General features: G+C 44.9%; 2 protein-coding genes across 3 annotated transcripts; one reads left to right on the top strand and one right to left on the bottom strand.

Annotated features, from left to right (window-relative positions):
• Window positions 1–25,806: 25,806 nt before the first annotated feature.
• DBR1 (debranching RNA lariats 1) lies at window positions 25,807–106,369 on the bottom strand. Of its 2 annotated transcripts, none has more exons than XM_086955483.1 (9): window positions 106,199–106,369; window positions 62,314–62,623; window positions 61,019–61,143; window positions 60,023–60,103; window positions 57,626–57,711; window positions 55,751–55,975; window positions 52,949–53,029; window positions 52,641–52,789; window positions 25,807–26,778 (listed from the first exon to the last, which is right to left on the bottom strand). In XM_086955483.1, the coding sequence occupies exons 2-9, from the start codon at window positions 62,508–62,510 to the stop codon at window positions 26,097–26,099; spliced, it is 1,626 nt and encodes a 541-aa protein (XP_086811609.1). In that variant the 5' UTR covers window positions 62,511–62,623; window positions 106,199–106,369; the 3' UTR covers window positions 25,807–26,096. The 2 variants fall into 2 exon arrangements, with proteins under 2 accessions (XP_086811609.1, XP_086811610.1); XM_086955484.1 differs by lacking the exon at window positions 106,199–106,369 and adding an exon at window positions 75,619–75,711.
• LOC147730705 (uncharacterized) lies at window positions 102,275–103,489 on the top strand. The gene is made up of 2 exons (XM_086954106.1): window positions 102,275–102,530; window positions 103,011–103,489. The coding sequence occupies exons 1-2, from the start codon at window positions 102,341–102,343 to the stop codon at window positions 103,487–103,489; spliced, it is 669 nt and encodes a 222-aa protein (XP_086810232.1). The 5' UTR covers window positions 102,275–102,340.
• Window positions 106,370–143,208: the final 36,839 nt, after the last annotated feature.

Below are 143,208 nucleotides of genomic sequence, written 5' to 3'. Positions count from 1 at the left end.
TCACTGCTGATCAGCAGTTAAGGAGACCAGACAGCGGAGCCACAGTTCCCTGGGGTTGAGTCATGGGTAGGGGTGGATAAGGGTATTTGTTTTAGATTACTGCTGATTACCCCTCTGTTTCTGCAGCTAGAGGATCTGTTTCTGTTGATTGAGATCGTATTGATCTTGTATTCGCCTTACTTAGGAAGTGTATGAGAGGCAGCAGGTGTCTCCTCGTAGGATAGAAGAAGAGCTAGGGTTTCATCTTCTAATAGTTAAGTTGTTTGCAAGAGCGGTATTGTCTATTAGCGAGTGGTTGAAGGTAAGACTTGGTATGCGGGCTGAGTTTTGAATTAGGACTTTGCTTGAATTTAGCAAGGAAGTGTTAAGTAAAGAGTAGGAGATTCCTCAATTCAAGAGTCGTGTTATGTATGCTCTGAGTTAGGCTGGCTGTTCGGAGGTTCAGAGCTTCATGGTCTGTTAGTGAGGGGTGTACTAGTGGTGAAAGGACAAAGCAGTCAGGGCTTGGAGTGGCATAATAGGTGATTCCGGTGAGAGAACTGGAGTTCGGTCTCCAAGTAAGTGGCTGCATTTCTGTGTGGAGAGGTGAGCCTTGGAGATTAGTGTCAAGCCATTCTTTGGTAGAAGGTGATAAGGCGCGAAGGGGGCGAGAAGGAGTAGCTTGTGCTTTGGTAGACGTGGGCAGGAGGCCCCTACCCTCCGGAGCCAACTTTAGGCTGTACTGACCACTGCTCCGACATCCTTTAGGATGAGCTAAAGGGTGCGCTAAAGGGAGGGAGGGAGGCAAGCATCTGACCTATTAGGGTGGGAAAATGGGCATCACATTTTTTTTTAGATCCTTTTGAGGGGCTTGGATCAGAATAGTGCCATTTTTATAGATTGTGATGTTGAGGTCCGCTCTTAGTTATTGTGAGGGAGCGGTCATACTTTTGGTGCCATAAGGAATGTTTCTGGTTTCAGTAACATTCAGTAAGTTTAATATGGCTGTTAGCCATAGTGCAGTTTTCCTGGTGTCAAATATTAATTCATTGACAATGGCGCCCTTATCCGGATTGAAGTACGGGTCGGAAATCAGTGTCTCAGGGCATCTTCTCAAGAGATAGTGTTTGTAGGATTCTGATGCAGATTTGGATAGGTTGGGTGGGTAAGAAATAATGTAAGAGTTGCACCCAGCAGCTTTCAGGCATAATGTTGCCATACTTGTGGGAGTGATTCAGGTTGGTTGAAAGAAGAAATCTATCCTCTGTCTCAATGAGTTTTTTTTTAAATTTTAATTTCTTTATTGGGTTAACAATATGCAATTTGTTACAGTTATCAAATGCCCCCTCCCACCAATCTGACTTTCCCCCTATATCTAGTACAGACAACGACGTGACTATTCTCTCTCAGGTGTATACACAGCCATTTAGCCTACAACTCGCTGGTGGGCAGGCGGCAATCTTAATACATACATTAATGCATACATAAATGATTTACTCTGCTTCCCGCCCTCGGTAGGTGGGCATGGCACATGATATAAAAGTGGTCCCAGCCCTGGGTGCCTCAGTATTGTTTCCCTCCATGCTGTGGCTATCTAGTGCTCCTGGGCCTCCTCAGTGGTGTATGTGTCTTGTTTGTTGTTCAGGTACGTCTGATATAGCCCGCAAAATTTTTGGGGACTGCTAGTAGGGGGGGAGCAGCTCACTGTAGTTCTCAGATTGTGTGCAGCAATACAGCATGTCGTGAGCCCAGCGCTTAGGTGTGGGGGTGGGGCCTCTCATCCAGCAGCATGCCACCACCCTCCGGGCCATGAAGAGTCCCATGTCTACCCTGGGAAGTTTTTTCGTGTACCCTAGGAGAGCCAGCGTGGGGACAGGCGTGAGGTCTATTTCTGCTATGTTGCTAATGTCAGCAAAGACCTTGTCCCAGAAGTCCCACACTCCCGGGCATTGCCATGCCAGGTGTAGGAACCCTGTGTGTGGGGCGTGACATCTTTCGTAGTCTGCTGTGTCTCAAAGGCCATACCTGTGCAATCTAGCCAGTGTTTAGTACACCCTATTTACAAACTTGAAATGTACCAGCCTGTGTCTGCCATTGAGTGAAAGCTTCCTGGTGTTGGTACAACAGTATCGCCACATGTCGTCGTCAATAACGGTCTGTAGATCGTCTGCCATGCCAGCCGCGCTTTGGTGTACATGTGTTCTATGCGCTTGGGACAATTTATATAGGTTAGATAGCTGTTTTCGGGGAGTCTCTGTCTTCATAACATGCGTGAGTTCCGGTACTTCAGGTGGTTCCGCCATATCTTCACCCAGCAAGTCAGTAAAAGGGCAGCGCACCCTGTGAAATTGGAAGCGTGTTAAGAGTGGTGGAGCATCATCGCTGATCGTTGCTTGCTCCCAAGTTTTGGCTACTCCGTCACAGAACAGATCACCTGCTGTTTTGACGTTCAATTCTTGTATTGCTAGGATCACCCCCTTCTCTTTGATAGGAGATAGCCATCTAGCCCAGTCTACCGGCAATATAGGGGAGTATAACAGAGCACCGCCCTGCACTTGTAGAAGGCTGTGCCAAGTGTGATTTGTAGCAACGATTGAGTCAAGAACACCAGTCCTTCGATCCATCGGTTGGAAAATCGTGGACGGTAGCGAGAGGTCTGACAAAGAGTGTCTCCATGCGAACATGCGGAATGGTGCGATCTTCATGGAGCCAAGTATGCAGGTGTGCGGCCTGGGCCACCCTATAGTAAAGTTCCAGGTCGGGGGCGTCAAGCCCACCCATGGTATAGGGTAAGGTGAGTAGTGTCCACTTGACCCGCGGCTGTTTCCCTGCCCATGCCAGCTTCACCATGAGCTGCTGTAGTCGCTGGAAGAAGGATTTAGGGAGTACTATCGGAAGAGTCATAAATAGGAACAGTAGTCTGGGCAGTACAACCATTGTCATTATTGATATCCGTCCCAGAAGGGAAAGTGGGAGCCTGCACCATGCCTCGATATCGTCCTCCAGCCTGCTTATGGCTGTGCCATAGTTTGCCCTAAATAGGATCTCTGCATCAGTATGTAGGTGCACCCCTACGTATCTGACCGGGTCTAGTCCACTGCAGTGGATACTCCATTTCAATGTTCTGTGTGATAGCGGTGAAGGCCAGCGACTTCGACCAATCGCCCTGAAGGCCCGATAGGGCACCAAAGCGGACCACCTCTCTCAGCACCGAAGTTAGATTGTTGTCTGGGTCGCAGACATACAGCAGGGTATCATCTGCATACATCGACACCACAATCTTGTACAAGGAGAAGCCTATGCCTTCATTGCCATAGTATTCCCGTAGTGCACAGGCTAGTGGTTCTGCCACCAGGGCATACAGAAGGGGCGATAGTGGGCAGCCTTGTCTGGTGCCTCTACTGATGGGGAATGAGTCAGTGACCGGGTTGCCCAGCCAGAGTCTGGCCCGCAGCAGGTTATACAGGGCTCCTATCATCTGAAGAAATGGCCGTCCTAGTCCCATCCGCTGCAGCACTAAGCGCATAAAAGACCATTCTACTGAGTCAAAGGCTTTTTCCATGTCGAGGAATACTGCCAGTGCATTCCTATATTGTCGTACGTGTTGTATCGTACCCAATACTGTACGGATGTTATACACAAAGTTCCTGCTGGGGATAAAGCCGGCCTGTTCAGGTGCAACCAGCTGAGGTGAGAGCAGTGCCAGGTTAGCTAATACTGTAGCGATCAGTTTGGTGTCCACGTTTAGGAGCGAGAGGGGCCTGTATGAACTACACTCATCACAGGGCTTGCCTAGGTTCGGTATCGTGACCAGAAGTGCCTCCCTCATGGATTGTTACAGAAAAGGGGGTGGTGATGAACAGAGTGTCTGAATTAAGCAGACAACTCTTACCCAGTCCAAAGATCAGGGCTTGATCCATCACCGTTATTTATCTCACTCATGGATTGTGGCATGCTGCCCTCCACGCAGATGTCGTCAAAGAGCGCAGAGAGATGGGGAAGCAACTGGGTCTTGAAAGTCTTGTAGAACCTCGCTGTGAGGCCATCTATGCCCGGTGCGCTGCCAGATCTCACACTCGACAGAGCTTCTATTATTTTGTCCTTCTCTATGGCGAGCATAAGGAATTCCCTATGCGTATTCGTCAGTGTGGGTATGTAGATGTGGTCAAGGTAATCTATAATATCTTCCTCGAGGTCTCCGCTCCTGGACGTGTTTAGTTCAGCATAGTAGGCCTTGAAGGCATTCGCTATGTCTGCCTCCTCTGTGAGCACCTCCCGGTCTCCAGATTTTACCTCAGAAATATGTGGTTGCCCTCTCTTCCCACCCAATATCCTGGCCAGCACTGCGCTAGGTCTTTCCCCCTCTCCGTATGTCCTAGCAGTTGCGTACTTCCCCATGCGCTTCACTTCCCTGTCTGCTTCATCGTGGTATTCAGCGAGTAGTGTCTTTATCTCCTCATCCACTGTACTGTCCGATTGCCTACTCTGTCTCCTCTCCAGGGCAGTTAGTTGTCGCTCAAGGTCAGCCAATCTCTGTCTGATTGATTTGAGTACTCCAGAATGTTTAGACATTGCTATACCCCTTATATACACTTTGAATGCTTCCCAGACCACCTGAAAGCTGTCCATGGAGCCCACATTGGTCTCGAAGAACACATCAATAGCTTCCACGAGTTCTGCTCTGAACGCTGTGTCTAGGAGTGAATAGGGGGGGAAATCTCCACGTGAAGGGTGGTATGGTCTTACCTGGGATGTTCATTTCCAAGAGCACAGGCGAGTGATCAAACAAGGTTCTAGGAAAGACCTTGCAGTCTCCTATCTGTCCTAGCCTAGAAGTGGGTGCCAGCCAGTAATCTATCTTGGTGTGGATGTCGTGGTATGCAGAGTAGTGTGTGTATCCCCCCCCCCCTCCCCGGGTTGCGAGATCACCATATATCTTCCAGACCTATGCTTGTTAATACACTACTCAGCGTCAAGGCGGCTGCCGAGGGTCTGCGTGGAGGGCCGGCCGATCTGTCCAGTGCGGGATCCAGAGTCAGGTTTAGGTCCCCACCCCATAGAAGGGTGTCTACGTCATATTGCCTGGCCATGGCAGCTAGGGTCTGAAAAAAATCGGGAGAGTCATAGTTAGGGCCATATGTGTTAATAACCACAAGTTCTAAGCTAGGTCCGATACATTTGGAGATGACAAATCTGCTCTCAGGGTTTGTACGGTGAGTTTTGATTTTGGGTTTACCCAGGTTAGCATGCCTCTGTCGTGCGACGTAAAGCCTGCCGCAGCTATATTGCCCTCTAGCCCTCCGCTGCTTAGTATATTACTGGTCATAGGAAGGTGGGTCTCTTGCACTAGGGCAATATCTATGCGATGGCGCTGGAGGTAACTGATGACCTTTCTAACTTTACGGAAGTCATTTAGGCCGCGTATGTTCCATGTGAGGGGCCTGAGCTTGGGAGTGTGCGTAATATTATCCTCGTTTGTTGTGTCAGCCATTTAGATGTGTTGTATGTGCACTAAGAGTGAATGTCACGTTCGCATCCCAGATCTGTGGTTTGTCGGAAGTCAGATATAACACCCCCTATCAACTACTAAACATTTCCTCCCCAAGAACCCTTCATCCCCCCACCCACAGCAGACCAACCCCAACAAGGCCTCGCATGAATGAACCCCTTCCTCCCCCCTCCCAACTTTGTTCCAAAATGATGAACCCCTCATCGGGCATTCAAGGTGCAAGATGCGCAGGGGCCGAGGTCACCAGGCACAAAACAAGTGATCTAATTACAGTATTTGCCTATATCCCACTCCGGTCCCTGCTGCACCATATCTAACATCGGCTAATAGGAGTGTTTTAACGTTAATTATCAGAGGTCCTGTACTGGCCAGGAGGAGAAAACCTAAGCAACTTCACTCTTCTATACTTCGCCTTTAATCTATTGTTGGCCAGTAGTCTCTCAACCAATCCATCTGAGCAATCCTAAAGCATGACTTATGCATCAGTGTGATCTCACCCACAGACAGTTCCATCGGTTCCCTAGTCCGTCGCCGGGAAAAAATTTGCTAGGCCACGATCAAGGGGCTAAGTGGGTGTCGACCTCAGCAGCAATCCACGGCGCGGAATAGTCAAAATGGCCAGCATTCACCTGTACATACTGGCTCTCCGCCTGCCGGTTATAGGGACATTTCAATCCTGCTCCTCAAGCTGGTGAGGAAATATAAATTTTATGGTCAAGTTATGTTCCCTAGCGTGTACCCCACCGTCTCCATGTACCAGCTTAAAGTGCATGTAACTTCCCTCCTGTGCCAGCTATGAAGACGCAAATACATTTGCGTCCAACGTTAACATGTCCTCTTTCAGACCCACCCTGAATGGGTTGAATAATCCGTTCCTAAGTATGCTATGCCAACGTCTTTTTGTAGTGTACTTTAGACGTTTTTCAGCTCTGGCAAAGTAGGCCCTGAATTTCTGCCATCGAGCCTTTTTTCTGGCTTCTGACTGAAAGCCTCAGCCCAGGCTGCCTCTGTACCCGTGAACTCTGACTTACTTCCAGCGCGGCCCACCGCGCTTAGCTCAGCCTGCTGCCTGCCAAGACTGACTACAACCTTCGAATTATCTGTTCCGCTCCTCGAAAATACATTCCTGCCTACTAGTTTAAGTAAACATTCCCCAGCTGCAGAGCCAAAGGGCCGGCCTGTCTCCGTGCAAGTAATTCATAGCCTCTGTTACCATGCTTCCATGGAAGGCCCATGCCCCCACGCTTTTCATGCAGACACTTAGGCGCTTATACACGCACTCACAGTCAGTATAGAATAGCTTCTGCCCCAAAGACCTTTCCGTTCAGATAATATGGTTCCCAAACATCAGATATTAGATATGATAGAAGTACAAGTTGATCTGACATGCCAGACTTCTGTCTCTTTCCGCTAGTGTAAATGTCATGCCCCCTGCACCCTCCAGTCTCACGTCAATCACACGTCATGCAGCTGCGCGCGCATCCAAGTCTCTGATTTCTGCTGACATTGCAACATTTCTGTTTAGTGCCACCCCCTTGTGACACCTACCTGTGACGTTTCTAGCACACACCTCTAGTTCACGCCTAGTCCACGCCTTCTGATTACGCACTAGTAACACGTGGATGTTGTTATCTTGTCTTCTCTCAGCTGTTACGCCTCCTATATTGGTTTCTATGGTGTAAATTAAGTATATAAGCTATGTATTGTCAATAAAATAGGGCTCTATCCCTTCCTGGACCCTGTGTGGTGCCAGGAACCTGATATCCAGTTCCGGAACGATTCCTTTTTAAGGAATAAAACCCCTAAGAACTCTAACACCACGGACTCTGTTTCTTTCTTTCCGATTGAGTTATTATTGATTAAGTACTTACCTGCATAGAAATTAAGACGGTAAATTATATATTTACGACATTTTGGCGCCCGAATAGGGACCCCTCCCCCACCTCACGCGCCGGTTGGTGCGTTGCAAGCTCTGTCCCCTGCCATCAGTTAGAAGGAAACTACGCGTACCGGCAGGATTTCCTGCATCTCCCTCTGACCCACGGAGGTGACGAAGACTGCGATCAGTACCCAGACGAGGCGGTGAGGAGTGCGGAGGATCCCGACCAGAGCCTAGCCGAAAGAAGCAAGGTCCGAGGTGTCAAGAGGCCCACCAGTTGTCCGAAGTTGTCCGAAGTTTTCCGAAGTATCCACGTATCGAGTCGAGTCGAGTCCAGTCCAGTCCAGTCGAGTTTTCCGAGGCCTTCAGTTTCCGTGCTTCCCGGTGAGTACCATTGCTGGGACGTATCTAGACGGGTTTGGGTACACAAGTCCGGTCTGCACTGTTTTTAGACAGTGTATCTGTACTGTTTAGCAGTACATCCGTTATTTCAAGTTTCTGCACTGTTTTAGCAGTGTATCTGTGCTGTTTAGCAGTACATCCGTTATAGAGGGTAGTGATATATGTCTCAAATGTCTTTTCATGTGATTAATGTCGTGGTATGAGTGTGACTGTTTTTAATGTGCATTATTGTGTTCTTGTATAAATAGCTGTATCCAGTATTAAGTAGCAAGGATTGAGCATCCCGTACTAAGTAAACAAGATGCCGTTTTTCAACAAGTTAAAGCAGATAGGAACTAGGAAAGGGATACTAGAGGAAGAAATTCCTATCCCCCTAGGGATACTCCAGGAAATTTTATGTACCATAAGCATGGCTTAGATGCCATATTGTATCTAGATTTATGGGCCGACTATACCAAGCATCTAGACGAAAGACACCGATGGCCTGTTACCGGAACATGGGATGCCGAGTGCATCATGAAGGTAGAGGAAGCACTATGGAAAAAGAAAGCTAGACAATCCCAGAAAGACGCCATAGAGTTTTGGCGTAAGGAATCACATAAGCGTGCTGAAAAAGAACTACGCAGAGAAGACAGACTTAGAGAATCAGATAAAGCACAAGAAAATGAATTAGTTACTGAAGGGATCCGAGTAAAAACAGAGCAAGTAGACCGTGCACGAAACAATCTCGTAAACGGTATGTATCTCGCGGCCGAGGGTTCGCCTGAGGCCATTTCAGAAATACCGAAAAATCTGCCGCCACCATTGGTTCCAACTAAAGTAACACACAAGACCACTAAAGACATATTCCTGAATTCCTATCTAGAGGATGTAGCACCCGCTTACACCAATCTGCCTGTCCGCGCCCTGCCTAACGACAGGGACGGGGGTGGTCACCCGCCCCAAGATCATATTCCGCCAGTACCCAGACAGATTCCCCCTGTTCCACCACCTCCACCACTTCCCGTACCTAAAATAGATCTACCGAAACCACGTCTACCTGACCCTACTAAAAGACAAATTCAAGTTCAGATACAGACTCCACAGAGAGATAACGTCCAAGCTTCCGCCACAGGAGGTGCGATGGGGGGGTCTCAGGACCCCGCCATTAACACACAGAGTAAACCTTAGGGATATGCAGAGTCCTTTCACGTTCAAATCACCCCGCCTCGACATACTCAAAGAAAACCTTTCAGTTTGCAGATATGATCCAGTACCCGGCAAAGACGATAGAATGATGATGGCATCACTACGGTTAAGATCTGCTACTGATTTCCTGCTGTGCTTTGCAGGAATGAAGGAGCGTCTAGATAGAATATATCAGTTCGTCCAGACTGGGAAAGACCCTGACAGTATTAAGGATGCCATGGAGCATCAGAAAGTTGACGTTCAAGCACAGATACTACGTTTTTTCATAAATTGCCTAATAAGAGAACGAGACAGGCCTGGGACAGATCAGAATGAATTAGATGCATTAAACAAGTGGGGTCAAAATATATCTGAAGGAAAACACGACAAGGGGACTTGCATAGCCAGTATGTACAGGAAAATAAGAAAAGAAGTGATAGAGATACACAAACAAGAGAAAGAAAAGGCTTCCTCTGAGGAGGAGGGAGAATCTGAAGAACCAGAAAGGACTACAGACACTATAGCGTATGTAGGTAAGGGAACTTACCTTAGGAAGGGTATTCGTCCAGAAAGCAAGAGAGTATTCCTCTCTGCCTTAACAAACCCGAATTCTTCTGAACATCAGTTCCAGGAGACTGATAAAAGACTTCGAGACCGAATGGGGTACCATGTACTCAATACTATGGATGAACAAGAACTAGCCCGGTCAGCCATATTATGGACTGAAAATCCGGATATATATAATGATGACACCGTAGCGCAGACATTCCTGAACCTTTCCCCAGATGAGCAGAAATTAGCAGGTGTATACATGATTCAGCACCTCCTCACGAAATACAGAAACCAACATTCTGATCCAGGTCCCTTACACGAAACATTAGAAGCATTACTCATGGATAGATGGAGAGGTCTAAGTACCAAGCTAATACAAATAATTCTAGAACAACGACATAGATATAACACTTTCATAAACTCTGAATATGTTCCCGCTCCGCCCCCAGAAAGAAAAATGTATCATATGGAACGCCTGAGTGGCATTGAAAGTCAGAACCCCTTACGAGAAGTGCACCCAGTTATGGGTGAGGATCATATCTTGAAACGTGTGTATGTACACACGCCATTGACTAAGTTAGAACTGTTAGAAATGAAGAAACTAGTCCCGTGCCATGATAAAGACCCTGCAGGTTTTCACCGAGAACTTAAAGACATGTTACTGATGGGGGATTACACATATGAAGATATCATGAAAATGTTAAAGGTACTGTTGCCCACGGGCATCTACGAGAAATTAAAGGAAAAAGAATGGGAGGTGGGAGACAAAAAGATAGTATGGGCAGAAATAGAAGACGAAGAGAACAAACGTGTCCCAGGGGTAGGCCTTGGGGACAAAACTAAAGCATTACCAGGATTGATAGTACAGGTTCTGCCAAGATTACTGACAACTAGAAAAGAAGACTGGGATGCAATCTCAGCATGTAAACAGAAACCCGACGAAGATACTAGCGACTTCTATTCAAGATTCGAAAAAAGTTTTATTATTAATAGTGGTCTTAAACCAAGTAGCGAGTCGTACCCGCATCTTTTTGTATCAAAGTTAGTCGAGAATTCCCTGTTAGCAGTCAAGAATCGTGTATACAAGGTTGAGAGTACATGGCAAGCAAATACGCCATCACAGATGTTACAGATGTTACAATACCATCAGAACAGAATTAGAGAAGAACAGGATCAGGAACAAAAACGTATGAAAGACACGAAAATGAAAATGTTAGTAGCCCAGTCGGTCCATACCGACGGAAACAGAAAGGGTACGACCCAGACAGGTCACGCCACAGCTCCCGTTAAAGGGACATGCAACTATTGCAAACAGCCAGGTCACTACGTACATGAATGTCCAGTTCTGAAACATAACATATCCACAGGTAAAACTAAAGAGAGACCGCATCCACCAAGACAAGATCAGGCCCAGCAACAGACCTCACAGAATGTACAGCCCATGCAGAACACACAGCCTATGCATGCTTCATCTCATACAGCACAGACAGTAGCGGTATCACAGCCACAGCCCATGGCCGCGACTCAACAAGTTTCTCAACAGATGTACCAGTATGCCCAAGCTGCTTACCCCGATTACCAACGATATGCATGAAACAGCCTAGAGAGGGAGATGGGTTTGCCTCTTATTGAAATTCCTGTAGATCAAGATGGTCCTTATGTACACAGTCAAGTATTGGGAAAAGACAGAAAGTTTTTAATTGACACAGGGGCAAGCCGCACCACCATAAGTCATGACGAAGTCCCAGGGGCACCCCTCTCAGGCTCACAGAATGTTTCCCTTGGTTTTTCAGGACAGCCCATTGTAAATGAAGTATCAGAACCAGTCCCCCTGGCTGTGGGTCCATTATCACGAGTTACAGACTTACTACTTACGAAATCATGTCCAGAAAATCTGTTAGGAATAAAAACGTTGAAGGCTCTAGGAGCCATAATTTGCTGTTCCCCGGAGGGAGTTAGACTCTTTCTGCGGGATTTCAAGGGTCATTACGTTCTACGAGAGTTTGACGTCAGATTGATAAATATACCAGATCACTTGTGGGCAAAAGGCCCAACTGATGTAGGTTGTATGCATATCACACCATACCGTGTTACACTCAAGACAGGGGTTGTATTACCACGAATCAGACAATACAAGTTACCACCCGATGCTGTAGTGGCTTTACTGAAAATCATTGAAGAGCTCATTGCCCAGGGAGTGGTCGTAGAGACCGACTCCAATATCTGTAATTCACCTATCATTCCAATTCTTAAACGTACTGATCCCAAGGCACCGCCAGTATATCGGCTGGTGATTGATCTGCGAGAGCTGAATAAATGTATTGTACCACAGTATCCTGTGGTCCCTGATATCTCTTCCCTATTGACTGCTATCGATTCTGAAGCAACGTTCTTTACTGTAATTGACCTCAAGAACGCTTTCTTTAGTGTACCTATTGATCCAGAGAGCCAATACCTCTTCGGATTCAGTTTAAATGGACGAAGTTTCAAATTTTCCCGCGCACCTCAAGGATTCACAGAAAGCCCCAGCATCTATAGTCAAGCACTGAAAAGACAACTAGATTGTATTCAAATGCCAGTTAACACCGCTTTACTACAATACGTCGATGATCTGCTGATCACCGCACGAAGTGAACCCGAATGTGAACAAGCATCACTGACAGTTTTACATTTTCTGGCCGACAAGGGACACAAGGTGTCTCCTTCGAAGCTACAATTCTGTGTTCAGCAAGTTGTGTACTTGGGTCACTTGCTGTCCAAAGTGGGGAGACAGCTCACTCCCGATCGCATTCAGTTAATTGTACATATGCCACAACCCCAGACACAAAAGGAAGTGCGGGCCTTCATAGGCCTCACCTCGTACTGCAGACAATGGATTCCTCAATATGCATTTTTAGCCAAACCACTCATCCAGTTAACGACACAGGAGGCAGCGACTTCGACCGTCCTCCCTTGGACTCAGGAACACACACAAGCCTTTGAGGAATTAAAGAAAGCATTATGTCGAGCACCAGTTTTAGCAACACCATGTTACAGCAAACCGTTTACACTTTTTGTTACAGAACGTGATGGTACAGCATTGTCTGTCCTCACTCAAGACCAAGCAGGATCATATAAGCCTTGCGCTTATTTTTCAAGTACATTGGATTCAGTAGCCCAGGCACTCCCTGCGTGCTTAAAGTCAGTAGCAGCAACAGCGCTAGCAATCAGACAGAGCGATTCAATTGTTTTAGGACATCAGTTAACAGTACAAGTTCCACATTCTGTAGAGGTTCTTTTAAACAGAACCCAGACTCAGCACTTGACTATAGCACGACTGACAGGTTACGAATTAACGCTATTTCAGCCACACATAGAAATCAGACGCTGCAGCATTCTGAACCCCGCAACACTGTTACCTTCAATTAGGACAGATCCAGCCCTGCATGATTGTATAGAAATCATTAATGCAGTAACAAAGCCTCGACGAGACTTAACAGATGTTCCACTGACAAATCCAGACCTGACACTTTATGTGGATGGTTCATGTATGCGAACAAGTACAGGAGAATTAGTGGCCGCATATGCAGTGACCACTGAAACTGAAGTTAAAGAAACACATCGTATTGGCACACTGTCCGCTCAAGCGGCAGAGCTTATTGCTCTGACCCGAGCTTGTATACTAGCCAAGAACAGAAATGTCAACATATACACTGATTCCCGTTATGCGTTCGGAGTTGTACACGACTTCGGAATGTTATGGCAAGAACGAGGTTTTCTGACCTCTCATGGTGCCAAGATCCAACACGGCCCCCTCATTCAAGCACTGTTAGAAGCAATACATCTGCCTTCAGGCATATCCGTCATGAAGTGTAAAGCACATACTAAAGTTACAGATTCTGTTTCCCAGGGTAACGACCTGGCAGACCAGACAGCAAAACATACAGCATTGACTCACACTCAGACAACTGACCTGACAAAGACAATAGGACCGACAAATTGTATGACAGTCAGGGATCCCACACTAGATGTTATCGATATTCAGACACATGCTACCCCAGATGAAATAAAGAAATGGATTGAACTAGGAGGGATCCAGACAGATCAAGGTTGGATGACGAAGGGAAAATCTACATGGTTTCTCCCTGATTCTATGGTTCAAGTCATGATCAATACAGCACATAGTCCAGCACATCTAGGAGAGAAAGCGATGTTAGACAGTTTACAAAATCTTTGGAGCAATAAACACTTACGAGCAGCAGCAAAACAGAAAGTGCGTACTTGCATGATCTGTTGTCAGTTCAATCCAGGTAAAAGCGTCCCTGTAGAGCAAGGTGGATTTCATCCTCCCGATCACCCTTTTGAAGTCCTCCAGATGGATTATATCCAGATGGACCGTTGTCGAGGATTCAAATATGTCCTCGTAATTGTTTGTGCACTGTCCCGTTGGACCGAAGCATATCCAGTCCCAGATTACACTGCTCCGACCACTGCCAAGCAGCTGGTTCGTGAATTCTTCCCACGGTACGGCATGCCTCGTGTCGTGTACTCAAATAACGGTCAGCCATTCTCATCCGAATTAATGAAGCAAGTTTCCTTGCTGCTGGGATATCAGTGGAAATTCCATTGTGTCCGACATCCCGAAGCCGCAGGCCTTGTAGAGAGGCATAATCAGACATTAAAGACCCGCCTTGGTAAAATATGTCAAGAGAAAGGGGTCGACTGGATAGTCGCCCTGCCAGTGGCACTGTTCTATATGAGAATGGTTGCCCATTCGAGATCAGGACTATCCCCGTACGAAGTGGTTTTTGGTAGACCACCGAATATGTGGGGGACGCCCATTCCTAAGAAAATTACTGATGTTGATTGCAATATGTTGACAGATTACCTTGCCTCCTTGATGTCTGCACTCCAATCATGTCGTTCACAGGTTGCCGCAGCCTTCCCTGACAACACAGATGTAAAGCCGCATGATGTCCGTCCAGGCGACCTGATTCTAATAAGGAACTTTGATAGGAAAAGTCTGTTGGAGCCCCGCTGGAAGGAGCCGAAGACCGTTCTACTTACTACGAGGACAGCGGTGAAAGTGGAGGGCAGAAAGGGGTGGATCCACACGAGCCATATCAAACTATGCAATGAACTGAAACCAGACCCAGGCTCGTCCACCCCTTCCAAAGACTGTATCGAGCCGAGTGACTTTAAAGTTTCCGACCGGGAGAAAACTCCCCAAGAAGAGTACCGATTAAAGCTCCGATCTAGCAAGTCAGACAGTTTAATTGTTTAAGTCCTCCCCTAGGTGAATCGGTTAAATAGTTTCTGACATGTATCCCCTAGATCGAGAGAGAGAGACAATCCAAGAAACGCACATATTGCAAATCACTGCGTAGTCACTGTATAGTGACATTGTTAATAATGTTTTTTCTAAGTCTTCTGATTATTGTTGCCAGTATACTCCTTCCTATCTATTGCCCTATTTTCAAGCGTGAACAATCTGCTTACAATGTTTCTGCTGAACATTCTTTTAGCGAGTTACCTCCACATGAACTTTCTTACAGACTTGCGCTGCGCAACAACACATTCATTAGTATGTTACATCATTCCCATCAGACTAATAATGCTACAAACTGCTGGATATGTGGCCGACTCCCTCCTTACCGGAATTATAAGGGAGCTCTGCCCCTCTTTCCGTATCCGTTCACTCACAACGGCTCCTGTGGTGCATGGTTTAAAATAATTAATTCCTTAGATCCTGATATTGCTGTTTTCGAAGGGAGCTGGGTTTGGGGAAACTTGAACTTAGTTCTGCTCGACGTCTGTTACCCTGATAAGGAGGGACTCCCCACTAGAATAGGAACTGATCTAGAGAATGAAGTATATGGATTAGGTAATTACACAATTAACCTTATGATTCTTACTGTTGAATCCGAAGCTGCACCAGTTCTGCCCGCTATGTCAGTATTGCCAGTCACTGGTGAATTATGTGTCAGAAAGAAAGGTTCAGTACACTTAGGTCATAGTGAATGTACTACTGTGGTCGAATTCCGTGATCATGGTAAATCGTCCTTTAAAGCTATCCGTCATTCCTATTTTGTTTGTGGTCATACCGCATACATACGCTTACCTCCGGATTGGGATGGTACCTGTTATATTGCATTCCTTCTGCCACCTGTTTTTCTAGCTCCTCCTGATTATCACAGAACTACAAATCTAGTAAAGAATAGACTCAGAAGAGATATCCCACTTGTCGACTACACAGAAACGGCATGGGAACAATACACCGATTTTAATAAAGGATTCTTTTTCTTTTTAGGCCCTGTCCAAAATAGTAAACTAATACGCAGATTAACCAGAACACTTGAAGCAGTAGTGAATGAAACTGCCTCCGCCCTAGGTAACTTAACCGAAGAGCAGTCCGCCATGCGGGTTGTTGTCCTTCAGAATCGTCTTGTTATTGACGTCATCTTGGCAGATAGAGGTGGAGCCTGTAAGGTCATCGGGTCAAGTTGCTGTGTTTTCATTCCAGAAAACGCGCCATCTGTATACAAAGCTATTACTCGTCTTCATAAAATTGTAAATCTGATACATCAGAATCCAGGCACCTGGACTTGGTCCGGTTGGTTCTGGACAACGTTAACAGCTTGGGGATGGAAGATCCTATCCTTCCTAGGCATTGGCCTAGTCCTAGTATTCAGTTGCTGCCTGTGCTTACAGTGTGGGCCAGCGATTTGTGGACTGTGTGCCACATCATGCATTGAACATTCCAGTTTCCTTTCAAGACGTGTAAGAAAGAAAGAAGAGCAAATGATGTTACAAGAACAAACTGATCGATTCATGAGGATCGATATATCATGAAGGGTCCGTAGGGAACAAGGAGGGAATGAGGAAATATAAATTTTATGGTCAAGTTATGTTCCCTAGCGTGTACCCCACCGTCTCCATGTACCAGCTTAAAGTGCATGTAACTTCCCTCCTGTGCCAGCTATGAAGACGCAAATACATTTGCGTCCAACGTTAACATGTCCTCTTTCAGACCCACCCTGAATGGGTTGAATAATCCGTTCCTAAGTATGCTATGCCAACGTCTTTTTGTAGTGTACTTTACACGTTTTTCAGCTCTGGCAAAGTAGGCCCTGAATTTCTGCCATCGAGCCTTTTTTCTGGCTTCTGACTCTGAAAGCCTCAGCCCAGGCTGCCTCTGTACCCGTGAACTCTGACTTACTTCCAGCGCGGCCCACCGCGCTTAGCTCAGCCTGCTGCCTGCCAAGACTGACTACAACCTTCGAATTATCTGTTCCGCTCCTCGAAAATACATTCCTGCCTACTAGTTTAAGTAAACATTCCCCAGCTGCAGAGCCAAAGGGCCGGCCTGTCTCAGTGCAAGTAATTCATAGCCTCTGTTACCATGCTTCCATGGAAGGCCCATGCCCCCACGCTTTTCATGCAGACACTTAGGCGCTTATACACGCACTCACAGTCAGTATAGAATAGCTTCTGCCCCAAAGACCTTTCCGTTCAGATAATATGGTTCCCAAACATCAGATATTAGATATGATAGAAGTACAAGTTGATCTGACATGCCAGACTTCTGTCTCTTTCCGCTAGTGTAAATGTCATGCCCCCTGCACCCTCCAGTCTCACGTCAATCACACGTCATGCAGCTGCGCGCGCATCCAAGTCTCTGATTTCTGCTGACATTGCAACATTTCTGTTTAGTGCCACCCCCTTGTGACACCTACCTGTGACGTTTCTAGCACACACCTCTAGTTCACGCCTAGTCCACGCCTTCTGATTACGCACTAGTAACACGTGGATGTTGTTATCTTGTCTTCTCTCAGCTGTTACGCCTCCTATATTGGTTTCTATGGTGTAAATTAAGTATATAAGCTATGTATTGTCAATAAAATAGGGCTCTATCCCTTCCTGGACCCTGTGTGGTGCCAGGAACCTGATATCCAGTTCCGGAACGATTCCTTTTTAAGGAATAAAACCCCTAAGAACTCTAACACCACGGACTCTGTTTCTTTCTTTCCGATTGAGTTATTATTGATTAAGTACTTACCTGCATAGAAATTAAGACGGTAAATTATATATTTACGACACTGGCTCCGTCTGTCTTCGCCTTATGCTTGGCTGTTAGCGTCTCTTCGATGTGCTTTGGACCATCCCTTCAGGGCCTGCTGTAGCGCTTTCGGGTCTATGAAGATGTGGGAATGCCCCTGCCGGTTGACTCTCAGTTTTGCAGGATACAGCATCGCGTAGTGTAGCCCAAGTTCCCGAAGTTGACTCTTATATGGGGCAAAGTGTCTGCGCGTCTCCTGTACTTTTGCCGTGAAATCTGGATATAGGGAGATTTCTGTGCCCCCAAACTAACTTCTTCTTCTCCCTGGCCAGCCGGAGGGCCGCGTCCCTGTCCCTATAGTTTAGGTGCTTGGCGAGGATAGGCCGTGGCGAGGCTCCCGGGCGAGGGCGCGGGCCAAGTGAGCGGTGTGCGCACTCCACTATGAACATTTGCGAAAAGGCATTCTCACCCAGCAACGTGACCAGGAGCTTTGACGAATTTTTCCATGGCGCCAGTTTGTGTCGTCTCCGGAACCCCCGTGATGCGTATGTTAAAGCGTCGCGAGCGGGCCTCCAAATCTTCAGTCTTTTCTTGGAGCGCTTGCATAAGTTTCCCTATTTTCTAGTGGTCATCGTCCCGCTCTGTTTGAGCCTCCTCAACCTCTGTGAGGCGCCTTTCAGACATATCTAAGCTCAGTCTCAATGAGTTTTCCTGGAGAGAGGAGAATGAGAGGGAGTAACGCAAGGTAGAAGGATCTATCGCTATCACCGAGACAATATACGGCTTCCAGTGGCTAGTGTTCTTCCACTGCAGATACTCATTTACCACGAACACGTCCTTGCTCAGAACGCTGATGAGCCCCGAGTGGAATTGCAAGCCCTCCCAAATGGGGCTGAAAATGTATCACTGACTCAGAGACCTATTGTATCTGCGAACCCAGAAACAAAGGCCTTCTTAATACAATGCTTTCAGCCACCCGCCCCCTCTTCTACTGCTCACCATTGTTTTTGTTTTCACATGCCTCCCTCCCAAGATAGCCTTTCCTTCTCACTTACGCTTTTTTTCTCTTTACTTATTGCACAGTAGCATGGGCTTTTGTGCAGCATAGCTTGGGTGGGGTAGGGGGAGAAGCGCTATAACGTCAATAAAGACCGTGCCATAGTGCTTTAATTTTTTAAAAACTTCAAGCCATATTGCACAACAGTTCACGCTGCTGTCCTACTTGTAAAAAACATTGAAAATGCCAGTGTAGGTCGCATAGGTGAAACATTGGCTTTGCAATGCTTTTTTAGGTCTCGCCTGTCAAAGCGCATGCGCATTGAGCTTGCGAGACTATAGGGGCTTAAACAGACTTTAACCAACTTGCAAGTCCGTGGCGATTCCTTGCAGTGCCCGTCAGATTTAAGCTCAATGCACAAGCGCATTGACATTAAAAGCGCGTGCACATGAAAGCGACAAGGCTCCCTCCCACGGCTATCACCACCCCCAGCCGCCATCACCTCCCCTCGCTCTCTCCGCACACAGCCAGGCTCGCATTTCTCCTCCCCCTCCCCAGCCGCCAGCACCTCCCCTCTCTCTCCCTGCACACAGCCATGCTCACATTTCTCCTCCCCCTCCCCAGCACCTCCCCTCTCTCTCCCTGCAGTTTCACGGCCGTGTTTCGTCTTAAACCCGCAACTCCACGACTCCAAGCGCCACCGCCTCAGCCTGCACAACTCGAGAGAACAGACTTTAAAAAAAAAAAATTGCCAGCCTTCGCCATCTGTTCCCCCGCCCCCAGCCACCATCACCTCTCCCCGTACACAGCCAGGCTCTCATTTCTCCTCCCCCTCCCCAGCCGCCAGCACCTCCCCTCTCTCTCCCTGCACAACCACTACCAACAGAGCAAAGCTATTAAACTGACCAGGCATCCCACCCCCTCCCTCTCCAGCGCGCGCCGGGCTCTCCCTCTGTTGCCACACGCATTACACTTAGTAGGCAGACCACCCCCTCCTCCCTATGCTCGCTCGAGTTGCAGGCATCCCACCTATTCGTTTTTTTCAGTCGCCATACAATATTCACTAATCACCGAATGCAGTAGGTCATCGGCGTAGCACTGCGGCTTTGGCTGCAGGTACTAAGAGTTTGATAAGCTTAGCTTGTTTCTCAATCCAATCTGACATTTTATTTTACCATCAGACACTCCTTTCTTGGCTTCACTAAATATTTCTTTTATTTCTATTGTACACATTCACAAAATAAAGCAACATATCCTTGGTTCAACGGTCTCTAACCAGTACAAGCCTTTAAGTGTTTGGAGGTCTTGAAAGAGGTGAAGGAAGAAAGGTATCGTCGCACAGAACTCAGGCTCGCATTTCTCCTTCACCTCCCCAGCCGCCAGCACCTCCCCTCTCTCTCCCTGCACAACCACTATCAACAGAGCAAAGCTATTAAACTGACCAGGCATCCCATCCCCTCCCTCTCCAGCGCGCGCCGCACTCTCCCTCTGTTGCCACACGCGTTACACTTAGTAGGCAGACCACCCCCTCCTCCCTATGCTCGCTCGAGTTGCAGGCATCGCACCTATTATTCGTTTTTTTCAGTCTCCATACTATATTCACTAACCACCGAATGCAGTAGGTCATCGGCGTAGCACTGCAGCTTTGGCTGCAGGTACTAAGAGTTCACCCTCAATCACTCACACACCATCACACACCCTCAAACCCCCAGACCCTCACATCCACTCACCCTCACACTCACACCGTCCAAGTCCACCCTCCAACTACACCCTATAACTACAATACCACCCTCCAACTCTACCCTCCAACTACAACTCTACCCTCCAACTACAACTCCACACATAAATAGCGTTAGGCAACATTTATTTTAATACGTAAAAATCGGATTACACACTTGTAGCTATTCAAAAATTCAAACTTAATGCATAGCAAGGACAGTGCAGCAATTAATACACAAAAATGCAGAAAGGATTGTAAAATAAAACATATCTCTAACAAAAAACATAAATGCACACAAAATAGGGTAACATCTGAATACACAGCAAATACAACAATTTAAAAGTGGACAAAGCCATCTAAACGAAACAAATTCACAACATAAAGTACTTACTAAAGTAAGGGAAAATAAACCATTAAACAATGCCAGAATAAATCAAAAACACAAACAAAGTGCGTAATCACAAAAGCACGAGACTTCACAGCCTAATTGCAATTCTTCCAAAACTACAAGAAAGTATTCCACTCAAAGTAACAAAAGAAATCTAAACAATGCATTTAAGTATTAAAGAAACTAAAAGAAAAGAAACCGCTAGTTAAGTTTCACTTCATTGACACAGCTGTCTACAAGCAACAATTTGAGTACATTAATAAACGCTCTAATCCAAAGAGAAATGATTTTAAACAATACACGTTCAACTAATCATCAGTCACAAGATGGATGAACTTGCACATTGTTAGGAAAGCTGGTTATAGACAGGGAACATTAACATGCAAAGGTACACGGAACAAAGCTTACTTAACAAGGGCCAGAACATTTATAACTGGCTTTTAACAATAACTTTCTAGAAAGTGCAAAAAGAAAATACAGTTACACTGCATAAAAAAGACTGTCTTCACTACACTATCTCAGAAATACATCCCATCAATAAGGATTAAAATAGATTGTTACACAACAATAACAAAATAAATAAATACCCTAAATAAAAAATATCACAAACAATAAAAAAAATTACAAAATAAGTTTGTAAAAAATGTATAATAAACACATTAAATCACTGTACATCCTCTTAATACATTGAAATGAAGAATGAAATCAGCAGTTGAAGATAAGTATCCTTTAATAAATCGAAGAGCTCAATAACATATAATCCAGCAAGTTCAGCATCACAGGAACAAAAGAATGCAAACACAACATACATAAATATACTCGAAACGAAATAGCCCCTCGAAGTTCAAAAAACTGTTCATGTACGTCAAATAACAAACACCAGCTAAAAAAACATTAAATTAGAGTTGTCGCTAACATATACATTACATATAAACGATAAAAAAATGAATTACATTTTATTTAAATAAATAACTAAAAAATAGTACAATCGCTAACAAAAAATGTCACTATTTATATAAATACACTCATAAACATTAATTAATCTATACATACTATGGATACTACTTTAAATTAGATTAAAAAAAATCACTTAGAAATAAAATCTTACCTGTCAAACGACGCAGCAACAGCACACGAACAAGCACACGCCTTCCGCGCACCACGATTCTCGATCTTCTGGGGACTTCCACCGTCGACGTAAGCAAATCGGAACACTACGTCAAAAACGTAGCGCTCCGATTGGCTACAAATAAACGTCAATCAAAAGTAATCAGTGACAACAGAAAAAAAACTAGAACGCTGACGTAGGTAGCGTCAAGGTGACGCATTGCGTCGGCCATTTTTAAATTATTACATTTAATACGGGAGTCAACAGACACAAAAACACACACAACACAACACATATTAAAAAACACAGTTTAATTACATAAAAACATACATAAGGAAGGACAACTCAAAAGGGAAGCTCTATCACATTTTATTAAAATCAACACGTATTAAAAAACACACACATTTAAATTACATATAAAGATACACACCCTCACCCTCCCTAACTCTCACCCTCACACCCCCTCAATCACCCTCACACAACATCACCCTCACACACAACCTCACACCCCCTCACTCACCCTCACACACCATCACACACCCTCAGCCTCACAACCCTCCCTCACACACACTCACACCCCCTCACCCTCACACACCCTCGCTCTCCTCACAACCCTCACACACACTCACCCTCGCACCCTCTCACCAACACCCCTCACCCTCACACACCCTTACCCTCATCCCCTCACCCTCACACACCCTAACTCTCACCCTCACCCACTCACGCACCCTCAGACTCCCTCCCTCACCCTCACACACCCACACCCCCTCACTCACCCTCACACACCGTTACACACCCTCACACACACTCACACCCCCTCACACATCCTTGCTCCCCTCACAATCTCACACTCACTACACCTCACACCCTCACCCTCACACACCCCCTCACCCTCACACCCCCTCACCCTCTCGCTCCCCTCACAACAATCTCACTCACTACACCTCACACCCTCACCCTCACACACCCCCCCCTCACCCTCGCACCCTCTCACCATCAACACCCCTCGCCCTCAAACACCCTTTCCCTCATCCCCTCACACACCCTTACTCTCACCCTCACCCACCCTCAGACTCCCTCACTCACCCTCACCCACTGTCACACACCCACACCCTCACACCCCCTCACTCACCCTCAGCCTAACACGCCCTCACTCACCCTCACTCTCCGCCACACATCCTCAGCCTCACACCCCCTCACTCACCCTCATATACACTCACACCCCCTCACCCTCACACACCCTCGCTCCCCTCACACCCTCAACACTCTCACTACAACTCACACCCTCACCATCAACACCCCTCAGCCTCACACACCCTTACCCTCATCCCCTCACCTCACACACTCTTACCCTCATCCCCTCACCCTCACACACCCTAACTCTCACCCTCACCCACCCACCCTCACACACCCTCTCACTCACCCTCACACACCCTCACCCTCACACACCGTCACACACCCTCAGCCTAACACCCCCTCACTCACCCTCACACAGTCACACACCCTCAGCCTCACACCCCCTCACACACACACCCCCTCACCCTCACACCCCTCATAACACTCTCACCCTCACTACACCTCACACACTCTCAGCCTCACACCCCCTCACTCACCCTCACCCTCACACACACACTCACACCCCCTCCCTCCCCTCACAACACTCTCACCCTCACTACACCTCACACCCTCACCCTCACACACCCTCACCCTCGCAACCTCTCAGCATCAACACCCCTCACCCTCACACACCCTCAGTCACCCTCACACTCCCTAACTCTCACACTCACCCACACACTCCCTAACTCACCCTCACACACCCACACTCCCTCACTCACCCTCACACCCCCTCACTCACCCTCACCATCACACACACTCACACCCCCTCACCCTCACACCCCTCAAGCCACAGATGGGTGTGCGATGGGAGGATGCTCAGCTTGCAGGGTAATGAGTTTGCTTCCTCCACCCCATTTCACAAATACACAAGAATACTTTACAATCAAAAGGAACTAATGTATGTGGTTTTCATTGTTAACTTGTAGATCAGAATAAAAAAAACTCTTCTCAAGGTTGCTATCTATTAACATTTTACACGAAGTGTTCCACTGGATACAAAGGTCAGGCAAGATAGATGAAGTGATGAGGTGGATATTGCTAGCGTCACACATACAGCCAAGGCAGACTGACTGTATTCCCTCAAGACATTTTCTGCTCAAACCAGGATATTAATAGTGAACATTATGCAAAAAGCATGCATAAAATAAAAATTAAAACAAATATTCAAAACCCAATAATTCACAATTTTAACAAGACTATGCACATTGGTGAGGTGGCAAAGGTTCAGAACTAAATTAGTCACATGTCCTCTTCCCTGTTGAGCTTGCGACATTTATAGACACAGAGGTTGGTCTACTTTGGGGATTGTCGTATGTGGGGGGGGGGGGGGAGGGGGTTGGTATTAAAGTCATAATCCTCACTAGAAACGCACTAGATACTAAGTAAAGTAATTGGATTAGGAGCTCTATAAATGCAAGACATATTGCATTGCTGTGCTTCTCTCCCCTGCTGCACTCTCCTGCTCTCTAGAGATGTGGTATAACAACAAGAGCTGCCATCAAAGTCACGTAAATACAAAACATGTTGCATTCCAAATGCTATAGGTGTCACATTCACAAAAGTTAAAACTATTGGCGAGTGAATGACAAAGCTATCAATTTAGCTATTTCAAAAATCAACACAAAAAAAAATTTCATTTACAAGACCAATAGCTCCAACTTTTCTAATGCGAGACCTATTGCAATTCCAATGCTTGTTTCTGTAGTGCCATATACCAAGGCTTGATCAAGCCAAGGAGCCTGGCTTTAACGTGCAATTGAATGCAAACCTAATTTGTGCAGGTTTAGGATTGCACGTGCTTCTAGATTAAAGCCTGACCTGCTCGCTTTGGCAAGTCTTTGTATTTACCAAGCCTAAATGATATTTGGAGGAGTATGGTAAGCTGTTAAAAAGGGAGTGGTCCACCTCCCACTCGATCCAGGGAGAAAAGACATGGTGCACAAAGTTGTAGCTGCATTGTCCAAGTACCAGGGAGAACAGCACAATCAACATTTATAGTGAGCACTAGATTACTCAGTAAGTTATAGCTAAGCACCCTCTGCATACACTTCTATAACCTACAGATCACAATGTTTTTTGTTGAGTTTTTATATAGTGCGAACTAGACTCAAAGATTTCAGGTATTGAAGCGCTTTACATGAGCAGGAGTTTTGTTCAGCACAGGGAGATTATGTGATTTGCCCAGAATCAATGGATGTTCAGCATTGATGCCGAGACTCGTATGCTGTGGAAGCCTCGCCTATTCTACTCCCATATTTTTTCATTGGCTGGTGTCATGGTCTTTGGTAAATGCTGGCTTCTAATTGATAATGAGGCTTGTGAGTCCCTCCTTGTTACCGCCCTGTTGCCATTTGTTACCCCCCATGAGACCTGGATCTTTTACTTGTGGCGTTACACGGTCTCCTTCATAAGTCGGTAAGCACTATTATTTTTTTTTGCAGCGCGGTCTGCTTTCACTTTAGCAGCCAAGCTGGTTTATTTTATTAATGTGCCTCCCGGTCCGAAACAGAGCATTTCTACTCACTAATCTAACAAGCATTTGAAGTGCAATAGGTCTCGCATTTACACGAGCTGGAGCTATTGACATTGCAAATAACAATGACTTATTTTTGTTTTAGTTTTAAAACATTTAAAAGGCATTGTCATTTACAATGCCAATAGCTAAAACTCGCGTAAATGCGAGACCTATTGCATTGTAAATGCTTGTTATCGGTTATTTACAGGCATCAGAAAGGGCACAAGGTAACTATTTTTCGTTATCTAACATGACCCTTCAGTGGAAATAACATTGAGAAAAGATAGAGAAAAAAATCCAGCAATACGCAGCTAAAACTTCTTATAGACAAATAAATCCCGTTTAACACATTTTAACATATCATACAACAAGGCGTTCTCTATGAAAGTTAAGAAAGACAAGACACAGAGCACATTAAAGTCAATCAGAGGCAAAATAAGAACAAAGACCAAGCTCTATGTTTTACTGTTGTATGAATCTCACTTTTCGCAAAGTAAAGTAGTTTTCCACAAAGCTACAAAACATTACCAAATTAAAAAGCAGCAGCACCTTTCTTATCAACAGAAAGAATATTAATTTTGTAGATACATGTACAGTATAAGGTGCTTCGAAATGCATATAAAACATGGTTTAAAAATCAGACCTCACATTACTAAAGGAGTGCATTCGACTCTCAGATTATAAAAAAATAGAAACATTTCCGACCACACTGTACTCTTCCGATAGTTAGTAGTCCTCTTCTTCATCCTTAGACGCATATATCGACTGATTCCGCCTCTTAATTTTTTTGATGCCACTATTTCCATTTTCATTCTCGCCGCTTAGCCGCTTCAAAGCGCGCTCCTCTGGAACCTTCCCCTCCCCTTCAGTCTGGCTGCTCTCAGAGAGCTCCAAATCATCATTGGTGGAGTCCATAGCCTCATCAGAAGACACAATCATAGAGTCCGGGAGGAGACGTATATCCGAAAAGTTGGTTGAGAAATCAGGAATGTGTTCTGGGGAAGGCTCCACAGACTGCAAGCTGATATCCCCATCACCAGCGTTCTGCTCAGTCTCATCCTCATCGTCATCCAACGTGATTTCGTCAGGGTTAATGGAGGTGGACAGGCCTGATGTGTCGGTGCTGTATTCACTGGGATCGTCAGCTGACCCAGTGCTTTCTACCTCCTCCTCACTGTCTCCTTCAACTTCTACCTGCCCAACCCTGGCATTAAGGTCGGTTAGGCCAAATTGAGCACAAAATTCAGTTGTCTGTGGGTTGATTATGTGAGCAGCTTCCCGCTGGTTCTGAGGCTTGTTTGGGTCATAACAGGGAACAGTGAGGCTGAAGTTAGTTGGAATGTTCAAGTCCTGGCCCAGATCAGCCACCACTTCCTTTTTTGCTTCTTCTGTGGCGCTATAATCCCACCTAAGGGGGTAATGAACAAAGTAAGTTACTGTTGCATCTGTAATTATTATTTTAGGTTTCACTTGCCAGTACTACAGAATACCAACTATGAAAGTGTGGTTCCTAGATATCGCATTTGATAAAATAAACATATTTAGCAGTACAGAGAGCTTACATGCAAGCCGCTCCTGCTATCAAAGATTGACACCCCTGGGCAACCCAAGAAAAGCCCAACATTGATCTGAAAGGAAACCAAGCACATAATTTCCCTATCTCCTAACAACTATCATAATGTTGTTGTAAATTGGATTATTAGGAAGGTATTAGGGCAATTTAAGTTCCAGCAAAATGATCATAATACACTTTCAGGATGGTTTGTCAGAATACAGCCTACAGAAATATTGTGTTATAAGAAACCCGTTCCATGGTGGGACTGATCATCGGAATCTCAAAATTGTTGCTTTGGAAGGGGTTCTTCGATGGGACAAACAAAAACACACACACACACAAAAACACACACACACACACACACACACACACAGAAAAACACACACAAACACACACACACACACATAAACACACACACACACAAATAAACACACACACACACACACACACACACACACACACAAAACACACACACCCCCACCCACCCTCCGGCTCTGAACCACGGTCCAAATTGCTTCATCTCTGAGATCGAAGACTTAGAAGCTAATAAGACAAAGCCTGGATGTAGCTTAGCAGCGCAGTACTGAAGGATCTGAACCTCCGGACAACAGGCTTAGTGGATGCAGGCTTAGAGGCACAGAAGTCTTAAAGTGCGCATGCCACGGAAGTGGCTGGGAGAGTTTGTGCTTGCGGGCTGGAGTAAACCCCCTCCCCCACTTCTAACCACCCTCTCACCTGCCTGGAGACCACAACAGCCTTATTTATTTATTGTAGAAGGCTCACCGACCCCCTGGGTTCTCTGCTTCAGTGGACGAGGGGGGTGGGCTCCCAGCGGGAGGTCGTGTTTCAGCATCCTTGTAAATATGGCCCCCAGTGCGCCTTATGGCTCCTCTAAAGCACCCAGCCCAATAAATGTGCCCGGAAATAGGCCAAACTATATAGGACTAAAAGGGACAAACAAAAAAGAAACTATAAAGGCACTCCATTGAAAGCAATCTGAATACCCAACTCAATAAATTTCTGCAGGACTCCCATGCCCTTAATCCAACTCAGTATGGGTTAAGAGTGGCCCACAGTACTAAAACAGCGCTTTTGAAATCTACAGAAGAAATCGGGACCATTCTGGACCAAGGTGGAAATGCAGTACTGATCATGTTGGATCTTTCTGCGGCCTTCGACATGGCCCATCACGCTTTGCTGATGGACCGTTTGAACAAGAAAAGAGTTCACGCTAATGCGTGGAAGCTTATTAAATCATTCCTCTGACAGAATTCACAGTGGCACTGGAGGAATTTGAAGCAGAATCTTTCTCTTTACCCTGTGGGGTGCCGCAAGGCTCCTCACTTAGCCCAACTTTATTCAATGTCTATGTGTCGTCACTAGCACCCCTAATTCAGACTTTCGGGTTCACAACAACGTCCCACGCAGATGACACCCAAATAGTGGTGACACTGCTTCTAGGGATCACTCACGAAACCAAATCAAGGTTGCATGAAAACAGTGAGGGTTTCGATGGCCCAAAACGTTTTAAAAACTTAACTCTGGCAAAACGGAGGTGGTGTTTGGTAACAACCCTACTTTCTGGATGCCTAAGTGCTGGCCTAAGGATATGGCTCCTCTACCTATGCCAATCAAGAAGGTGAAGAACCTGGGAGTTTTGATTGACGATAAACTAAATTTTAGGGACCAGGTAAACCAGGTTTCATCTGCCACATCGTTTATCCTCGAAACCTGCAAAAAAAAAAAAAGAAGAATGCCTCTCCTTCCGATAGACGCACAACAAACTGTAGTTACAGCACTTATGTCCAAATTGAATTATTGTAATAGCCTATACCTATCTATCCATAAGGGGTCTTTAAATAAACGAAAGATGTTGCAGAACGATGTGGCCAGACTCCTAACCACCAGACCAAAGTATGAGTCGATATCAGCCAAAATAAAAAAACGTCACTGGTTAACAGTCAGGAAACAAACTCAATTTAAGTCTCTTTGCTTGGTTTTCAAAGCCCTTCATGGAATCAGCCCAGAATTCCTCAAACATCGTTTCCACTGGTATCTTCCAAAGAGAACACTGCAGTCATCCAAGGCTAAACTCGTAAACGTCCCGCGGGTAAAGAAAAGTCAACTAGAGCGGCAGAAATTTTACCGTCAATGCGGCAAAACCTTGGAATGCTCTTCCTGTAGCCCTTAGAAACATGACCAATCTTTTGCCATTTAGGAAAGCACTAAAAACATGGCTCTTAGCCAATTGATTGGGTGTATTTTCCTCTCCCTCCCCAGCCCCAGCTGTTTCTTCACACCCTTTGGGTATCAGTTTGCACTCTATAAGAACACTTAACATTAACATTAAATTCACCCCAGTACAGAGACCTGTGCCTAAATCCAGCGTTTTTTGGCTCACCATGCCATTCCAGTTTGAACCCAGCCATATGCAAATCAGTCTTGACCCTGTGGCCCATGGGAACAGTCCAGCCCGAACTGCCAAGCCAGGTCCTCCCTTGACTGGATACAAGCATCCTAGGACTGGTTTCGGGCTTTCAGCCCTCATCAGCCAGGATAGCTTGATTCCAGTGGCACGGGGAGCACGGGGCTCACGTCTGAGCATACCGGTCCCACTTGGGGTGACATATGCAAAAACAACAGTTGATGGACAGAATGCAGAACAATGCCATCCATTCACCCCAGTACAGAGATCTGGGCCTAAATCAGTTGTTTCTTTAATAATAATAATAAATCCACATTTGTAAAGCGCACAATCACCCGCAAGGGTCTCTAGGCGCTGGGGGCCGTCGGGAAGATTAAGCAAGCTATTGCCCAGTCACATGGTGCTGAGCTAATCTGCCGCCAGTGCCAGGGATCGAACCGTGATCCCGCGTGCCATTCCAGTTTGAACCCAGCCATATGTAAATCAGTCTTGACCATGTGTCCCATGGGAACAGTCTAGCCCGAACTGCCAAGCCAGGTCCTGCCTGGACTGGAAACAAGCATCCTAGGACCGGTTTCGGGCTTTCAGCCCTCATCAGCCAGGATAGCTTGATTCCAGTGGCATGGAGGGCACTGGACTCATCGGTGCTGAAGTATCTAATTTTCGCATTATGGACTGCCGGATTGTTGCATTATGAAGTGCTTTATTTTTGCATTACGAACTGCCTGATTGTTGCATTACGAATTGCGTAATTTTCGCATTACGAACTGCATAGCATTGCATTAGGACTGCATTAAATAATCAAGAACGTCTCATTAATACTGCAAGAACCTACCAGTGCTTGTTCGCCTAATAACCGGCAAGTTTAAATATTACAAATACGCATTTGTTGTATTTTTATTGTGTGGTCTCATCGTATATCTATTTTTATATAAACATATAATTGTTTTTATGAAACTCGCTTTGAGTACATTTGTGGTGTTATCACTGAGTTACTGTGGGCGTGGTTGCAAATACTTTACACACTTGCCTTGGAGATAAGTCTGGCTGCTCGTGCCAAGCTACCGAGGGGGTGAGCAGGGGTTATCCGAGAAGGTGTCCTTCCTTTCCCTGACTTAGAAGCAAGGGTCCCTATTTGGCTTAAAGTACCTACCTCAGCCGACTAGAGACCCAGAGTTTTAACAGGTCCCTACTTGGGCAATAGTGCAACCCATTACCTACTGGAGACCCCAATTTTTTAACAGTATATATCGAAATGGTTACTTGCCATTAGGAGCAGTTTTACAGCCTGAAGATGATTCTGTATTGACATGATGTCATGTGAAATAGGGTCTAGTTTTACCATATAGTGCCTTGCACAACATAGAAAAGAAAACTATTGCTGAAGGAAGTGCCATAGAAGACACAGCCACTGATTGGTTTCACTTTGACTGGATGCCTTTGTGGCTGTCGGGCATTTTATGTTGCTCCTCTGTTGTGCCATGCAGGCGTTCTGTCATTGTGCTAAAAATACTGATAGTAAATCAGTAGGTATGAACTGTGCAGAAACTAGAATGTTCAGAAAGTCTATACACATGAAGGGTAGAACAGGGAATGGGGATAATTTAGCGCTCCTAGAAGTGCAGAGCTCACTGCGCCAGGACCACACTAACTGCAGACCACTACCATTACACAGTGCCAGGTTAACTTCCTACAAGTAAATGCCAACTAAAAGAAGGTTTAAATTTAGATACGCCTTCACATACACAATATACTTCACTTGATTACATGAGTGAGGAAGACGCAGGAGAGCCAATGTTCCTATGTGAATGACACCCCTTGGATACCTTAACTTGGAGACGGGCTTGCAAAGTACGCTGTAAGAGTTTTGTTTTAGAATGAACAATAGGAGGGAATGAAGCAGGGTCTAGTTTTACAATATAGTACCCCAGGCCCCTCCTGTCCAAATCTGAAGCATGAGAGTCTCAAATGTCCCTGCCAGCCCACAGACAGGGTTGTGCTAAATTGCCCATACTGCCTTGAGCGTCTACGGAGGCAGTATGCCTCATGCCCTCCTGTAATCTCAGATACATTTCTCCTATGAAGACCAATAACCTCAGGTCATTGTCTTTCTGATGAACAAGTCTCTTAGCCCCTGTCCTCTGCGTGCACATCTTTCTGTACATCGAGAAGATGAAGCAATATCAGGATGCATCGGTCATCTAGAAGAACAAGATGGGCTAAGAGTAGGAGTGGGGGCCAACTGACTTTCCACAGCTTCTTTTTACCTGATGTTTTGCTAGCTTTGGAAACTAAGATAGCGATATGGCTTAAAATAAACAAACTTTTGAAGAACTATGAACCCGACAAGGAGCTTCTGCTTTAAAGTTTCCAAGAAGTGACGCAAATTGTTTTCGATAAAATGATCAGCTTTTGTTATGTTCTGGGGTCAAACACGTGATAATGTTTATACTTTGCAGTCATCCTCATTTCAACTTGTAAAAGGACGGCCCCTGACCATCTCGTGGACCACCTTTCACAGTGGAAATTCGTGACGAAATGGTCCCAGCTACATGATTATTTAACATTAGATAAGGCCTCATTTTACTTTCATATTCAATTTCTTGCTCACTCTGTGTGAATTGCGAGTTTCTAAACTTGCCAAACAGCATGTTTTTCCTCTTAATTAGTGATGCGACTAGACACTTATTACTAGCTTGTTTTAAATAAATATTGTCAGACTCGATTCCTACTTCTCAGAAGTGTGTCTTGTTATTTCAGAGAGGTTTTTTTGGGTGAAGAGCCCACCTCCCAACACACTGGGTCCGGAATCATGTTTTGACTTCCTTCTCTTTTAGTTATTTATGGAGTGCGGGTGTTGTAAACCATGATTTGGTGCGACGTCAGACGGCACCCAAGAGGTTCCTGTGCGTGGTTGCCATTTTCAGATTTTTTTCTTCATCAGGCCTGGAAGCATGATGAAGAACTCTAAAGGATTTTTGGAAAGACACAAGGTTTACCACAGAAAAACACTGAAGAATACCAGAGGCCATTGAAATAGCAAAGAACAGAGAGGGGGAGCCTTCTCGACCCCAACCGGGGACGCCGCTTGAGAGCTCCAAGCATTTTCAGTTTATTTCCTTTCTCTCAGGAAAAATACTTCCTCTTCAGAAAAGCTCCGAAAACGTTGGTATTCTCTCAACTATAGATTTTCACTTTCATCCCTCTTCGTTCGGTTGGGCTGAGTGACAAGACACAAAACAGTGGATGGTATGCATTTGGATGGTCCTACATATACACAGCTTTCTTTTGAGGTAGATTTTCTTCTCACATGCTTTGTGGACTCTTGCAAGTATGTTGTTATACAGATACTGAATGAAAGGCTCTGCATAATACTATATAAACCACCACCACTCTGGATCACAGCACTGGCTGGAAGGCTTCCAGGGAGAAGAACGTTGGCATCATCACATTCATAGGGTAGTTACTATGAGATACTGACTGGGCAGCAAGGAAGAGCATTCCACCAATAAGCTGGAAGCAGGTGTTCATTACTGCACGACTGAAACCAAGGAAGGTCATACAGGACGAGCTTAGACTTGTTACCCAACAGCTGGTCTATATGTTCCTCGCAGTGGAGCTGCAATGACTGGGTAGTTTCCCTCATTGACACCTGCCGTACAAGACGCTTATGAATTCATCAAGCCAACACAGATCATTTGCCAAGAAGTCTGGTTGATAGCTGTTGCAAAGTCATCCTGTGTCCTTGGCACCCCCCAACTTTTTGGCTGACTGGAACTGGTGTAACTGACTGACTGACCCTGGGCTCTGTTTAACCAGGCCCAGTGCCAGTGCCAAGCTAAAAGGAACACATTACAATACAGTTAAGACACCCAACATACACTAGGGTACACTATGGTATGGTACCCCTCTAATTGCCATGACCTACCCCATAAGCCCCTAGTACGTAATAGGGCAGGGGATTGAAACTACCTAGAAGTCTCCAGTATCCTGGGGCATGGCAGTTTGGAGGCCAGCAGATTTTCTGCACTAGCATGTGTGCAGTGCTGTAGCCGGAGGTCAGTTTAAAAGCATCCCTGGTGGCCAGGACAACATTCAAACGTTAAATTGTGCCCAAACTCGACATTGGGGGTAGGGGCCCTTAAAAATGAAAAACCTACCATGTTTTTGCATATTAAGGACCCCCAGGGTCACCCCTAGGTATCCCAGGGGTAGGGGGGGGAATGGTAGGGGGGGGGGGGGGGGAGTTCAGTTATCTATAAGGAACACCCTTATAAAATGAGTTTTTATATGCCTGGGTAAAGTGAAAGTTTACATTTCACTCCCCACATTATATTAAAGAGCTGCTCAAATTCGACTTTGGTGCTAGAAGAATTGGGTAAAGAGGATCTGCAATATTTCTGGAGATTCAGAACCCCTGAAGTCTCCCATAGTTGCACAGGGGGTGGGGGTCCTGTAGAAATTAGGGAAATACTTATAAAATATGGTTTTATAAGCCCTGGTGCTGGAAAACTGGCCAAAGTCATTTATCCCATTGCAAACCCCATGGCCCAAAGGTTAACATGGTAGGAAGTGATTTATAAATAAATATTGATAGGAGAGGACTAGCCAGACCATTCAAAGACTTCCCAGAATGGTAGTAGTAAATCCAACAATATAATATTGTTAAATTTCCCCTAAAGTGTACATACAAGTTATGAGACTTTCTTGTTTGCAAGTCCAAATTCAGCCTTTCAGTGGTCTGCCCTGATTGGTCAGAGTTAAGTGGATTAGCCAGGCTGCTGGGAGGGCAGTGTGCTGATCTATAGGACTGCCAGGCCAGGAGGTGGCGTCGTAAACTATGCTCTAAGAGGGGAGGCGTGGGTTTCAGGTTCACTCTGACAGTCTTGACCCAGAGTCAGGGCTAGGATTATGGAAGGCATGTGCAGATGGTAGGGGGGGGAAGAGCCCATGTAAATAAGCCATCCCAGGGGGTGTGTTCAGCCAGCTCTTGCCTCCTTGCTGGAAAATAAGCCATTATGGATTTGGAAGAATGATGCACTCTGGGACAAACTAATGCCACACTCTACAGGATGTGGTCACAACTATGAGGAGTTGCCCTGCTCTCATTGGTTAGCAGTGACCTGGTGCTTGACCCAGAGAATTTTGAATAAGTATCTGAGAGGGGCAGAGCCCCCCAGATCTGCTGCTTGAAACTGAATAAAAATAAAGAAACCTAGGGGTCTAGAAAAGAGGAATTGTCTCAAACGGTCATAAAAGTTTTAACAATACATGAATGACTAGCACCTAGTTATAACGAGTGGGGCAACACTACCAAATACAATGTCTGCGGTGATTTGTGAGTAGAACCGAAAAGGTATTCATAGGATTCCCATCAAAAACTTGCGATGATCAATATTATCATTTGGTCATCCAGCCAAGGTAATAAAGTCTCTTGGTCATTGAGACCATCTTCTTACCTTGTACCATGGTCGGGTCACTGCCCACAAACACTTTTTGACCAAGTAGTATCAAACTGATGGGTTAGAGTGCAGTGCAAAAAAATCATAAAGGTGGTGAATGTTAAAACAGGATAGCGGACAGAAGAAACAAATTTATTAAAGATCTGGCCTGCTCCTAATTAAAAACAAGAACAGTGCAAGAAAGCAGTGTTAAACAAATTTGTGAATTTGACAATCAGACATAGCCTGCTCTTCAACTGGCAAGTCTTCAAGGACTAGGCTTATTAAGTTATAGACCATAGTTTAAGAGACCTCGTGAGAGGCCCGAGCCCTTAGTTATTTGAGGTTTCTTGAATGGCTATTGAACATGAAGCTACGGATAACGTTAGGAGTGTTCGTATTAGTGCAGATTAGAGTGGAATTAAGTTGTTTCACCTACTTGCATCATGCACCTGTATCCTTACTTTTCTAGAGGGTGGCCTCAAAATTCCTGAGTGTGTGTCCAGGTGAGGTGAAACCAAATCCCCAGTCGAGCTGGGTTAGTGTTATAAATCTTTATTTTTCTCACTAAGAGAAATATGAGTGGGACACGCTACATTTGAAATATTATGTTTGCTTTATGATTTGTGGTTTCAGATGCATTGAATCATCTGACACAGAGGATATGCTACTGAATTATCGTATCCTTTTTTAATTTTTCACTTTATTGTCTTTTGTCACCCGAGTTTTCTTCTAGTGACACAATCACTTTGCAGAAGCAACGTTTAGAACAGAGGCCCTGAAAAAAACCCTGGGTCTTCCCCATTTAGGCTGAAACATGTTGGCTCTTATGCAGTTATTGGTTTAACACTGCTTTCTTGCACTGTTCTTGTTTTTAATTAGGAAGAGGCCAAATCTTTAATAAATCCGTTTCTTTTGTCCTCTATCCTGTATAACATTCACCACCTTTATGATTTTTTTGCACTGCACTCTAACCCATCAGTTTGATACTACTTGGTCAAAAAGTGTTTGTGGGCAGTGACCCGAGCATGGTACAAGGTAAGAAGATGGTCTCAATGATCAAGAGACTTTATTACCTTTGTTGGATGACCAAATGATAATATTAATCATCGCAAGTTTTTGATGGGAATCCTATGAATACCTTTTGGGTTCTACTCACAAATCACCGCAGACATTGTATTTGGTAGTGTTGCCCCACTCGTTATAACTAGTTGCTAGTCATTCATGTACTGTTAAAACTTATGACAGTTTGAGACAATTCCTCTTTTCTAGACCCCTAGGTTTCTTTGTTGTTTATATTGGCTAAGGGGGTGTAAACTTAGGCTTGCTCATTAAAAACTCCCTCAGACCCTTTCTCCATCAGTATGTTGTGTTTGAAACTGAATGAAGCAAGAAGTGCCCGGCTGGAAAGATTTTGCTGACCTATGAAGACTGCACCATCTGAAGCTACAGCCCTGTGGATTACCTTGCTGCCAAAGGACTAAGAGTGGACTCCCTGCAAGCTACAGGTTAACAGAGCTCACCTGGAGAGCCCCACAAAGAATTCAAAGCCTGGAGTACCAGTGGATTTGTAAGGGTTTTGTTCAAGTGGATTGCGGAATTGAAGTTTCACACTTTCAAGGACCCTCTTGGAGATTCCAGAACCTTGGATTGTGTGTTGGATACTTTGGGACCCGCAAGCATAACTCCAGGAAGGGGTTCTTACTGGACCCCGCTTGCTGAAGAAGGCGGCCCACCACAGTGGTGAGAAAATTCTTTAGAACAATTTATAAAGGTGTGTCCCTGATAGAACAAGCATTTGCAATGCAATAGGTCTCGCAGCATTTAAGTTTGAGTTACTGGCATTGTAAATGACAATGCTTTGCATAATTTTTGTTTTTTGGTGTCCGTGTGTGCATGGCAGTGGTGGTGTCTGTGTGTGCATGGCAGTGGTGGTGTCTGTGTGTGCATGGCAGTGGTGGTGTCTGTGTGTGCATGCCAGTGGTGGTGTCTGTGTGTGCATGCCAGTGGTGGTGTGCGTGTGTGCATGCCAGTGGTGGTGTGCGTGTGTGCATGGCAGTGGTGGTGTGCGTGTGTGCATGGCAGTGGTGGTGTCAGTGTGTGCATGGCAGTGGTGGTGTCCGTGTGTGCATGGCAGTGGTGGTGTCCGTGTGTGCATGGCAGTGATGGTGTCCGTGTGTGCATGGCAGTGGTGGTTTCCCTGTGTGTATGCCAGTGGTGGTGTCTGTGTGTGCATGGCAGTGGTGGTGTCCGTGTGTGCATGGCAGTGGTGGTGTCCGTGTGTGCATGGCAGTTGTGGTGTGCGTGTGTGCATGGCAGTGGTGGTGTGCGTGTGTGCATGGCAGTGGTGGTGTCCGTGTGTGCATGGCAGTGGTGGTGTCCGTGTGTGCATGGCAGTGGTGGTGTCCGTGTGTGCATGGCAGTGATGGTGTCCGTGTGTGTATGGCAGTGGTGGTTTCCCTGTGTGTATGCCAGTGGTGGTGTCCGTGTGTGCATGGCAGTGGTGGTGTCCGTGTGTGCATGGCAGTGGTGGTGTCCGTGTGTGCATGGCAGTTGTGGTGTGCGTGTGTGCATGGCAGTGGTGGTGTCCGTGTGTGCATGGCAGTGGTGGTGTCCGTGTGTGCATGGCAGTGGTGGTGTCCGTGTGTGCATGGCAGTGGTGGTGTCCGTGTGTGCATGGCAGTGGTGGTGTCCGTGTGTGCATGGCAGTGGTGGTGTCCGTGTGTGCATGGCAGTTGTGGTGTGCGTGTGTGCATGGCAGTTGTGGTGTGCGTGTGTGCATGGCAGTGGTGGTGTCCGTGTGTGCATGGCAGTGGTGGTGTCCGTGTGTGCATGGCAGTGGCGGTGTACCTGTGTGCATGGCAGTGATGGTGTCCGTGTGTGCATGGCAGTGGCGGTGTCCGTGTGTGCATGGCAGTGGCGGTGTCCGTGTGTGCATGGCAGTGGTGGTGTCCGTGTGTGCATGGCAGTGGTGGTGTCCGTGTGTGCATGGCAGTGGTGGTGTCCGTGTGTGCATGGCAGTGGCGGTGTCCCTGTGTGCATGGCAGTGATGGTGTCCGTGTGTGTATGGCAGTGATGGTGTCCCTGTGTGCATGGCAGTGGCGGTGTCCGTGTGTGCATGGCAGTGGTGGTGTCCGTGTGTGCATGGCAGTGGTGGTGTCCGTGTGTGCATGGCAGTGATGGGGTCCGTGTGTGCATGGCAGTGATGGTGTCCGTGTGTGTATGGCAGTGGCGGTGTATGCAAAGCCATCACTTCGCTATCCCTTTTCAATCCAAAAACCAGACTCACAGGCCCATCACTCAAATGGATTTCATATTTCCCGATACTAATTCACCACTAATCCTTTTTGGGCTCTGGAGTAGCGTGCTACTCGCCGAAATGCGTTTCGACGCCTGCTCATGGGTAGTAAGCGCTATATAAATGGAAGTATAATTACAATAAACAGTGAAACATAGTAAAGGAGACAAACAGGAAGTGTTTCTTTTCTGTAGGTTCATTTTAAAAGGTATTTATATGCCCGTTTCTTATTAAGATCAGATATTTTTCAGTGGTGCGGTGCTAACGTTCACCATGCACTGAACTTTAGAAACCACTGTTATGTTTTTTTTAGGACGATAACAGTCTCGCAAGGTCAGTCTCCACCCGATCAGTGCAGTCCATTACAGTGTCCACATCTGCTACACAACAGTATCGAGTTATCTGTATCTCTACCTAGAATAAATACGGTGCTTCCGGTTTTCTGCGTGCAACATCCTATGCAGGTCAATCACTGTAGCGTGTGATGAATAAATCGCACTAAATACAAACCTTGCTTTGGGTGGCGTGTCGGCAGCACAGGGCTGATGACACTGACAGGATAATGACATCTCGACTCTGGCTTGATAATTTAGAAACCGACATGATGCAGTCTCCCTGGGAGGTATCTGATTCCCTCTGTGGCGAGGTGAACAGAATCCCCACGAAAGCTGCACATTTGATTTACCCCAAACAGCTGTGAATGTGGTTAGAACAATAGGTCGAAATGTGTTTTCCAGGGGTTGTCACGTGCGCAGATACTGCCTTTAACGGGCCCTGTGGGGCTAACCTCAATGAATTGGACAGATCTGACTCCCCTCCGCCCCCCTCCTTCTTCTACCTTCCATTGGCAGGTCCCGGCCTGTCAGATTCCCGCCCCTCCCCCACGCCCTTTGAGTTTAGCGCGCCTCATTATGCAGGAGCTGCGCCACTCGCCCCGTTATGATGTCTTGGGGCCTAAAACCATCATTAAAAAGCGGCACGTCGCAAGATGCGTTTTTTAATTATTATTTTTTACACTTTTTACGGCTAGTGGCATATTTAATTTTATATTGTGCGTCATTTTATTAACCTATGTCCTGTCCCGCCGCCTCCCCCAGGTTATAACCCTAATTTTGAAAAGCGATTTAATTACGAGGACTCTGAACACACAGACAGGATCGATAGGTGAAAAGCAGACAAGGGGGTGGCTTTGCCAGGTCCCCGGCTGGGAAGGGTTTGGGGCGCAGAGCGACACCAGAGCTCTGCCTTTCTCCCTTCCATGAGTGTGTAGTTCATCCAATGCAGACATTTCCTTCGTATTCTGGGATCTGGAGTTCTGGTATTATGGGTCCGTCAGGAGGGACTACAATTCCTCCCAGCATGCAACGGAAAATACCTGGACTTGATGAGCTATTCCTCCATGTAATCTGAGAGCCACGGGACTGAACCTGAAATGTAAAGGTTCCGTGCATTTTGAAGAGGCGCCAAATATTCATATGCAAAAGCACAGTACCGCACGCATCTTTTCAAGGGAATACGTAATACTCTAAACAGTAATTATGAAACCACATGAAACGACCTAAACAATGTCTTTCTGTGCTCATTTCTGAAGGGAAAACACAATGGAATACAGTGGTTCATTTGCCCTCAAACCTTAATTCCAGGACGGCGGCGTCGGAGGAGGGGGCGGGGAGGGGTGCTGTGACGTCAGCCTCGTTCTCGGAATCCATTGGCCCCGGCCTCGGATCTTCCACGCGCTGGAAGGCGGACATAATTCACAGTGACGCGGGGCTCTCCCTCGGGCGGAGCCCCGCGGAGAACACCGGACTGGCGGTAAGTGGGACGGGGGGCCGGTGCGCTTGTGTGCGCGAGCGTGTGTGTGTGTGTGTGTGTGACGGGGAGCGTGTGTGTGTGTGCGGGCGCAACGGGGGTCTCTGTATGTGTGTGTGCGTGCATGTGCGCTCCTGTGTGTGCGCATGCGTGCAGGGGGAAGTGTGCCTGTGTATGTATGCTGCGCTTCCCAGGAGACAGACACGGCGAGCGCGTTCGCGCGCGCGTGGCCAGCGGAAATCGCCTCCTTGAAGAGGCAATGCGCGTGGCCCAGGCTGTCTCCTGGGAAGCATGGTCCCTGACATAAGATCTCGGCGAGTACAGCGCTGACGCGCTGTATCGCTACGAGACCTAAAAACCGAAATGACTAAAAGGGGCACTGTTGGTTTTTAAGCACTAGAAGGAAAAATTCATATCTCTGGTTCCCTACAGTGGATTGTTTTAGTTTTGGTGTCATTTAAAAGATAAAAATATTATCTATTTTTATAAATTGATGTTGGATTTTTATTTTGTGTTGTGTCTTAATTATGTAGTGAAATGGTGTTTTTAAATGCTTTACATACCGGTCTTAAGTTAAGCCGGTCTGCTCGCAGCCACGTTACCAAGGGTTGAGCAAAGGAGTAATTTCTAAGACCTATGCTGATTCCCATCATGTGTTAGTGGTCTTATTGCCAGTGGCAGACCTACATTTGCCCCTACCAATAACCCACTTTCCAACAGTAGCGGTTAGCCTCTGTGGGAAAATGAATATAACTGCAAGGCTGGAATTCGAAAAAGCATCAAGTAGGATTTGTGGTAGTTGTCTCAAACACTATTGTATAGGGCAGTGGTCTTCAAATTCTTTTAATGCTGCCCTTGCGCCCAGTGTTTTCTTCAAATTCATTGGCAATGTTTAAGGAATATGCTACTTACCAGTATGCATCTGTTCTTGGCATGTAGGGCTGCGGACATTCATTTCTGTGCATAGATCGCCGCCTAGTGTTGGGTCCGGATGATTGCACATTGTTGTCCTGGAAGAGTCTTTGTAGTATCACGAGATAGGTGGCTCCTCCCTTGGACTACAGTGCGCATGGGAATCCTCTCCATGCTCAGATTGTTTTTTGCCATTGTGGCAGAGATGGAGTATAGTACAGTAAGAGATGTCCATGCAAAGAGTGAATGCTACAGCTGCGACAGGCACCGGGGAGGCGGGTGGGCGATTTGAATGTCAGCAGCCCTACATGCCAAGAACAGATGCATACTGGTAAGTAGCATATTCCGTTCGAGGCATGTGGGCTGCTGAATTCATATCTGTGCATAGAATGTATAGCAGTATCTCCCCTAGCGGTGGCTGCCTGTGCCAGCTGCAGCAGTCTGAAAAAGAGTTTTGAGAACAGCCTGTCCTACAGCACCTTGCTGTTTGGAATATACATCTACACAGTAGTGTTTGGTAAATGTATGTATGGTTGTCCATGTGGCTGCTCTACAAATTTCATGTAAAGGAATATTTCCTAGGAAAGCATGGATACCCCTAGTTTGCGTGTAGAATGCGCCCTAGGGGGAACTGTTAAGGTGCGTTTTGCCTTTAAGTAACATATCTGAATGCACTTAACGATCCATCTGGCTATACCTGATTTTGAAATAGGGTTGCCTTTGTCTTGTGGTGAGAAAGCAACAAACAACTCTTTTGTCCTATCTATATAGTAAAGCAGAGCTCTTTTGACATCTAGAGTATGCAAGTCCCTTTCAGCAACCGTCTGAGGGTTTTGAAAGAACACTGGCAGGTCTATTGTTTGATTTATATGAAAATGGGATACCACTTTTGGCATTAATTTAGGGTTTCGTTCTGAGAACTACTCTATTTGCATGTACTTGAATGAATGGCTCTTGAATAGTTAGGGCTTGCAGCTCATTAACTCTTCTAAGTGAAGTAATGGCAATAAGGAAAGCCACCTTCCAAGTAAGGAATTGTAGTTCGCATGAGTGTAGTGGTTCAAAAGGTGGTCCCATAAGTCTGGTTAAAACAATGTTTAGATTCCAGACTGGTGAAGATGGGTGCCTTGGGGGAATTACTCGTTTAAGTCCCTCCATAAATGCCTTAATTGCTGGCACTCTAAATAGTGAAAGGTGTTGCCTGTTTTGGAGATATGCTGCTAACACAGCTAGACGTATCTTGATGGATGAGTAGGCTAAATTGCAACGTTGTAGGTGCAAGAGATAGCAAATGATGTTTTGTGTCGAAGCGTCTAATAGGTTCATGTCGTTGTTACTGCAGTAAATGACGAAGCGTTTCCACTTAGCTGCATAACATGCCGTGGTAGTGGGTCTTCTTGCCTCTTTGATAATATTCATGCAGTCTGGAGGCAAGTTCAAGTATCCAAACTCTAGGATCTCAGGAGCCAGATCGCCAGGTTCAGCTGTTGCGGCCTGGGTGTTGGATTTCGCCATGGTTCGGAGTTACAAGACTGGGTGTTAGTCGCAGTCTTTGATGAGGCACCACTGACAGTTCTAGGAACGTCGTGTACCATGGTTGCCTCGCCCATGTGGGAGCAACTAGGATTAGCGTCAGCGAATGTTGGCGCATTTTGCGTGCCACTAGCGGTATTAATGGAGCTGGGGGGAAAAGCGTACGCAAATTTGCCTGACCAGTTCATCCATATCACATTGCCCTGCGACTGCGGATGTGGGAACCTGGCGGCAAAGTACTGGCATTTTGTGTTTTCGCTTGTGGCAAACAGATCTATCTCCGGTTGTCCCCACTGCCGGAAGAATGGCACATTGAGGTGAATCTCCCATTCGTGCATCTGTTGACTGTGCCTGCTGAGCAGGTCGGCTATTTGATTGTCTTTGCCTGGGTGGTGTTCTGCCATGAGAAGCAAGTTCCTCTGAATGGCCCATTTCCACATGCTTTGAGCTAGGTGCGACAGCTGTGGGGAGTGTGTTCCTCCTTGTTTTTGAATAGAATACATAGCTGTCATGTTGTCCGTCCGGATCAACACAGTCTTGTTGCATAAGTGTTTTTTGAATGCTTTTAGGGCTAGAAAGACCGCCGTCAACTCCAGAAGGTTGATGTGCATCTTTTTCTGTTGTATAGTCCATAGTCCCTGAACTGTGTAATACAGGACATGGGCTCCCCAGCCTAGCAGGGATGCGTCCGCTGTCAACACTATTTGTGGGACAGGCTCTTGGAACAGTCGTCCTTTGCAAAGGTTTTGTGGGTTCCACCAATGCAGAGAGTTGCATGCTCGACTGGTCACCAACACTAGGTCCCGTAATTGCCCCCGAGCCTGGTTCCACTGCCTTGCTAGGCACTCCTGTAGCGGATGCATGTGTAACCTGGCATGAGGGACTATGAATATGCACGAGGCCATCATGGCATGAGGGACTATGAATATGCACGAGGCCATCATGCCTATGAGTTGCATAGACACTCTAGCTGGCAATGAGTGTTGAGGTCTGAACTTTTGGATTAGCATTTGCATTCCGTTTATTCGTGCTGCATTCGGATATGCCTTCGCTGCTAGTGTATCTATTGTTGCTCCCAGGTACAGTTGGACGTGGGAGGGTTGCAGGTGCGCCTTCGGGTAGTTTAGCGAGAAGCCTAGGCTGTGCAGGAGATGAATGGTCTTTGACATGTGGCTGGCACATTGCTGGGCTGATGGCGCGTGTATTAGCCAATCGTCCAGATATGGGTACACATGAATGTGTTGTCTCCTGAGATGTGCCGGCACTGTTGCTAGGCATTTGGTGAACACCCGTGAAGCTGTTACACCGAATGGTAGGACTTTGAACTGGTAGTGCTGTCCTTGAATAGTGAACCTTAGATACTTTCTGTGAGCAGGGTGTATTGGTATATGAAAGTATGCGTCTTTAAGGTCTAGAGTTGCTAGGAAGTCTCCCTAGCGAAGCAGTGGTAAGACTTGTTGGAGCGTGAGCATATGAAAGTGCTCTGACAATATGTACAGGTTGAGGGGCCTGAGGTCTAATATTGGTCTGAGTTAACAGTCCTTTTTCGGAATGAGGAAGTATAGTGAGTATACTCCCGTTCCTTGGTGTTGTAGTGGGACTGGTTCTATGGCCCCCTTTTGTAGCATACTGATGACCTCTTGCTGCAGTAATGTTATATGTTTCTGCGACATGGGACGGTGCACAGGTGGTATGTTGGGTGGTGTTGACGTGAGTTTTAGGCAATAGCCATGTTGGATAATTTGCCTTACCCACCTGTCTGTAGTGATGTTTAACCAGACTGGCAGGAATTGCAGTAGTCTTCCCCCGACCGGTGTTATATGGTCTGGGGGTAGTGCCAAGAAGTCACTGTTTGGTGTTAGTGGAGGATCTATTGGCATTGCCTCCACAACCCCTGCCCTTTGCATTATTTCCTCTGTATCCACCCCTGTTTGTGTTTTTATTGTATGAGGATTGCGTATTAGTTTTGTAAGTGGAGGATTGCTGCGATGTGTTACGTCGCGCTCCTCCTCTATAACTTGAGCGAAGAAAGGAGTCTCTGTGTTGTTGGGACTGAAGGGCTCCCATGTACTTTGCCGTTTCGTTGTCCTTTTTCATTTTGTCCAGAATTGAGTCAACTGCTGGACCGAACAAGAAATCTGGATTTATAGGCTGGTTAAGAATTGTGGCCTGTACTTCATTTTTGAATCCAGATATGCGAAGCCATGCGTGCCTTCTAAGCAGTATGCTTGTGTTAATAGATCTGGTAGCTGTATCTGCTGCGTCTAGAGCACACTTAATGGAGGCATTGGTGATGAGCTTTCCCTCTTGTATAAGTTAATCTGCCTGCTCTTTGTAAGGCTCGGGTAAGTATTGGAGAAGTCCCTCTAAAGTATCATAGTGTGCCCAGTCATATCTGGCCAGCAAGGCCTGTGTATTGGCTATTCTCCATGAGTTTGCTGCTTGAGCTGCTACTCTTTTGCCTGATGCTTCTAAAATCTTAGACTCCTTTTTAGGAGGAGGAGCCTCTACAGTGGTTTGTGAATTTGCACGCTTTCGTGCATTGGATACCACCAATGAGTCTAAAGGCAGTTGCCCCTTGATGTACAAGGTCTACTGGTGCAGCCCTATACTTCTTCTCTATTCTAGGGTTGATGACACGTGCCCTAGCAGTGTCTTTGACGATGTCATTTGCGTGCTTTAGGACGCCCTTTAACATGGGGAGAGTTTTGACACTTCTTTCTGATGTTGCCAGCGTATCAAATAGGAAGTCCTCTTCTATAGCATCAGAATACATGTCTACATTATGGTAGCTTGCAGCTCTGTCTATTAAGGAGTTAAAAGCCACTGTGTCTTCTGTGGGTGATGGCTTAGCAGGTATACAGTAGGGTCTGTAATGGGTAGAGCCCCCTCATTGTCTGGCTCACCTCCACCCCCCCCAGCCCCACCCTCCCCTGGTTGTGTAATGGGGTCTACATATGGGTTTTGTAGATCTCCAAAACCCACATCTGCATCCTGATCTTGGTTGTAGTCAGAGTGTGCAGGTGAGTATGGTGTGTATGGAGTAGCAGGCATAGCTGGAGAGATAGGTTGGAAAAGAATAGGAGAGGTAGCACAGTCTCTCTTCTATTTGTGTGGAATTTTAGAAAAGCCTTCACTAGGCACTGGTCTTTTCTTCCTTTTATAAACAGTCACTTTCCCAGTATTTGGGTCAATATATAGTTTTGACTGATCTTCTGTGGATGGGTCTGGATGGATGATCTCCTCTTCCACAGTCTTTAGCCTTGGCACCGTAGTGTTTGGTTTGACTTTCTTCGGTTCGATGCCTTTACTCGGTTCAACCGCTTTTGGTGCTTGGATCGGTTTTTGAGGCTTGCCGACAGGTTTTGTCGGTTCGACGTCTTTTACAGGTTTCACCACTGTTTTTGGACCGAGCGGTTTCGTCGGTTCAGTAACCTCTTTAGGTGGTAGAGGTGTCTTCAGAGCCTGCGTCTTTGGCTCGATGCCCCTGTTTGGATCGATGGGCTGCGGCTCGACCGATTTGGTGTGGTCTACCTTAGGTTTTGGTTCGGCGACCGCCTTGGGCGTACCCCTTTGGCCTTCGTCGACAGGCTGCTTTCCTTTTTCGACAGTCGAACTAGATTTGCCCGAGTAGACAGGCTTTGGCTTTGAGGTCGATTCGACGGCCTTTGGCTTCAAAGGTGTAATGGAATGGTGCCCTTCGGGTCGGCGCCCCTTGGCTTTATCACCTTCAGTTCGACGACGTTCGGTCCGAAGACTGTTGTGTCGATGAGTTTCGGTTTCAATGGAACCGGCCTTGAATTACGTGTCTCAGAAGGCTCTTTTTGTATGTTCTTAGCCGGGCGGTATGGCAGGGCTGTAGAACCAGTATCTTGATCTTGGCTAAGGCCTGTTGGCGATGCCTCGACCTGAGTCTCTGATATCTGTGTAGTGTCTGTATGGGGCGGTGTACTCATGGTTCGCCCCTCGTCGACATCGGAGTCGTCTTCGACAGCTACGATATCTTGTTCGCATTATTCGACAATCTGTTCTTCGTCGTCTATATAATATTCAGAGTCGTGCTCGGAGAATTGATCTCCCTCTTGATCAGAGTCTTTGGCGTCAACCAGTTCTTCTTCGAAGATATTCTCGGGCTCTGGTGACGACCTATGCATTTCTTGCCTTGCCGCCCGTCGATTCCCGATCGTTTTTGGACCGGAACTGGGCACAAGCTAGGCAATTGTCTTCTTTATGATCTGGAGACAAGCATTTGTTGCACACTGGATGTTTCAAGCTGCACTGTGGGCAGTATTTGAATAGGCTTCTTTCCATCAACATTCTGTCCACGTGGCTTCGAGAAGGCCTAACGGCCCGATTCGACGACCTGAGAGTGCAAACTAATGTTAAAGAAGGTTATCGGTACCGTTTGCGAACAATACCGACGAAAACCGAAGGCCTTTTGGCCTTTCTAAAATGTTATCTTGATTCCAAACTTGGAGTGCTGGAAAGTACATCTGAACCTAATGGCGGAAAAAAACAATCTGAGCATGGAGAGGATGCCCATGCGCACTGTAGTCCAAGGGAGGAGCCACCTATCTTGTGATACTTCGAAGACTCTTCCAGGACAACAATGTGCAATCATCCGGACCCAACACTAGGCGGTGATCTATGCACAGATATGAATTGAGCAGCCTACATGACTCGAACACGTGTTAACATTCCAGTTAATTTCAGTTACCCTTTTTAAAAATGCAATTACATAGAATACCCAAACTTACCATTTTGGCCAGCCAGGCCTTACTAAAGTGTGTAAGTATTCACTGTAAGATCAGAGGGGGGGGGGGGGGGATGGGGGGGGGGGGTGATGGTAGGGGTGGGGTGGTGCGAATTTGAGTAATATCTGGAATCCCTTCTCCTTGGACACCTACTCCCAGCCAGGGTGTAAATGACAAAAGAGGATAGTGGTAGCCCATTGCAGAGTGGCTTACTGACCCTCATGTTTTTTTTCTTCATTTAAAGCAAAGTACTGTTATCAGCATGATGCTCATCTTGGCCAGCGCATGGGACGCTTGCCACCCAGGGATCAAGTAAGGCCCACCACCCCATGTGGACCCTTTGACAGGTTGAAGACCTCTGGCTACCACCAACATTATTGAACATTGGGTTTCAGTGATGGACACGAATTTAAAGAAAATGAAGCCAAAAGGCAGTCAAACAGAGAAATGAGTTCCAGGTCTAGAGCCAAATCTGTCAAGAAGAACATAGTTGGAACAGAAATGGAATGGAAGAAAGACTGTTTTAGGGACACCACCCTTTTCTGAGGTGATGGAGGTGCAGGGAGCTTCTAGGATCGAAACAGTGGGGCAGCTAAAATCTAAGGTGCTGGATGGAAATTAGTGACCTAAGGGATGCTTTACTAAGAGCTAGGTACGAGACCTGCGGCAACATTAGGGTTCTGAACTTCAGGGGCTGCACATACCTTTCCTAACTTGCGTTGACTGATCCAGAAGAGTGTGTTGATTGTTACATGCTTACAAACATTTCAACGCCTCAATCACCTTGTGCCCCTGATCATCTTCATGTGGGGAGGGTAAACATACAATTTCATACAGGCCAAGTCTCCTCAGGAGTTCCAGGACAGATCTGGGCAAATTGTGTTTCTCTTTGACTGATTCAAGCTGAAATATGCACAGTTCCATCTTTAACCAGTGCTTCAGTTAAATATAATTATGTGGCTTACATATTCTTTCTAGGTTTTTGATTCACCCCTTTTTCCTGCTACCCCTCACCCTTCTTGCCCACTTCCAGCGAGTACGAGCTTTCAGGTTTTTTTTTATGATTGACTGGTTTAAAAATTAAAGTAGATCTTTCCCTAGATTATGACTTAGTGTTCAGCTCAGAAAGAAAGGCTCCTCTACTCTCCTTCATATGCCCTTGGGATGCCAAAAGTGGGCAGGGGTGGCCTGGATGCTGGTGGCCAAGGACGACATTGACTTTCCTTACTGCAGACACCACCCTGGCATAAGTTATTGGTTACATTGAGATGCTGAGCTCAAGAGAAATGCTTACTTCAAATTTCCTGACGAGTTAGAGGAATTATAGTTTAAGGTTAGCAAAGGTTGGGGAGTTGTGGGCCAACTAAAAGCAGAAGTATTCATTCTGTGGCTGAGGTCACAAAGGAAAGCCCTTCCATCTTGGTCACAATAGTTTGGTTGAGTGGGAATGGATATCCTGGTCCTTCTCGAGGTCTTTGTGCTGTGGCAAGGAGAACATGGGGTAATAGTCCATAGGTCATACCCCTGCTGGAGCCACCTTGTCCAACACTGGGACCAGACATGAAAGTTGTGATAGGGTAACTGGAACTTTGGGCTTCAGATAGAGGTAAAAAGTGGTAGGGTTCAACAAGGTACCTATACCTTCCCCAAAGCTACTTAAAGTCAGAGAGGGATCATCTGCATGTGGGGAATCTTTTGATAGGGGGTTGGGGAGGGGGGGGGGGGGGTGAATTATTTGTACCTCACTAGCTGAATGGGGTAGTTTGATGCTTCATTCAGTGGTCAACACCCTGATTCTAACCTCCAGATATTTTCCTAATGATAAAATTCATTGCCACTTACTCTGTATGCAACCAAGATGGCTCTGGACAGACTTGTACGTATCGTACTGCACACAGCTAGTTGCACTCCAGCAGTTGCTCAAACGAGAGACAAATAAGTTATGCAGGTCAGCCATTGAAAACTGAGGATGACTACACAAACTGCTGAAAAACAATTCATGATATGAGCTACCAGAGCCAAGCAAGAGGATAAGTAAAAGAAACCCGCAAAGGCGTTCCAGAGCCCTGGGACAAGGTTCCGCCTTAGGAATTTTCTCAGTGTCAACAAAATATTTCTGTAAGGCTACGTAACCTGGATCAGAAATTGTAAGGGTAAAGGGTACCAACTGGTAGATAAGCGCATGCCAATAGCATGCAAACTCCATTTTAATAGCCAATGAAGTAAGGACACTTCACAAAAATAATTATGTGAGGACCAGGCTCTAACCAATTTACTAACTGAAACTATGTCAGGCAAGATTTGAAAAAATGCCCCGCCTGCAAAACTTACAGCCACGCACACCAAGGGAATAAAGTGAATGGTTTTAAGCTCATAGACATAGCCTGGATGTAGATAAAAGACCATTCTAGACTAGTGTCTTCACAAAAATACCAAAGTAAACTGCAGCATTGTGAAAATACAGATTAAAACTCAAACCTCAAAGTATTTTTCTCCTCCTTTTCTACTGCCTTCTCCCAATTCTCCTCTTTTCTCAAACGTATCCTTTCTGTTCCTCTCAATGCCCCAAGATCCTTCTCCTCCCATCTCTTCCACTTGTTCTCCTCTCATTCTTTTGTTCCTTTTCCCATTTCTCTCGGTCTTCCTCTCAAACCTCCTCCTGTTCCTTCACCTCTACCACCCCTTATCCAAAAAAACACAATTCATCTGGCTCCTCCTTCATTAAATGTCATCTCATATTGGTATGAGGACTCCTGCTATGGTAAAAAAAGATATGACAGCATAGAGTAGCGCCAATGAAGCCTGGACATTAGACAATGCTCCCTCGTGCATCTGTTTTGCGAACATTGTATACATACAGTGTTACCTTGATTAAAAATAAGACCTATTTTGGTTAAAGTACATTCAGAGTGGAAAGGTGGATTTTAACAGGAAACAGGCTTTGGCAAGTCAATAGGTCCACCTTTGTGTGAGTTACCACCAGCTGGGGTAGAAAAAAAAAGTCATAATGAAGTAACACTTATCCATACTAATATAATAAAGAGAGCCCAAACCTTTGAGGCGGGTAATCTCAGGAACCACAGCACCAATCACAACACCCAATACAGCGTTGGAAAGGGCAGTTGCAGCAGAAGGACATAGGCTATGCAGACGCCCACCATATACATTTAAAAGGTAAAATAACTGTGCCAGCAAAGTAGTCCCTTGTTGGCGTGTCTGCATTGTGCTGTGGGCCTGTGCTGGGGGCGTGACAAACGCTGGGGGCGTGTGGTACGTTCTGCCCTTCATGCATTGTCTAATACCGTGTGCTAATCCCACCCTGCTCCCTTTAAATACCCCTGCACCCATAATCATAACCCACCTGTACTCCTTAAAATACCCCAACACCCTTAAACACTAACCCATCTTAACCCTATAAATATACCCTGTACCCCAAAACCCAAACCTATCCCTAAACCCCAAAAATACCCCTGTACCCCAAATCCCAAACCTAGCCCTGTACCCTATAAATACCCCTGTACCTCAAAACCCAAACCTACCCCTGAACCCTGAAAATACCCCTGTACCCCAAAACCCAAACCTAGCCCTGAACCCTATAAATACCCCTGTACCTCAAAACCCAAACCTACCCCTGAACCCTAAAATACCCGTGTACCCCAAAACCCAAACCTAGCCCTGAACCCTAAAAATAACCCTATACCCCAAAACCCAAACCTACACCTGAACCCTAAAATACCCCTGTACCCCAAAACTAGCTCTGAATCCTAAAAATACCCCTGTACTCCAAAACTCAAACCTAGCCCTGAACCCTTAATACCCCTGCACCCCAAAACCCAAACCTAGCCCTGAACCCTAAAAATACCCCTGTACCCCAAAACCCAAACCTAGCCCTGAACCCTAAAAATACCCCTGTACCCCAAAACCCATACCTAACCCTAAAACTACCCCTGTACCCCATAACCCAAAACTATATCCGAACCCTTAAAATTCCCAAACACCCCAAAACATATACCCCTATACCCATACTTACCTTATCCAAACATTTTAAAAAAACATGCTTTTACCATTCATGCATTTACAACGAATTTCATTGTAAATGTCTGCGTGGTAAAAGCATATAAAAATGTAATGCGATTCGTTATAATGGCACTGCGGAGTCATGGTACTTTCGTAATGAAAGTATGCGGAGTGATGGTATGCGGAAAGAGAGTTGCGGAATAATGGGTGTTTACCCTTCCCCCGGTAAGTACATTGGTGGCACGGCGGCCCACATCTCTAACAACATACTCATATTTTTTCCACCACCCATTTGAAAAATGCACAGGTCTCTCTCATTGATGGCCAGCACCGACATACACTTTTAGACACACCTCCCGCCACAAGTTCTAGAATTGCGAACTTTAGAGCTGAGGCGCTACATTCGAATCTCGGCATCAGCTCAACATCCTGTGATTCCAGGCAAATCGCTTTGTCTCTCCGTGCCTACCACAAATGAATGTGTTCTTCTGTAATGTAAATTGTGCTCATGCCAGGTTGTCGAGTTCGCGCTATATAATATTGCAAGGAAAAATAAAGTAGGGAAACTCTAGTTCACACACTACTGAACGCGCACTCTTAAGTGCATCAGCAGTGCACTGTGAATCGGAGAGTTTCACAGGCCGGTCACAGATAAGAAATGCTATCAAAAACGAAATCCTACAAAGCAATATACTACTGGCCGGCAGCAATTCATACCCAGACAACGTCGGCACGGGCTGCTAGTGAAAATATGAAAGAAGGGAGATGGGTCTTTGCCTGAATAGACTGTAGTGCACCATGGAGAAGATGGTTATGAAAATGATTCTGAAGGTGAAGTTTGCATTGAAAGTGGAGAACACACGTCCACTTAGCAAAATATTGTAGGTATTTTGTTTTTTAAAGTACCACTATTTTTGATGCACCTTTATAAAAAAAGAGTCGATGAGGTGCACATCTCTACTTTGTGATAACAAAAACGAAAAATCCAGTGTTCTCACTGCAGCAAACAAATGTAAAAGGAAATTAACCTTCAAGGGTAATTAATAAATGCCACTTCATAACAGGTTAAGGCATCCATACAGTAAGTACAAGATGGCGTTTCAGCAAAGTAAACACATCAGAGAACACACTGGTTCAAGTCTAAAAAAAAAAAAAAAAGTATACTTGAGCGCCATCACCAAAACCTAATAGGAATACAAATGGGACAAAGTAACCATCCTTCAAATGCCCCGGGGCTGAGGGACTGCTTAGCCATGCAATGGCAAACCATGAAAAACATGCATGGCATACGAGGAGTGGCATCAAGGCCGTTCTTTTACTTCTTACTGTACTTTTTTTGAATAGTGGAAGCTGAAGAAACAATTGCATTTTTAAGAGAAGGTAATCAAACCATTACCGCAGATATGAAGAGCTATCGTTTACTAGCTATTTTTAAGAGAAGGTAATCAAACCATTACCGCAGATATGAAGAGCTATCGTTTACTAGCTATTAAGTGCAAGGATCCTGTAGGTACTTTGTGACTTACCTAGCATGGAGGCCGTTGTTTTCTGGCATGTTCCACATCTTTGGTGTGACGTTAACCAACTGGTTAGTGGCCTTCAGGATTGCCAGCCATTCGATATCATACTCTAGTTTGTCTTCTGGTTTACTAGGGTCATGATTGATGTCTACCACCTATGTGAGACACAGTGGCAGAAGCCACGATTACATTTCAACCATAAATATCAAAAGTGGCAACTCAAAGAATATTAGAACAAAGAACATGCAATCACATACACATAGAGCAGAACTCACTTATATGAATTATATATAAGTTGAGTGATCACACAGTACCTGCAGGAAATCTCGGTGTGGCAGGCATTTGTCCAAAGCTAAAAACTTAGTAGATTTTGGAAGTTCATTACCATTGTTGGTCTGAAAATAGAAAACACAGCATTAAATAACTTACAAACATTTACCCATATGTTTATTTAAACCATCATTCTGTTCTCACTTAAAGGCATAAACAGGCTGGATTAGCCACAGGAAAAGAAAATAATGGACTCAAGTAGAGGTTTAGATATTTACGTCAAGGATGTACAGTAATCATAGCACTTAACAAGTTACCTATACATATACCACGGTTTCTTAATTCGAAATGTTTCTGTTCAAATACAATTGCACTACCATGCCACATTATCTCCATTCCCTTGTAGAAGTAAATTTCTAGGTGCCCTTTGGTCAGCACGTGGAACCAAACACATTTTGCAAGGATATTATCTGTTCTAGCACCCTTCAAAATATGCTGGAACAGCAGCCAATGAGGTACAATCTACCAATCCAGATTTGTTTCTTGTACTCTAAATATTACCGTTTTCAAGATCAAATGTAAGGCCACTACAGTGGGTAATTTTGGATACAGAGGTCAAATAGTTGAACTCGGCGCATAAGCATTTCTGTTGATATGCTACAAGGAACTCACACGGCGTATGCAGAATATAGAAACAAGGAATTTTTTAGCACAGTTCGACAAAGGGAATTTTAGCTCTTTTAGGATTTTTCAATCCTACTTTGAGGTTGTGGGACACGGAGGATACGAAGTGGGGACGGGGGGGGGGAATAGCAATAAAGAAACTGCTTTTATCTGGGGAGCCACAATACATCTAGTTCCTAACAAAGACAATATCACACACAAACAGTGATGGGCTAACAAACAGTGATGGGCTACCATGCCACCCACTCCTTACTGCTCATGCAAAGCGCAGCAATGTCAATATAAGCATATTTCGTGGATGTGATAACTTTTGATGCAATAAGAATGTGGGACAAACAAAATGGTTGGAGAGGGTTTTTCGTAGATGAAATTTGCTGTTAAACCACAGAAAATGTTCATACCCAATTGGGTGTTAAAAAGATTGTAAATTAGCACCAACATCCACAAGCCATGTTTTGAGTTTCCACTATATGAAATATAACCGGTCTATTACTCAAAAGTACTCAATACCTGGGATAGATTAGTCTTACATTTTAATCAAGTAATAGGTAAAACATTCTATTTTGGCATGAAAAGGAAACTGGTTTTAGTAGGCAGGAAGTGGTGGCGCTCTAGCAGTATTAACGTTCTATCGGTAAATAGGTGCAATGAATTGGAAAGGTGCTGTCAGGGAGGGGAGACCCTTAAAAACACCTCAATCAGTGTGGAGCAAGCCACACAAATACAACTTCAAAAAGTCCTGCGCACTCAAAGTAACAACACACAATGTGTAAGTAAATTTTCTGAAGAAACCATCCAACGTTGCAGTAAATTCCGGAGTATATGTTCTCCCTTTTAATTGGTCATCAGGTGCAGGTTACACACAGCCAGCCGACACGTGTTTCATTGTAGAACATCTGTGTTCTACAACTCCTCCGGGCTTATTTGCTGTATCCAAAGTAAGTGTGGCCCAATTCCGGTGATAATTCCAACACGGAAAGGTAACCAAGTTCGCGGGGAGTCAAGGAAAATAAAGTTTGTGTAATGGCCTGTATGTATACTCATAGAAAATAAAGAGACGCCAGTGTTGTGGGTAGTCCTGTATCAGTAATTTTGCGGATACATTTCCTACACCTTGTATATGCTAAAGCAAGGCGATAATAATGCAGAGCCAGCTTGGTCCCGAAAACACGGATACGTGTTTATCGTGGCTAGAGTAAAAGTCCCGCTCCCTCCATCTGGTGTCTTGAATCTAAACCGGAACCAAAAACATTCTATTTTGGCAAGTAAACCAGGATTTAATCAAACAAACTTAGATTATATATTTTAATAACAAATATATCTTAAAAAGTTGATTTGAGAGAGAAATTGCTAAAAAGTATTATATTATCACGCAGGTAGTTATAAAGTGCAATGCTTACCCAGTAATGGGCCTCACAGTACTATTAAGGAACAATACATATTAACCTGTAGCTATACAGGAGATATTATGACTAGAACAAGGTTTCAAAGTTCTTCAGAAATTTCAGATGGTTTGTACTGCATCTTTCCAGGGGTAGAAGCCCATGACTTCTCATTCCTTATATTTTAATTTGAGATGTCAGAGATGATTTGTTGCCCAAATCAAGGAAGATCACAGATGGTATTTACTGAAGTGCTATTTCAGGAATTTAAACCCCCGTCCTTAATCTATTTTGTACATGATTAAGATCACCGTAAAACGAATCCTTTGCTGGATAGGTAACCAGTACAGTTGTCAAATTAAACCTGAAACATGGCTGAATGTCCTAAGGCCTAACAGAGTTCTGGCTGAGGCATTCTGAATGCTTTGCAACCTGAGACTTTTTTTCCCAGCAGTCTTGTAAAGATCAGATTTCTAAACCTGGTGTAGAAACAAACAAAAGTGCCTGTAGAAACAACAGGAACATGGACAGGGACACTACAAGAACACTCAGGTGATAAAAACACACCTTAAAATTGAAATATTCTGTACCTCTGTGAAAGGGCATTAGCGCTCCCTAAATTAGAAGACTCATCAAAGGGAGTGCAGAGGACTTGGGTGCTACATTTCATACATTGTTTGAGGCACCAAATGAATCCTATCATCTTTTCATAAAGGCTCAGTGAAGGAATGTCAAGGAAGCGTTATTTAAGTAAAGCTTTCAAGGTAGAATGTGGATTACCTGATGTTGCATGAAAGCTGCAAATTTAACATGCAGATGCGCAGCAAACCAAAAGGTGGGCTTTAAGTGCTGCAGGAGCTCAGATGCGGCAGGGCTGCCCAAGGTGTTAGACTCCACTTCTTGGCGCAGAAAGGACTTCATCTTGAACAGTTGCTTTTTGTTACCGTAATGATAGATGCTCCTAGGCCAGTCATGCGACAGGAAGATGTCCATAGGCTGCTTCAGCTTAGATTACAAAACCGTGAAAGTTTGGTGAAAAGACAAACTAAGGCTTTCCATAAGAAAATGTCACATCAGAAGATATGTACAAGACAATCAAAACCAACCAACTAACCCTCAACTTGCAACCAGTCACATAACACAGCTGGTTATTAAAAAGAAGAAAGATAACATGTAAAAAGAATTACTAAAACCTTGACAGTGAAAGCAGCCCAGGAAAACCAACACATCGATCAGGTCCATTCTTTAGCCCACAACAGCACAAGAGACAATTGCATGCTCTCAAAAGTCCAAATCATTTTTTCAATACCATTTAGTGGGTGTCTTCATCCTAGGTGTTCGACAAGCATGTGTTACTCAACAAACTCTGCTGGGATTACGTTCTAGGCCTCAGCCGGCTGTAGAGGTTACTGAAGCACAACAGGACTCCGAAACAAATTGCATTAGACTATCACACGCCAAGGAATGGAAATATTGTCCGTAATGACCTGGAGGAAGGTAGTCACCCAACCTTAACTGCACTGCAGAAATATCTAGATCCACTGACCCTAGAAGAGTGTGCACTATTCCAAGGTCGAGTCTCAAGAGAGCCCTGCAATGCCACAGAGATGTATAGCAGAGAACCATAAGCAGTTATAAAATACAAGGTAGCTGCTGAAAAACTCAATTTAAACCCATACTAAAATAAATTTTCAACCCTAGTGGAAAACACTTGAAACAATGATTATAACTGATGTGACAGCCTACTTTTTTAGGTCGGGACAACAGGCAGTGACAAATAGAGTATTCCCTATCCCCCTAAAAGGAAAATGCCACCATAGGGCATTTCAATGCCAGCAACATATCAGGAATTCTTCCAATTCACCTTTTACTGCCAGGCACAGAGGGGAACATAAAATTAACCACTATAGAAATGCTTACAGCAGACGTATGATACAATGCGAACACCTGCTATCTTTATAAACAGGTTATTCATGCATACACATCGGGTGTCCAAAAAGATTTCCATGCATAGCAGGAACACAAACAAATCATTAGAGCTTTTAAGTACATATCAATTAACTTGATAAATTGAGTAAACGCTAGACTGGAGAAATGAGCCTTACAAAATAATTCTGTGGCATCGTTTAGGGGCATAGTGGTCACATGCCACCACCAGGTTTACAGATATGTCCCCATCAGGCTTTTGGTGAGGTGGCTTTGACAGCCCTCTCCCCTGGACCTTTAAACCTAAACCTACACTTGTACCAGTATGTATTGTGAGAGTGTTATAGAAGAGAGTCAGTGCCTAACTTGAATACTACTTGACCCTGGTAACCTGGAGCCTTGGAAAAGCCATATTTAGATGTGTTGACCTCATGCGACAAACCCAAATTAAAGTTTCCTAAAGCAACACATGCATCTTTAATTTTGATTGTGGGAAGTTACGTTCAGATTGGTCACGGACGCCAAATCAATTAATTAAGAAATATAAAATAGTAAATTAAGTCTCCTGCCACTGCAAAGTCGTAGAGGGACTATTTAAGTGCCATTTTTTTATTTTAAAATATAGCAGAATAGTAAAGCATTAGCCACCAAGCTGCTGTATTTAAAATCCTTTATGACCATTCTCAGACCCGCAACCAATTCCCAATCCCAAGATTCTTTACCACCAACCTGTTTCAATTTGAATACGTCTATGTTTCTCACATGATAGGCACTCCTCATTGTCTGCTGGTTGTACGGTGGATATTCAAAATGGCCTGAAAAAAGAAACAAGCATTTGCAATGCAATCGGTCTCGCCTTTGGAATCTTATATGTATTTAGACTGGATGGTAAAACATCTACTGTGCTTTACCATGCCCGTAAAGTAAGCCCCACACTGCTTAACACACCAGGTATGGGAACACATGGAGAGAAACACTGCCTATCAGCTGGAAATTGTATTGTCCAAAGCGGTTTTTAATATAAAATCAGCCCCTTCGGTGGTCATACCACTGAAAATACAAGATTTGAAAAAAATATGGTCTACGGGTGCTCGTTGAATACAAGTTTCTATGGCCTGAAATCTAGGGAATGCTAAAGTGATTCTGGTATTTTACTGACCTCTGCTGGTCGTTTTCTATCAAGAAAGTTAAATAGAGGTAGTTGCCAGAAAAATTAAAAAGAAAGTCCCCAAGCAGAAAGCAATTGTTATTTTACAGACCGCTAATGACCGTTTTCTATAAAGACGGTTAAATAGAGGCAGTTGAACACAAAAAAAGTCCCTTAGCAAAGGCGGAAGCAGACAAGTCCTAGGGCTGGTCTCCAGATCCCACAAAGTACATACAACAGATCTTCCAGACAGACCAAGCGCTGTCTAGGCTCGACCTAAAAAGACAACTTGAAACGTGAACACAATTTTCAGCTGGCACACTTACTGAAGTGCTCCTAATCACAACAGATGATGCTATCAAGTTAAAATTTGTATGTACTATGCCTAGCAAATCACTAGCGATACCAAAGGGGATGATCGACGGAGCGTTTGAGCAAAAATCAAACACTCGCCCCAGTCAACTGATCTGGGTTTAAGCCATCATCATTCTTTAGCTCACTCCACCACCCCAGTTCAGACCTGGCCATATGCAAATCGGTCTGACCCTGTGCCTCATGGGAACAGTCCAGCCCGAACTACCAAGGCATGTCTTCCCTGGACCGGAAACAAGCATCCTGGGACTGGTTTCGGGTTCATAACCATCATCAGTCTTTAGCTCACTCCACCACCCCAGTTCAGCCATCGGGCCGCCCAGAAGTAGAACGAACTACTCAGATAGAGACGATCAACGGCAGGAAGAACATGTAGAGAATGTAACCACTAAAAACACGGCCAGAGATAGAAATTCCAATCGAAGATTAAGGATCAGTGAACAGAATTAAGTCCACACAAACAGGCATGGTATATTAGATATTTTCTGCATAAAAGCGAACAACTACGATGAATCAAACCGGAAATATCACAGATTGATCAGCGTAGCATGACAGATTATCTACTGGCAATAAATAGCCAAAACAAGCAGTAATAAGACTAGAGTGAGCCATAAGAAGAGAAGATCAAGGATTATCAAGACAGCACATGTTTTCTAAAAATTAGAGCCCTGATGATGTCCCTGGAGGACAAAGCGCGTCGGCTGATTTAATATGTGGAGTCTGATTTAAACTATGGAATACAGCACATCTATTGGAATATTAGTACAAGTATGAAATGAACTGTGATTGATAAAATGAAGATCTTTTGAACTGAATCTACTGCCTAAGGACTTGTTATTGGAAGGTTTTCAATATTTGAATTGGCACACAAATGTATACTCATTTGGTGATCCTCCTTTTTATATAGTTTTGCTTTTAATTATTGCTAATCTAAATTACATAGGAGAAATAAATAACAAATTATTCCCTTGAGAAAACGGTTTTTTGTACTGCACTGGTTGGAGGATGCTTCCCCATCTGAAAACGGCATCTCTTCAATCTTCTTGCCATTTATACTTCAAACTTTTTTCTGGCACCACTTTAAGAGATTCCAAACATGCACCAAATAACCACGAATGAGAGTCACATAATCCAGTTATTAAAAGCGCTTTGAGGGAGGAAACATATGGTCCTAAGCCCCAACACAACCAGCAGGGGAATGTACTGTGCTGCAGGTAACCCATCCTTCAAAAAGAAATTAATGCGAGTTATATCTGGTAGTATATTTTAATCACCGTAGGTTCATTATTACCTCAGCTGGAATTTATTTTACTCCTGAAAGAAATGTAAAAACTCTTGTTCCCATGCCAATACTTTTCTACAGTTTTCCACTAGCAGTGAATCGACAGTGCACACAACCACATACCAGCCACGCAGCCAAGATAACCACTTAACAGATCAAACTTTGGCAGAATTATTTCCGGTTTAAAGATGATTTGAGAAGAATTCCATCAACAAAAATAAAGAAATCTTCATCTTAGATCAGGATCGGTGTATTGTACACTCAATACGATAACGTGGTATCAGTCAGCAGAGCTTGATTTTGTGTACTTGACATTTATATTTACCTTTCTTATAATCGTGAGATTTGAAAATTCCAGACAGACCCCCAATACGAACCCCACGATAGTTCACAACTCCAGCATAGCCTGAAAAGTTACAACAAAAATAAAGAAGGTTTTAAAGTGTAGCTCATTAGAACTGTAATGGAAACTCAGCTAAATACGGTCTGGGTTGAGTAGTTGTCAGCTTTGCTAGTCAGAGAGAATATACATATTTTAATCAGCTTACTTCCAAAACATTCAGTGCTGCTGAAAATAAATCAATACAGACTGCTTCCTGCAAATTGACTTCTCTTTTCAAGAACCGCATCGCCAATGATGATATTAGAAAGGATTGTTGCAAAATATACGTTGTATGCACAGGGTCCGATTCATAAAGATAAACTTATACTTGTGCAAATTTAGTATTTTTCGGTAGTCACGAACTACGATTTTATTTTAAACTTAAGACTGTTCAAATGCGTAATTCTTCGCTCTGAAAGCAAAGACAGATCTCACAAATTGTCAAGTTCACTGGAGGAAAAAAACACGGCTAACTAGAAAAACCCACAGGGCAGAACACGGCAACTAATGTCATTCAGGGGGACTTTTGGCCTAACACTTTCGCTTTCTTTCGTGATTGCAAGTTAGAACATGCTTCTTTGACCATGTCATTTTCACCATTCACATTATATACAAGTGAAGCTCAAAGTGTGTACTAGTAATATATGCATTTGCCTTAAATGTGCTATGATAGCTTCACTGGTTTGTATTTGTAATGCCAAGATTTAAAACAACAACACTTGAAAATGAAACAATTGAAAAAAATTGATTTGTGGGACCTCTAATCCGATGGCTGCGCATGCAATTCTATGCACGAGGAATCCAGAGCACCACAACTTTTATTTGTTTTGGTTCACTATATATACATTGTCTGTCAGCCAATACCAGGCCATACGCAGACAGATACAAAGTGCAAACAACCATTAAATAAATAACACACACAAATACATGACAACATACCGAGGTAATAAATGTTGGGGGCGACCCAGCCACCATAGGGCAACTCCTGCAAGTGATTAGAGGCTTCATGATTTCCCCCAATGAAGATAGTCAGAACTGGTGCCTTTTTCTCACCAGAGTAATACCTGCAACAGAAGGGAGGCTGTTAGACGTCAAAGGGAATGCTTTGTAAACTCACATCAACAAAGTCCATCATTTTTATGTCTGTACGAAAAGATAATACTATTAACACAAACAGAAAATGTACAGCATGGGCAGCTGTAGTGCAAGCTCTTCTCACACAAACAGAACAGTTACACCACATGCCACATTAGAGCAACATCCTGTGCAAAAAGATGATGTAGCGATGGAAACAGCAGTACAAATTCCCCTTATTTTTTAGTATTTGAGTTCCCATAGTGGATGACATCAAAGTAATAAACAATGTGACATGGCTATGGGAGAACAAAAGGAATAGTGGAGAGCAAAAAGATTATGAAAGTAGCAGTAAAGGGAGATTGTGATTCACCTATAAAATGTACATATCAATGTAAATAGCTCATCTGGAATACTGCAACTCCGTTTCTTACCTGAGGTACAACTACTACCACAACCACCAGTTAAGACACCATTTAGCATATGGTGTTCTAATTTAGAGAACACATTTTGATTTTTTTTGATCAGTCATGTCACATCAAGCTTTGTATCCAGTCCTGGACATGGTAATCTCCAGCACTGTGCCAGGTAGCTGAAGCCATGAATGGTTAATTTGTGTATTAAGACAAAATGATGACTGGAGATCACTTGGATGGTAAATGGAAAATGTTGAAATATACTTTTTGCATCATGATTCATAGAACAGATTTTCTTTAATGTAAGCACTTTAATTACTCATGATAATCAATTTACACAACTGGCATGGATGAGCTGGTCTTTTTGGGATGCAAATGTGTAACCTGCAGGTCACATAGGTGATAAACACAGAGCCAATATAAATGAACTGTATTTAAAAATGTCCAGGTTTTTTACGCCCCGGAAGGATCAAGTTAGAATGAAGGATCATGTCTGAGAAATCAACGTAAAGTGCATTACCAAATGGCAGAACTTTGAACAAAGAAATTTAAAGACAAAGCGGTTCCCTCAGTCCCTCGTCCCTGACCCCTATCCCAGTGTTTTCAGGCAGCTTCAACCTAAGAGTAGCTGGCAAGCAACCATCCAACATAACAAAATCTCGATTTATTCTTGTGCATGAATTACTCATCTTTTCTGCTTCCACATCGAAAAAACAAGGCATGTTGCTCTCGCAAATCACTCACTTGTAGAAGGTCTGCATTTGTCTGTACTTTTGTGGCACTGCCATGCATTTCATGTCACCCTCATTCCGCACGGCCTGGAAATCCCCACAGCACAGCAACAGGTCAATCTTGAGGTTTTCTTTCTTCTCCAGAAACTGGATGGTTTCATAAATCTTATCCAGCTCCCCATGGCAGCAACCCTCAACAGCAACTTTCATGATGCAAAGTGATGAAAATTCTTCTTAGTCAGAATCTAATGTAGACAATTATTTCCTTTGGTGGCCTATTTTAATGGTCCCATCGTCTGCCGGGTCATGTGAACTACCAAACTCTGAAAATGGGTTGGGGTAATGGGAGGGGGAAAAAAAAAAAAAGAAAGAACTCATTAGATCTCTTTGTTTTTATAGCTCAATTATTAAATTATCGGACCACTTAGCCTTCTGACAATCATATGGCTACCACTTGTGTTTATCATCATCTTTAAAAAAAGAATGTTTTGACATGAGCAGTTAAGCAATCGGTGTATCTTTGTTAAATGAAGCCCTGTAGATCATGGATCTAGGATGAGATTTCATATAAGATAAATCAGCATTGGCATCCACACAAGGCAAATCGAATAGTTTCTTACCCGGTGTAGTTTTGCAGCTTGAAGATCTTTCTGGATTTACTTTGCTGTGCATTATTCCGCGGTCTTGTGGTTGGGTCCGGAATCGTAGTCTTTTCTTTCTTTTTTTCGTACCCCAGGTGGGCGTGGACGTCCCACCTTTCGGTGTACTTCCTGTGACATCTGCAGGCTTCCTGCGGAAGCTCACACCTTTGGGCGTCATCTTCGGATTCTTTTTTTCTTGTTTTTGTGTTCTGTTTGTGAATCCTTTTGCAATGTTTTCTAGTTCTTCCTCAAAGTAAGCGATTTTTCCACTTTGTCCTTTAAGGTGTCGGTTTCTATATTGTCCTTGTATTTCCACCTTCTTCTCCTGCCTCATCTTTCTGGCGGAGTTGGGTGGGTTCGCTAGTGAATCCAGAAAGATCTTCAAGCTGCAAAACTACACCGAAAGGTAAGAAACTATTCGTTTTGCAGTGTGAATCTTTCTGGATTCACTATGCTGTGCATAGACTTTGTAGCGGTTTTGTTATGTTTGTGGCGGCTGGGTGGAAGATGAGCGTTGGTTGTTGAATATATGTTGAAGCACCTTCTGTCCTACTTGTGATTCCTTGTTCATTTGTATATCCACACAGTAGTGCTTAGTGAACGTGTGCACTGAAGCCCATGTAGCCGCCAGGCATATGTCTTGAGTGGGTGTGTTAGCCAGGAAGGCTATTGTCGCTCCCTTCTTCCTGGTAGAGTGGGATCGTGCCCCCCTGCTAGTTCTTGGCCTGCCTGTTTGTGGCAGAATTGTATAGTTTGTGCGATCCATCGTGTGATGGTTCCCTTCGTTACTGGTCTACTCCGGAAACTGCTAGCAAAGAACACAAAGAACTGCTTTGTTTTCCTGTGCTCTTTAGTACTTTCCATGTAATGCATTACTGCTCTTCTAGCGGTGAGGGTGCGCAGTACCCTCTCTGCGCTTGTGGATGGTTTCTGAAAGAAATGTGAAACCTAGACACCACCTTTGGCATAAAGTGTGGGTCAGTTCTCATTACCACCCTATCATTGTGTATTTGAATGTAGGGGTCTTGCAGTGTTAGCGCTTGCAGTTCCCTTACACTGCGCAGCAAGGTGATTGTCACTAGAAAGGCAGTCTTCATTGTGAGCATTTGTAGTGATGTCTTATGAATGGGTTCGAAAGGCGCCTTCATAAGCTGTGTTAGTACTAAATTAAGGTTCCATGCCGGTGGTGGCACCCTTTTGGGGGGTGCTATCCTTTTAGCCGCTTCCAGGAATCTTTTCACTACTTGTGATGTAAAGAAGCGCTTTACTGTCTCTCCTCTTGTGTAGGTTACTATCGCTGCTAGGTGTACCCTTAGCGAGGATGAACTTAGTTTTTTTTCAGTAGGTGTGTCAGATATTTTAGCACAGTTGATTCCCTGGTCATCTTTTTGTCCAGCTTTTTCTTGCTGCACCATAGTGGGAACCTCTTCCATTTTGCCACATAGCACCTTCATGTGGTAGGACTCCTTGCCTCTCGTAGCACCCGCATAGTGCTCTCTGGTAGCCTTAGGTGTGCAAATTCTAGGTCTTCAGGAGCCATGCAGCTAGGCTGAGGCTCTCCGGCTCTGGGTGTAGTACTTCTCCGTTTTGCATGGAGAGTAAGTCTTTCTTTTCCCGAACTTGTGGGGTGTTCCCTATGCCATTTCCATTATTTGTGAGTACCCGGTCTGCCTTGCCCACTGTGGTGCCACCAGGATCAGTGTCATGTTGCTGGTTCTGCACTTGACGAGTACCTTGTGTATCAGTGGTATTGGGGGAAAAGCGTAGGCAAATGTTTTTGACCAGCTTATCCATAGGGCATTCCCCAGGGATTGTTCCTCTGGTTGCCTCGATGCGAAGTATCGGCATTTGGCATTCGGATGTGTTGCGAATAGGTCTATTGTTGGTGTTCTCCACCTCCTGAATAGCCTTTGCGTTTCCTGTGCATTCAGCCCCCACTCGTGGGAGGCTGATGTCTGCTTGCTGAGGCTGTCTGCTTCCACATTGTCCTTCACTGGTAGGTGTATGGCCAGTAGGTCTATTTCGAGTGGGAAGGCCCATTTCCATATTTCCTGCGCTAGGTTGGATAGTGCCACTGATTGTGTTCCTCCCCGTTTGTTGATGTAGAACATCGTTGTTGTGTTGTCTGTTTGTATCAATACTCTCTGGTTGACAGTTGTTTCTGGAAGGCCTTCCAGGCGAGGAGCACGGTCTTCAGTTCCAGGTAGTTGATGTGTCTGATCGCATCTACTGGGGCCCACATACCCCTCACCGTATGCTTGTTCATGTGTGCTCCCCATCCCATCTGGGATGCGTCTGTGGGATGGTCACTGTTTGGGTTGGTGGTGTTAAAGGCTCCCCTTTTGTTATGTTCTCCTTGTTCCACCTGTTTATCTCACTGCATGATTTACAACCACTAGATCTTCCGAACTTCCTGTAGCGAGTGACCATTGTTGTTGCAGCCATTCGTGGAATGGTATCATGTGGAGCTGTATAATGGTGACCAGGTGTATGCAGGGTGCCATCATCCCCATGATCTTGCTCGCTGTCCTCACTGTCAGAACCCGCCCCTTCTTGTAGTGGCGTGTCTCCTTCAGCAGGGCAAGTGTTCTCTTGTCGCTGGGGAACACTTTGCTCTGTATGGTGTTGATCTGTGCTCCTAGGAAGATCTTCACCTGCTCTGGTTACATTGAGGATTTCCCTCAGTATATGGAGAATCCCAGGCCTGTCAGTGTTTCTGTGACCCACTCTGCGTGTTCCTTGCATTTCCTGTGGCAACCTGCTTTTATTAGCTAGTCGTCGAGGTAAGGGTATACATGAATCCCTTCCCTCCGTAGGTGCGCTGACACGGCAGCGAGGCATTTAGGGCCATATGTATCAAGCCAAATTGACATCGCAAACGCTGAAATTCGCAGAATTTCGGCGTTCGCGAATGCAATTTGGACAAATGGTATGTATCAAGGAAATCTGCTTCAAAAATAAGGAATCGCAAAATTTGCGATTCCTTATTTTGCGATTGCATATAAGGACTCACAAATTTTGCAATTCCTTAAATGCAATGTAAGAAGCCAAAAAATTTCTCAAATTGGCCTTAAGGAATCGCAAATTACCACCAACTTCTAGTTGGTGGTAAGTTGCATTTTTCAAAGTGCCATGTGACGCACATACATTCCCAAAGGGCATGTATGTGCGCCACATGTGCACCCATGCATATTTCAGGGGTGCAACAGCACCCTTGAAATTATTCTTAATTTGCGATTAGCAAATTGCGAATTGCAAATTGAGATTAATTTCACATTCATTCCTTTGGGCCTCCTGGCCCATAGAAATGAATGGGAAATAATTCCTTACTTGCGATTAGCAATTTGCTAATCGCAATTAAGGAATTTTAAGAAATCGCAAAAAAAAAGCGAATTTCTACATACATACCATTTTGCGATTTCTAAATAGCGATTCCTTAAAAATCGCTATTAACAAATCGCAAAGGGTATGTTGATACATATGGCCCTTGGTGAGGACCCTGGTGCAGCTTTTAGTCCGAAGGCTAGGGCTGTGAACTGGTAGTGTTCTTTGTTGATGGTAAATCGTAGTAGATGTTTGTGCTGCCTGTTCATGGGAATGTGCAGGTAGGCATCTTTGAGGTCTATGATGGACATGAAGTCTCCGACCCTTATTTGAGAAATGACCTCTTGTAAAGATGTCATTTTGAATTTTTGTGTTTTTATAGATCGGTTTAGAAACCTTAGATCCGGGATGGGTCTAAGCGTTTCGTCCACTTTTGGTACTAGGAAATAGTATGAGTACACTCTCTTGTTTCTTTCTCTGAATGGAACTGGTTCGATGGCCTCCTTTTGGAGGAGTTCTTGTGCTTCTTCTAGGAGTAGCGCTAGTTCTTTTGCTGAGTGCGCCTTCCTCTTTGGTGGTTTCTTTTCCAGTTCTATGCAGGATCCAAACTGTATGAGGTTGAGTATCCATTGGTCTGTAGGTATCCTCTTCCATTCCTGGAAGAAATGTTTTAGCCTGCCTCCTACTGGTGTTACATGATCATTGATGCTTGGTCCGTGTAACCCTCTTTTGTTGACCTTGTTGTGCCCCACCTTCAGAGGGATTGTGTGGGTGGGCATGCTTGGTGGGATGGAGTCACTTTGAGATGGGTTGCTGGCCCCCTCTTCTTGTTTGCACTCGTCAGTTCGCCCTCCCGCGAAAGGACTGACCCCGAGGCTGGTACTACCAGGTCTGTTTTTGCTGGCCCTGCTGCGCTTGATTGTCGCTTTGGTAGGCCTGCTGGAATGTCTGATGTGATGTTCCCGGCTGGTTCCCCCCCTTCCGCTTGGTCTCTGTGTCGGTGTACACCTTCTCATGTCTCTGAATTGCAAGGCCCCCATGGGCCTTGCGGTCTCATTTTCCTTTTAGAGCTGGGCGAGTTTTTCATCCACTGGTGCCCCGAACAGTGTTTCTCCATTGAATGGAGTGCTCAGAATGTTGTTCTGTACTTCCGGCTTGAAGCCTGTGATCCTCAGCCAGGCATGCCTTCTTTCTGTGACCCCTATCATCATGAGCCTGCTGGATGGGTCTGCCCCATCCAAGGCTGATTTCAGGCACAAATTTGCTATATTCTTGCCTTCCTCCACCTGGTGTGATGCTCCTTGTTGGTATTGTTCAGGGAGGGGTTTGAGTAGCTGTCCAACCTCGTCCCAATGCCGGTATGCATGTCTGTTTATTAGGGCATTAGAAATTGCAATGCACCAGTGTACCGCTGAATTCCTCTACTTTTCTCCCAGTTAGGTCCATCCTCCTACTTTCTTTGTCTGGTGGTGGGCCTGAGGTTGTTGGGACGTTTGCCCTTTTCCTGGCTGTTGCCGCAATAATGGAGTCCACCATGACGGATTCTTGGATGTAAAGGAGGGGGGGGGGGGGATCCTTAGAGGAGTGCTTGTATTTCTTCTCAGTCCTAGGTGTGACAGACCTGCAGTTCGCTGGGTCCAGGATACTTGGAAGCATGGGGAGGAATTGACTTCTTGTTTGAGTGGGCAGCAGGGTCTCTAAGAGGAAGCATGCCTTTGGTTTTTCTTCCTCCAGTTTGACTCCAGAAGCCGTTGCCGCGTTCCTGATGACCATGTTGTAGACCCCAATGTCATCTGGCGGCGAAGGCCTCGAAGGGTACGACTCCACGGGCTCTTCTGGGCTGTCGGCGGTGAGGTCCTGCCACTCCAGGTCCTGTGCCACCGACTGTGCAGAGCCGAAACTCGTCCTCTGGTAATCGCGCCTTCCTCGTCGTAGTATAGGCCCTCTTCCTCTAGGTGTTCCTGGGGCTCAGGAGATTTTTCGGCGGTTCTTCGGCGTCAAACTCCTCTTCCTCCTCTATCTCGACGATTGTCTGCGTCAACGGAATTGTGAACCTTTTCCTTTGCAGGATGTTATCTATTTCAGCCTTGAGCCTTCTCTTTTTTCTCTCCATCTCGGCGGCATGTTTGGCGATGAGTGTTTCGGCTGACCTCTTCGACGTAGTCGTCTACGTCGAAGAAGCCTTTGGGTTCTTCTCCTTCGAAGTCGAGAGTACCTTTTCGAGGACATGCTTCGACGACCGTGGCTTTTCGCCAGCTTTCGCCATCTGGGAGTTCTTTTAGAAGGATCAGCTGGGCTGTTTGTCCCTGGGTGCAACTGCGGCTGTCGAGATTTTCTGCACCAGTGCTCCCTTTGTTTATTTATTTGGTACACAGACAAAATATTGAGTTTTAAATTTCGATATACAATTATATCGAAGTTTAAATATCGATGGGACATAATATAGAAGGTAAGTAATATCGACAGTCTTAATATCGATATTAGTATGATATTAGTAATATCGAAGTTTTAAATATCGATGTCAATAATATCGAAATAAATAATTTCGATGTTACTAATATCAATTTTTAAATACATTTTGTGTATATTATATTGTATTTATTATGTTTTATTATTTATTTTTAATGTAATTTAATTAAATATTGTCTTTTAGTACTGTAGCCGGTTGTGGGTTTATAGGGGAATAGGGTGGGAAGTAATTTAATTATGTTAAATAAATTAGTAGGAATTATTAATTAATTAATTTTTAATTAATTTTAATTAATTGATTAATTGATAAATATGTTCTGTAGCGGGTTATGGGTTTATAGGGGAATAGGATGGGAAGTAATTTAATAATAATTAATTAATTAATATATGTTTGTAAATATTTTTAATTAATAATTAATTGGTAATTAATTAATATTAATTAGTTAATTAATTAATATAATTTTGTACATATTTTTAATTATTACTTAGTTGGTAATTAATTAATATTAATTAGTTAATTACATTAGAGTAATTTTTTTATATATATAAATTTTTGTTATTCTTAATTGGGAAAAAATAATATTAATTATTAAATTAAATTAATTACAGCTAATGTGCTAATATATTTACTTTATTGTTATTGTTTATTAATAATTAATTGGTAATTAAATAATAATTAATTTTGGGTATTATTATTATTATTGCATTTATTGAGCGCACAGCTACCCGGAGGTTTCCCGGCGCTTGCCTTGGGAACCCGTCCTGGCTTTTCTCTGTGAGATAGCCCCTACAGGGCATCCCCAAGGTGAAAGCCAGGCATCCCGCCGCAGGGGGGCCGTTGTGGAGATTAAGCAAGCTTAATGCCCAGAGTTGCAGAGTGAGAACCCATGATTTTCAGTTCTTGGGTAAAGGGGTATTTTTTGGGTTCAGGGTCAGTTTTCAGTTCTTGGGTAAAGGGGTATTTTTAGGGTTCAGGGTCAGTTTTCAGTTCTTGGGTAAAGGGGTATTTTTAGGGTTCAGGGTCAGTTTTCAGTTCTTGGGTAAAGGGGTATTTTTTGGGTTCAGGGTCAGTTTTCAGTTTTTGGGTAAAGGGGTATTTTTAGGGTTCAGGGTCAGTTTTGGGGTACAGGCGTAGAGGGTAAAAATAAAATACATTTTAATTAAATCAATTAAATGAAATTAAAAAAAATAAAATTACATTAAATTATTAAGTGTTTAATTTATTTTAAATGTATATGTATTAGTTTTAATTTTTAATTATGTTTTAATATTTTTATTTAATATTTGTAAAATTATATGTATTTTAAAATTATTTTTACATTATTATTAATACATTTAAAAAAACGATATTTTTAATTTCGATATTTTTGTACTACGATATTAATTTTTCGATATTTTTGTACTTACCTTTATGAAGATATGACTCCGATATTTTTGATTTCGATATTTTTGTATGTAGATATTTTGTCTGTCGATATTATGTCAGACATTCTATTTATTTATTTATTTTTTACATTTGTATGGCGCGCATCTACCCAACAAGGGTTTCCCGGCGCCTTTGACATAAGGTTGGACAAAGGTATATGCCGAGTATGGTTTTAGCACAGTTGTTTCTGGAAAAGCTAGGTTTTTACATATTTGCGGAAGCTAGCGTAGTTTTCCTCTTTCCGGATATGTAGGGGGAAGTGTGTTCCACAGAATTGGCCCTCTGACAGAAAAAGATCTTCCGCCAGTTCTTTGCAGTCTGAATCTGGGAACAGCGAAATTCGCTGCAGTTAGGGAGCGTAGGTTTCTTGTTGGTAGGTAGGGGGTGGCTAACGCTTGCAGATAGGTTGGTGCCGTTTTGGCTTTGATTTTAAACATGTAGCTCAGGGTTTTGAAGCTGATCCGGTGTTCAATCCTGAGCCAATGTAGATCGTTCAGGTATTTTGATACTCTTGCAGACTTTGGTATCCTGCACAAGAGTCTTGCGGCTGAGTTTTGGATCATTTGGAGTCGCTTGATGACTGCTTGGTTTGAACTCAGGTAGAGGATGTTGCCGTAGTCAATACGCGATGTTATTAGTGCGTTGACTACGGTCTTTTGTGTGGCAGAGGGCAGCATCCATGTGATTTTTTTCAACCATTTTATTATGGTGAAGCACAGGCCTGCGACTTTGTTTGCCTGCTGTTTCATTGACAGAGCATTATCAATGATGACTCCTAGATTTCTTACCTGGGTTGCTGGAGAGGGAAGATTTCCCAACTCAGGGGGCCAATGGGAGGAATTCCAGAGCTCCTTATTTTTCCCTAGTAGGAGGATTTCGGTTTTATCACAGTTTAATTTCAACTGGTTGGTGGTCATCCAGTTGAAAATTTTCTGGAGTCCAATTTTGAGGAGAGAAGGGGCTGCGGGATTAGACTCTGATAGTGAGAAAATGATTTGGGAGTCATCTGCGTAGGTCATTAGTGTTAGGCCTGCGCAGTCCGCTAGGTCGGCCAGTGGTCTACGGTACAGATTTAAAAACAGCGGGCTCAGGATGGAGCCCTGTGGTACTCCATGTGGGGCGAAAAAAGTGTCTGAGCAGGCAAGGCTGGATTTGATCTGGAAGGTCCTCTCGGTAAGAAAGGACTTAATCCACTGTAGGGCAACACTGCGAATGCTGTTTCTCTCTAGTGTGGCCAGAAGAGTTTTGTGAGATATGGTATCAAACGCCGCACTCAGATCTAATAGAATGAGTGCGACCGTTTGTCCGTCATCCAAGAGTTTCCTGAAGTTAGACTCTATTTTTCGAGAGTCTGACTCAGGCTTTCGAGAGTCTGTTGGGGTTTTAGGGGTCGGCGTCTCTCCTACCGCTTTAGATGTTTTCTTATCGGTCTCTACGACCGTGTAATCATCTGGTCAGTCGGCGATGTTATCCTCTTAGTCGCTGGAGAGGCCCAGGTCCCGAAGCGACGGAGGTTGGCCGTTTCCTTGCATGTTTTAGTTGTCTCTTCTCGGTCTCTCTCTAACCCTGAGGGTCTTTAGGGTGAAGGCAGAGCAGGCGTTGGAATTCTTGCTCTCGTGGTCGACCGGTAGGGAGAGATTGCAAACCGGGTGCTGGCCCTTCTGCGCGTATTAGTGGTGGCAGTTATGGCAGAATTTAAAAGGTGTTTTGTCCATTCCTGTGCTCAGGGGGCTCCCTGTGTGCGCATTCTCCGTTAGACCTCGAAGTTCTCCTCCTTCTTCGTCGTCCCGGTACAGTGATCTTGTTTCTCGGTGTCTTCTCTAATACTTTCCGTGTAGAATACGGCTTTTTCCTCTTCTTTCCTCCAAAAACTCTGAAGTCTCTAGGTGACGATCCGGACCCAACGGCGGAAAAAAGAATCTGAAGATGGCACCCAAAGGTGGGAGCTTCCACAAAAAGCGTGCCGACGTTACCGGAAGTACACCAAAAGGTGGGACGTCAACGCCCACCTGGGCTACGGAAAAAAAGAAAGAAAAGACTACGATTCCGGACCCAACCACAAGACCTCAGAATAATGCACAGCATAGTGAATCCAGAAAGATTCACGCTGCAAAAGTATATATTATTGATGTACAGCTATAATGGTTTCCTTCATTACAGTATATCGACCTTCAACCGGTCATCACCAAGTCCTAGGTAAATGTAACCCCAACCTAGCCCTGAACCCTAAAAATAACCCTATACCCCAAAATCCAAACCTACACCTGAACCCTAAAATACCCCTGTACCCCAACACCCAAACCTAGCCCTGAACCCTAAAATACACCTGTACCCCATTCATGCAATTACAACGAATTTCGTTGTAAATGTATGCGTGGTAAAAGCATATAAAATGTAATGCCATGCATTATAAGGGCATTGCAGAGTCATGGTACTTTCGTAATGAAAGTATGGGTAGTGATGGTATGCGGAAAGAGAGTTGCGGAATAATGGGTGTTTACCCTCCCCCGGTAAGTACATTGGTGGCACGGCGGCCCACATCTCCAGCAACATACTCATATTTTTTCACCACCCATTTGAAAAATGCACAGGTCTCTCTCATTGATGGCCAGCACCGACATACGCTTTTAGACACACATCCTGCCACAAGTTCTAGAATTGCGAACTTTAGAGCCGAGGAGCTACGTTCGAATCTCGGCATCAGCTCAACATCCTGTGATTCCAGGCAAATCGCTTTGTCTCCCCGTGCCTACCACAAATGAATGTGTTCTTCTGTAATGTAAATTGTGCTCATGCCATGTTGTCAAGTTCGTGCTATATAATATTTCAAGGAAAAATAAAGTAGGGAAACTCGAGTTCACACACTACTGAACGCACACTCTTAAGTGCATCAGCAGTGCACGGTGAATCGGAGCGTTTCACAGGCCTGTCACAGATAAGAAATGCTATCAAAACGAAATCCTACAAAACAATATACTACTGGCCGGCAGCAATTCATACCGGGACAACGTCGGGGCGGGCTGCTAGTATGTGTGTATGTGTATATATATATATATATCATAATTTGTAAAACCATGTAATCCTAACGGGCTGAATTTCCCTTTTCAGGACACTGTCCAATCAAGGTAGGGACTTGAAAATATAGGTTGCCAGTCAGACCACAAATAAGCCACTAAACGGACATATGCATCAACAATCCGGTTGTGATACCACGGTCTCACTTTGCGTTGATGCACAGGAAGCTATAATTTAATGAAGCCTTCTCTAGTGGCAGAAACAGCAGCAAAGCCAAAATATGTCACCTGCGCAAGAGCTAATTGCTTTGCTAATGTGGTTTAGCCATGTTGCACACCAGTGTGTCTGCAGTGCGGCATGGCCAAACGCTAGTGCTACAGAGGGGAGGAGCTTTGAGTGTTGTTAAGGGGAACGGCGTGCAGCAGTGTCTTAGAGTGGAGGGGTATTGAGTGTCTTATAGCAGTGGAGCGCAGTGTTGAAGAACGGAGTAAAGTGTCAAAGGGTGTAGTAAAGTGGTGTCAAGGGTCAGAGAGTAGTAGAGTAATCTAGAGTTAAGTGGCAGAGAGTGGAACAGATTTGCATAGAGTTGAGTGGCATAGAGTGGAGGTGAGTAGAGGGGGGTAAAGTGGTGTGGAGTGACAGATTCTAACAGATTGTTTCAAGTTAGGGGTTAAGAATATAAAATAGCTGGAATGTATTAGAAAGTTTATGTTCAACATAGGTCATCCTGAGTATTATATTGACCAGACTACAATATGCTCTATATTAAGGAAGGATTTTAAAAATAAACGTTTGTCTTTTGTGGAAGATCTCAGAAGAGGGGTAGAACTATAAAAGGCTACAGTTCAAGCCCATTAATCCATTTTAACGACCTTTAAAATTTAGCCCTATCTAGGAATGTTCATATGAGATTATAGTAGATTTCTGTTAACACGCTTTAGACTGGGAACTATCCATAGATATATTTCATTTCCAGAACAGAATGATTGGTCCAGGGATTTGTGTAAATGTCCATGTTACGACCAATCTAACCAGTCGACCATCCATGTATTATTGTTTTGTACATTTTATCTGTTTGAAAGAAAGAGATGGATTATGCCTTTTAAAGGAAAATTGGTCTAAGGCAATGTCGTCCCACTTTCCTGGTTTTATAATCATTGGAAGATGAATTTATAATTACATCTGCTTTATCGTTTTTAAAGAATGTTTTTAAAAATAGGAAATCAATTTTATTGTAATTTTCTATAGAACCTACTGATTGACTACAAGCATGTTATGATTCTGTTTCATAGGATTTTTTTTACTGTGCTTTTATGATTATCATGTGAAATAATCAAATAAAACATGTTTTGATTTGATATAATGCTAATGCATGGTCAACAACGAAGCCTAACAATTGATAAGAATGGAATGGCGGACCATCTCAAATGCCAGTGAAAGGTCCAGCAACAAGAGGCATGTTGGCCTGTTGCTCTAAAAATTGGCTATCCAGTTCCTATATAGGACGCACCTGCTTAAGCCCTAGGGTCCCTACTGTGTCAAAGTACACATTTTATTAATGCAATAAAAGCAGAATTATTACATTTTAACATGTTGATAAAAGTTGCATACTGGAAATCTTAACCATAATATTCCAATTTAACTGACAGTTCTTTTTAAAATCATAGATTTAACAATTGCAAACATTCTATTCATCATGCTCTTTATATTATTCATTCGAAATTTAAATCTGTGGAATAACCATCTTTAACTCTTGGGTCTATTAAACTACTACTTATTAATGCATTGTCTGTCTCTTCTATTTAAAGAAATTAAAACGTAACCATGGATGAATGCAGAAAGTTTTGAAAAGAGCAAACGCTTGCCATCTTTATATTGGCAGTTGATTTTGAAAAGTTTCCATTTGGGGTTTCAAAAATAACCCTAGCCTGGATTGCCATCGTAATGCAGCATTATGGGTTGGCCTTTATCTTAGAGAAGGTAGTGGGTGCTGAGAAGGTTAAAAAAAAAATAAGGGGGAGGGGCACTACACTATGATTGTTTAGAAACAAAACCTTTATATAGTTCCAAGTACATGATATGATATATAAAATGCAGACACTACGTAAGTTCTCGTGGTTTCTGTGATCGTTTTGATCTGTGGTTTCTGGGACTTTCTATTGTAATGCGGAATGCCGGGAGGCGCTGCTGTGATATGATACTTTCTGTACCCCGAGGCTGCACTTCCTTCATAGAGTATTTCCATAAACACATAGTTTAGTGGAATCCGATTGTTAGACTCTTTAAACAACTGCGGACAGACCTGCTCATGGCCCGAGGAATGGGTCTTGCAAAGGAAAACAAGCTTTGTCGTCGTGGTGACTGACGAATTCACTCCATCACAATACTAAAATAAATTTTTAAAAAGCACAGCTGGCTCGAACACAATGCCAAAATCACCTACTGTAAACCATCAGTCTGCCGGCTGGCTGGGACTCGAACCGCAGATCCTCAATGGAGAGCAGCTCTCTCACCTTTTCATATACCGGAAGTCGGTGGATTACTCGTACAAAAGCCACGCACATCCGGGATCGCCGGAAGTGACGTCATTGTTCTGCGGCAAGAACGAAGACTGCCGTGAGTGCAATGGCAATTAAAGGGACTGCAGCTGTTAAAAGAGAGCAGTATCGATCCTCCGCTCTCGGTCCCAACTTCTCAATTTCCGTACCAGACCAGCTTCCTCATTTTTCGGAAAGCACGAGTTTTCATTAAGGGGGCAAATTCAGACACAGCTCCCTGCATGTGTGTGCTTCGTACGTGTTAAAATGAATGCCTGCGTTGCAATGTGTGTGTATTATGTGTGTTTGATGTTTGTCTGTATCAGCCTGCCTGCTTGTTTAATATGCACCTTTTGTGCTTTAGCATGTGTATTTATGTGTATGTGTGACGTAGTGCGTGCCTGTGTAAGTTGTGAAAAATTGCAAAAAGCCTAAAAAATATGTTTTACAGCAAGTTCTTCGCCGTAAGGAAAAATAAATTACTGCCCGTATATTGAAGGTCCCATGTTGGTTCCAAGTGCACCTGCGTGTATTCAAGATTCTCGACCAAATGGAACAGTTTTCGATCTACTGAAAAGTTGTCAATCAAAGAAGGCTAAACACATTTATTTATGTGAATATTGTATATTGTTGAGCATTACTTGTGTCCTTGCAACTTGTCATTACTAAAACACTGGCAGTTTTCATGGATGCGTTTCAAAGCATAAGGATAAATGCTTCAAATAACTTAGCCGTTGTAATGCTGGTTCCTTATTTTGTTTGCTATTTGTGTAATTGAAAGGCCTGGTTGCCTTTGGCGATTGAGGTTTACGCCCTATTAGGAAACGTAGTCCGACGCATTCCAACATCTTGCAATATCTACGTTCGCAAAACAGGCTATCATTCTGGTTTCGTTCCATGTGCATGCAATGTTTTTAACTCGTTTGTATATATTATTGAGACAGGGCCAAATACGTATTCCCTGTTTGCGCTAATTTTCCTTGCCCGCTAAGATCTCTGTAAAAATGAAGCAGGTCTTGTTACATCTGCCACTATCGATCCCAGCCATATATTATCCAGTTACAACCTGACCTACTGCTAAAGTACTGAGGCAGAGGGATCGAGCCCTGAGATAAATCACATTAATATTTCTCTCCTTCTCTCTCTTTCTCTCTCTTTCTTTTTCTCTCTCTCTTCTTCTGAGACTATTTTTGGGGCATTACTTACTCGTTAGCAGTTAGCCTTGGATCCCTGGGCCCTCTGTGTTTCTGCAACTCCGCTGTGTCTCCCTCCCGCCACCGCAGCACGTCCTCCCACGGCCGCCGAGCGGAGGGAGACCACAAGTCCCAGGTGCCCCAGCACCGGAAATAACTCGGCCTGATTGGCGCACGGCGACGCTATTAAAACACTGCAGCCCCCGCGTCGGGCTAATTTAGATGCATGGTGTTTAACTGCTACAAGTTTCCGTCGTCGGCGGTGCGTGTCAATGGCTGCGGCTTGAAACGCTTCAATATTGAACGCGGCTCGAGACAGGGGTGCCCGCTATCCCCTCTCCTTTTTGCTCTTTACATGGAGCCCTTTGCCCAAAGAGTGCGACAGAACCCGGACGCGACCGGTGTGTGAATGGGAGGTTATACTCACACGGTTAGCCTCTATGCAGACGATGTGATTTTTACATTCGAGGACCCGAGGCGGGCCCTGCCCGCATGTATGGACGAACTCGAGGCTTTCGCGGGAGTAGCCGGATTTAGAATGAATGTGGGGAAGTCTACAGCCTTAGATGTCTCCCTGACGCCTGCGACGAGGCAGGACTTGCAGGGGCGTTTCCCTCTGCGTTGGTCACGGCACCATGTACAGTACTTGGGTATCATGTTGGCACCCACGTTGCAGACAATGGTAACAGTTAGTTACGAAGCACTGAGCAAGAAAGTAAAAGAGGAACTGGGGAGATGGAACAAGGGGACGATATCCTGGCTCGGCAGGGTAGCGGCGATCAAGATGACAGTCTTACCCCAGATCCTGTACTTATTCAGTGCATTGCCGCTACAGCCCCCTAGGGGATGGATACGGCAGATGCAGACTGAGGTGTCCCGTTTCGTTTGGCAGGGCCATAAACCTCGGATGAAGCGGGCTTTGACAACTTTAGCGCCAGAGTCGGGGGGACTAGGTGTCCCAGACCTTCACAAGTATTTCCAGGCGTCACAGCTAAGGTACCTGGTGGAATGGAGCAGGTGGGAGTCAGACAAACACTGGCTCTTCCAGGATCAAGCGGTAGCGGGGCGGCCCCTGCAAGAAATATTGTTTCTGCGCAGACCACACCGCTCCCCGAACCTTTATGCATCTTATGTCACGAGGGTGCCGCTGAAAATATGGGAGGCCACCAACAAGCCTTTTGATCTCACCACGTTCCCTTCTCCGTTCACGCCTATTGTGGACAACCCAGACTTTACACCGGGGATGGAACCGGGAGCCTTCGCGCATTGGCGGGCGAGGGGCTGCAGAGCACTTTTTCACATATACAGTGAGGAAGGGATTCTCCCCTTTAAGAGCTTTAAAGAGAGTTACCAGATGACCGAGGCAGATAGAATGAGATATTGGCAGGTCCGACACTGGGCCCTGCAGCCACAAGTGAGGGAGTCAGCAGACAGAAAACTGTTGCCATATGAAAGGTGGTTGGCGACGCGCACATCAGACACTAAACTCATAACTGATCTGTATAAAATGCTGCAGCCCCCACCCTCTCATTTTTATATCCCCGGCAGAGAAAGATGGAACAGAGAACTGGGGAGAACACTTAGCCACAAGGAATGGGAGCAAATCTCTTACTGAGCACGACACTCAGCCTATCATGTAGGACTCACCGAAACATTCACCAAAGTATCTATGTATTGGTACCATACTCCGGAGCGCCTGCATGAGATGAACCGGCTCATAGACACCGCATGTTGGCGCAACTGTGGGCAGGTAGGCACACTGACACATATTTTATGGGACTGCCCACTGCTACAAAAATATTGGATAGAGGTGATCAATGAGATAGATACTTGTTTTGGTGTAGAGTTGCCCCGCTTTCCGGCTTATGTCCTGCTAGGTCTCCCCAATGGCTTAATGTACCCGTTGAAATCCCGTAGGGGGAGGCAGAATGCCATCGCGCTGGGCTCAGCGGTTCAAAACATCCTAATACACTGGCGCACGTCCACTACCCCCTCTATTACAGGTTGGCTACACAGGCTGTGGCATGTTCTGGGGATGGAAAAGATATCACTCACACTGGCCGGGGAGGTTGAACAATTCGAGGAGCTGTGGCAACCCTTTCATGCACTACTGGCCACAGAATTCAAAGAACTTACATGCCCAAGATACCTGAGGCTTCTGAGAATCACACCGCCGATATAGCACACGGTCCAGATGGGGTGGGAGTGGGGGGATTTCATACATACGGTGGGAGAGAGGACGGATAGGAGTTGAGAGTATCTACGTTCTAACTTATACAGCACTGGACAGGGGGGAAGGGGGGGAGAGGAGGGCACAGGTGGTTGTTGGGGGGGGGTTGTTTCATTGAAATGGAGGGTACGGAGGGTTTGGTATTTGTTTACAGTCCCTCATCGAGGTTTAGCACACAGGGCCGACACCCAGGGCAGCCCTTGCGAGGCTGGGACATTTGAACTTTATTATCGAAAGCGAGCCCTGGAAGAAGCATTGACTCCTTACATCATTGCCTATCCTTTTTAGGTCGAGCGACCTATCTCAATGCGCACATGCGCATTGAGAGCGGGAGCTCGATATAAAGGGGCTTATACAGAGCTTACCGAGATCGGGCGATTCCATGAAGTGCCCGTGAAAGCTCGCTCAATGCGCATGTGCATTGCCATTAAAAGCGCGTGCACAGACACCAGCCTCCCTCCCACAGTCATCCCCCAGCGTGCGCTCTGCAAACAAGCCTTTGAAGTGCACTTCAAAGGTATCCGCTACCCCCGCCCCCTGCTTCACACGTTTCTCGCATTTCTCCTCCCTCCCTCGCCTTCCTCGCCCTTCAGCGTGCCTTAAGCCTCCATCCTTTCTTTCTACGGTGTCGTGCATATTTTCAATCTCCCCCTTCTCTTCTCCATCCCCTTAACCATACGCCGGCGGCCCTGCACCCATTCGAGCCACAAATTGCTTCCCTTTGGCGCAGCGTTTTACTTGTCAGGGCGGGTGCATTTATATGCATTCTACCCCCTGCTCGCCACTTAAAGTAAAAGTGAAATGGCGATGCAAATATAACCAAGCGGCTGAGTGAAAACTTTGTTTGGAGTGTTACATGATACCTGTTATTTACACAATATTTTTTTGCGCCTTCTCACCCCCTCCCTTGCCCTCCCGTTTTCCGTGCCCCCTCCCTATTGCATTATAAATGCTTGTTAATTAACCCAGCGCCAACACCCGTTAGCAGTGCAGCGAGGACCAGGACCTGCGTCTCTGCAGTGTGGGACCCGCTCCCCCTTCTGATCTCCCAACTGCGGTTCTACAGTCGCCCGGGTCTGTGTGCTGCCTGCAGCTGCAGGCTTCCCCTCCCTTGCCTGCTGGTTGCTCCCTAGGAGAAGGCAACTCAGCATGAGTTTTACCCTTCAACGCACACCAAGAGCCATGTGTCTTCTTAATCCTCGCCGAGCCCGGCCTCCCTTCTCGAGTCCCACTCCCTGCCCCCTCTGGGAGGAGCCCGCCAACAAAACCTTTCTCCATCCCACCTGTGGAGTTTGATTTTCCGCACCCCATTGTTGTCCCTCACTGCACCCTCTCCTCACTGAAAAAAAAATCTATCTATTTTAAGGTGACCCTTAAGATTGCGGGTGGCTGCTGTGTCGGAAGATCGCCCTGCTGCCTGCGGCGTTTGCTAAATAAATGCATTTTCTTCCTGATGAACACAGACTCCTTCTCCCCCGTCTCCTGATGGGGTTTGTTCACTTCTATCATTTAAACAGCTAATCTGCCCGCAAGACTTGGCCAGACCTTCCCCTCAGTGGCCAGAAGAGAATCGGTCTCTCTGGGGGCTAATGGCCGGCAGGAGCGCAGCTTGACGGCTGACTCTTTCCCAACCCAACAAACTTTCTGAGGTTATGGTGACACCCTGACAGTAGACTGATTCCATTCTAGCCATGCTAGCACATTTTATTCAGCATCAACTTGTAGTCACAACATTCTCCAACAGCACAGTTTGTTTTCTGGGGGTAGCTCTGCTGGGACCTAAACGCAGCGCTATTCAGCATTTGGCGCTAAAGACGTCACAAATCAATAGGTACACCCATAAATAGGTAAGCACAATATAAGATAAAGTCATTTGAGCACACGCAGCTCTGTCCCAAAACTGATCTGACATGCACCCCCCCCCCCCACCTATTGTAGTACTAGGACCTGTCCAAACTGTTGACATTTCTCCTCCCTCCCTCGCCTTCCTCGCCCTTCAGCGTGCCTTAAGCCTCCATCCTTTCTTTCTACGGTGTCGTGCATATTTTCAATCTCCCCCTTCTCGTCTCCATCCCCTTAACCATACGCCGGCGGCCCTGCACCCATTCGAGCCACAAATTGCTTCCCTTTGGCGCAGCGTTTTACTTGTCAGGGCGGGTGCATTTATATGCATTCTACCCCCTGCTCGCGCACACACTTTGCCTCCCGCTCTGGTCTTTTAAAAGAAGGATGCGCACCTTTTAACCGTCGTCTCTTCATCCTTAGTACAGGTACGTCTCGGTGAGCTGCAATTTTTCTCTGCACAAACTTTGTCAGGTTTTACCTGGTGAAAGTCCTGCTTAGATAATCCTGCAGGTGTGGTGATGTCTGCACAGATAGGAATCCACACGCCATTGCAGACTCGTGTTTATGAATGCCTGAGGATTTTCAGGGGACTCGTAAAGATTCTCGAATTCACTGATTCCATTTTTGCCAATAGGCCGCTGGTCTACTGCAAAAACCCATCTTTCCCACCCTTTCCCCATCTTCACAAATTCCATCTGAGAACCTTCAACAATCTACCATTTTCAATTACAGAGGTATTTTTTGCAGACCTGGGTGAAATGTAGCAGTGCAACCTCCTTTGGTCCTAACATGACATGTTTTAGTGAGGTCAGATTCTTGAGTGATTGTGATCAACCACTTGTGCTGTGGAAACACCATCATGTGTGTCATTCTTGTTTATTGGGTTGACAACATGGTCAACTGCAAGCGCTTCATAGCACTCGCTTCTGGTATCAGAATAGATCAGAGATCAGTGATAATTGCAATTAAGTTCAAAACGGGAAATAAAATGATAGAATATCTAACTTGTCTAGATTTCAAAGGAAAATACTGAGGGACCTCATACCGGCACTGTTGCGCTGCCGGAACGTCACTTTTTGACGCTCCAGTGGCGCAATGTACCACTGGTACATTTATAAGGCCACGTAAAGCCACATCACATGGCTTTTCATGGCCTTTTAAATATGTGCGCCCCTTTCACGCAGCAAGCTGGGTGAAAGAGACGTTCCATGGGTGTTGCTGGGGGCGTGTCCAGTAACATGCATGGCTGTTTGACACTGCCCCAGACCTACCAGAAATTGTAAGTCTGAGGGAGCGCCAAAAACGTACGCCTCACCAAGGGAGACAAAAGGGAGGCACAATAAGGAGAAATGTCTTTATTTCTCCTCGTTTTTTAGGTCTCGCCTGTCGATGCGCATGCGCATCGAGCAAGGCGAGAGTATTGCGAGTTATCCACTCTTTATCCACACTGCAAGGAATCGTGGCGATTCCTTGCAGTGCCCGTGACTTTTAAGGTCAATGCGCATGCGCATTAAGCTTATGCGCATGCGCATTGACCTTAAAAGTCACGGGCGCGTGCATGTCCGTCTTTGTTTACCCGCTCCGCCCCCTCCCGCCGTGTCGCCTTGCCTACTCTCTTCCACAGCCTCCCCCAGCTCCGCCCCCTCACTACTTGATTGCACGGCCGCTAGGCCGTGCCTCCCCTACTCTCCTCCCCCCTCCTCCTCTCCTCCCCTGCCTGCCTGCCGCTAGCCTTGTTTCCAATTATTTCTACACGCAGGCTCCATATCCAGTAGCGCTGCCTGTAAATATCGCGAGCGTTCCTCAGTCCGCCACTGCGGCTGTCCAGGTAAATAAATACAAAATGGTTGCTTGGGCGGGATCGTTAATGGGGCTGCATAGTACAGCCTGCATCTCTCCAATCCATGCATCTCTCCCCTTACCCAGTCTTCGGTTTCCAAACACGCCTCTACTGGTGCTTGCTTTTACTATTGTGCCGAAGATTATTGTGTCGCCGATTTCACGAAGCGCCTTCTGATTTGTTTTTAAGGGTCAGCATTCTAGTGTTGCCTGCTGTACCAGCACGCACGCACCATAGAGTCTGGCACTGCGTAGACTTGAATGCCCTGATCACGTGACCCGGAAATACCGAGCAATCTGGTTTGGCGCGCTCTGGCTTACCTATTTAAAAATAATCGGCCAAGACAAGCCCGTGTACACATCGAGGGAAGCGGGCAGACACTTTTGGTACCAGCGGCATGTAAGTAACCCTCCAGATTTTCCAGCTTGCTAATCTCCATTTTACTTTGAGGACATAGTGCGAAGCCGCATCACTCAGTTAAATTACCCGCTATTCGTTAACACCCTATCTTGGATGTATTTGAGTATATGATCTAGCTGCACTTATTGTTTGCGCCACGTCCCCACCACATTCCACTGCTTTACAAATATTGTGTTAATCTCCTATTGATTTGGTTCAAAATCAATTGGCGCTCCAATCTTATTAGTGATCTGGTCAATATTCCTCGGTGTTGTGCCTCGTTTTATTAACCAGCGTGCGTTAGAGGGGTGTTTCAGTCTGCTGTGACAGCTGGTGTTGTGTGTTTTCGTTATCAGGGTCAATAGTACTTACTATCGACAATGGTTGTAATTTAAACAGTCTATAAGCAGTCCTCTGAAGTAATTAGATGTAGCTCACTCACCCTCACCCACACTCACCCTCACTCACCCTCAACCCCTCACTCACACTCACCCTCACTCACCCTCACTCACCCTCAACCCCTCACCCTCACTCACCCTCACCCACACTCACCCTCACCCACACTCACCCTCACCCTCACTCACCCTCACCCTCACTCACCCTCAACCCCTCACTCACCCTCACTCACCCTCAACCCCTCACTCACCCTCACTCACCCTCAACCCCTCACCTACCCTCACCCTCACTCACCCTCAACCCCTCACCCTCACCCTCACTCACCCTCAACACCTCACCCTCACTCACCCTCAACACCTCACCCTCACTCACCCTCAACCCCTCACCCTCACTCACCCTCAACCCCTCACCCTCAACCCCTCACTCACCCTCACTCTCACTCATCCTCACTCACCCTCAACCCCTCACCCTCACTCACCCTCACTCACCCTCAACCCCTCACTCACACTCACCCTCACTCACCCTCACTCACCCTCACTCACCCTCACTCACCCTCAACCCCTCACCCTCACTCACCCTCACCCACACTCACCCTCACCCACACTCACCCTCACCCTCACTCACCTCACCCTCACTCACCCTCAACCCCTCACTCACCCTCACTCACCCTCAACCCCTCACCTACCCTCACCCTCACTCACCCTCAACCCCTCACCCTCACCCTCACTCACCCTCAACACCTCACCCTCACTCACCCTCAACCCCTCACCCTCACTCACCCTCACCCTCACCTTCACTCACCCTCACTCACCCTCACCTTCACTCACCCTCAACCCCTCACCCTCACTCACCCTCAACGCCTCACCCTCAACCCCTCACCCACCTTCACTCACCCTCACTCACACTCACCCTCACTCACCCTCACCCACCCTCAACCCCTCATCCTCACTCACCCTCAACCCCTCACCCACCCTCAACCCCTCACCCCCACTCACCCCCACTCACCCTCAACCCCTCACCCTCAACCCCTCACCCTCACTCACCCTCACTCACCCTCAACCCCTCACCCACCCTCAACCCCTCACCCTCACTCACCCTCAACCCCTCACCCACCCTCAACCCCTCACCCACCCTCAACCCCTCACCCCCACTCACCCCCACTCACCCTCAACCCCTCACCCTCAACCCCTCACCCTCACTCACCCTCACTCACCCTCAACCCCTCACCCACCCTCAACCCCTCACCCTCAATCACTCACCCACACTCACCCACACTCACCCTCACTCACCCTCACCCTCACTCACCTTCACCCTCACTCACCTTCACCCTCACTCACCTTCAACCCCTCACCCTCACTCACCCCCACTCACCCTCAACCCCTCACCCTCAACCCCTCACCCTCAACCCCTCACCCTCCCTCACCCTCATTCACCCTCAACCCCTCACCCTCAACCCCTCACCCTCACTCACCCTCAACCCCTCACCCTCAATCCCTCACCCACACTCACCCACACTCACCCACACTCACCCACACTCACCCTCACTCACACTCACTCACCCACCCTCACTCACCCTCACTCACCCTCACTCACCCTCACTCACCCTCACTCACCCTCACTCACCCTCAACCTCATGCTAAAGATTTACAAAAAAACCCATTAACAATTCTAAAAGCACTAACTCTAATGCTGCGAGACCTATTGCATTTCTAATGCTTGTTTACTGCTGTACCCTTTAATAAAATACTTTAAACCTAAATGGGAGACATTTAAAGTGAAGAAAAATGTTCCTATGAAACATTACCTGAATATTTTCTCTACTTTAAATTAAGCAAATTAAGTCCCAATGTTTTATGAAGCATGTTTCTTCATTCTAAATTCCTCACATTTAAACAAATGACTATTTTCGGGTTATAAAAATGGCACCATGTCTACAGGCCACTAGGAGTAATAAGCCTACTGTTCATAGAGACACTTTGACTTGAATAGAAATTAAAATGATTCGTTTTATGAAATGCATAGAAAAATGAAGTTATCTCTTGAGTTCAATTTCCTCCCATTTCAAAGTGTCACATTTACACATGGAACGCATCTTGCTCCAAGCGGCTGGTAGACACGTTGCCATATTTATAGCTGAAAAATACAGCCTTTTTTTATGGGAAAAGTTTCAACTGCAGACATTTTTTTCATCAAGTGCAGAGAAATATTTATTTTTATCAATATCTTTGCCCAACATTTTTCTGCACGTTTCTATTTAAAAAAAATGTTTGCATGTTTGTGTTGTACATGTAACGGTGTCAAATATGGCAAAAGATATGTCCTGAGCCACAAGTACATATGACACAGGCCTTCCAGTCACCCATCAACATATTTCTCATCAATTCACACACATGTTCATGCATCCTCAGAGACCATGTGCTCACTGACGCACATACCAGCCCTATCATAGTGTCAGAAGTAACAGTATTTTGTTCAAACCATAGTATCGGGCTCTATGGACATTAGGTTTAAAGTCAATGAAGCTGGGTGAGGGAATGTCTGGTAACAACGTGCAAGTAACTTGGCCCGCAGTAGCTCACTACCATTTTCACAGATCTAAAGTAGCTCTCGTTACAGAAAAGGTTGGAGACCCCTGCTCAAGAGAAAGACTCCTTGATTAGTTGATTAGTCAACGCCAATCCCTCGAATGACCCACCTACCACAAATGAGTTCAATGCTTGCATTTTACAGGAGTGTATTTTCGTTTAAATGTACTCCACCACGCAGATTCCCTTTCTTATCTCCTGTACATGGTTACACTTACTGTTGCCAACCCTTTAACTGGTGCTTAATTTTAAATTTCCCTTTGGGTTTATTATTTCCGCAGACACTTGCTGATTTGATTGCAGCATTGTCTGTTTCACGTACTTTACAGTGTGCCTAGGTATATACATTTCATACTGTATGTTTTCTTTCTTGCATTATTGCAAACAGAAGGAAATAGAAAGTGGTGTCTTTTGCCCAGAATGTAAGAGGGCATTTCACATAAACATTGTAGCCTTACAGAGTAAAATATATATGCAGAATATTGATAAGCATTTGCATCTTCATATGTGCCCCTGTTGATCCCGGCAAGCTCCTGCCACGCAATGCTCACGCCATCCTGTAGCACATTTGCAGAAGGCCCAATTTTTAATGTGCTGTGGCTTTTCGTGTGGGCACAAACTGCCATTTTGTCCTTTTATTTTACACACAATTCCCACCACAATACATTCTACAGCGATTTGAAGCAACAGGCTAGTTACGTAAATGGCCAACATGGCCATGAAGTGTTTTATTTTCCTTTCTATTAAAGACGCAAAAGTAGTACTTTCACATAACCTTGACGTCCATCCTTCAAATGGAACCCAGGGAAACAGTCATTCCCAGCAGTCACCGAGAGACGAAATACAGCCTCCAAGACCTCTTACCTGCTCTGATCATTGGCAATGAAGGACACACTCTTCTCATCAGTCCCACAACAGGACATTTTCCAATTGTCTAACTCTGGTGACTTCAGACTTCAGGTGACTTTTTCTGGTTGCAAAATGCACACATTTGCTGTCAGTCACAAAGCCTTGCGTTCAAATATCTCATGGTAGGTCATCCTTAATGTGGAAAATATTTATCTGCCCATTGTATGTGGTGGCAACCTTTATGTAATGAACAGCAAGGGACACCTGATAGTGAACAGCGGGAGACGTACCACGCATGATATTTCGTAAACTGAAATTGACAGTAATTAAGAGTTATGAGAATTCTAGGAAAGAAACATGTGCTATTCGAGTGGGTTCTGAACGCATGAGTGCGTTAAGCATCCCTACTAGGCAGATAACAGTGAGCCTCCTACATCAAAAATGAAAATGTTCAGATAATATTCTGATACAAAGTAGCGTTCTGCCAAAATCTTAACAAAATACAATTCTTTGGTGTGGCCTCCACTAGGCTATAAATATCGGAGGCCCAGGACACGTCTATGACAATTTGATGTCGAGGGACCAATTAGCTGTGATACAAGGAGGATAGGAGGATGTAAACACAATCTAGAAAGCATAAATAAGAGCCAGACAACAGAGAGAATTCAATATTTTACGGTTTCATTCATAACACCACCACCTACACCTTATGTACGGCGACTGCTGCAGAGTGTGCATGTGTGGTACAAATTTCTTGCATATACTCACACCATCCTACCAACATAAGTGCAGCAACCTAGCCGCAGGATGTACAAACCTTTTACATAAACCCACACTGTAGCTCCACTACCTCCAACTGAGGCACAGTATCCTTGCCCAAGGATTAAGATAGGTGGCATAAACGTCTTACATATACCCATTACATAGCCACCAACCTCCCATTGGGCAGACACTGGTCACAAATCCATTGTTCATTCTCAAGGTCACACTACAGCACAGTTCACAGCCCTTTTAGCTGCAACTGACAGTAAAGTAACTTGAAAAGCAATAACACCAACAGCCGTTCAGACTCGACAGCAGAGAACAAATTTTCGACTGAAGTGGCCTTAACAGCCCACAAGGAAATTCACAAGTTTTAAGAGAAAGGTAGATGTATTTTTCCTGCAGCCTACCAAGTTCTCTCCTAGTAAGAGATCGCGAGAGGGGGTTTCACAATCTAAAACGAAGAAGGCAGAAACGATTACCTCTCTTGGTAAATGAGGATCAAAATGGGTGATATACATTCCGAGGCTGTTAAATTGGTACCACTGCGGTGGGTGATAATTAACACCAATTATTTCCACCCAATGACCAGAAAAGCAGCAGAAGTGGAATGTAATTGTATTACTGATCATTAATACAATTGAGGTACTTTGTATGCGTCATAAACGCACACTGCTCTGGGCAACAGGCCTAGGAAGGCAATACACACCACCGATGACACTTGCCTTCCCAACGCATCCTCCAAGGCGTTTAGATGCATAACGCTTTTAAAGGATAACCTGGCACATTCTTCCCAAAGCGGACTACCCTCATGAACCTTCACAAAAAGGCTGCATTCATGCCTGCACCAATAAACTACACCTAGGTCTGAGCACTAGCCACTCACACCGATCCCCATAGTATATCCATTCACACTTACCCGAGTCGATCATCCACAAGCATCTCCCCAGGAATGTGGTCCATCAACAACTCCAAAAGCAAGAGGACCACTCCTAAGGGGTGGAAAAACTGATACTCCCAACCAACAGCCCCACTGTGCACACTCCAGGGTACAAAGACAAGGGGCCTGATATGAATCAGCCAACAAACCGGTGTCTCACCTCTTTAAACCCACTTACCTTTCTTTGCTCTTTTCTCAAGACATGTTTGTCATCATCCTTCCAGAGAGCATCCTCCTGCTCCTGCTGCCTTTTAGCATCCGCTGCTGCTTTAGCATCTGCCTTGCGTGCCCGGGCAGCGGCGGACTTGGTGTTCTCGCCCTGGAACTTCTTGGGCATGCTTCAGGGTGGGCTGCAACTGTGGAAGAGGAACGAGTAAGAACAGCACAGCGCCTTACATATGCTGTTAACACTACAGTGCAGACGCTTTGTTTACGTCAGATAACATTTCATTTTAGAAACAGCGTTGAAGTACCTCAATACACCCCACTTTGCTCTTCCAACTCAGGCTGTAGAGGGCTTGCATTGGACATAGCTTTCGAGGTGGAGCAACAACACTGCAAATGTACAATATGTTAAGTTAAATTAATTTCTTGAGCGCACATATACCGGGTGTTGTCTTGGCGCTTACACGTGGTTGGTGGCACCTAGGGTAAGCGCCAACTCTCTGAGCACAACCTCTTTGAAACAACACGTGTTTCTATATCATACTTCAAATGTCACAGTAAAGTAAGACCAATAATGTATCCAATTCCTTCATGTTTTATTCACATGAGATTTTTCATCAAAATTAATGAAGATTCTTTTCAATGGTTCAAATGTCAATCCATTTCAGTATGTACATTATGACATCATATCCCAATGCATTTCGGACCAACGGTCCTTCATCAGGGGAATCCTGAAAGAATAATGATATAATCTAAGTGTGATCCACCGAGACACAATCTTGTATACAAATGCGTGTCATCATTATTTAATTGCGTTAAATGCTTTGTCTTAAAACATTGAACATTACGTGAATGTAAACAGCACTTCGAAAACGTGCTTGCCCAAGAATAAAGAGAAAAGTTATCCAAAATAACATGGTCAGTAAAATCAATCTCATATCTATAAGGTACAGTGAGCCCGGTGACGTGAGAAACAAAATGCCAAACAGTTGAGCACAAATCATACAAGAACTCTATCATCTACGAAACGTGACCTCAATTAGTCTAAAGAGTTACGCGCTACGCGGTGCATGGACTTACAGAATGGTAGCTGCAAGATCGCGCGTCCTGCTAGTTCGCCCTTCGCCATTGAGTGCAATGCTGGTGTTCCGTATATGCGGAAGTGAGTAGGGTAAAAAAGTGTGTATAGAAAGAGGACTGTTCAGGTGGCGGCCATATTGGAGAAATAACGGAGCATAACAAAAGGAAACCCTGATATCACAGAACAAAGTGTAATGTATCAAATATACGTATAGAGTCTATACTCGCAATTATGTACCCAATCTGAATTAGGTGAATTAGATGACACATTTCAGTTAAATATATGAATAATAATACAAAGAAAGTACATAAGAACAAAGCTAATCTACAGATAACATTGAAATTCCATCCGGTCATTAAGACCAGACGGTTTCATGGATTGAAGGTATTTAATCCAGTGGTTTTCACGCTGCAATAAAAAGTTATTGTTGTCTCTGTCGTCACGCTTATTCACCACTTCCACAGCAGCGAACCTGAGCTGACTGATGTTGTGTCTGATGTCTTTAAAGTGTAGAGCCAAATTGGATTTGATGTTGACAGTTCTTATATTGCTCTTGTGTTCATTTATTCTCAATTTCAGTTTACGTGTGGTTTTTCCAGTGTATACCAATCCACACGGACATTTAATGATATATACAACATTTTCAGTGTCACATGTGGCATTTAGTCTCAATTTGATATCAGTGCCCTTCATGGGATGTTTGATCACAGGACCTTTCATCTTGTTGTTGCAGTTTTGACAATTTAAACAAGGTTGATTACCTTTGTACATGATTGAACACGTGGGTTTAGGGTTTTTGATGAGTTCTTTGAGGTTGTTGCCTCTTTTGTAGGCAAACAACGGTTATTCACAAAAGATACCATTGAAATCCTGTTCTCGACTGATGATCGGCCAGTGTCTCAATATAGAGGTTTTATATGCTTTTGAAGCCTCAGAGTATTTGGATACGACCACGGGTCTTTTAACATTGTCCTTTTGTTGTGTGATCAATATGTCTTGATGTTTAATTCTGTCACAGCGTTTTTTGGCATTGGCCAAAATGGTTTTAGGGTATCCTCTTTTTTCAAAGCATTCTAGCATATTGGATGCTTGTTCCTCATACTTTGAGGTATCAGATACAATCCGTTTGACACGGAGGAGTTGTGAGAACGGAAGATGATTCTTCAATGATCTCTGATGATAGGAGCTATAGTGAAGGATATTGTTTTTGTCGGTTGTCTTCCTGTAAAGATTGGTCTCTAGATGATCATTCATCCTAGATACTCTCACATCTAAGAATGTGATAGTTTGTTGGTTTATCTCCGAAGTGAATTGGATCCGATCATTGATGTGATTAAGATCTGTTAATGCCTTTTCTAGAGATTCCTGGTCTCCTCTCCATAGCACAAAAATGTCGTCTATGTATCGCAAGAACATCATGGCATGCGTGGTCCAAGGAGTCTGGTTCAAGATGTTATTTTCCTCAAAATATATCATGAATGCATTGGCATAGACAGGTGCTGCGCAATTGCCCATAGATGTACCAGACAGTTGTGCATAGAATTGATCATCCCAAGCAAAATAGCTCTGATATAGAGTGAAATGCATCAGCTGCATGATGAAAATCTGAACATCTTGAGTGAGATCCGAGTGTATTAGAATATTCTCGATTGCTTCCATGCCAAGATCATGCGGGATGCTTGTATAGAGCGATTTAACGTCTATGGAACATAGCCAGATGGTTTCGTCTTCCTCAAATCTGATTCCATTTATTTTCTGTAGAAAGTGTGTGGTGTCCCTTAGGTATGAGACTGTTGAATCAGTGGTTGAAGGTACCTATCGATGAGTTTACCAGTATTTTCATGTATACTGCCACGTGTGGATACAATGGGTCTGAATGGAGGCTGGGTTATACTTTTATGAACTTTCTGCAGCATATACATGCTTGGTGTGCTAGTATTGATGGGAGTCAAAAACTTCTTGGTTTTCAAATCTATAGTGCCATTCTCTTCAGCCATTGACAGTATGTGCATCAAAACTGCCAAACAAAATGCCAAACAGTTGAGCACAAATCATACAAGAACTCTATCATCTACGAAACGTGACCTCAAGTAGTCTAAAGAGTTACGCGCTACGCGGTGCATGGACTTACAGAATGGTAGCTGCAAGATCGCGCGTCCTGCTAGTTCGCCCTTCGCCATTGAGTGCAATGCTGGTGTTCCGTATATGCGGAAGTGAGTAGGGTAAAAAAGTGTGTATAGAAAGAGGACTTTTCAGGTGGCGGCCATATTGGAGAAATAACGGAGCATAACAAAAGGAAACCCTGATATCACAGAACAAAGTGTAATGTATCAAATATACGTATAGAGTCTATACTCGCAATTATGTACCCAATCTGAATTAGGTGAATTAGATGACACATTTCAGTTAAATATATGAATAATAATACAAAGAAAGTACATAAGAACAAAGCTAATCTACAGATAACATTGAAATTCCATCCGGTCATTAAGACCAGACGGTTTCATGGATTGAAGGTATTTAATCCAGTGGTTTTCACGCTGCAATAAAAAGTTATTGTTGTCTCTGTCGTCACGCTTATTCACCACTTCCACAGCAGCGAACCTGAGCTGACTGATGTTGTGTCTGATGTCTTTAAAGTGTAGAGCCAAATTGGATTTGATGTTGACAGTTCTTATATTGCTCTTGTGTTCATTTATTCTCAATTTCAGTTTACGTGTGGTTTTTCCAGTGTATACCAATCCACACGGACATTTAATGATATATACAACATTTTCAGTGTCACATGTGGCATTTAGTCTCAATTTGATATCAGTGCCCTTCATGGGATGTTTGATCACAGGACCTTTCATCATGTTGTTGCAGTTTTGACAATTTAAACAAGGTTGATTACCTTTGTACATGATTGAACACGTGGGTTTAGGGTTTTTGATGAGTTCTTTGAGGTTGTTGCCTCTTTTGTAGGCAAACAACGGTTATTCACAAAAGATACCATTGAAATCCTGTTCTCGACTGATGATCGGCCAGTGTCTCAATATAGAGGTTTTATATGCTTTTGAAGCCTCAGAGTATTTGGATACGACCACGGGTCTTTTAACATTGTCCTTTTGTTGTGTGATCAATATGTCTTGATGTTTAATTCTGTCACAGCGTGGGTAAATGAAGCCCAGGACTGCAAATGAAGCGTCCTAGAGAGATGGAGTTAGTAAGCCAAGCTGTAAGGATTCACAGATGTTTGCTACACATGCTCATCGTACTCAGATAATGTACGATAAGAACTTAGTGTCTGCACTAAAAACGTATAGCATCAGTGGGCAAAGAGTGAGACTGCGTTCAGTATTGTCATTACTCACAGAACCTCTCTCCAGATGTAGGAGGCTGCATTCACCCCAGAGACACCCCAACTGTCCCCAAGCGCCAGGGGCTTAGCTACCACTGGTGCTGCAGGTGCATAGGCGCCTGGGCCCGGAGCCCACTGAACCCTGATACATGCTGTATATTACTACCCCAACCACAGTCAAAGTGGCCATTTTCCTTTCTTGGACCAGGGCCCATTGCATTCTTGCTACGCTAATGCCAACAGCTTGAATGTGACACAGCAAATCAGGTATATTAAATCAAGTACTATCACACTGGAGGAGAGCAAAGCCTATTACATACAGTGAGAAGAATCAGCAGCACTACAGTAAAAGTTTGTTGCAGCGCATTACAATGAGGTGTCGTTTATGCACCGCAGGCCCGCCATCCTGTGCAGTCTCAACTTCCTTAAACCACTGACCGCCATCGCTTGCTGCTTCCGATTTTACGGAACATGGACTATAGAACTTGCAGAGAGGCTTCGGACTGGTGCCTCTCAGTCTCCACGACCTGTTTGATAGCCAGAGTTGGGATATTTATACACCAGGTAAAAATGGCACTCGACTCCCACTCAACGGCATTGTCTGCAAAGTAACTGGAAGCCTTCGGCCCCAGTTATCCAACCTGGGCTGGTTTAAAGATCCACGAAGAATCCATCTATCGTTAACAGCCCTTGGTACATGAATTGACTCTACCGAACTTTCATGTGCCTCCCCTTATCAGTTGGGAAACACTGGTGCAACCTATACATCACTCCTTTTAAAAGAACTCCGTTTTGGACAGCTAATCAGGACTAATATGTTAGTATTTTAACTTAAAGTGACTTTCACTTTTATGAGTGGATGGGACATGTGAGGGGGGGAGTTGGGACGTTCGTAAAGTTTTTTTTTTATCTTATACTGTAAAGATTTTAAGTAATCATGCAGTTTATTAATAAAATTGTCAAAAAATTGTCCTTAAACCACTGAAACACAGAAACTGAATGCAACTGAGCCAGGACTACATCTCCCACAATGCACCGTCTTGTCAATTTAAGGCTTAAATAAGTAAATGGCCACAATGACATTCCGCTGCCCCTAATAATCTTGGGCTATCATTAACGGCGATAGAAATCTGATGGGTACGGAGGGACAGCCGACCCCCGGCTCTGTAGAGGGGAGCCCTGATGAGCCTGGCAGCCCGCACGCCCCACTAACCGACGCCCGGCGGGTGACCGGGCCCCAGGAGATCCTGCAGGGCCCGGGGCGCATGTTCAGCCCCTCACACCGGGGGGGGGGGGGGCGCTATGCCTCCTAGACACCAGTGCAGAGGCGCTGTGGTGATGGGAAAGAAAGACCAGGAAGTGACGTTAGGTGGTATGTACAGCCCGGGTGGCTGCCGGTGACTGATTTCTGCCAGACTCATACCACCCGAGAACAGAGGTTAGAATCCGGCGGCGGGGCCGCTCACGGGCCTCCCGTGCCACGCGGCCCCCCTCGGTCACTGAGAGGGCCGGTGAGAGCCTAGTTGACGCTCACTGCAGGGGCGGGACGCGCACCGTGGAAACGCAGTGACAGCACGTGCGCCCTCCGGAACACAGCACGAGCCAATGAACAGAAGCTCCACCAACCAATCGCAAACTACTATGGCGAGGGCCTGTCTCCAATCACAAGGCTCGACAGCCAGTGACATCCATTGGTCACCCAATCGCAGACTAAGTTTCATTTTCAGCCTGTGCAGTGTTTTCCGGTGCTGTAGGAGCCGGTGGCGGGCGAGACTTCCTTCCGGGAAGGATGGCGGAGGAAGGCAGTAGAGTGCCGGGCGAGCTGGGCTTGAGCAGCAAGCAGAGCCGAGGACTCGAGATTTTTCCGGTGCTGTAGGAGCCGGTGGCGGGCTAGATTTACTTCCGGGAATGATGGCGGAGGAAGGCAGTAGAGTGCCGGGCGAGCTGGGCTTGAGCAGCAAGCAGAGCCGAGGACTCGAGGTAAGCACAGGGGGAGGGGGGTATTGGTGTTGTGTGTGTGCGTGCATGTGTGCGCATGCGCGTGTGTGTGTCTGTGTGCATGTGCAGGGGGGGCTGTGTGTGCGCATGTGTGCACGCGCCCTTATTGCATGCGACCCAAGCAGGGGCTGTGTGCGCGTTCACAGAACCCAATCTCTGCACGTGCCCCGGTCTGTCTCCCTTGAGAGCCGACTCCACAGCAATAGGTCTCGAGCGAGACCTAAAAAGAAGGAAGAAAGGAGCGGTCAGAAAGGGGGGTAAATGCTTAAATATATCTTTACCACCTGTGGATGTAACGAAAAAGGTAGCTAAGGAATTAGCGAAGGACGCTCCAACAGGGCTCACAGCAACAACTAGTTCGCTTTCAGAAGCCTTGTCTCTAAAAGGGATAATTAAGGATATGGAATGCCTTTTAAAATCTCTTTTATTGCCACTTACAGAGAGAGTCAAAAGGCTGGGGGAAAAAATGGATTGTATATTGGCAGCTTCTAATTTAAAGAAGCCCCAAAACAAACCAATTCTCACATTAATGGGCCAATAATTAAACATTCATTACAGAAAACAATTAGCCCCCAGGTGGAAAACCCCGTACCCAAACCAACGACCACTCACACTAATCTTTCTAGATTGGTGGCTCCGCGAGATTTACATAAAGAAAAGGCTAAATTAGGTCCCCCGAAATTCCCTGCTACTAGATATCTTCCTTTAACCAAGGCACCCAAAACGAATGTAGTTAAATCAAATAGCAGAAATGGCGTAGAATTACCTCCAGAAGCATCTAACTACGTCATTATTCTGACTGGAGTTCCGATTGTGCCAGACGGAATCACAGAATCCTATACTAGTCTTAAAAACAAAGTCATTCATTGGCTACGAAACAACAGACCCCTCCCACCACACTTAAATGGAGATATAATATCAGTAAGATGGTGTAACTGGGTGGGTCCTCGACCCAAAGATATTGAAGGGGATGTGGTGATAGTTAACTTTAGGGATCACAGAGTTATAACGTACATCAGTGATTGGTTTCCAGGGGGAAGTGAGGGAAGAGTATCATCTCGTAATCTGAGCTATTTTTATCCTGAAGCTCTGATGACGCCTCACAATTATCTACCAACACTAGGCCGTTGTGATTCTCTGCAATTTCCCTATCGCAACTCTCACCCAACTGTTTTAAGAAAGCAAACAAACAGTTTTCCCCCTTTTTTCCCACCCCAACGCCCAAACAGGTTCTTCCTTCCTCCTGGAAACAGTTATCACCCTACAAATCCAAATGAGTATTGGAATATTCCATTACATAACCTATTTGATCCCCTCTCTGGTTTAGATGAAAATGAATGACTCATGTCATCTGCTTTCCAAGTAGGAAGCACTCATGAGTACTTGACCAATTGTAAAACATCAAATGAATTATTTTTTTGTCACTCCTATTCCCATTAGTAGACCACCTGAGCCCCTACAAGTTACGACGGCGGATCGCTGTCTTTCACAATTAGATCTGAATGTGAGCTTAGGGGTTGGCCCTGAGCTCTCGAATTCCACTAAAATGCGAAAGACAATGTTAAATTCATCCCACTATGAAGAGAAAAATGATTGCTTTGCAGGGTGTAACTTTCCACACAATAGTTCTGCTAGCTCGATTACTTCTAGTGAGCCTTTTCCTGGAAAATTTTCTACCCCGTCTGTTAACCAACTGGAAGCTAACTTGGGGGGGAATGACGGGAAGCATGATACTGTATTATCCCCTGGATCATGTCCTACCATCTATGGGGAGAAAAAAGGGGCTGTGTCTACGTATCCCACACACATACCTGTTTACTCCCCCAACTTGGTCTTTAATTTGAATGTGGCAGGTCTTGCAACTAAAATTGGTTCTCAATCATGGTTGGACTTAGTGAATAGTTACACCATCCTATGCTTCCAGGAAACATGGGTATTAAATCCTGTCCACCTCCTTGGGTATCAGAACTTTCATTCACCAGCTCTAGTTAGTAATCAGGGAAGAAACAGGAGTGGTTTATGCGTCTATGTTAGTGTCTCTAGTGGACTCATTGTGTTGAAATATATACATATGGAATTTTACCAGGTTGTTGTGTTTGGATGGGGTAGCTCACTTAACCTTATCTTAGTGAATTGTTATAACAATGTGGCCTTAGAAAATTTGAAACAAATTTTAAATGAATTAAGTCACACAATTGTGACACTAAAAGAATCTCTAGGCAGGGAGTGTGTCCTCGCCTGGTTGGGTGATTTTAACTGTAATATTTGCCAGTATGGCCCGAAGGGAATCTGTGGACTTGGATCCCCTTTGGATGATACTCCGAACCATTTTATCCATTCCAAAATAGGGGATATCTTAAATAATTTTTTCTTTTATGTTAACTTGTCTTACATAAATGATTTATGCTCACCACCCATGCCTTCTCACCCAACTTTTCATGGGAGAGGTTCTAACACCGTGATAGATTTCACGCTTTTTTCTAAAACACATGCTTATTTACTCTCATCATGGAAAACGTTGGATGATATTTATGGCGACCATTATCCAATAGCATTTAATATTAATAAGTCCTCACCTAAGCAGGCACAAAGGGAACATTTTATTATCTATCAACAACCTACTTCCGTTGGGCGCACCAACAGTTACACCCTCAAATGGGATAAGGTTGATCCTGCGGCGTTCCTCGACAATTTACTTTCCGCAAGAAAGGTAGAGATCGACATTTGTCTATCTTCCTTAGAAGATCCCTTAAAAATTTTGGATTCTTTCTCAAAGATACAAGAGTCGTTAAAACTCCTACTCTCCCGCCAGTTCAAATCAGGACCTTATAAATCCCCAAAGGGTGGTTTGATAAGAATTGCACATCTGCACTAAAATCCCTAAAAAAGGCATTACATGCCACGCCTAGATCCCCAGGTGAGATCCGCCTGGCCAGACACCAGTATCGAGGTGCGATTAAGAGTAGAGAGAAAACCTTGAAACACGAGGCTTGGCAAGCTTTAATTTTTTCTTCCAAAAACAGAGATCCAACTGCATTTTGGAAGGCCGTAAATGCCCCCTTTGTTCAGGGAAAAAAACCCGAGTTGATTGATATAGCAATAGATGGGGATACCTGGGTGGCCCATTTTCAAAATCTGTCCCCTCTCATTTATCTCTACCGGGTCTTACTTCATCTTTTAATAACATCGGATCCCGTCTTGCATATTGTTTTCACTTGTGAGGAGGTTACTCTGGCCATAAGAGAAAGTCCATCAGGCAAGGCACCGGGCCCGGATGCAATACCAATTGACGTTTTGAAAGCTGAAATCGATCTCTGGGCCCCATTACTAACTATTGTGATGAATTGTGCTAACACCCATGGACTTATAACAACGTGGTCAGAAGTGATAGTAGTCCCTATATATAAAAAGGGGGACAGACATGATCCATCTTGTTATCGTCCAATCTCCCTCCTCGATGCCTTAATGAAGGTAGCTGGCCATATCATCTTAAAGCGTATGCAACAATGGATTCTATCGATTTTTTTCAGTACGGATTTCGCCCTGGCATGGGAACGGTTGAGCAGAGTCTAAATTTATATTTTTTAATTTCGAAATACACCGAAGCCAAGAAAGGGAACCTTATTATTACTTTTATTGATTTGAGTTCAGCTTTTGATTGTGTTGATCACAATCAATTATGGTCCACACTAGAAGACCTGGGTTTGGATCTTTCAATCCTAAATTTCATCAAGGAAATATACAGGGATGCAGGGGCAAGGGTGCGCTTTGGTCAACGAGGGCAGTGTTCGTCAAGATTTTCCATCAAGAGGGGGTGAGACAGGGGTGCATTTTAGCCCCCCTACTCTTCTCCCTCTATATAAACGCGATTGGAGACCACCTTAAGAGCTTCCAAAATGATTACCCCTTAGCCCAGGGTCATCCCGTCCCCATCCTCTTGTATGCGGATGACGCCGCAATTATGTCCCAAACCAGGCTGGGCCTACAAAGGGCTGTCTCAAAGTTTACACTTTTTATGAGGGAAAAGGGACTTAAGGTTAATATATCAAAAACCTTCTCCATGTCTTGTCGACAAGGAACAAAGAAAACACCTTGTCCCATTTTTATAGAGGGTAGAAAGATGGAGACTATAGATCAATTTCCCTATCTTGGGATCTCCTTTTACAGGAAGTGTTCCTGGCATACAGCAATCAAAGCCAGAAGGTTAGCGTTTTCTAGGGCGATTGGAGCCTTGCAGAATTTTGCGGCTAAAATTGGGGGCAGACCCGTTAAGGAGTTGATTGTAATCTATAAGGCGAAATGTGTAACAACGGCCACCTATGGTTTTGGTATCTGGGGAATTGATACCTCAATTTTAATTCAACAAACTGAAAACTGCTTTCTCAGATACCTCCTGGGAGTCCCCAAATCAACAGCTAGTTACTTTATACACATAGAACTGGGCCTCCCCTATATCTCCGATATAATAATGACTGAGCCCATCTTGTTATGGCATAAGTTGTGGCTAACCTCAGAGACAGTTTTTAATCGTAATATAATATCTGATTGCCTACACCTTGATGGTGTGAAGCAAATTAAATGGCTGTCTTTTGTGGAAAACATGTTAACCGAGATAGGCCACCCTGAGTTTTTTAAGAATTCATCCAGTATGGAAACTATGCCAAGGAAAGCGTTACGTAAATTGGCTATGGACCACCTAGCGAATAAAAGATGGTCCACTGAAAAACTTAAAAAATCAGTGTTAGCCTACCAACAAATTACAATGGGAACAGGGCCTGCAATTGTACCTTGCTAGTGACACTAACTGCTATACCAGAATGCTTCTTGCAAGGTTTAGATTGGGTTCTTTTTATCGTTTAATTACTTTCCCAGTCAGTAATGACTGGTCGAGAGAAATGTCGCCCTGCCCCTGTGATGATCTCGCCCCTCAATCTAATTTGCATTGTATTTTATTCTGTAAGTTTTATCAGGTTCCAAGAAAGATCCTACTTAAACCAATTCTCAAAGAGTGGGGCTTCCGGTCTTGTAAAAATGCTTTTCTTAGACTACAACGGCTGGAAACTATGGAAGTGGTCCACACTCTAGCTACATTTTTGAAACTTTTGGTAAAGTTTAGGAACTCGATGTAATACATGAAATGTATATATGAATTTTCGAAATGTTTTAAATGTAGAATATTTTAAAGACCAGGTTATTTTTTAAACTCAATGTTGTTTTTATAAAAATGCATTAGCCACTATCTGATAATACCCCTCTCTTTTCTAAAATGTTTGTTCCTACTAAAATGGAAACGCATTGGCATTTTGTGACTTGTATTTGTTTTTAGTCATTTATGTTTTTTAATAAATGTATGCTTTTATGATATTACAGCGTATATCGAAATAAAGCTCTTTTGAATTGAATTGAACTCGTTTGTATATATTATTGAGACCGGGCCTATTACGTATTCCCTGTTTGCGCTAATTTACCTTGACCGCTAAGATCTCTGTAAAAATGAAGCAGGTCTTGTTACATCTGCCACTATCGATCCCAGCCATATATTATCCAGTTACAACCTGACCTACTGCAAAAGTACTGAGGCAGAGGGATCAAGCCCTGAGATAAATCACATTAATATTTCTCTCTCTCTCTCTCTCTCTCTCTCTCTCTCTCTCTCTCTCTCTCTCTCTCTCTCTCTCTCTCTCTCTCTCTCTCTCTCTCTCTCTCTCCTCCTTCTCCTTCTACTTCTCCTTCTCCTTCTCTCTCTCCTCCTTCTCCTTCTCCTTCTCTCTCTCCTCCTTCTCCTTCTCTCTCTCTCTCCTTCTCCTTCTCTCTCTCCTCCTTCTCCTTCTCCTTCTCTCTCTCCTCCTTCTCCTTCTCCCTCCTTCTCCTCCTTCTCTCTCTCCTCCTTCTCCTTCTCTCTCTCCTCCTTCTCCTTCTCCTTCTCTCTCTCCTCCTTCTCTCTCTCCTCCTTCTCCTCTCTCTCCTCCTTCTCCTTCTCTCTCTCTCTCTCTCCTTCTCCTTCTCCTTCTCTCTCTCCTCCTCCTTCTCCTTCTCCTTCTCTCTCTCCTTCTCTCTCTCCTCCTACTCTCTCTCCTCCTTCTCCCTCTCTCTCTCTCCTCCTTCTTATTCTCCTTCTCTCTCTCCTCCTATCCCTTCTCTCTCTCCTCCTCCTTCTCCTTCTCCTTCTCCTTCTCCTTCTCCTTCTCTCTCTCCTTCTCCTTCTCTCTCTCCTTCTCTCTCTCTCTCCCTCTCCCTCTCTCCCTCTCTCTCTCTCCTTCTCTCTCTCTCCTTCTCTCTCTCTCTCTCTCTCTCTCTCTCTCTCTCTCGGTATGGGATCCCTTCATGTTAAATTGCATCTCTTACCAAACTTCCAAACACCTCTGGCAAAACACTTATAAGGTCCCAGAGGGGAGACCTATTGGCTATGCCAATGCTTTTGCTTTATGTATTTGCCATTGTAATGCCTTTTCATTTATAAAGCCATTACATATTGCACAATTAACGTACAATACTACTAGCAAAGCTAATATCTTTAGCTTAATAAAAGGTGAAACCTATCGCATTTTTAACGCTTGTCCTTTCATGTTGGGGGTGCCAGTGGGCAGAGGGTAGCAGACATCTGACTCTCTATGCATCTGTGGGGATAGGTAACTTGATTTCCCGTCACAAACCCCAGTGTGAAAGTTCACTTATTGATAGTTCTTCTATTTCTCTCATAATGCCTCTACTTTGCTATTACTATTTGTCCTGAGCAGCAAGACCTAAGTATACACTCTGGCACGCCAAAAATAAAGTTGATTATTAGGTAATTTCCTCAATGGCCTTCAGTGCATGCCCAAACACTTCTTTGTAGTCCAAAATCTAGGCATATTAGATAGAAATTGCACCAGGTCAGTGTACTTTTTGGGGTGCTTTTCTCCAATTAAATCTGTTAATCAGTTTGATATGCTTTTGTATTTTACCTCTGAAACTTAAACCACACACAAACTAATTCCTGATTTTTATATCTAGCAGGACATAATCATGGCTTCATTCAACGTCCTGTTTTTCACTTGCGATCATTCTGTGTGTGTTCGAAAAGATGGTGACTTCCTGCTTTTGGACAATCCCGGGGAAGTTCTTTGTAAATGGCTGGTCGAAAATGTAGATGAAGCTGGTCGGCCAATCACCGAAGAGAGAGATTTTAAAGCTATGATTCTGTTCAATCATCTGGTAAGCACAATAAGTAAACCTTTATAATAAGTTTGCAACTACAGGATAACGGTACAAATTACCAACCTGTTTCAGTAAAAACCTACATTTGTGATTAATGAATCCAATAATGGACAGTAAAAATGAACATGCATGTCCCCACATATGCCTTGGATTGCTCTCCAGAGACAAATGTAACACGTATGAAAACGACTGAAATGTTTAGCTTGTGGCACTACTATAAGGCAGCCATTTTTGGATAAACTATTTTATTTAGGCAACTTTTTTTCAGGAGGTTCAAGTTCAGGCTTACAATGTGTACTGTCTATTAAGGAAAACTTACTTGGTTATGGATAGATTGTACATTTGTCCTTTATTATCAATACCTCTTTATTTATATATTATGGCTAGAGCGTGAAGATATATTGCAAGTGGTCAATGTGTTCTTTTCTGTTTTGAAGTTTATATGTAAATATATATTTTTTTCTCTTGCTTTTTTTATTGAAGAAACAGTCTCTAATGATTCAGGATATTTTTCAAGAGATAATTGCAAGCTATTCTGGCACAACAGAGGGTCTAAAACAGGTGTTACTTCAAAGGGCACTGGAGAGAAAGCAGATGTTAATGGACTGTGGCAATCGGGGAAGCGCTGGTAGACTTAAGAGGGTGTTACGCGAACTACAAGAGGAAGAAATTGCTGAGAAAAGATGCAAGGACAAAAAAGCCAAGCAGAGTGGACTGGATTATATAAGAGTTGGTAACAAAGCTCATGCTGAAAGCACAACTTCTCAGCCTGGTGATGCAAGTTTGCGGATGAATTTGCAGAAACTTGAAAACCTAGCCCTTTTAGCAGGGATGGCTAGTGTCCTTCATCAAAAATCCACAACTAAAAATGACGCATCAGACCGTGAAAATGAACTTGTCTTGGAGTCCCCGCTTAAATCCAAATATCAATCAATCAATCAATCAATCAATCAGTGACACTTATAAAGCGCGCTACATACCCGTAGGGTCTCAAGGCGCTGGGGAGGGGGGGTGCCGCTACTGCTCGAACAGCCAGGTCTTCAGCTTCTTCCTGAAGGAGAGGTGGTCTTGGGTCAGGCGCAGGTCGGACGGGAGGGAGTTCCAGGTCTTGGCGGCCAGGTAGGAGAAGGACCTTCCTCCTGTAGTCGCTCTTCGGATGCGGGGGACGGCGGCGAGGGCGTGGTTGGCTGATCGGAGGTGGCGTTTGGGAGCGTAGAAGTTGACTCGGCTGTTGAGGTAGCTCGGGCCTTGGTCGTGTAGGGCTTTGTGTGCGTGGGTGAGGAGGCGGAAGGTTATTCTCTTGTTGATGGGGAGCCAGTGAAGGTCTCTCAGATGTCCGGAGATGTGGCTGGATCGTGGGATGTCGAGGATGAGTCTGGCTGAGGCGTTTTGGATCCGCTGGAGTCTCTTCTGGAGCTTGGCGGTGGTCCCGGCGTAGAGGGCGTTGCCGTAGTCCAGTCGGCTGGTGACGAGGGCCTGGGTGACGGTCTTCCTGGTCTCTGAGGGGATCCACCAGAAGATCTTCCGTAGCATGCGTAGGATGTTGAAGCACGCCGAGGAGACGCTGTTGACTTGCCTGGTCATGGAGAGGGAGGAGTCCAGGATGAAGCCCAGGTTTCGTGCATGGTCTGTCGGTTTGGGTGCGGTGCCCAGGGCGGGAGGCCACCAGGAGTCGTCCCAGGCGGAGGGTGAAGAGCCCAGGATGAGGACCTCCGTCTTGTCCGAGTTCAGTTTCAGGCGGCTGGTCGTCATCCACTCGGCTACCTCTTTCATCCCTTCGTGCAGGTTGGCTCTGGCGGTGGCGGGGTTGTTGGTCAGGGAGAGGATCAGCTGGGTGTCGTCGGCGTAGGAGATGATGCTGAGGTGGTGTTTGCGTACGATGGCCGCGAGGGGGCTCATGTAGACGTTGAAGAGGGTGGGGCTCAGTGATGATCCTTGGGGGACGCCGCAGATGACTTCAGAGGCCTCTGACTTGTACGGTGGTAGGCGGACTCGCTGTGTTCTTCCGTCGAGGAAGGAGATGATCCATTCCAGCGCCTTGTCCTGGATACCGATGTTGCTGAGGCGCCGTGTTAGGGTGCGGTGGCAGACCGTGTCGAATGCCGCGGAGAGGTCTAGGAGGATGAGGGCCGCTGTTTCTCCATTGTCCATCAGGGCTCGGATGTCATCGGTGGCGGCGATGAGGGCGGTCTCGGTGCTGTGTTTGGCTCGGAAGCCGGACTGTGAGGGGTCGAGGGATCCGTTCGTCTCGAGGAAGGCGGCCATCTGCTTGTTGACGGTCTTCTCGATGACTTTGGCTGGAAACGGGAGAAGCGAGATGGGGCGGTAATTCTTGAGGTCAAGGACAAGGTCAAGGACAAGGTCAAGGACAAAAACATGCCTCCCTTTCACCACGACATCCTAGAGTAATCAACACTCATTCTGAAAATATAATGGGGCCAGTCTGATGTAATCAATAGCCATCCGGAAGCTGTCATAGGATCATCCAGGAATAATCCACACTCATCCAGAAATTGTCATGGGATCATTCCAGAGTAATACACTTCCATCCTGGAGCGGTTATAGGATCATCCTAGAATAATTGATAGTCATCCTTAAATTAGCTAGAACCCATCCTGGAGTAATTCTCCCTCATCCTGAAGTTGTCAATTAGTATTCGTGGAGTTGTAAAAGGTAATCACTCCCTGCCAGTAGAAATCATCAGAACACCATCCTACTGTAGTTTTTGTGATGAGTCTAGGTTCGTCATCACATTTACATTTTTTGTCATTCAGGCATACTTCAGGATGGCTTGGGATGACTTCCCCAGATAATTGCAGGAATAGCCTGACTGTAATCATCAGATGAGTCCAGAATGACTCCAGGATGATCTTCCTTTTTGCCATGGGGTGTCAAACCCCTGTTTAACTCGTAGAAAAGAGCAACTCATTATTTACAGCATTTGTCCTTTGTTACATTTAAAGAAGTAACGATGAAACCAAAGAAGAATGCCATGTGGAAATAAACCCCTTTCTACGTTCTGCTAAGAAACCATGAACCCATTATTGGGCCATTCCAGTAGTGTTTTAGTCCAACAACCAAATCCTATTTTAATGTTCACAATCCTCAGGCAGGCACTAACAAGAGAGCAAAAGTCTAGCATCTCCATAGCATAAGGAAAAATATCGCATCAAGACTTGCTAGCCCGCCTACATCATATTTTACAAACGCAATAGTACACGAGCACGGATATCTAGCTCGGGTTTGCATTACGGCAGCAACTTCTGTGAAGGTAATGTGGCCTAACAATATGTTTATTAGTCTGGCTAAATCGTAGAATGGGGTACTTTAGGTTACATCTATCCCCAGTCTCAGCGATGATCTATGGTAAAATAAACAAATATTTAGAATAAGATTAAACAACTTCATAACTGCCCTGGCCGGAGGGGTGGAGGGGGGAGTTGCTTTAAAATTAAATTAACCTTAATTGCCAAATAACAATATATCAGATAAACAAGTCACCCTATCTAAAGACGTTCTCATAACGCTGTACGTTGTTAATGCGTGCCGCTAAGCCAAACAAGTAAAATATCTCTTAAAATGAAAAATGGGTGCTAAAATAATTTGAGGGCTTTATAAATCATCCCCAATCCCAAAATATGACTAAGAAATATTAAAAACTCCTACCATACATAGACTCAAATCAGCCATCCTCCAGCACATTCCTGTTGCATGCGATTTAAAGTCACTTCCTGCGTCGTTGTTAATTTTTTTTCACCCAGACAACATTTTTTCTTGCAGTACTTCCGGGTTACGAACAGCCAATCGCAAGGCTCAACACATACTTCTTTTCTAAAAGGATGCGAGGATACCGTAATGTGCAAGCTACTCTAAGATTGGAGCATTGTCTACATTTCAGCCACTCATAGTGCTCGCGTACAATTCCGAGATGGCCATTGGCTGTAAAGAACAAAATTGGCTTCTATGACGTGTAACCGTTGTTTGATTTTTGCTAATGGGATTCTGGCGTTAGGCCGTTAAGAGCATTTCATAATGCCACCCGTTACTTTATAGGATGGAAAAGGGGTTAGGAAGAGGGGAGTGCTGAGTAGTAGTGGCGGTATCTAGCAGTTCGGAATTGAGGGCTGGAGAGTGGGGCAATTTGGGGCACCTTTCAGTTCCTATGTGCACTGTATAGAGAAGATTGCATGGTGCCTGTTTGCCAAGAGTCCAAGTAAAAATTGGGCTCTGCAGATGAGTCCTGAACAAGCTGTTCAGGTGACAGCAGTACTGCACGGAATGTAGCAGTTAACTGCACAGTGCATGAACAATCATTGTACTAATGTATCAGGTCTGGATTGCAACGTGTAAACACTTTCTGAGGTGTGGGGTAGGGAGGAAGAGTGGGAAAAGGAAGGAAGCAAGCAGGTGGAAGTCATGAAAGAGATGTGCAAGAAGGAAAATCATAAAAGGGAGAGTGATGAAGGAGGAGATAGCGGAATGCAAAGGAAGACAAAGAATTTGAAGTGAACTGGGGTAACTTCAGATAAGGAGTACAAGATTGGAGTGGAACATGTAGAGAGTGAAAGAGGAGAAGACAAGAGCGAGACGCAACGGTAGAAGAGCAGTCCTAGAAGAGAAGGTATGAAAGGAGAGAGTGACGTAAAGACGTGAAGCTGAAAAACAAAAAGCGGTTAGCAAGAGGAGAACCAAGAGAAAAGGGAAACTCGGACATACGGAAGAGCAGGAGTGGAGAGAAGGAAAGAAGAGGAAGAAAAGCTGATAGTGCAGGAGAGAAAAGGTGCAGCTATTCATTATTAAACAAAAAGTAATTTAATATGAACGGTTGAGGGATTGACAGAGTTGGGGAATACATGGCCTGCTTCAATAGTGTCTAGTTCTGCTGTCGAAGACACGCAATAACAGTTCTTTAACTGTGTTAAGGTCTGCTGATATTAAAACAAATTTCTTTAGCATCACAATTGGTACTCCTGATAGAAGATAATAAAGTATCAGTAATGCCATCGGGATCAAACTTTGGTGTAGATCGGGCACTGAAGCTTCAAGGAGTTATATTACATGACCAGGCTGTAGGACACAAAATCCTACTGCCACCTCTTTCAAAACGAAGTCAGACACTCATTAGGAAAGGCTTTCACATGCACCCTAGAAATAATTAAGCACTAAATTCAACTGAGTCTGCCCCATGGTTGTTGTTAAGATGTGAGCATACCCCTGCAATCTAGCTTACATGTAGTTCCATTCTGACATTTTCAAGAGACAAAATAATTAAGGCTCAGAGGAGCAGACTCCAGCATTCACCACTTCTCCCAAACAAAGCACTATATTTTAGTGCCGCATATTAAGGAGTGTCAGGTTCCCGTCTTAAATCGCTGCGTTTTCTTACAAAAGTGCCGGGAGAGGTGGCAAAATCAAACCCATCGCTCTCCTCGCCTCTTCCCCCGAGCCAAAATACCAACAAAATGGAGCAAATTTCTCTTCATTCCCCCTCTAGTAGACTCACAGAATCTGTAAACTTTCGATGAAGAAGAACTTTCTCTACTCCCCAGTGGGTTCCCCTGCAGCCTGCCCCCTAGCTTCCGCTTCCGTTCAATGCAGAGGAGGTACTACTGTGTGAGTCAGGAAATAGAGGAAGGAGTAGAAAACTGTATCAAGTCATCAAGCACTGGCAATGTCTACCGATGTCCTAACTTGCCTCATACAATGTAAAGGTAGGCGACCCTACAAATTAATTGCAAGACCTGAGCTCGGGCTGTAAAAAGTTGGTGCACGATCAGAGTTTGAAAATATGTTGTATGTTAGCATGCAACAAAGATCATAATACAATAAAATAAGGTGTCTTGAATGTTCAAGTAGGTGTATATGTGGAAGTCGCCCCTTAGCTTATAAATAATTACTCTAGAGCCTGGTGTAAAGATTTAAGCTCTTTATTCACTCGGAGCGCCGGGGCAATGCTCTCATTACATCGGGCTCGGCCGCTATCTAAAATGGCCGCCCTTCCGGTTCCGGTCTCCGCCCTACGGGAGGAACTAGACCGTCACCACATACCCCCCCTTAAGCACCCACAACATTATGTGAACAGTTCACAAGAGATGTGCAAGAAGGAAAATCATAAAAGGGAGAGTGATGAAGGAGGAGATAGCGGAATGCAAAGGAAGACAAAGAATTTGAAGTGAACTGGTGTAACTTCAGATAAGGAGTACAAGATTGGAGTGGAACATGTAGAGAGTGAAAGAGGAGTAGACAAGAGCGAGACCCAAAGGTAGAAGAGCAGTCCTAGAAGAGAAGGCATGAAAGGAGAGAGTGACGTAAAGACGTGAAGCTGAAAAACAAAAAGCGGTTAGCAAGAGGAGAACCAAGAGAAAAGGGAAACTCGGACATAGGGAAGAGCACGAGTGGAGAGAAGGAAAGAAGAGGAAGAAAAGCTGATAGTGAAGGAGAGAAAAGGTGTAGCTATTCATTATTAAACAAAAAGTAATTTAATATGAACGGTTGAGGGATTGACAGAGTTGGGGAATACATGGCCTGCTTCAATAGTGTCTAGTTCTGCTGTCGAAGACACGCAATAACAGTCCTTTAACTGTGTTAAGGTCTGCCGATGTTAAAACAAATTTCTGTAGCATCGCTATTGGTACTCCTGATAGAAGATAATAAAGTATCAGTAATGCCATCGGGATCAAACTTTGGTGGAGATCGGGCACTGAAGCTTCAAGGAGTTATATTACATGACCAGGCTGTAGGACACAAAATCCTACTGCCGCCTCTTTCAAAACGAAGTCAGACACTCATTAGGAAAGGCTTTCACATGCACCCTAGAAATAATTAAGCACTAAATTCAACTGAGTCTGCCCCATGGTTGTTGTTAAGATGTGAGCATACCCCTGCAATCTAGCTTACATGTAGTTCCATTCTGACATTTTCAAGAGACAAAATAATTAAAGCTCAGAGGAGCAGACTCCAGCATTCACCACTTCTCCCAAACAAAGCACTATATTTTAGCGCTGCATATTAAGGAGTGGCAGGTTCCCGCCTTAAATCGCTGCGTTTTATTACAAAAGTGCGAGGAGAGGTGGCAAAATCAAACCCATCGCACTCCTCGCCTCTTCCCCCGAGCCAAAATACCAACAAAATGGAGCAAATGTCTCTTCTTTCCCCCTCTAGTAGTCTCACAGAATCTGTAAACTTTCGACGAAGAAGAACTTTCTCTACTCCCCAGTGGGTTCACCTGCAGCCTGCCCCCAACTTCCGCTTCCATCCAATGCAGAGGAGGCACTACTGTGTGAGTCAGGAAATAGAGGAAGGAGTAGAAAACTGTATCAAGTCATCAAGCGCTGGCAATGTCTACCGATGTCCTAACTTGCCTCATACAATGTAAAGGTAGGCGACCCTACAAATTAATTGCAAGACCTGAGCTCGGGCTGTAAAAAGTTGGTGCACGATCAGAGTTTGAAAATATGTTGTATGTTAGCATGCAACAAATATCATAATACAATAAAATAAGGTGTCTTGAACGTTCAAGTAGGTGTATATGTGGAAGTGGCCCCTTAGCTAATAAATAATTACTCTAGAGCCTGGTGTAAAGATTTAAGCTCTTTATTCACTCAGAGCGCTGGGGCAATGCTCTCATTACATCGGGCTCGGCCGCTATCTAAAATGGCCGCCCTTCCGGTTCTGGTCTCCGCCCTACGGGAGGAACTAGACCGTCACCACATATCTCCCCCCTTAAGCACCCACAACATTATGTGAACAGTTCAACGTCCCAGTCTTACTTGATGCTCATTGTAAAATCTTCAAACTTTCTCGGAACTCTTACAACTCTGCCAGCTCTCGTTCTCACAGCTTCCTTCTCGCCTGCTCCTCCGCTTACTCTGGGTGTGGTGTTTATCCCTATTCTCTCACTGTAACATCCTTGCTCCGATGCACCTTTGCTCTTGTCCTTTTCCTTCCCATTTTCCTTCAAAGTGGTCGCTTCTCCAGTACTATTGTCTTCTCCTTCCCAGGTGTTGCCATTGTCACCTTCCTCTCTATGCTCTTCTTCCATTTCCTGTCCTGTCCCTTGCGCCTCTTCTGCCAGGTGCAGTCCTCCTTCCGTTGCTGTGTCCCATTGTAAGATCTTGTTGCACTTGGCCATCCTATCTTGTGACCATACTTTGCCATCGCTCAACAGGGCTGATCGAGTGTATGGTTCAATGACTTTGAGGGGCGGCGTGAACTTACTTTCTCCTTTCTTTTTCAACGTCGCCATTTTCACCCTCACCCAGTCTCCTTTCTCCAAAATCACACCTTGCACGTTGCACCTTTAGTTGAAATGTTCTGTGTACACTTCTTGTGCTCTCTCCAGGGTTCTCTTCATGACTGCTGGGGACCATTTGCTTTGTACGACCAAATGTTTCCAAGCTAAATTGTCCTTGGTGAACAGTTCTCTTCCTTTCAACACTTTGAAAGGACTGTATCCTGTGCTTCCCGGAGTGATGCAGTATGCCCATAGCTTTTTGGGTAGTTCTTTCTCCCAATCTTGACCTGCACTGATTGCTGCTTGGATGGTTCCCATAATCACTCTGTTAAACCGTTCGGCCAACCCGTTTCCTGCCGGGTGGTAAATGGGTGTGTGTTTTACTTCTATCCCATTCCGGGCCATGAACGCCTCCCATTTGGCTGACACAAATTGCGGTCCATTATCGCAAGTTATCACTTTGGGAATTCCTTCCTTCCTTCACAAATATCGCATTCAGAAATGCCAACACTGCGTCCGTGTCCACTGTTTCTGCGACCTCCACCTCCGGCCACTTTGAGTACCTGTCTACCGTCACAATATCGTATTTTGGTACCCCTTCAATGTTGAGGATTGGTCCTATAATGTCAATGGATACCATTTTGCCAATGGAAATTTTGCCAACGGCGGTCTTATCAAGGATTGAGATTTGTCTGCCCTGGAGCATGATTCACACATCCTCAGATATTTTTCCACCTGGGCATCAATCGCAGGCCACCAGTAAGCCTGTTTGGCCAACGCCTTGGTCTTCGTGATTCCTTGATGTCCTTCATGCAGAATGGCCAACAAGTGTTCCACCAACTTCTGGGGAGGAATGACTTTGTCTCCCCTCAGCAAGAACGTGGGATTCTCTCCTATCAACAGTTCTTCTCTCACCTCCCAATGTTTCCTCATCTGGCTGTCTAGCTGTCTCTTGTCTGACCATCCATGAGTCACATACCCGTTGATTGCTTCCAGGGTCTCGTCTTGGCTGTATGCTTCCGCCCATTCCTGTTCGCTGATTACTTGTTCCATGTCCTGCATGGTTGCAACCATGTACCTTTCCCTTCTGGGGGGTTCTTGTTCGTCCACTCCTTCCTTTGCTACCACTCTGCTTAAAAAGTCAGCGACCCTGTTCCTGGGACCCGGTATGTACTCCACCTCGTATACATGATCTAGAAGTCTTAACATCATCTTTGCTATACGCGGTGTTGCATGTGCATGTCCAGTTGAGGTGAGTACTTTTATCAGAGGTTTTTGGTCCGTGCGCACCAAGAACTTTGCTCCCCATAGGAATTGTCTAAAGCGTTCCATCGCCCACACAACGGCCAGCATCTCTTTTTCAATTACACTGAACTTTTCGTCATTGGGCACCAAGGCTCTCGATGTGAAGCAGACAGTAGAGACCTCTCCTGTGTTGGATTTCTGCATCAGTACCGCCCCAGTCCTCTGTTGCTGGCATCTGTGGTCAGTATTGATGCTGCAGATTGATCAAAACCTTTGAGTGGTATGGCCTCGCTCATTTCCTTCTTTAGTGCCTCAAACTCCTCTTGTTCTTCCTTGTCCCATTTGAATCCGTTTCTCTCCTTCAGTAGTTGCCGTAGGTGGTGGGTTTTTGTTGCAAAGTGTGGGATGAACTTGCTGTAGAATTCAGCCATCCCTAGGAACGACCTGACATCTTCCTTTCTGGAGGGCGCCGGTGCATCTTTTATCGCCGCCAAGTTGGCCCTTTTTGATTCAATACCTTTTTCGCTGATTTCGTGTCCTAGGTATGTCACTGATGCTACTCCAAATTTGCATTTTCCCCACTCAGCTGTGAGTCCGTTGTTCTTCAGTATCACCAGTACTGCATGTAGCTTGTCATTGTGCTCAGGTTTCGATCTCCCCATTATCAGTTTATCGTCCTGGAAGTACTGTACTCCCTCTACTTTTTGGAACATCTTATGCATCAGCTTTTGGAAGACAGCTGCCGCTGATGCTAGTCCGAATGGCATCCTCACGAATTTGTAACACCCGAACGGTGTTATAAAGGATGTGAGGTGGCTGCATGTGGGGTGCAGTTCTACTTGATGGTATGCTGAGGACAAATCCACCGTAGAAAACCACTTTATCCCTTTGGTCTTCGTGAGCATCTCATTTATGCGTGGCAACGGAAATTTGTCAACTAGAATGTTCTTGTTGAGTTCTCTGAGGTCCACGCACAGCCTCACCTTCCGATTCTGCTTTTGTGCTACCACCAAGGGTGATAACCATTCAGCACTTTCAATGGCTTTTATTATGCCACTTCTCTCCAGTCTTCTATAGTTCTTCTTGCACTGCTTCCCTGCATCGGAACGGTATGTTTCTGGCCTTGTGGCTCACAGGTTTGGCTCCTTCCTTCAAGTGTATCATGTGCGTGAACTTTGTTAATTTTCCTATCTCTCCACTGAATACTTCTGGATATTCTCTCTTCCATGCCTCTCCTTTGTATACTTGTTCCGTATCCGTAAGCATCACCTTCTCCACTCCTCCTGGATTGAGTTGGATACTTAAGGCCCCTTGGTCCTTCCATCCGAGCACCGAGGGCCCCTTTTCCGACACATACAGTTTGCAGTCGGCTTGAGGTTCTCTGAATTCAAACAATAAGGGGCAATACCCCAACATGGGTATCCTTTGTCCTGTGTAGGTGACCGGCCTCAAATCCATGGGATGTAGCTCCTTCCTTATCGTTTCCAGAAATTCTTCTTCCCATACTTTCCTTTGCATGATCGTGATAGGAGAACCCGAGTCTGCCACTATGTCGATTACCACTCCTCCAATGTTCATTTTTAGTACCGGTTTGTTGGACCCCTTGCAGTCCGCATCCAATACTTGATCCGCTATGTAGAGTACCTCTTCCAGATACTCTTCACCTCTTTGCGCCTCTTCTTCGTCAGCACTGACTTGGTCGACGTACCTGACCGCTGCCCCTCTGGGCTTCCTCCTGCAGACTTTTTCATAGTGGCCAAATATTCCGCAGTACGCACATTTCACTCTGAACGCTGGGCACACTTTGTCGTTGCCCACATGTGATGCGCTTCCACACCTGTAACAACTCGTTTTCTTTTCCCCACTCGCTTTCTGCTGCGCTCCTGCATTCGGCTGGCTTCTTTTTGAGTATTGGCTTCTGGTAGGGCCCCCTTGTCTGGGTTTGTCCCCTTTGCTGTTCACCATCACTCTGCACACTGTTTGTTTGCTCGCCGTGTCCTTCTTTGCCAATAACCCTGCTCCGCCTCCGCGCATCTTTTGGATAGCTCCGCTTTCTTTTTTTATTTTTTTTATTTTTAAACCTATATTTTCAAATAGTGCACACAGCTATTCAGCCTTACATCCCGGAGGCTAGGCAGCAAATCGGAATGCAGAAAATCAAAGTGCAAGAAACAGTATGGCAGAACGAATGAAGGTTACGTTTTAAAATTTTTGTAACAAAAGGAGAAAGAAGGAAAGATACAGAAAAAGGCGCCAAAACGGGCGCTAAGAAATAAGGCAATGAGACCAATGTCCAGTGAGGCGTAGTTAAGGAGCCGGTCTAACACAATGACCACAGTGACAATCAGTACAATAGAGATACAAAGAGCGGTGGGCGAGGGAAACACAGGATAACAACAATATCGAACCGTCAGTTGGAATCATAGGCTATGGGGACAAGTGTTCTTCCTGTGGAGCAGGTTCTGGAGGTATGCAAATGTCACCTTTGTACTCATTCCAAGCCCCCCATAATTTCTGCCATTTTTTAGGTTTACCCCTGGCAACATACACAGTCTTTCCCGGAACATACACCAATCCATATTGGCCTTCCACTGTACCACCTTCGGGGCTGTTGTTGCTCCCCACATCTGTGCGATGTCCCGTTTCGCGACCATATACCCAAGGGTCGCCCATTGGGTCTGGGCAATGTTATAGTCTGTCGGGCCCCAGATATTCAAGAGGCATCTTCGGGCCTCCGCATGTACCTCCACCCCGGTCACCTCGCTCATAATCATGTGCACTTGCCTCCAATAGGAAGCTATCGCATTGCATTCCCAAATGATGTGCATGAAGGTGGCGAGAGCACCACAACCATGCCTACAGAGGCCATCAGCAGAGTGTCCCATGTGTATAAGCCTGGGGCCAGTGACATAGACTCTGTGCAAGATCTTTAGCTGCACCAACCGAAGACGGGAGGAAATAGCGACCTCCTTGGGGGATGACACAGCACACTGCCAGTCTTCGTCGTCAATCTCTATCCCGTCCCGTACCCACTGATCTCTCACCCCCAGGAGGAGATCTGTGCGAACATTGATCAGCTTCTTATATGTCAAGGAGATGGCACTGTCCGGCATATGGCCATCCAGTACCCTATCCTCCAAGGGAGAACTGTCGGGAGTCACCTCACCCTCTGGCATGGCGGACAATAGTGCATGTCGAGGCTGAGCGTACCGGAAATATTCCGTCTCACCCAGCTGAAACTCCGTCCGTAGTTGGGCAAAAGACTTTACCTCCCCTCGCAGCAGCATGTCCTCCACCATGGAAATGCCAATCAGGTCCCACTTATCAAAGCCTTTAGTGTGCCATAGTTTACCCAGTATGTCAGAATCATAGAGTGGGGTCATCTTTGTAAGCCTGTCTTTCCACCCCTGTGCCTTTGTGATCGCTCTCCAGATGTGTACAGCAGTTTTCGTTGGTCCAGACATCCGCCTATCAAGAGACCTCGTGTACAATGCCCTATGATATTTCCCACCACCCAGAAGCCACCGATCCATGGCGTATCCCGGATTATCCACTGGTCCATATAGGCCATGATTAATGGCCGCCAACTGGGAGGCCCAGTAATATCTTCGCACGTCAGGCAGCGCTATCCCCCCATCATACCACGGAAGCGTAAGCCTCGTGATAGCAATGCGGGGCCGACCATCCCAAAGTAGGGCGCGTTGCAAGCTCTCAATCTCACCAAAATATCGGGCCGGGACCGGGTCCTGAGTGTTTTGTAAGGCGTAGAGGAATCTGGGCAAGGACATCATCTTGAACAGCGCCGCGCGCCCAAGCAGAGAAAGCAGAAGTTTACGCCATCCCTCCACGTCTCGCCGAAGGCGGAGAAGAGGGGGAAGCGGGTTATTCTCATAGCGCGCTTTAGGGTCAGTGGAGATGTAAATCCCCAAGTATTTGAATCCCCGTCTCGCCACCTTTATGCCGCAGCCTCTCGGGAGGCGAGGCGTCCCTCCTTTCAGAACGTACAAATGCGACTTTGACCAGTTAATAACCAAGCCGGAGTACTGCCCAAAGAGTCGTAGCACGTCGCAGGCCACAATGAGAGACTTGCAAGGGGAAGTTAGATACAAAAGGATGTTGTCTGCATATAACGACACCCGATCCTCGAAGTCAGGGGCCCATCGGATGCCATGTAGGTCAGGGTGGGTGCGTAGCCAGGCCGCCAATGGTTCGAGTGCAAGGGCGAACAGGAGGGGTGACAGAGGACAACCCTGCCTGGTGCCCCTCTGAAGAACAAAGGGTGCCAAAACTCGACCATTGACCGCTACATTAGCCAACGGACCGGCGTAGAGAAGTTTGACCCACCCTACGAATTCCGGACCAAAGCCGAGCTTCGCCAACACTGCCCACAGGTAACTCCATTAAAGGGAGTCAAAAGCCATAGTGGCATCCAACGACGCCAGGACAGCCGGCTCCTCAAGCATGTGGGCCCTAGCCAGGGCTCCGTGAAGTCTCAGAAGGTTAAGAGCAGTGTTGCGGTGTGGAATAAAACCCGATTGGTCCGGGTGCACTAAGTCGCCGATGACGCCAATCAGTCGGTTGGCGAGCATTTTGGCTAGAATCTTAGGCTCCGCGTTTAACAGAGAAATGGGGCGATATGATCTGCACAAATCTCTTGGCTTCCCTTCCTTATGGATAACCACAATGGTGGCCAACCTCTGGTCGTGGGGAAGCATGCCTGCCTCCCGCGCCTCCAGGAACATGTTCCGCAAGTGCGGGGAAACTACTTCCGGTTTGATTTTATAAAGTTCCACAGGAATACCATTGGGGCCAGGCGCCTTGCCAGACCTTAGGGAGCAAATGGCGAGGGCAACCTCGTCCGCAGTAATGTCCCTGTCCAGATCGTCACGATCTGCCTCCGACAGGCACGGGAGATCAATATCTGCCAGGAGAGTGCACGAGTCGGCCTCAGATCGGTCCGAGACCGAAGAGTAAACGCCCCGAAAGTAGTCCGAGAATGACTCAACGATTGCCCGCGGGTCAGTAACCAGCAAACCGTCGTCCCCCAGCACCTCCGGGACTACGCGACTGGCTCTCTCCTTCTTATCAAGCCAAGCTGGGAGCTTGCCCGCCTTGTCACCGACATCATAAATCCGACCCTGTTGTTCTCTACCCATGACAATAGCAGCGTCGGTGGCAAGGTCACGATATTCCAGTTGCTTAAGAGAGAAAGCATGGAGCAGCTCGGGCGTGGGGCCCGCCTCCAATTGAGAGTCCAGCTCCGTGATCTCAGCCTCAATGCGCACCATGTCGGCGTCTCTGTTTCTGCGGACGTCCGCTATGAGGGCGAAGGCCTCACCACGCAAGACCGCTTTAAACGCCTCCCATAAGGTGGCGGCTGATGTTACCGACCCAACATTCTCGGTGAAATAGAGCTCGATAGCCTTAGCCAAGAGTCCACGCGTCTTTGGATTCCGAAAGTACCACGGGTTGACCACAACAGGCCGTTCGGAAACCACAGTGTCGAAGTCGAAGGACACCCACACCGGGGAATGGTCCGAGATGCCCCTCGCCAACAGGCGGGCCTCAGAGATAGCCGACGCGTGGGCAGCCAAGGCAAGGACATAGTCTATTCTCGAGAGGCTACCATGTGCTCCAGAATGAAACGAGTATTGGCTTTGGGTGGGATGCAGGAGTCTCCAGCAGTCGACCATCCCCATAGTATCAAGGAAGTCGGGCAGCCACAATTGTGAACTACGGAGGTCTCTAGGCGGATGTCTGTCCAAGGTCCCGGAGCAGACCGAATTAAAGTCACCTCCCACAATAAGCAACCCCGCAGGCAGGCCCAAAATGGCACTCCCAAGGTCCCGAAAAGTATTGTTTTGCAGCCCCGGGGGAACATAAACCGAAACCAGAACCAAGGCACGCCCCTCCCACCGCCCTGCGACGGCAGCATACCGCCCCCTATCGTCCACGATAGTGGAGTCAATCTCGAAAGGGAGAGACGTGCGCACCATAACACCCGCCCCCCGGGACCCCGAAGAGAACCCTGAATGTGCCACCATCTTGAAACCTTTCCTGTTGAGCGCCCGGCATGTATTCCCCACCAAGTGTGTCTCCTGTAACAGAACAACATCAGGCATATGTCTTTTGAACAGTTGCAGTACCACCCCTCTCTTAATACGATCACCCAAGCCATTAACATTCCAACACAGGACTTTCAATTTCCTACCCCCCCATCGTCGTACCTCAAGTCTTCGCCGACCCCAACCGACCCCACCGATGCATTAAACGAATCAGAGCATACAATACATTGCCTAAGAGAAGAGAGAAAGAAACAAAGAAAACACACAAGACCAGCCCCCACACCACCCCCCACCCTGCACCCCTGCAGTAGACTAAAAAGCCCCCCCAACCAGCAGTGTGCCTGTCGCCCCATAAACTAAGCTACAAGAAGACCCTAGAGGAGAAAGGAGTCCACGTAGTCCCCCCCTGCCACCCTCTATGGAAGAAAAAGGATAGACCAAATAAAGTGCAACAGCTTGGCATTATAGGTCATAGTCAACAGGCACACCGACCGACAAAGTTAGTGTGATAAGTACTACTCCTGACGATCGGGGCCTCCAGAGGCACCTTCGGAAAGTTCCTCCTGTTCCTCGCGTCGGTGCGGCAAAGTGTCCAGCCAGTCACTCGCAGTCTCAGGCATGCCGAAAAACAGAGCGCGGCCATCACGTTCAACGCGCAGTTTAGCGGGGAACATCATGGAGTATTTCAGCCCCAAGTCTCTGAGGCTTCACTCCCGCAAAACTTTGGCGCTGTCTCTGAACAGCCCTAGTAAAATCCGGGTAAAAGTTAACATCCGCGTTCTGGAACTTGAGGGGCCCATGTCGCCTCGAGGCCTGGAGGATCACATCTCGATCTCTAAAGTTGAACAGGCGGGCGATGATGGGCCTCGGTGCAACGCCCGTCTTCGGGGGACCACCCGGTATTCTATGGGCCCGCTCGACCGAAAAGAAGTGGCTGAGGCCCGCCGGGGCCAGATGAGTCTTAATCAGGTCCTCGACAAAGAGGTCGGCGGCTGACTCCTCCGCACCCTCCTGGCACGTCCTTCAAAGTCCTCCAGCCGCCTTGAGAACAGGTCATTGACCCACCGCAGATTGCGGACCTCCGTTTGCAAGTCCGAGACATCGGTCGTGAGGCTGGCAGTTTTAATATCAAGCGATTTCACTCTATCGTTTGTTTTGCCAAGGTCGGCCCTAATCAAGTTGAGGTCGATCGCCAGGGTGTCCACTTTGTGCGCCAGGACCTCGTGCTGTTTGTGCATCTCTGTTCTGATGCCAGCGATAGCCCCCATGATGTCACGGAGCGTGGGCTCCGACCCGTCGGGTGAGCCCGCACGTAGAGAGTCTTTAGATTGAGCGGTAACAGTTGGCGAGGTCCTTTGCTGGGCGTACCGGTCGATCTTGTTGGTCTGAGGTTGGACCGTCTTCCTGCTGGCCCTTTTCGCCGTTCTATCAGAATCACCCCTGCCAGCCATGTTGGATCTAGGCAGAACCAAGGGTGGCACTCCGAGATCACTGCAAGCACTCAAGCGAATGCGGAGCGTAGCCACCGCAAATGTCCAGTCAGCAGCAGGCCACTCCACGGCTACGTTCGCTCCGCCAGCTGAAACAGGAGGCGCTCACTCAGCATAGCGATCATGCCCTGCGTCTTCGCAGCCGTCGGCCATCTCCGGGACAATGGTGCGCCCCTGGCACCGGAGTTCGACACGACGTAACTTCGTCAAGGAGTGTCGGATTTGGAAACGGAAAGTGGATCCTGTGTCTACGACCATTCGCCAATTAGAATCCACCACCGTGGATCAGGATTTCTTCCAGGATTTATGCGGAGGGTCGGAGGGTCTCCGGAGCTCCGAGCTTACGCGGCCATCTTGCTTGCCTGCGAAGCTCCTCCCAGCTCTGCTTTCTTCACTAAGGCCCATACCTCCTTGAGGGGAGCATCTCCATTTCCCCATAGTTTTTCCTGTACCGCTGTATTCGATGTGTGCATTATAATTTGATCTCTTACCAGTTCGTCATGTAGGTCTCCGAACTTGCATGTTACGGCCAATTTTTGTAGTGCAGCGACATATTCATCAATAGTCTCGCCGCTCTCCTGCTTCCTCTGGAAGAAATTTCACCTGTCTATGGCCACACACACAACTGGTCTGTAGTGCGCATCTAGATCTTCTATCGCATGTTTGAAGACCTCCGTGTCCGTGTCTTGCCTCGTTTTCTTGACTATGTTGTCGTAGACTCTTATTCCTTCCGGCCCTAGATTGTGCAGGAGTATCTTCTTTCTCCTCGGGCTGAAGAATTCCGCATCGCCTTCGTCCTCAAGTGCCGACAATTAGTTGAGAAAGTACCTCTTACAGTCCTCCCACAGCATCGTGGGTTCTTCTCTCTTAGGCAGGAACGGCACCATGCTGGTGAGTGAAGTGGAGGGTGCAGCCATCCTTTTGTTGCCCCTTGGCTGAGCTCGGGCTTGCCCGTTGTTATTGGGCAGGCTTCCTGGTGCTTGCCCTTCTTCTCTTGCTCCCTCCTGCGCCCGGCTGTCATCGTCGCTGTCTGCTGCTCCTCGGGCGTCCCGGTTTGCTACCCTTCTTACTTCCCTGGCAGGGTTATTGGCTCTCCCCTAGACCAGTTCACCCTTTTGTCGCTCTTTTCTTTGCTTTGGGTTTAGGCAGCGGCTGCACTTTGGCGCCCTCGTGACTCTGAGCGTGGAGCGTTGCCTGGCGCTGTGTGCTCCTTCCCTTACGCTGCCCGAGGCTTCTTCCTCTGCTTGCAGCTGGGCTCGACTTTCTGGTGCGCTCCGCTGCTACCTTGCCCCCTTGCTGGTCGTTTGGCCTCCGTGTTTGCGCCGGCTTGGCGTGTTGCTGGTGTGGCTCTTGCCCACTCCTGTGGTTTTGCGCAAAGCGCACCCTCTGCCGCGCTCTGAGTGCTCTGCGATGTGGGCTTGCGCTTTCTGCAATTCTTTCTGTTCCTTCTTCCGTTATTTCTTTTCTTGGGTCACGCTTCGTGTGCATCCCGCCTCGTCGCCATTGTGGAAGTCGCCCCTTAGCTTATAACTAATTACTCTAGAGCCTGGTGTAAAGATTTAAGCTCTTTAGTCACTCAGAGCGCCGGGACAATGCTCTCAATACATCGGGCTCGGCTGCTATCTAAAATGGCCGCCCGTCCGGTTCCGGTCTCCGCCCTACGGGAGGAACTAGACCGTCACCACAGTTTATCTTTTTTATGCGCTGATGACATCTACCCTAGCAAATCCTATTATGTGCTGTCTTTTAAAAGTGAACGTTTTAAAACATAAACCCGAGAAACTATTCTGGCCCCGCTCTGATGACATTTCTGAACTAAGAGGCAGTCAGAGGTCATGCGTGTCCCTGTATTTCCATTTTCCAGTTATTAATTTAGCGCGTAATCAAACGAAAGGTATTGAGGTATTGAAGCGCTTTGAATGAGCACAAGGACATTTATGTAAACCCTCCCAATTCAGGTGGGAGACTACCGATTTCGAGCCAAATCTCTCCCGATTTACGATTGTAAACATCCGATTTTGAGAATCTATTGCTGACAGACAATTAGTTGTCAGCCTGGTTTCCTAAGCCTGCCCGACTCTGTTGTGGAGCGTGGAGTGGCTTATGGGCAGGAATTGAGGAAAGGTATTCAGTGCAGCCAAGGTGCAGCCTGTGCATCCGTTGATGGGACTGCAGTGACAGGCAGTGAGTGGTCTGATGCATTGTAGTGTGCTGTGAGTTACCTGCTGCTCCAGCCTACCAACTCCCTGCAGCACTCTAATGCGCCATGACAATCAAACGTGTCCCTCTGACCCATAGAGCTCTCTGTCCTCTTGCCACAGTTAAGGTGAAGCAAAGTATTGATCCGATAAGGTAAGGCGGTGGGTGCCAGTCAATAGTAACAAACTGTATGTACTGTGTGGGGTCGCTCAGGAGCAATATTGGCTCTTTCTGAGCCTGTGTCTTCCCTGTGAACATTCTGATATAGGCAAAAATAGGATACATTTTGTACAAACACACACAGAGTTTAGGCCTGCAACTTCTAGGCAGAAGTTTCAAGTTAAAAGCCTCAATAGAAATACAGGCCCAGGTCTCGAGAAATAGGTCAGTAAAAAGCATGTTACAAAAGACAATGAGTTTAGCTGAACTTATCAGGTCACAGAGTTTGTTGAAAGGTCATGAAATGACCTGCAGTCACAAAGATAAGCTAATGCATGAAGCATAAATCATATCTTCTTCCAGACTTGGGAAACCAATAGTGTTTTAAACATTGGAACTACAAAAACCACAAACCATAAGCCTATCTGCTAGAGAGACTGAGCTGGAAGGTGTCAATCATGTCTTTTGTAATCGTGTTACTAATGGGTGCACACATAAATTAAGCAAGCACACAGGATGGACTGGCCCAGGTGCAAGCCTTTCCACTGCTCATAATGACATGGATGTTGCTTCAGTTGAAAACCACATGTCACACTTACACGATGCTAGGCATGATGAATAAAACCACAGGTCAGAGGTCAAATAAGCGTGGCCCAAAAGCATTAGGCAAAAATATAATCACTTGCTTCACAAGAAAACAGATGTGTGTAAAAAGTTGTTAATAATGTTTTAAGTCTGACAATAGGAAAACCACTGACGTTATTTCCGCCAGTAAGAGATGCGAGGGCCATGTGGCCCATATCTATTTGTGATTTGTTTTCAGGAAATTGTTGTAACGGCTGATTTTAATCTACTTATTTGTGACGTACATCCTATGCTTGTAACTTTTTTCTCTTGTGGTTTGGAGGAATAAATACAGCTGATTTTAAGCTGGGGCAGAGACATCGAGTTGTATCTTCCTTGAGGTGAGCTGAACTCTCCTGTTGTGACTGATCCTCGCTACAGTAGTGTAATAAACCCATATTGTACTGGTAACCTGTCATTCTTGGTGTTTTGTTTAATAGATATATTTTCATCTAACAAGACCAAAGAACCGCGTAATTTGCTCTGCACGGGAGTCAAACCAAAAAGAAGCAGTGCACCGTGTCTGCCTTATTACATAGTAATATGCACTTCAGAGCTCCAAGATTATTAGACACCATAAAACAGGAGCTTGACATTCATTTAGTTAAGATTTGTTCTTTGTATTCTGGTGCCTATAAACCGGGATTTTATACACCGGACTACGTGTACCAGAATGCAAAGGAAAAATCTGGACTACTCAATATATGCCAATACTTTTCCAAAAGATGGGAAATTCAAGGCAAGATCCAGTGCTCTCCGACACCCACACAGGAAAAAAATCATTCTATATGTGTGCACGTATTTCTTATAGGAAGTTTGCAAAAAAAATGGCATTGACTGTGCTATACCGTGCAAAAGTACAGAATGTTGACTAAAGAAATAGCGTTACTATGCCAGATGCTCATCACCCTGTCATTCAATTTGAAGCTGCAAAACATCGGACTCCAGAAGAAAAAAAACATATTATGATCATAAATGAACTCAGCAAAGAGGCTGCAGGGAAAAAGAAATAAGAGCAGAGATAGGCGGGAGAAAGAAGGCAGAGTGAAAGTTAGGGTAGAGAGACTGCCCATTAGAGTGACTTTTTATAAATGTACTATGTTAATATTAAATACCTACTTCCAGGAAGGCAGCATACAACAGTCTATAACTGGTGTGCCAACAACCTATTTGTATGAAGCACCATTTGTTTAAAAGTAAATGAAAACTTGTGAAATAGCTAAACGGTGTTCATTGTTCATTGATCAACAAATAATTCTGGAATTATCAACAAGGCTTATTTTTTGTAGCAAAAATTAAACAAAAACAGGGAAAGGCTCTTGAAGTAATAAGCAAACCCTCCTCAAACCATCAGGGCCAGTTTCATTTTGTGAGGGACTATAAAGTGATCAGATAGTCATCTTTAAAGCATCCTCAAATCATCAGGAACAATCTCATCTTGAGAACTCATCAACTGCGCATCCTCTAATCATCAGGACCAATCCCATCTCATGAAGTCTTCGGGTATTCATTTTCAAGTCATCCTCAAATCATCTGGCTCACTTTTCTAAGCTCTGCTGATAACTTCAAGAGCTTGATGATGTCTGAGGACGTGAAAGTGACGTCTAGAGTAGTTGGATGGTCATCCAATGACTCTGGGATGGCTTCTAAAGTAATCCTGTTTGACCTGGAAATAGGCTTGTGTCCCGATGTTGCGATTGAGTGTGGTTCAGACTCTACCAACATGCTGTCCTGCCGAGTACTATTTATTACAAATTTTCTTGTACTCCCTGTAGTGTTGTGGGCCACTTGGCCCACATGCTACCAAAGGACCACACGGACACAGTAGAATTGTACTGGAACTGGCCTAGAGCAGTCACCCCTGATGCCTGTGATGGATGGGTGTGAGTTGCATGTGTGTCCAGCCCTCGAGGGAGTGACTGGAAATACCAGTGCCTGCTGAGCCACAAGAACGGCCTTGATGGCTGGAAATATCAGTGCTTGCTGAGACACTAGAATGTGTCTAGCAAGATACTACGTTCCTCCCTAACTTAATTGAAGAGCAAAACAAAATACCAGTCCAACATGTGGGGGTACACAACAGTGAACTAAACACCACAGAGTCCATCAGCCTCATAAGTCGGGCAGCGAGAAGAGAGCAGACATGGGGCTGGTGACTCTGACTGTATAGGACAATCTTTGCTTGCACTCCTAATTTAACCTGAGTGGTTCAGGACACGAATGCTTGAAGACGTCAGCTGCACTCCGGAAGCATACCAGTGGGAACATGTCCTTTGGTCTGGAGTTGCTCCACTTCGCTGACGTTGAGGATGGTCTGTGGTGGGTTCTAACTGTTAATTAAAACAGGGTGCGTCAGTAGCATGGTTGGCATCCATGGTGAAGGTTCACAAAGGTGTTGCTTTATCGACTGTTGTTCTGGGCGAAATTGGTATGAAAGTACTTTGGGAGGATCCAGCCAATGCTTGCTTCCCTTCAAAGAAGATTCTTAAAGAGAAATACTGGGAGACGGACACATATAATATTCTGAGATCTTCACTTACAGGGATCTTTCTGGAATTCAAATACACTCCTAATTTGGAAGCATATTGGGACACAATATCTAAACCACTCGATAGAAAATTGTATTTTCAGTTGAGGGTGGGTTATTTGCCCATTAGATCCTTAACATTAAGGTAGTCTAAAACATGTGATAAAAAGTGTCCTAACTGCATGGCCCACACAGAATCTATTGCACACATGCTATTTGTTTGCCCAGCTTATGTGGGCCCCCCGAAGAGTATGGTTGAGGCTCATATGCAAGCTACTGGGCACTAGCAAGTGTGCGGAAGTGGAAAGAATTATAAGCACCAGTACGCTACTTCCTATTTCCTTAGGAGTAGTAAAATTCTGAGGGTGGGCGTGGGCAATAAGATCTAAAGCTGTATCCCTATGATCTGCGTATACTAATTGTATCCAGCTAGTTTATCGTCCTAGTGACGTAGAAATAGAGATCATTATGAAACATTTTAGTTTTCTATTTAACCCCAGGTCAAAATACCCAAGTAATAATCTGTTTAACTGTGTTCCTCTGTTCGTTAATCTAGACAAAATATTGTTATTGTAAATACTGAGTTTATCTTTTATTGGAAATTCATTCATTACTGGTATGTAATTAGGATTACCAAACAGGTCATTTTTAATTATGTATGATAAACTGATTTAATGTTGAGTGCTTTTATGACGACTGTCGAATAAAGCCTGTTTGGATTGGCTTTATTGACTGAAGTCTCTGTTAGAAGACTTCGCTGTATCCTGTAATCCAGCAGTGGGGCAATATAAAGTCCAACTCTCCCGCCTGGGGAGGCCCCTTGTCGGGGTTGCTACGGGACTGCTTGTGGGCTGTGCTGGGGATGCTTGTGTGCTGATGTGGGCAGCTGCAAGACTACTGAGGAGCCAGTACCTAGTCGCTTGCACAAACCTCAGTGGTGGAGGAGTCTTGGTCAAGACATGCTATCGCGGCCGCAGTTCAGGTGTGAGACAGGTTAGCAGGTAGCCTCTGGTTCTTCTTGTCGGATGGTGTGGCAACGGTGTAGGATTCCAGTCAATCAGTACTGTAGATAGTAGTGTTTGACGGATTTGACTAGGACTGACGTGTAGAATTGCCAGCCCTGTGGTGAATCTGGACAACAGTTGATGACGACTTTCCGTGATGGTTCCAGGTCTTCGTTCTTGAGTCGATCACCAAAAGTGGGGGTGGCCAGGTGCTTCCATTTCCTTTGGGAAGGCATCTGCATCCTTGCACATGGACGTCTTGGGCTACTAAGACGTCGGTGACAGTGGCATGATGGACACGCTGAGAAACATGAGACATGAGACTCTGTTCGTGCATGCTTGTGGCTTACTCTCAGTCTCTTGCTGGGCAGTCTCCAGGTCATTTTCTGGTTGTCACCCAGTTCACCTGCTGTTGGTGTGCCGGGATGTGCTCCTATAGCAGCTCGAGTTCTCCTCAACGCCCGGCAGGACCACTCACGACTCCCCTCCTGAACATGGTTGGTTGCCAGATTGTTAGTGTAGACCCTCCGGTCATATTTCCTGCTGGGTGCGATGTCATGCACATGGCAATGATTATGTGGTTGCCATGGGCCCTAGACAGGTGGTGATGATCCTCTAGGAGAGGGGATTTCTGGAGGGACTTCGCAGCTACATGTCTCTGTGTTGCTGAGGCAGTTCCTTCACCCAGGGCATCTGCAGTCAGGAGCAGGGATGCCGTCCGACTTAGACTGATGACGCTCCGGGATGGCTGTCTTGTGTCTCAGGGTGCGTTCTTGGCTTGCGGTGGTACGAGTCCTTGTGCTTCTCCTTTTGTTCTCTCCAATGCCCCTGTGTTTGTCCGGTTCTTCATGGTGACCGGATTGTCACTCTTCCTTTCGGTCCTTCCTCCTGGTGCATTAGCATGCACCTGCTTCCGAACAGGCAAATAGGGCCTGTTTAACTTCAATGGTCAATGATGCCTTGGCCATGTGGGCAATACCCCCAGTCGCTCTACTCTCTTCTTCTTTCTTGGTGCTGTGTGGCATACAGCCACTTGACTTCTATGTTTCTTCAGAGATTTTGCGATGGCAGTTATCTTCTTCACTCTAGGGCGTTGTGCTTGTGCCTCAAACCTGCGCCGTCATGGCGCCTTCCTCTGACTCCATGGATGCCGCCACTGGCCGATCCACGCTCTTCTCCTCTGCGGGTGGGGGTCTCAGTAGGCTTGCAGGGCACCAGCGGCAGCCTGCAGATGCCTCCTACCATGAACGTGCACCTCCCAGGAGAAACCGCTCTTCTTTAGATCTGGCTGGGGGTCTCCATGCACATCTTCGGGAGGGCGCAGCTCCCTTTTATCCACATTGGAGCAGATGGTGTCAGAAAACACAGCCGAAGGGCACTTTAGCAGGCGGGGGCGTACCTTCGTGCCGCTGCTGGCTTATTTCTGTAGCCTCCTTCTTTCACGAGGTTCTCTCACCACCCAGCCAGTCAGGAAGGTGGCAGCAGTAGGTGCTGGAGTGGTTGGCTTCCGTTTGCCGACTGCGGCTTCTCCTCTATGCACAGCTCTGAGTAGCTGAGAAACTGGTGACTGGTGTTGGGGGTACCCTAGACATTGGTCTATATTCCCCTTATGAGGATCAGCAACTGCGGGGTCTGACCCGCACTCTTTGCCATTGTAGTGTTGTGGGCCACTAGGCCCACATGGTAACAAAGGACCACATGGACACAGTAGTATTGTACTGGAACTGGCTTTGAGCACGTGCACCCGGGCCCTTTTATTAGCAGGGTCACGTCCCACGTGACTCCTGTGAAGGATGGTCGTGGGGTGCATATGTGTCCAGCCCTCGAGGGGGGAGTGGCTGGAAATACCAGTGCCTGTTGAGACACTAGAACGTGCCCAGCAGGACACTACACTCCCGGAGAATTATTTCCAAAAGGTGTGATCTATGTACAGTCTTGTATTTCTCGTAATGTGCCATCTAGCTGGTATTGGTATGCCTCGCTCAGTTTTCAGTTATTGCATCAAGGCACATAAAAACAGAAAAGGCACCGTGTTCTCCGAGCGACTCAACCACACTCCCCTTTTCACCATTTTTTTCTACTGACACACTCTTAGACACAGCGCAGCGCTTGCGAGAGATAGTGTGTGCAAACAAGGTGCTTATAGCCTGGCCATCGCTTTCAATTGGTTGGCTACATTGTCACCAGGCCTGGTTCTAGGATTCTTGCTCTGGAAGGGACATAGACCAGGATGGTTGGACCATGAAGATGAACGGTCAGTGGCGTGAAAAAACAAAGTATTGCCGAGATCTTATATTTTAGGTACTGGCATATTTCGACCTTTGACATTTAACACCATAATATCACCAGCAAAAATAACATTTAAATAGCCTGTAAAGGGACTGTTCAAGCACTTCAAAATATATATTAGTGGTCATGAAAGGACTTAATTTTGTAATTCTGTGTTGATGAAAAAAAGTTTCAATGGGATAAAAACACATCGTAAAACTTTACTTGGGGCCACATGTATAAAAAAAATAGCATTTTACGATTACAAAATAGCGATATTTTCGAATCGCTATTTGGTAATCGCAAAATGCTGTGTATGTGAGGAATTGCCAAAGATTTAGCGATTCCTTAACCCCTTGTGTGCTAGTGACGAGCTCAGCTCGTCATGAGGGACGGTTGAGCTGCCCTCATGACGAGCTGAGCTCGTCAAAGCCATTGGAACGTTCACACGTGGGGATAATTTCCCCGCTGTGCTGAACATTCTAAAACGGGTGTGGTCGTGACGAGCTCAGCTCGTCATGAGGGCAGGTCCGCTGTACCTCATGACGAGCCGAGCTCGTCACCAGCACAGTGGCACCGCGCGCGGCCACCCTCCCCCCGCAGCTAAGGGGTTAATATTACCTAATAGTGATTTAGTAAACAGTGAGTCGCTACTAGGTAAAATTACCAATGCCAAGGGTGCTCGGGCCCTAGGGCCCCCCTGAAGCAGCCCCACAAAAATTAATATGCACATGTAAAGCGCACACATTCAACATGACACCTTGAAAAATTCAGTTTTGTGTATTTTTCAAAGTTTACACATGGTTACGATCTACCTGAAGTCAATGGTAATTGCTGTTTCCTAAATGTGCAGTTTTCATTTGGAAAATGCTTCATACATGTTCTTACATAATCATAAATTGTGATTCCTAAATTGTATTCCTAACTTTGGGCAATCAAAAAATATTTTGATGACCTAAATTAGTGACTGCAAATCCTTTCACACATCATAAAAGGCTATTTTTAATTAGCAAACAGCCAAATGTTGTGATTTCCACCTTTTAGGAATGCAAAATTGTTTCATAATGGCCCTTGGTGATGTGCAAATGATAAATGATTTTTGCCAAACCTAATTAGCACAGATTGTTTTTTTGTATGTGTTATGTTCTGCTTAGGCCTCTTCAGCTAGGTTGGGATGCTTTCCTTTGTCATGCATGTTAGTTCCAGGATGATGTCATGCTTCTAGGGGTGACCATTTCTTCAGTTAGTGTCCAGCTGTGTCTGGCGTAGCTGTTTGGGGCAATATGCTATATCGTTTTATAAGTAAAACTGCATAGTTAGTGGGAAGGTTTGTGTCTATTTCAATGAGAAATATACTGTTTGTAAATGAGAGTACACTACCAAATCATGCTTTAGTAATACATTTATAAAAAGTGAGTTTTAAAACATGAACTGAGTAATATTCCTGCTCTCGGCCTGATGACAGTGCTACTAGTGAACTAAGATGCAGATCAGGGGGCATGTGTATCCCATATATGGGCTAGATTCTTATTATACATGGGCAAAAGTTTAGCCTATTAAACCAAACAAAATAGTTTTTTGTTCAGCAGAAATGCTGAACTTGGTCATTTGAAAGTGCTCTTCTGAAAACATAGAAAAAGACAGCTCTATAAAATTAAATATTTGCTAGGATCACACATTTGATACCAGATTACAGGTAATGTACATCACAGTTAGGTTGAGTAGATTATTCAAGTCACTAGACCTGCAGGGCTAGTAACATTTTAATGATTTTGGGAGGCCTGCATTTTAAAATCTATTTAAATTGTTGCTTAAAAATAATCTTAAAATATATGATCACTGGTTTTTATATGGAATCTGCTACCTCATATTTTGCCTCATGTTTTCTAATTAGTCAACCAAAGATACAAATTTAACCAGCATTTTAAGAGTGAAAATCTGAGATGACCCTGATTGGAATCAAAATAATGTCATGTTGGTTACACATAGGTTCCTGCACATAGCACCATTCTATCACATGTAACCATCGACATACATATGATGGTGGTGTGAACTAATGTCATGGTGATTTGCCCAATGATAGGATTAAACATTTCTTTTGTAGACCTTTCCAATTTATTTTTTATACAATGCTGCAAGTTACGAATAGCCTCACTACAGGAAGAAATTAAATCACCACCTAAAATCTGTCTAATTGTATGCACATTTTCACTTTTTATTTTATTTTATTTAAAAAGGGAAAATCCTTTGTATAATGTTTCTGACTTATTACTGTTTTCAAGTACTAAGTACCTTGTGATGGGAGACTGTAGCCTAATCTGTGTTTAAAAGTTGCTGAGGTCCAGGGTCGGATTGGGATCAAACATTGGCCCGGGGGCATTAAAAAAGTTACCCACATTTGGGGATTGTAACCCTTCATGAAACGTTAATTGTTCGTATCAGGGAGCTAATCTGGGAAGAAATGTGTGCCAGATTAAGCTTTTTAAATGTTTTGGGTCCATTAGAATTATCCACTGATGGAAATATTGTCATTTCACTGCAGCACCCCCCACACCTCTTCCAACTAATATACCCTTGAATTAGTTGTTCTCTCTTTGATCCTCCAAGCCCTTACTCAGCCTCAGATCTCTGAATCCTCTTGCGGCAATTTAGACCTAAAACTCCTGGTAGTTATTATTATTATTATTTTTATAGATCCCTGCTTGTCCCCGACCTGCAAGACCCCAGAAGCCCACGCATATCCACTTATTTGTAGGCTTCTGTTCACCCAGAACAGGGTTCTGTTCTGGGTGCTGCTGATCCTAAACCCTTGAGACTCTTGCTCACCATCAGTTAATCTCTAAACTACCCACTTATTAAAAGGACACTGAATCTCATTTCCACTCTTCTGTCCTCTGAGAATCCTGCTCAGACTCAGATTGCCAAGGTTCCATCTTACTCTTCGGTGCCTTTAGATTTCAGCTCATCTTCTTGTCACCTGGTTTCACTGTTCACCGTCAGTCCCTGTAGCTCTTGCTCACTCTTACGAGGAAGCTCCAGGGCACCTTTATTTCCCTGAGGACCATGTTCACCATGAGATTCAGCAAATCCTATTTTGACTTAAAGCTCCCTTTTTGTTCTTCTTACCCTCAGGACATGAGATGTACTGTTAAACCACCAGATTGGCTGAAGCTCCTGCTCATCTTCAATCCTCACAGTGGGCAATGGGGGTGCACATATGCTTTAGTGGAATTGCTCAGTTTAGGCCCCTGAGCCAGTCAGTGTCATTTACACTGACTGACCTCGTTCCTCGGTGGACGGGTCCAGAGAGTACAACTGGACGACCTGGTGTCAGAGGCTGCTAAAATCACATGCGGTGTCCCGCAGGGCTCCGCCTTGTCCCCCTTGATGTTTAACACGTATCTGCAGCCCCTCATTTCATCTCTGAATCAGATAGACTGTAATATATATAATTATGCTGATGACACCCAGATCATCATCCAGATAGGCGATTCCCCTTTGGCTGATCAAAAATTGAAGAATATTCTAAAATTTACCGTCAACTGGATGACGGCAAACTTTTTAAAGATCAACCCGGATTAGACGGAGGTCCTTCCTATCACCACTTCATCTAGCCCCTGGTGCGACCTCCTTTGGCCATCAGAGTTGGGTAACCCCCCAATACCGGCAACAGCAGTGAAAAGCCTGGGCATAATCATAGACACAAATCTCACGATGTCAGCCCAGGTCTCGACGGTGGTGGGCACCTGTGTAGGCCTCCTGAGACAACTGCGCAAGCTAGCTCCCATCCTAAAGGCAGACACTCTCAGAAGAGCAGTGTCAGCCTTAATTCTGGCCCGACTGGATTATGGTAATGCCATGTACTTCGGTATTCCGAAAAAACTCACCAAGAGACTGCAGATCGTCATGAATGACGCGGCCAGACTTATTTACAATAAACCTAGAAGGACACCGGCCACCCCCCTCCTCCGGGAGCTACACTGGTTGCCAGTGAATCAACGAGCCAAGTTCAAGGGCCTATGCATTACGCAGAAAGCCTTATATGGGCAAGCCCCGAAATACATCAAAAAACGACTTGTCCCATATACCCCTAACAGGAACCTACGCTCAGCTAATGCCGCCCTATTGATCTGCCCTAGGATCAAACGATCCACTATTGGTGGTCGGACATTCTCCCACACAATGCCCAAAGCCTGGAACGAACTGCCTGAAAATCTGCGCAAGGAAACCAGACTCCTGCCTTTCAGGAAAAAGCTAAAAACCGTGCTTTTTCAAGAGGCATGGGGTAACATCTAGTCTGCTTTCCCCCTGCCAGTACTCACTCGCCTGTCAAGCGCTTAGAGACCCCGGGGTGATAAGGCGCTCTACAAGTCTAAAATACAAATACAAAATACAAATACTTGTGGCTCCTGGCCATGCAAGTGCCCAAAGGAGTATTATGCAGCGCCAAATAAATGTTACACTACAATACACGTGCCCTGTGACAAACACCGCTTCTTTGTACATGCACCCTCAGGAAACGGTGGCACAGGTTGTAGAGTAATCCCATCTAGTACACATAATGTTCGGCACAGGCCTACCCGTAGATTATCCCACTGCTTCTCCACATTGCCCCTCCCACCCCCCTCAACTAACCACACATTTTCGACCAACGCCATTAACGAGAACCTGCCGCCCTCGGTTCAGAGGCATATGACTTTACTAACCTCCCAATAAACTCTATTAATAATCCAAAATGCTGGGAGGCACACGTCTACTTTTTTGTACTCACAGAACCATAATCTGAGTTACATTTACAAGATATATTTTGAGTATACTGTTTGGCTGAATTTCCTAATATTCTACATCTAGTTTTCCTGTTTATTATGCGGCGTGAAAAATGCTGAACCCACTTCTCTCATTTACCGGAGACAATGTACCTAAAGTACAAATATACAACAGTCTTTTTGCTTTCTGACAATACCTGATCAGAAAGGCCATAGCTCTCTTCACTGCCACGAGGAGGGCCGCCCCTATTTCTGTTGCAATCTTCCGCTGTCTGTCTTTCTTTCTATCACATTTCCTGTGACCATTTTTCTTGCTGTATCTCACTTTGTTCCCAGTCTTTCATTCTGTCCCGTCTCCCTGCTTCGCCAGCCCCAGTTATATTCCTTGTATATCTTATATTATTCAACATATAGCGCTGCACCCTATTATTAAAAGTGTTTTCTTTTAGAATCCACCTTCACTGTTTCTAGACAGGTTTCATTCACACCCAGATATATCAAGTTTGCAGAATCCACCCAAGCATCTCACTGGTAAATAAATGTCCAATCAAAGCAGGAATGGGTATAAGAATGTTGTGTTCTTGTTCTACACCATAATACTGCACCTACTACTTGCACAACTATCACAAAATCAGTAATTAGTTGATATGTTTAGTTTATTTATGCAGCACTTGGTAACCCTGTTACAGGATAACAACGCTTTTCATGGTAGATATGAAAGAAACTGAAAAAATAATCAAGTAACATGCATCATGTCACTCTTGCCATTAATCAGTATAGGTTTGTTTTGATTGCTTCACCGACTGTGCAGTTAGTGAAGGCATTATTTGAATAACATTATTTGTATTCATCGTTTAAATTCTTTTAGGTTGCAGACTTTCCATGACTGAACACAAATTGCACTTCCAGTGTTTATTAAATAGCATGGAATCCCAACCTTGGGTGTGTGGTCGTTCACCAGTAGCATGTGAAGTAAAGTAGATGTTGTAGCACCTAAGATAATGTTGTCCCAGGCCTGAACGTATCCTCAGGATCGAACCGATGTTCTTAGGGGTCCACCTCTTGACAGCCCCAAATCTGAATATGGACTCACACAGACTAAAGGGTGGTCAAGCGGGGAAAGGGAAGGATGGGCACAGCGGGGAGGGAGACCTGTAAAATTCAAAAGAACAAATTACCACCTTGACCTTTCCAACATCTCCGTACTTCCTCAATCCTCAAAGGTACCCATACTTCCACTCACCTGTAAAGAAAGAAAAGGTTGCTGGCTGACAGGGGTGCTGATATTTGGAAAAAGGGGACCCCTATATAATACAGTTGCACTTGCTATACATAGGGAAGAAACAGAGTTGGGAAAGGTCTATAGCCAAGTGACAAACAATGGTTAAATAATTTAGTTTGTAGTTTTCTGAAAATGAAAACCTAAAATGAATGGTATATTAAGTCCAACTGTATACAGAAACCAATAAGCATAAATTATTTCTGATATAACTTTATTGTTACTATTTATATATAAGTATTGTTAAACTTTTATTTTCTTTGTTTTCTATTGTTTTTTATATAGTTTTTTTGAGTGATTATTTGTTTTGGTTATATAATATTGAAATAAAAATACATAAGAAAAAATACAAAATCAATAGACATGAAACGTATATAAAGTGATGAAGGCAAAGCGGTAGACACCACTACGCGCGTTTCGGCTCTTGAGCCTTCTTCAGGTGACTGTCTATTGTTCTATAAATAATAAAAAAATATATAAATAAGATTGCAAACACAGACATATTAAGTACAATAAGCTGGAAAACAAATATACAGGTTATTTACATTTCTTACAATTCATTGATGATAACAAACATACTATGTACAGTGGACTGGAGACCGACATACATATTATTTACATTTATAGCAAATCATTAAGGGCAGCAAAGTTGGATCATCATATTAGTAGATTTTGATTTCATCTACAAATGTATTTCATCAAGTTTTCATGGATTTGCAGGGACATAACAGATATTATATACATTGAGAGTTTATACATTACATTATTAACGTTTTCATAGACATCAGAACATGTTGGTGGTTAGCCTTTACCTCTTGATCATCATTGATCTATTTTAATTAACATCAAGTGATAGACATTCTTTGATTATATATTCGTAGATTGTTTTCAAGAACAAGAAAGGTTTTAACATGTTAGGTACAAGAGTTATTTCCTGAAATTAGTACATATATTCTTTGATTGCCATGGGACTTTAAAAAGTAAACCACCTACATAATGTGGAGTATACTTTTATTGATGTGGGGTAAAGACCTATAGCTTGATTGGAGATGAACAGAACAGTAGTGACTATAGATATATCATATGACATGTGTAGAGTGTAATTTAATACAGTATAGATAAAAACCTTTAGTAAAGAGAACATGTAATTAGACCAAGTGATAACATAAAGGTGAACGGTGTTCACAGGAGATACTTAGAATAAGGAGAGCATATATAATGTAAGCTTGTTGAAATGTACTTACAGGATTTCAAAGAGTCAGGGACTCAAAATTGGTGAGGCGTGGATTAGATTGGTCAGTCGGTAAAAACAGTTTCTCAAAATCTGGAGGTATGATATGATAGACGACGACAGTAAGAATAGTCATAATAAGCATCAAATGACAATTATGATAACTTAAAATTTATTGGGTCTTATGAAAATGGGTTTGAACTGTATACAAGGTAAGCTGCATAGCGAACCGTCAGGTTATTTCACGATCCATCTAGATTACGCGCTCAATAAAGAACCTCATGGGTATAGGCTTAGCATAGACTGATAGGTAGTGTTGTCACAGATAAATCGATTAGTGCATCACAAATAGATAAAGTATCCGAAATTAAGTCGAATTGAAAGTTTTCAATTTTCGTACAAATGTGTTAATCACATATTTCTTTCCGCCATTCATCCCTAGATGGATAATAAATATTCGTTTTGACAATCAGATATCACTATTCTTCACTACCGGATACTTTATCTATTTGTGAAGGTAATAATACATAGCATGCCTATTCCCACTATAAATGCAATATTTTAAAAAAATTAATACTAAACCCTCTTTTCTCTTTTCCCATCCCCCTATCTTCTATCCCTAGATAAAACACTCATTTCCTGCCCTATCTCTTTCATCACCTTGCCATCTGTTCGCAGGAAATCATCCTTGTGGAGGTAACTATACACTGAGAATGGATTCATTCATTTGCATGTAGATTTGTCTACACTGTGAAATATATCTGGTTCTTGATATTTTATTATATTCTCTTTCCCTGTTTGGTTCAACAGATTTCAATATAAGCAACGATCTCAATTCGAGCCACTCCCATTATATTTTCTTTTCTGGAGTCATAATATCATATGACAATTTATAGGACTATATCCTTTTACATCTTAAGGTAATTTTATAATGTTCTTTATTTTCATTGTTGTTTGATCCTATTTCTGTATACAAGTCACCAATGCACTAATCGATTTATCTGTGACAACACTACCTATCAGTCTATGCTAAGCCTATACCCATGAGGTTCTTTATTGAGCGCGTAATCTAGATGGATTGTGAAATAACCTGACGGTTCGCTATGCAGCTTACCTTGTATACAGTTCAAACCCATTTTCATAAGACCCAATACATTTTAAGTTATCTTAATTGTCATTTGATGCTTATTATGACTATTCTTACTGTCGTCGTCTATCATATCATACCTCCAGATTTTGAGAAACTGTTTTTACCGACTGACCAATCTAATCCACGCCTCACCAATTTTGAGTCCCTGACTCTTTGAAATCCTGTAAGTACATTTCAACAAGCTCACATTATCTATGCTCTCCTTATTCTAAGTATCTCCTGGGAACACCGTTCACCTTTATGTTATCACTTGGTCTAATTACATGTTCTCTTTACTAAAGGTTTTTATCTATACTGTATTAAATTACACTCTACACATGTCATATGATATATCTATAGTCACTACTGTTCTGTTCATCTCCAATCAAGCTATAGGTCTTTACCCCACATCAAGAAAAGTATACTCCACATTCTGTAGGTGGTTTACTTTTTAAAGTCCCATGGCAATCAAAGAATATATGTACTAATTTCAGGAAATAACTCTTGTACCTGGCATGTTAAAACCGTTCTTGTTCTTGAAAACAATCTACGAATATATAATCAAAGAATGTCTATCACTTGATGTTAATTAAAATAGATCAATGATGATCAAGAGGTAAAGGCTAACCACCAACATGTTTTGATGTCTATGAAAACGTTAATAATGTAATGTATAAACTCTCAATGTATATAATATCTGTTATGTCCCTGCAAATCCATGAAAACTTGATGAAATACATATGTAGATGAAATCAAAATCTACTAATATGATGATCCAACTTTGCTGCCCTTAATGATTTGCTATACATGTAAATAATATGTATGTCGGTCTCCAGTCCACTGTACATAGTATGTTTGTTATCATCAATGAATTGTAAGAAATGTAAATAACCTGTATATTTGTTTTCCAGCTTATTGTACTTAATATGTCTGTGTTTGCAATCTTATTTATATATCTTTTTATTATTTATCGAACAATAGACGGTCACCTGAAGAAGGCTCAAGAGCCGAAACGCGCGTAGTGGTGTCTACCGCTTTGCCTTCATCACTTTATATACGTTTCATGTCTATTGATTTTGTATTTTTTCTCATGTATTTTTAATTCAATATTATATAACCAAAACAGATAATCACTCAAAAAAACTATATAAAAAACAATAGAAAACAAAGAAAATAAAAGTTTAACAATACTTATATATAAATAGTAACAATAAAGTTATATCAGAAATAATTTATGCTTATTGGTTTCTGTATACAGTTGGACTTAATATACCATTCATTTTAGGTTTTCATTTTCAGAAAACTACAAACTAAATTATTTAACCATTGTTTGTCACTTGGCTATAGACCTTTCCCAACTCTGACAGGGGTGCTGAGCCTGTAATCACTAATCCTCACACCATATACTAGAAAACACAAAAGCATATATGAGGCTAACAATCCAGGGTAACTGTCTAACCTTCATGCATCTATAACGTGTATCTTTACTCCTCACACCATACACGTGATATAGTATGATGAGGGCATCTAGCTCAGAAGGAACACCTGCTTATTTTCCCCCTGTAAAGGTAAAAGTAGAGTGTGCAAATACGGTGAGTCACGTAAGACACAAACATGAGATGCAAAAACGTTTCAGATGTACCATCTGTTAACGGTAGTCTGTGTAACAACGTAATCCAAATAACTGTATCCAGAAAAACCTCCGGGATAAACAAAAGAACCAAGTGGAGAGTTATTGTCACTCTCTCGAAAGCGTTAGCCCACTACTTTAAGAAAGCCAATGGTTTCTTCCCTGCATGAGCCCTATGACTGGACTCGCCAACAGGGAAGACTAAAGGAGAACCTCCCACCAATTGGAGTGTAAGCATAACGTTAATCACTAATCACAATATACCATAGCACCTCGATTTCCCTTGCATGCTTTTGAAACTGTGATGAGCTCGTCAACATAGGGAAAGAAGGTAATGAGCACCAACACAAGATGTTCTCCAAAGATACGGATAAGCCTTCCGAATTCCAACTAGATAAGAGACAAGCGGTGCCAATGGCACTCTTACCCGACCAGGCTAACTGTAGAATATGGCCAGCGTGCGAACCGGACTTCCACGAATAATCGGCAGCGTCTTCTGTTGCTGCCTCGCCTTATCCTGGGTCTTCCTGTATCATGTGGGACGGTACGTCTGACGTCAGACGTCCGCTGAGGCTGCCGGGAAATGTAGCTCTCCCGGGAGCTGCTCATTGAGTGCCTTTGCGAGCAGCATTACTGTGTCCCCTGACAGTACATCCCCTTCCTGGAGAGCACAGGCAGGCACAAGATTTGCCAGGGTGTCGTTTGTGAAAAACAGAAACCAACCTAGGAGCATGCACCAAAGACTCAGGATCCCAAGAGTTCTCTTCAGCCCATACCCTTTCCAGGCCACCAGATACCAAATGTTATTGCGCCTGATCATGGAGTCCAGTATACCAGCCACCTCATATTCCTCGCCCTGATCAATCCACACAGGCGCTGGCTTCTTGTATGCTGGGCTAGACGCCGATTTGAGCAGAGAAATATGCAACACTGGGTAGATTCTCATGTGTGATGGCAAAGTAAGTCTCACAGCCACAGGGTTAATAAGCTTCACAACTCTGTAGGGACCTATGTATCTAGGGTGAAACACACTATACCTCCTGAAACTAATGTTGCATGTTGATACCTACACTAGATCCCCTTTCTTGTAAGTGGGCCCTGGTCTGCGATGCTTGTCTGCCTGTCATTTGTATAGGACCTTAGCGTGAACCAAATGTGTTTGAGTGCTGTGTAAGAACTTCTGTATCTGTACTATCCTATCATGCACCTCTGGAAGGCGCTCACTCCTACCTGGTGTCAAAAACGGTATAAAACAAGGGTGATATCCCTAAGTCCTGTAGAAACGAGAGTGTTCAGTGGAACTGTGTTGAGAATTGTTATACGCTATTTCTGCAAGCCACAACCACTCGACCCAGGCTTCTGTGTTGTTATCTACGTAGCTACGTAAATATTGTTTTCATGTTTGATTTAGTCTTTTTGTTTTTGTGGATGGAAACTGGTGGGCATTGTGGAAGAGATCTGTTAAGCCGAACACCACACTCCCCAGAACTTGGCTGTGAACTAGGCGTCACGGTCAGACACAATCACCTGGAAAAGACCATGCAGTCTAACCACATGTATCAGTAACAGTTTGGCTCACTGCCCGGCTGTAGGGATTTGTTTGCATGCTACAAAATGTCCCAATTTCGTTAGGTAATCAATTACCACTAGGATAACCATATGTTCCTTGTCTTTAGGTAGGCCCACTATGAAACCCAACGTAAACCTTTCCCATGGAATATCTGGAGTGGGGAAAAGGTTGTAAAAGCCCTTGGGGTTTGCCTTTTATTGTCTTCTTTGGGCACACACAATGCAGCTCTTCACCCACTCACGATCGTCTCTTCTGAGGGAAGGCCATCAGAACTGACGCAGGATCTTTTCACTTGTCTTTTCGTTACCATGGTGTCCCGCACTGGGATTTACGTGGCACCACTGAAAAACTGTTTGTCTTAATTTGAGAGTGGGAACGAGTACTTGAGTACCTTTTTCCGGATGGTATTTCAATCAGTCCTTCCATCGAGAGGTTTGGAGTCCTTTCACAACGTCTCTGAGAAAGTTGTCACTGTGGACTACTCCAATAACATTCTTCGGGTCCATGATCGCTCTTTCGGGGCTTTGTAATGGAACCACCGGCGGCTCTTGCCTAGATAAGGCGTCCGCCTTTTTGTTCTTACTTCCAGGGCGAAATGTTACGATAAAGTTGTACTCCTCAAAAAACACCATCCATCTTAATAACCTGGGAGTGAGCTGTCTGGCTGCTTTTAGAAACTGGAGGTTGCGGTGATCCTTATACACGGTGCCGGTATGTTGAGCTCCCAACAGCCAATGCCTCCATTCTCCACAAGCTTTTTTATAGCTAGCAATTCTTTTTCTGCTATGGTTTAGTTTCGTTTGGCACTGTTCAGTATCTTAGACATGAATGCCACCGGATGCATCTGTCCTGTAGTCGCATCTCTCTGGGAAATCACGTCTCTGATCCCTACATCTGAGCGTCAGCCTCTACGATAAATGGCAAGGCTGGATTGACATGTGTCAAGATAGGATCAGTAATGAATGCTTCCTTCAGTGTGTCGAACGCCATCTGCGCCTCCTGGGTCCACTGGAAAGATGTGTTTTTCTTGTTCAATGTTTTAAGGGGTGCTGCTTTGTTGGAGAAATGGTAGATAAAGCTCCTATAGAAGTTCGCAAACCCTATAAAACATTGAATGTCCTTCATGTTCTTAGGACATGGCCATTCCGTGATTTTTCTCGCTTTCCCTTCTGCCATCTCCTGTCCAGTGGGGGTGAGTATGACACCTAAGAATTCGACCGTAGAGACATGAAATTCACATTTGCTAATCCTGCAAAATAGATGGTGGTCTCTCAAGGCTTGTAGGATCAATCCCACATGTCTAATGTGATCTTCTTCCCTTGTAGTGTAGTTCCTATATTCCCAATAGGCTCTGCGCATTGCAATAATATACCCTATAGATATGACATAGGACTGAGGTCAGTATGTCTCTATCGAATATACTAAACTTAATTGTTATTGCCAGCTAGCTCAGAGGTCACTAGAAACTTTCTCGAATACACAAGAAGGATTAGTTTTTGACAACCACATAAACATGACAACTTTGTTTCCCTAGGACTGGAAAATATCTTCAGAGTCGTGGAAACAATAGATAACTATTTCACTCAGTCAATCGTGCATGCTTCGTTTCTACAGAGTTGCAGAGAAATAGTGAGACAGGCGTTTTCAATAAAAGGTTTACTGAACAGTCTTCTTTCTCATGCAAGAGAGGTGACCTGCTACCATGATTAGACAGAATGCAAAGTATAATGCGTACAGCGAGAATAGTATTATGAAATAATACTGTAATAGCATTGTCTAGAACTATGACATGTAAAAATACATACATAAATAACACAGGCTAAAATATTCAACTGGTGCTTCTAAAATACGCCTACCCCATTGTACCTAACCTAAGTCTAGTATGAGAGAAGAAGTAAGTATGGTCTTTAGCAGAGGTTTAGTTTTTGCCAAGAACTGCCAAAGGTTTCTCTAGGTTCTAATCAGCTCCATACCTTAGAATGAAAGAGGTTGGTATCTCTGTCTCGGACTCGATTTCCCAACACCCCGCAAGGGGAGTCAGAAACACTGGAGCTGGATTCTCGGCAGAGAAGGACAGCTTCTTGTCAGTGCGTCAGCTGGAGAGTCGGCTTCCTTCGGCCCTTGCTGTAGCAAGCTGCATTGGGCAAGTAGGTAGTTGAACTGCACCGAACCACACCGTGCTTTGCTATAGCAAGTGAAGGTATATTTATACCTTGAAGCTGTTTAGAAATGCCAGCTTTGATGTAAAGTCGGGCATATGAACATCATGGAAGGAATAGTTGTTCATGCATAATAATGAGTTTCTTGGAGAAATCAATATCCAGGCTGGGGAAGTCTCTTACAGCTTAAGAGTCTGGTTTTCCAAGAAATCGTTGTGACGTTGATGAATGGATGGAAGTAGCCATGCCTGTATTTGGGTAGCATGGGCTATGCCTAAATAAGGGCTTGATTTCTATGCTTATATAAGGGCAATTGAATTATACCTTTATAAGGGCATGAATCGGAAAGATTCTTTTGGAATCTAAAACGCCATACAACACCCACTCCACTTTTTTATGTATGACATTACTAAGTTCTAAACACATAAAACATATCTAAACATGATGTGTTAAAACCTACCCAAAACACATAAAAATACAATGGTACTGGTTGTACACAAAATAGCATTGGTGCTCTACGCATTTAAGCAATGTTTCATTCTAATGAATCATGAAAATATACACTTATGAAATGGCTCGTAAATACAGAAGAAAAAGGGCAGAAACCATTTCATGTCAGATTACATAAAACTGTTTGTGTAGGTCACCATTTGATTGAGATCCGTATCGCCACTACTCTATCTTTCCCGGAAAAGAACATTCCAGCCAGTTTCAGACGTCCCTGGAGAAATTTGAATTTAGAGCATTTCCATCAGCTACTGATGAAATACCATCCTTCACCTCCTACTGAAGTCTCCCGGGGCTATGATACTTTCTGCGAATGGCTCAATCAATCCTTAGATATGCTCATTCCGGCCAAGTGGAGTAAGACCAGATCGAGTCCTTCAAGCCCTTGGTACGATGAATCCCTGAAAGCTCTTAAAGTCTCCTGTAAAAAAGCAGAACGCGCTTGGCGTAAAGCGTATGATACTGACCTCAAGGCGGCCTATAGGGCTTGCACTAGAGTGTATCATCGGGCCATATGTACTGCTAGGGCTGCTTTTTACGCTCAGTAGATAAAAAATAGTACTAACCCCTCCAAGGTCATCTTCAGGGTAT

Source organism: Lissotriton vulgaris, chromosome 2_1 (genome assembly GCF_964263255.1).
Source record: "Lissotriton vulgaris chromosome 2_1, aLisVul1.2, whole genome shotgun sequence".
NCBI lineage: Eukaryota > Metazoa > Chordata > Amphibia > Caudata > Salamandridae > Lissotriton > Lissotriton vulgaris.
This window is presented reverse-complemented; position numbering and strand designations above follow the sequence as displayed.

What these genes read in the sequence shown, in the direction of transcription:
- DBR1 (XM_086955483.1), bottom strand. Translation starts at nt 62,510, where the DNA reads ATGAAAGTTGCTGTTGAGGGTTGCTGCCATGGGGAGCTGGATAAGATT. An exon ending in CAAATGCAGACCTTCTACAA is followed by an intron (nt 61,144 to 62,313) that starts GTGAGTGATTTG and finishes CTTCTGTTGCAG; the next exon opens with GTATTACTCTGGTGAGAAAA. An exon ending in CAGCTTTCATGCAACATCAG is followed by an intron (nt 53,030 to 55,750) that starts GTAATCCACATT and finishes TTCTATTTTCAG; the next exon opens with ACCAACAATGGTAATGAACT.
- LOC147730705 (XM_086954106.1), top strand. Translation starts at nt 102,341, where the DNA reads ATGGCTTCATTCAACGTCCTGTTTTTCACTTGCGATCATTCTGTGTGT. An exon ending in GATTCTGTTCAATCATCTGG is followed by an intron (nt 102,531 to 103,010) that starts TAAGCACAATAA and finishes TGCTTTTTTTAT; the next exon opens with TGAAGAAACAGTCTCTAATG.